This window comes from Salvelinus fontinalis, chromosome 24 (genome assembly GCF_029448725.1).
Source record: "Salvelinus fontinalis isolate EN_2023a chromosome 24, ASM2944872v1, whole genome shotgun sequence".
In the NCBI taxonomy this organism is placed as follows: domain Eukaryota; kingdom Metazoa; phylum Chordata; class Actinopteri; order Salmoniformes; family Salmonidae; genus Salvelinus; species Salvelinus fontinalis.
Genome location: NC_074688.1, coordinates 36,577,070 through 36,720,786, shown reverse-complemented (window position 1 = coordinate 36,720,786; position 143,717 = coordinate 36,577,070). Strand labels below are relative to the sequence as shown.

Below are 143,717 nucleotides of genomic sequence, written 5' to 3'. Positions count from 1 at the left end.
ATATGGAGTCCCCATATTAATGCAGTCTGTCACGAACCGGCTCAAAGCCCGTAACAAAAGGAAGACTTTTGGAATAACAAACTATATTTATTAACCTGTCTAGCTAGCGGAACTCCTCCCACATTCCACTGAAAAGGCAGAGCGTGAAATTCAAAATATTTTTGAGAAATATTTAACTTTCACACGTTAACAAGTCCAATACAGCAAATGAAAGGTACACATCTTGTGAATCCAGTCAACATGTCCGATTTTTTTTTTTATGTTTTACAGCGAAAACACCACGTATTTTTGTTAGCTCATCACCAAATACAAAAAAAGCAGACATTTCACAGCACAGGTAGCTTGCACAAAATCAACCAAACTAACCAAGAACCAACCAAACTAACCAAGAAACAACTTCATCAGATGAGTCTTATAACATGTTATACAATAAATCTGTTTTGTTCGAAAAATGTGCATATTTGAGGTATAAATCATAGTTTTACATTGCAGCTACCATCACAGCTACCATCACAAATAGCACCGAAGCAGCCAGAGTAATTATAGAGACCAACGTGAAATACCTAAATACTCATCATAAAACATTTATGAAAAATACATGGTGTACAGCAAATGAAAGACAAACATCTTGTGAATCCAGCCAATATTTCAGATTTTTTAAGTGTTTTACAGCAAAAACACAATATAGCATTATATTAGCATACTACAGTAGCCAACCACACAACAGCATTGATTCAAGGCAACAGTAGAGATAGCGACAAAACCAGCAAAAGATATTAATTATTTCACTAACCTTCATAAACTTCATCAGATGACAGTCCTATAACATATTACACAATACATATATGGTTTGTTCGAAAATGTGCATATTTAGAGCTGAAATCCGTGGTTATACATTGTGAAAACGTAGCAACTTTTTTCCAGAATCTCCGGATATATCTGACACTCACCTATTCTGACCAAATAACTAATCAAACTTTACTAAAAAATACATGTTGTACAGGAAATGATAGATACACTAGTTCTTAATGCAATCGCCGTGTTAGAATTCTAAAAATAACTTTAGTACGACATACAGCTTACGTTATAGCGAGAGAGCGCCCAAAATGTGGGCGGAAACTAATAGTAAACATTTGACAGAAATACGAAATAACATCATAAAAGGGTCCTACTTTTGGTGAGCTTCCATCAGAATCTTGTACAAGGGGTCCTTTGTCCAGAATAATCGTTGTTTGGATTTAGAATGTCCTCTTCGTCTGATTTAGCGACCAAAACTTGCCAAGTGGCGCGAAGCTGTCCATCGTCACCAAACGCAGAGAACGGAACACGCCAAAACTCCCGAAAAAATGTCAATGATCTGATATAACTATTTTGAAAAAACATACTTTACGATGATATTATCACATTTATCAAATAAAATCAAAGCTGGAGATATTAGCCGTCTATGGAAAGCTTTTCAGAAGCCAAAGCTGATGTCCTTCCCACGTCTTCCTGAACAAAGGAAATTGGGGTCATGTCATTCCAAGACCTCTCTTTTGACCATAGATATAGCTAGACTCCCCATTTCACCTCTCACTGCCTATTGACATCTAGTGGAAGGCGTATGAAGTGCATGTATAGTCATAAATTTCAAGCAAATTGATAGGGAGGCCCTGGAACAGAGCCTCGATTTCAGATTTTTCACTTTGACAGGAAGTTTGCTGCAAAATGAGTTCTGTTCTACTCACAGATATAATTCAAACGGTTTTAGAAACTTGAGTTTTCTATCCAATAGTAATAATAATATGCATATTGTACGAGCAAGAATAGACTACGAGGCCTTTTAAATTGGGCACGATTTTTCCCCAAAGTGAAAATAGCGCCCTCTATCCTCAACAGGTTAACTAATGTAAAGTAAATACAATTAACAATGGTGTGTGTGTGTGTGTGTAGTCAGTAGTGTAGGTGAGTGGTTGCGTGTATACATGTGATAAGTAGGGGTGTTGAAGGGTGCCAACACAAACAAACCAAATAACCACAATCAGGCCACAACCAAAATCTGTGTCTTGAATGGAGAGAGTCTCCTCCATGAATCGGGAAGTGGTGTATTTATCCTGGGAGACACCGGGCCAGGTGTTTCCCATGTAGCTGACGACCCTCCCAACGGCATCCTAATAAGGAAACAAGAACAAAGAGAGAATACGGCAGACAGAGTGGGAGGGTCGTCACAAGTCTTACAAAACCATATTTTGACATCTTATCCTTCCTCTGTGCCACGCTCTGTGTTAATGTAATTGTCCTGCTGTGTATGTCTGTGCAGGCCAAGAGGCTGCCTGTGTCGACAGATGATGGCATTATCATCGGCTTCCATGAGGACGACAGCCCCTCTCATTCAGGTCACTGCAATGTACTACTGTACCAAATAGAGCATATAATTGTGTGTCAAGCCATGTCTGTACTAAGTTAACCCTATCTCTACTAACGTCAGATGGCTGTATGGCGGAAGAGGCTGTGCTGATCTACCTGCATGGCCTCCAGGGCCTCTATAGCCTGCAGGAGTTGGTGCCTGGCATGTTTCGTCATGAGACTGAGCTGGCCATGGAGACGCTTGGTCTTATCTATGACAGGAGCTACGCATGGGACATCTTCTCTGACATGATGGTGGGGGTGTAATAGAGGTGGTTCCATGTAATGAGTAGCCTTTACCTCAGACCCAGATAGTCTTGTTAGATCCCAGAGTTAATTCCTAGGATTTTTTTGCTTCCTAGGCTTTAGCTCACACTCTTGTCACAACTTAGGAAAGTTGAACAAGATTGGGAGTAGGCTTGTATTGTTAAGAATCGCTCTACATTTGAATCAGTAAATAGGTTTGCATCTACAGTTTTTATGCACGTAGTCATACCGTATAATTTCTTTTTATCACGTCAGCTGTGCTACAACAGGAAGTTTTGGTACAATTTTAGAAATGCGTACAGATCATTTGTTCATTCAACATGGTGGGATCTTTTTGTCTGTAAAATTAATTCCGCAAGATATTGATTTTAGCAACCATAAACTTTGAGTCACGACATGGCGGGCCAAGACCAGAGTAGGCACATTTGCTATTTAATGCAACCGTTTTTGTGACAAAACTATCGGTAGAGTTGAAACTGCGATGGAAATGCAAACTTTACATTTTTTGGGGGGGGAAACTTTAAGTATTTGTGTGCAATACGTCATGACGCACTGATTTTTGTCTGCAAATTTCAGTTTGGTTTAAACGCCACTGGGAAAATGTTTGAATTTCCGCATAAATCTTTCACCAATGGGATGGAAACCAAGCTAGTGGCGTTATTTTGTTGGTTTGCTGTACTTCTGTCATTGACACTGCCTCATTTTCCAGAGAAGTCAGTTGCGGTTCACCTTCCCCAATGCAGACCTACCCAGACCTTTCACAAACACCACCCGTGCCATCCTGGTCGACTGGCTCATCCAAGTCCATGTGAGTTCCCCTCGTGTCCCTCTACTATTTATCTAAAAGGATTTCCTGGTTAAAATGTACTGAACTTGCTACTTCTCAAATTTAGGAAATGTGCACTTGACAACAGGTTGACCCTCTAAAGTGAAGCAGTTTAAGCAGATGCCCTTCAGCTTACCTAAGACTAAATGTATGTGGTAGAATTCAGGCCATTGTGTCCTCCCATCACCCCTGCCTCTTACAGGAGGTGTTCCATTTCTCAGAGGAGACCCTCTACCTGTCTATCCACCTACTGAACCGCTGCCTACACCAGATCAAGATGAACACAGCCAAACTGCAGCTGCTGGGAATGGTCTGTCTTTTCCTGGCTGCCAAGAAAGAAGAGTGTCTTCTCCCTGAGGTATTCTACATCAGACCTGGGTCAGATACATATGGTGTTCTTCACCAATGTTTTCCCTCACTGAAGCCATTATGCCTAGCTTGGTATAGCATAATCAAGTACGAGTTGGATATATGTCATGTTCTTCCAGACTTTCAAACACTGACAGTGGGAGCTAGAGAAGGAGATTGAGCAGGGTGGTTTTTGGACCAGGGCTTTCTCTAGTGTTCTCCAACCCCCTCCCTCTCCAGGTGTCTGAGCTGTGCTACCTCATGGAGAATGGCTACTCCAATAGACAGCTGCTCCGTATGGAGCGCCAGGTCCTCACTGAGCTGAAGTTTGAGCTTTCCCACTGCTCTCCGCTGCACTTCCTGCTCCTCTCTGCCTCAATCGCCCACTGCAGCGCCAAGGTGGGTGAACCCTCAACACTTTAACCCTGAGAAGTTCAGCCAGATTCTACAATGGATGCCATGTTGGCTCCTTTATTTTCTAAATGTTGGTGAGGTAACAAGACGAGTGCCTCCGACAGTTCCCTCAAATGACAGAACAGTGAATTTAACACCGTTATTTTTTTTCATTCGGGATAATATGTATCCAAATTGGGACCGTATTGTGATGTCAACAAATTGCATGTCTACCTTCACTGGACATCTTAATAGGAATATAAAACTTTCAGAAATAAACCGCACAATGCAGAAGTGTGAATTAGCACTTAGCAAGTGCTATGTGGCTCCCTGGGAATGTTCAGACAGAAACCACATTGGCCAAATTTAACCTAGTTGCTAGTCAAACTGCTCAGATTATCAGATCCACCTGAACATGTTAGTAATCTGAGATGTGCAGCAAAACCGCAATAAAGACAACCTGGAACGTCCCCCTTTACGTGTCTCTACATCCAGTTGGTGTGGATGGGCCGTTACATTCTGGAGCTCTCTCTGTTGGAGGGACAGTGTGTGGTGTTCCTGGCTGCCCACCTGGCTGGTGCTGCCCTCTGTCTGTCCCGCAGGGTACTGCAGGAGCCCCCCACCCCAGAGGGAGAGACTGCCTGGTGTGTTGCCTCCAGTATCCACATAGGCAGGTGAGGAGAGGCTCTTTTCTTGATTGCAAATATACTTGACATGATACCCAATAATTTTCACTATTAGACTTTGAAGTGGAATGTACTTCTGTTGTGTTTTGACCCAAACTTTTTCTCCTGTCTGCCTCCTTCAGTGAGACGACCCTGCTGAGGATAATGCTCATCCAGGCAAGGGCTGCAGCCCGGGCCCAGAGCAGAGACACTCGCGCTACTTTCCTCAAGTACTCCACAGCAGGGACCATGCATGTCAGCAGCCACCCTTCCCTGCTGAGTGCCACCTGTCTGTTGGGCCAGCCAACTACACGCACCTGAAGCCCCACAGTAGCCTACACATGAGGTGCGCGTCACTATTTTTCTATGGGAATGGGCCATTTTAGGAGGAATGAGTATCACATTTTGAGAAAGGGAGACGACATCCTGAATGAGGACTACTGGCCCTTACAGTCACCTTTTACTTCTTACAGACATTTCATATTGTAAATGAGAGAGCTTGAGATGAAGGCTTGCGAGATTACATTTGACCCACCCACATCAAGAAGAGGTGTGATGGGAGGAAGGGGACGTCAATATAATATGCAGTACCAAACTGACTTGTATGGTTAAGCAGGACTTGAGTGCCTGTTCTGGACTAGCCAGTGCCACATTTATTTTATGCTCTTATCTTGGATCTAATTGCGAATAAAAAAAAAAAAAAGGTATTTCAATGATGCTTCATCTTTTTTACTGTTTCTTGTAAAATGTTGGGACAAAAAAAGCAGGCTTCCATTGTTTAATGTGATATGGTTTAATGGAACTTTTTTAATAATGTTAAATAAAGTTGTCTGCTCGCATTTGTTGTAAGCTACCTGTAAGTTTCTGCCTGCACTTATTTATAGCCTGGCTACATCTGCCCCTTAGCTCAGGGATTCTTGAAAGTCAGGACAATCCTTGTCCAGCAGATAAACTGTCTACTGTGCATTCGGAAAGTATTCAGACCCCCTTTTCCACATTTTGTTACATTACAGCCTTATTCTAATACCTCTACATATAATGACAAAGGGAAAACAGGCTATTAGTAAAAAATATGCACTTTTTTTAATACATTAAGATTTATGTATTTGGACTCTATTGCTATGAGACTCAAAATTGAGCTCTAGTGCATGCTCTCGCCATTGAGCATTAATGTTTCTACAACTTGATTGGAGTCCACCTGTGGTAAATTCAATTGGTTGGACATGATTTGGAAAGGCACACCTGTCTATGTACTGTCAACTTTGAGACTTTATATGTCAGAGCAAAAACCAAACCATGAGGTGGAAGGAATCGTCTGTAGAGCGCCGAGACAAGATGTGGGGATGTTTTTCAGCGGCAGGGACTAGAAGACTAGTCAGGATTGTGGTAAAGATGAACTGCGCAAAGTACAAATCAAAGTTTATTTGTCACGTGCGCCGACAACAACGGGTGTAGACCTTACAGTGAAATGCTCACTTACAGGCTCTAACCAATGGTGCGGAGGAGAAAGGTGTGTGTGTGTAGGTAAGTAATGAAATAAAACAGCAAAAAGCAGGCCACAAATGTGCATGTGTCAGCATATGGTCTCACAAGGGGTCTGAGGATCTCATCTCAGTACCTAATGGCAGTCAGGCTACCTCTGGCGAGCACATGGAGGGCTGTGCGGCCCCACAAAGAAATGCCACCACACACCATGACTGACCCACTGCCAAACCGGTCATGCTGGAGGATGTTGCAGGCAGCAGAACGTTCTCCACGGCGTCTCCAGACTCTATCACGTCTGTCACATGTGCTCAGTGTGAACCTGCTTTCATCTGTGAAGAGCACAGGGCGCCAGTGGCGAATTTGCCAACCTTGGTGTTCTCTGGCAAATGCCAAACGTCCTGCACGGTGCTGGGCTGTAAGCACAACCCCCACCTGTGGACGTCGGGCCCTCATACCACCCTCATGGAGTCTGTTTCTGACCGTTTGAGCAGACACATGCACATTTGTGGCCTACTGGAGGTCATTTTGCAGGGCTCTGACAGTGCACCTCCTGACAAAGGCGGAGGTAGCGGTCCTGCTGCTGGGTTGTTGCCCTCCTACGGCCTCCTCCACGTCTCCTGATGTACTGGCCTGTCTCCTGGTAGCGCCTCCATGCTCTGGACACTACGCTGACAGACACAGCAAACCTTTTTGCCACAGCTCGCATTGATGTGCCATCCTGGATGAACTGCACTACCTGAGCCACTTGTGTGGGTTGTAGACTCCGTCTCATGCTACCACTATAGTGAGAGCACCGCCAGCATTCAAAAGTGACCAAAACATCAGCCAGGAAGCATAGGAACTGAGAAGTGGTCTGTGGTCACCACCTGTAGAATCACTCCTTTTTTGGGGGTGTCTTGCTAATTACCTATAATTTCCACCTTTTGTCTATTCCATTTGCACAGCAGCATGTGAAATTTATTGTCAATCAGTGTTGCTTCCTAAGTGGACAGTTTGATTTCACAGAAGTGTGATTGACTTGGAGTTACATTGTGTTGTTTAAGTGTTCCCTTTATTTTTTTGAGCAGTGTAGTTTGTTGTTGTGGACACCAAGGAATTTGAAGCTCTCAACCTGCTCCACTACAGCCTCGTCGATGAGAATGGGGACGTGCACAGTGCTCCTTTTCCTGTAGTCCACAATCATCTCCTTAGTCTTGGTTACGTTGAGGGATAGGTTGTTATTCTGGCACCACCCGGCCAGGTCTCTGACCTCCCAATAGGCTGTTTCGTCGTTGTCAGTGATCAGGCCTACCACTGTTGTGTCGTCAGCAAACTTAATGATGGTGTTTGAGTCGTGCCTGCCCATGCTGTCGTAGGTGAACAGGGAGTACAGGAGGGGACTGAGCACGCACACCTGGGGAGCTCCATCAAGAGAGATCCTTGATGAAAACCTGCTCAGGACCTCCGACTGGGGCGATGGTTCACCTTCCAACAGGATAACGACCCTAAGCACACAGCCAAGACAACACAGGAGTGGCTTCGGGACAAGTCTCTGAATGTCCTTGAGTGGACCAGCCAGAGCCTGGACTTGCTGGCAGCATTCTGGATAATTGCTACGCTTACAAAGCCCTCCCTCACCCTGCTTTCGGCAAATCTGACCACGACTCCATTTTGTTTGCTCCCAGCCTATAGACAGAAACTAAAACGGGAAACGCCCGTGGTCAGGTCTGTTCAACGCTGGTCCGACCAATCTGATTCCACGCTTCAAGATTGCTTCGATCACTTGGACTGGGATATGTTCCGGATAGCCTCAGACAACAACATTGATGTATACGCTGATTCGGCGAATGAGTTTATTAGCAAGTTCATTGGTGAAGTCGTACCCACGGTGACGACTAAAACCTTCCCCAACAAGAAACCGTGGATTGATGGCAGCATTCGCTGCGAGCCACTGCTTTAAATCATGGCAAGGCGACCGGAAACATGACCGAAACACAGTGTAGCTATTCCTTCCGCAAGGCAATCAAACAAGCTAAGCGTCAGTATAGAGACAAAGTAGAGTCGCAATTCAACGGCTCAAATACGAGACGTATGTGGGGTCTACAGTCAATCACGGATTACAAAAAGAAAACTAGCCCCATCGCGGACACCAACGTCTTACTCCCAGACAAACTAAACAACTTCTTTGCTTGCTTTGAGGACAATACACGGCCCGCTACCAAAACCTGCGGGCTCTCCTTCACCACAGCCAACGTGAGTGAAACATTTAAACGTGTTAACCCTCGCAAGACTGCCGGCCCAGACGGCATCCCTAGCCGCATGCGCAGACCAGCTGGCTGGTGTGTTTTTTAATCGGTCCTTATTACAATCTGCTGTTCCCACATGCTTCAAGAGGGCCACCACCATTGTTCCTGTTCATAAGAAAGCTAAGGTAACTGAGCTAAAGACTATCGCCCTGTAACACTCACTTCCGTCATCATGAAGTGCTTTGAGAGACTAGTCAAGGATCATATCACCTCCACCCTACCTGACACCCTAGACCCACTCCAATTTGCTTACCGCCCCAATAGGTCCACAGACGACGCAATCACACTGCACTCTGCCCTAACCCATCTGGACAAGAGGAATACCTATGTCAGAATGCTGTTCGATTACAGCTCAGCATTTAACACCACAGTACCCTCCAAACTTGTCATAAAGCTCGAGATCCTGGGTCTCAACCCCGCCCTGTGCAACTGGGTCCTGGACTTTCTGACGTGCTACCCCCAGGTGGTGAGGGTAGGAAACAACATCTCCACCCCACTTATCCTCAACACTAGGGCACCACAAGGGTGTGTGTTATGAATTTTATGAGTAATGACTAAATTATGTATGCATTTAATGTAGAATTATAACTAACAGAATTCTACCCTGTCACTGTATGATTGAATGAAATTTATTAGAATCATACATCTAAATCTGATGTGTGTAGTTTTAGTCAGAACTAGTACAAGGACTTTTTGTTCCTTTTAGTATGTAAGCAGGGTGCAAGTGTGAGACAATGTATTAGATAAGAGGAGCTATCGACAGACAAGCTCTACTACTGTGTTCCTTTCAGGACATTCTGCCCCCACCCAGGGAGGGGAGAGAGGAGCTATCGACAGACAAGCTGTACTACTGTGTTCCTTACAGGACATTCTGTCCCCACCCAGGGAGGGGAGAGAGGAGCTATCGACAGACAAGCTCTACTACTGTGTTCCTTTCAGGACATTCTGTCCCCACCCAGGGAGGGGAGAGAGGAGCTATCGACAGACAAGCTGTACTACTGTGTTCCTAACAGGACATTCTGTCCCCACCCAGGGAGGGGAGAGACCTTGGGCTTGTAGTAGATTGTATAACAGGTGGCAGGCAATGTATGAGAAGGAGAAGACTTGTGAACTATATTGTCATTGTTTCTGAGAGGAGGGACATTTATGATGAAATGTGAGGTATATAGACCAATGTACAGGAAATGATAAGCAGTGCTCTCGTAAATAAACTTTGCTGACTATTGTAGCTGGGCCTCCGTCTGATTCATTTCAACCAGTTTCCTACAAATTCTGGGTTTCAGGCTGAGTAGTTAATTGAATTGGGTTTATGAACATTGAGAACATAATTCTCATCACAATGCGTTTTCAGCCCCCTCTTGTACTCCCTGTTCATCCATGACTGCGTGGCCATGCACGCCTCCAACTCAATCATCAAGTTTGCAGACGACACTACAGTGGTAGGCTTGATTACCAACAACGACGAGACGGCCGACAGGGAGGAGGTGAGGGCCTCGGAGTGTGGTGTCAGGAAAATAACCTAACACTCAACGTCAACAAAACAAAGGAGATGATCGTGGACTTCAGGAAACAGCAGAGGGAGCACCTCTCTATCCACATCAACAGAACAGTAGTGGAAAAGGTGGAAAGTTTTAAGTACTTCGGCGTACACATCAAAGACAAACTGAAATGGTCCACCCACACAGAGAGTGTGGTGAAGAAGGCGCAACAGTGCCTCTTCAACCTAAGGAGGCTGAAGAAATTTGGCTTGTCACCGAAAACACTCACAAACTTTTACAGATGCACAATCGAGAGCATCCTGTCGGCAACTGCTCTGCCCACAACCGTAAGGCTCTCCAGAGGGTGGTGCGGTCCGCACAACGCATCATCGGGGGGAAACTACCTGCCCTCCATGACACCTACATCACCCGATGTCACAGGAAGGCTAAAAAGATCCTCAAGGATAACAACCACCCGAGCCACTTCCTGTTCACCCCGCTATCATCCAGAAGGTGAGGTCAGTACAGATGCATCAAAGCTGGGACCGAGAGACAGAAGCTTTTTTTCAATCTCAAGAACAGCCATCACTAACATTTAGTGGCTGCTGCCAACATACTGACTCAAATCTCTAGCCACTTTAATAATTAACATTTGGATGTAATACGTGTATCACTAGTCACTTTTAACAATGCCACTTCATATGTTTACATACCCTACATTACTCATCTCATATGTATATACTGTACTCTATACCATCTAATGCATCTTGCCTAAGCCGCACAGCCATCGCTCATCCATATATTTATTTGTACAGTGGGGCAAATAAGTATTTAGTCAGCCACCAATTGTGCAAGTTCTCCCACTTAAAAAGATGAGAGAGGCCTGTAATTTTCATCATAGGTACACTTCAACTATGACAGACAAAATGAGAAAAAAAATCCAGAAAATCACATTGTAGGATTTTTAATTAATTTATTTGCAAATTATGGTGGAAAATAAGTATTTGGTCACCTACAAACAAGCAAGATTTCTGGCTCTCACAGACCTGTAACTTATTCTTTAAGAGGCTCCTCTGTCCTCCACTCGTTACCTGTATTAATGGCACCTGTTTGAACTTGTTATCAGTATAAAAGACACCTGTCCACAAGCTCAAACAGTCACACTCCAAACTCCACTATGGCCAAGACCAAAGAGCTGTCAAAGGACACCAGAAACAAAATTGTAGACCTGCACCAGGCTGGGAAGACTGAATCTGCAATAGGTAAGCAGCTTGGTTTGAAGAAATCTACTGTGGGAGCAATTATTAGGAAATGGAAGACATACAAGACCACTGATAATCTCCCTCGATCTGGGGCTCCACGCAAGATCTCACCCCGTGGGGTCAAAATTATCACAAGAACGGTGAGCAAAAATCCCAGAACCTCACGGGGGGACCTAGTGAATGACCTGCAGAGACCTGGGACCAAAGTAACAAAGCCTACCATCAGTAACACACTACGCCGCCAGGGACTCAAATCCTGCAGTGCCAGACGTGTCCCCCTGCTTAAGCCAGTACATGTCCAGGCCCGTCTGAAGTTTGCTAGAGAGCATTTGGATGATCCAGAAGAAGATTGGGAGAATGTCATATGGTCAGATGAAACCAAAATATAACTTTTTGGTAAACTCAACTCGTTGTGTTTGGAGGACAAAGAATGCTGAGTTGCATCCAAAGAACACCATACCTACTGTGAAGCATGGGGGTGGAAACATCATGCTTTGGGGCAGTTTTTCTGCAGAGGGACCAGGACGACTGATCCGTGTAAAGGACAGAATGAATGGGGCCATGTATCGTGAGATTTTAGGTGAAACCCTCCTTCCATCAGCAAGGGCATTGAAGATGAAACGTGGCTGGGTCTTTCAGCATGACAATGATCCCAAACACACTGTCCGGGCAACGAAGGGGTGGCTTCGTAAGAAGCATTTCAAGGTCCTGGAGTGGCCTAGCCAGTCTCCAGATCTCAACCCCATAGAAAATCTTTGGAGGGAGTTGAAAGTCTGTGTTGCCCAGCAACAGCCCCAAAACATCACTGCTCTAGAGGAGATCTGCATGGAGGAATGGGCCAAAATACCAGCAAATGTGTGTGAAAACCTTGTGAAGACTTACAGAAAACATTTGACCTCTGTCATTGCCAACAAAGGGTATATAACAAAGTATTGAGAAACTTTTGTTATTGACCAAATACTTATTTTCCACCATAATTTGCAAATAAATTCATAAAAAATCCTACAATGTAATTTTCTGGATTTTTTTCTTCTCATTTTGTCTGTCATAGTTAGTGTACCTATGATGAAAATTACAGGCCTCTCTCATCTTTTTAAGTGGGAGAACTTGCACAATTGGTGGCTGACTAAATACTTTTTCCCCCACTGTACATATCCTTATTCATTCCTTTACACTTGTGTATAAGGTAGTTGTTGTGAAATTGTTAGATTACTTGTTAGATATTACTCGCATTAGCATCTGTTAACCATGTGTATGTGACCAATAACATTTTGTTTGATTTTGACTTGAACCTGATCGAACATCTCTGGAGAGACCTGAAAATAGCTGTGCAGCAAAGCTTCCTATCTAACCTGACAGAACTTGAGAGGATCTGCAGAGAAGAATGGGAGAAACTCCCCAAATACAGGTGTCAAGCTTGTAGCATCATACCCAAGACTCAAAGCTGTAATCGCTGTAATATTTATGTAAATATATTTCAGTTTTTTAATTTAGTGTAACCGATGTGAAATGGCTAGCTAGTTAGCGGCTAATAGTGTTTCAATCAGTGACGTCACTCGCTCTGAGACCTTGAAGTAGTTGTTCCCCTTGCTCTGCAAGGGCCGTGGCTTTTGTGGAGCGATGTGTAACGATGCTTCGTTGTTGATGTGTGCAGAGGGTCCGTGGTTCGAGCCCAGGTAGGGGCGAGGAGAGGGACGGAAGCTATGCTGTTACATTGATGCCGTTGACCCGGATCACTGGTTGCTGCGGAAAAGGAGGAGGTCAAAAGGGGGGTGAGTGTAACTGATGTGAAATGGTTAGCTAGTTAGCAGTGGTGCGTACTAATAGCGTTTCAATCGGTGACGTCACTCGCTCTGAGACCTTGAAGTAGTTGTTCCCCTTGCCCTGCAAGTGCTGCGGCTTCTGTGGAGTGATGGGTAATGATGCTTCGAGGGTGGCTGTTGTCGATGTGTGCAGAGGGTCCCTGATTCGAGTAAGGGCAAGGGGAGGGACGGAAGGTATACTGTTACTTTAGCATAAATTAACAAAAATGCTTTGTCATTATGTATTATTGGGTGTAGATTGATGGGGGGGCAGTTTAATCTATTTTAGAATAAGGCACCTTATGGCGAAATCCTGCACGGAGCCTTCACCGTGCGCTGCCACTTAACTTCTTCTGGGTAGGGGGCAGTATTTTCACGTCCGGATGAAAAGCGTGCCCAGAGTAAGGCCCAGATCCTAGGATATGCATATTATTAGTAGATTTGGATAGAAAACACTCTGAAGTTTCTAAAACTGTTTGAATGATGTCTGTCAGTATAACAGAACTCATATGGCAGGCAAAAACCTGAGAAAAAAATCCAACCAGGAAGTGGGAAATCTGAGGTTTGTAGGTTTTCAACTCTTTGCTTATCCAAGATACAGTGTAAATGGGGTCATGTTGCACTTCCCAAGGCTTCCACTAGATGTCAACAGTCTATAGAACCTTCTTTGATGCTTCTACTATGAGGTGGGGCCAAATGAGAGGGGAATGAGTCAGAGGTCTGGCAGAATGCTTTGAGCTCATGACGCTCGTTCACGTGAGAGCTCTGTTCCATTTGCTTTTCTGAAGACAAAGTGTAGTAGCGTTAAAATGGAAATTCCATCAAACTTCAAATTATTAGAATAGTACACAACCAGAACAGAACATCCAGGTTGAGGGTCAGTGGCCAAAGCCCGCGAACAGGAATATTCCAAGTTCAGACAGAAGTGGGGAGTCAGATCGCTATGATCGCGAGGAACTTTACTTTTGGTGTCTATTTTTAATTGTTGCGCTACTGGTGCTGCCTGTTGATGTTAGGTAGGCAGCTACAGTAGCTGAATCATGTTAACATCTTCGGGTTTTGTTTCATTAAATGTATTTTATTTCATCTGGGTGCTTGTGTGACCTACTAACACCCTGGTACTACCCGTAGCTCCCGTTCTCCTCAGTCCGAGAAAACACTGAGAGAGAAAGGTATGTGTTGCAGATTATTCCTTTGTAGAAGTCCATAACTTGAAATAAATATAACATCCCAAGGTTAATGCTGGTGATATTGTTATAAGGGAGTGTGAGACTATTGAAACATGTAACTTTCAGAGTTTAATTGTTGTTATTAACATAGTTTACAGTGTTAAAAGTGCTGCTGATGCTAGCTAGCATGTATTTCTGTGATGCAGACGGTTAGCTGTTTTGCCTACTAGTGCTGGCGTTGCATTATGGGAGATGTAGTTTGTTCATCTACGGTGTTAATGGAATAGAGGCGATTTCACATTGTAACTTGTTTATGTTGCAGTGTTTTTGTACATGAGTTGTTGTATTTTGGTACTGTCAACACTGAAAGCACCTAGCAATGTATTGGGGATGTGAGACAGGATATGTGTTTTACCTTTCTTCATGCTCCTGTGTAGAACAACTTGTCAGATGGTGCATTGGAGACTGATGTGTTCCTGTCCTGTCTTTTCACAATACTATTGCAGATCAACATAAAAGCCTAAAAGACAGCCGTGGTGTCGCTCTTCATTTCTTGGTTCTCCTGTGGTACATAAGAAACCCGCTACAAAAGGAATTCTCCTGTTGGAATGTTATTGAAGATTTATGTTAAAAACATCCTAAAGATTGATTCTATACATCATTTGACATGTTTCTACGGACTGTAACGGAACATTTTGGACTTTTCGTCCGTACTTTCCACTGGCCTTGCACGCGCGTCGTGAGTTTAGATTGTGTACTGAACACGCAAACAACAAGGAGGAATTTGGACATAAATGATGGACATTATCGAACAAAACAAACATTTATTGTGGAACTGGGATTCCTGGGAGTGCATTCTGATGAAGATCATCAAAGGTAAGTGAATATTTATAATGCTATTTCTGACTTATGTTGAATCCAACATGACGGATATCTCTTTGGGTTGATTTGTCGTCTGAGCGCCGTACTCAGATTATTGCATGGTTTGCTTTTTCCGTAAAGGTTTTTTGAAATCTGACACATCGGCTGCATTAAAGAGAAGTGGATCTGAAATTCAATGTGTAACACTTGTATTTTCATCAACATTATGATGACTATTTCTGTAAATTGATGTGGCTCTCTGCAAAATCACCGGATGTTTTGGAACTACTGAACATAACGCACCAATGTAAAATGAGATTTTTTTATATAAATATGAACTTTACCAAACAAAACATACATGTATTGTGTAACATGAAGTCCTATGAGTGTCATCTGATGAAGATCATCAAAGGTTAGTGATTAATTTTATCTATATTTCTGCTTTTTGTGACTCCTCTCTTTGGCTGGAATAATGGCTGTGTTTTTCTGTGAATTAGCACTCACCTAACATAATCGTTTGGTTTGCTTTCGTTGTAAAGCCTATTTGTGGGTGGATTTACAACAAGTGTATCTTTAAAATGGTGTAAAATACATGTATGTTTGAGGAATTTTAATTATGGGATTTCTGTTGTTTTGAATTTGGCGCCCTGCAGTTTCACTGGCTGTTGACGAGGTGAGACGCTACCGTCCCACACCCTAGAGAGGTTAAGAGCACAGCGGTCAGAAAGGAGGAAATAAAGATAGCTCTTCTGGCTCTCTAGGAGGTAGCTCTCGGTTGGCGCGGCAGTTTGTGCGTGCAATGCTGCATAAGTCTTGTTTATTTTCTGCGTGTTTAGTTTGTAAAGTGTTTAACTATTTCATCGGTGTTCCTGCTCTAGATCGTGGTTATCTTTTGGGACAGCACCAGTTATTGATCGCATAGATTAGTAGTAACATTGTTGCGAAGCTTTGACATACAAACGTCAGACGGACGGACAGTGCAACTGCAAGTCTGAAGGCAACAGCTAACACGGAACCCAAACCGGCTGCGCGCATACATTTATTTTGTCCCCCCACACCAAACGCAATCACGACACGCAGGTTAAAATATCAAAACAAACTCTGAACCAATGACATTAATTTGGGGACAGGTCAAAAAACATTAAACATGTATGGCAATTTAGCTAGTTAGCTTGCACATGCTAGCTAATTTGTCCTATTTAGCTAGATTGCTGTTACTAGCTAATTTGTCCTGGGATATAAACATTGAGTTGTTATTTTACCTGAAATGCACAAGTTCCTCTACTCCGACAATTAATCCACACATAAAACGGCCAACAGAATCGTTTCTAGTCATCTCTCCTTCCAGGCTTTTTCATCTTTGAACTTATATGGTGGTCGGCATCTAAACTTTCATAGTATTACTACACCGACTGGCAACACAGTTCGTCTTTCAATCACCCACGTAGGTATAACCAATGAGGAGATGGCACGTAGGTACCTGCTTCTATAAACCAATGAGGAGATGGGAGAGGCAGGACTTTCAGCACAATCTGCGTCAGAAATAGAAGGGAGTTCTATTTTAGCCCTTGGTAACGCAGACGCTCGTTGGCGCAATAATTGAATAACATGGATTTCTACATTTATTTTGCGACGCTCGCAAATGCGACGTGTCCGGTCTGGTCAGCATGTATGAATCGCTCTCGCTCTTCAAGTGGCTTTATTGGCATGGGAAACATATGATAACATTGCCAAAGCAAATGAAGTAGATAATATACAAAAGTGAAATAAACAAAAATTAACAGTAAACATTACACTCAGAGGTTCCAAAAGAATAAAGACACTTCAAATGTCATGTGTGTATATATACAGTTGTAACAATATGAAAATGGTTGAAGTACAAAAGGGAAAATAAACATAAATATCGGTGGTATTTACAATGGTGTTTGTTCTTCACTGGTTGCCCTTTTCTTGTGGTAACAAGTCACAAATCTTGCTGCTGTGATGTCACACTGGTATTTTTTTTCACCTTTATTTAACCAGGTAGGCCAGTTGAGAACAAGTTCTCATTTACAACTGCGACCTAGCCAAGATAAAGCAAAGCAGTGCAACACAAACAACACAGAGTTACACATGGAATAAACAAACATACAGTCAATAACACAATAGAAAAGTCTATATACAGTGTGTGCAAATGAGGTAAGATAAATAGGCCATAGTGGCAAAATAATAATCAACTGTAATGTCAATACCATTGTAAAGTACAATTTCTCCCCTTTCCAACAGAATCAATTACATGACCTAAACACTGCCCGTTTCTGCATAATTCAAGCAAGCAATGAGCCCCTTCTGGTCTTTTTAAAAATGGCGGGGGGCAAAACTAATGCGTGATAGTGAGAAGGAGAGATGTCGTGTGGGAAAATAGCTTTTTTTCACTCGATCTGTCCAACTTATCGCCTCTAAAATGTAAATAAAACACTATAAAGAGTTTATATAATGTGTCATTACATACCTATTTGAAGGTTTGTGTTGAATCGGGTTTTTAGGGCGGTGCTAAAGTGATCTTAGAAGTAAACAGCGGCTTTGAGAATGATGATCGCATGCAATGATGACGCAAAAAATGACTAGGTATCCCCCTTACCCCCTTGTTTTTAAACGATGAGAGAAGTGCTACACCTGGTGGAGAGAGATTGTAAGACAGAAATAGTTGCTTTATGCGTGCTGTACGTTACGACATGACATTCCCGATGTAACGGAGGGTCCGTTTTTTTCAACTTTTCTCCAATACTATAGAACCATTACCATGTCGATCAACGCTTGAATAGAAACCTAGTTCACACCCCCGATTTTGAAGTCAACACAGTCGCTACAGTCCCATTAGTCTTCTTTGTAGCCTCGTTTGAATGTCGCAGTTACGCACATTTGTACGGAATGGGGTGAGTTTACTTACCGATTATCAATTTTAGGACTGGGACTCATATGAACTAACCGTTAGGCTACAGGCAGTCTACACATCCCGACAGCTAGATTATAAACTGAATGAGATAGGTGTAATAGAAACGCAGCGCTTAGAGGTGACAAAGAAAATGTTCAAAGATAGATCTAGAAATGAGGTACTCTAGTCAACAAGGCGAGGCGAGACGGAGCGCTATGCAAGTGAAGTGAGCGTCCAGTGGCAAAGAATCTAAATTATTATTGGAGGTAAGCTGTTGGTGATTTTTATATATATGTACTTTGAGACAGATTTTTAAAACAATTTTAATATAAAAAGTCCACTGACCACATTTGCTTTATGTGGACTTTTCCCCTTGATTTAAACCTGCTTACCATGCTTAACCGGCCTTTGATCCACTACTAAGAAGCACATACATACAAATTTGACGAAGTATTGCTTAGTAATTTTCTTTCTTAGATTTATTTTTTAGACCTAATTATTTCAGACTTATTTTGTGCGTTTTGTATGTGGGGTTTGTTAACGTGTACTAAAGCAATGGTTCCCGAACAGGGGTACTAGGCCTATCCACAGGGGGTACTTGAAGACTCTTGAAGACTCATGGGACCATAGGCATACTATTAAAATGTACTTCAGGGGTACTACTAGGCAGAGGAAAATTCTGTTTGTGGTACAGTAACCAAAAAATGGTTGGAAACCACAGTACAATAGTGCAAGTGTGTCTGCTCTGCCGAAGTTGTGATGTTAGGTAAAGGGTAGGGGAGAAGCCGCAGGTTGTGGCAGCGCACGTTTGATACACATCATGCACGTTTGTCATAGTGGCCGTTTGTTTACTAAAGAACACCATAGAAATTGACCTATAAACAAAAGCTTAGTTGGAACATCATGAAACCTGCCATTGGGTACCATCATGTACAAGAAAGTGTCAGTTCTGCGTCTATATAGGCCCTTGAAAACACTACTTTGTGCCTTCTAAAAAGCTTGAAGCGCAAATAGATTTAATTTTGTCAGCTTTTGTTTATTACATACATTTTTAACCAATCATTCTGCTTTCAAGTCTGTCCAATGACTGACTTAAAGCTTTTCTCCATGACACGTGTGTGTGTGTGTGTGTGTGTGTGTGTGTGTGTGTGTGTGTGTGTGTGTGTGTGTGTGTGTGTGTGTGTGTGTGTGTGTGTGTGTGTGTGTGTGTGTGTGTGTGTGTGTGTGTCAGAACAGAAAGGATGGGGTCGATCGGGTCAGACTCAGGGTGGGGTTTGAGCCGATATAGATGATTTTTTTCTCTTGTCCTGGACATAAGATACTGTCACTCAAAGAGAGAACATTGAGAGATGGAATGGATGAGAGACGAAATTGAATAAACATGTCCGTCAGAATAGGGTTAACCTATAGGGTCACACAGTGTGACATAAAGAACCACATCCACATAGTCACTCTAAAGACTTCCCCACACACATGAATGTTGTAAATCACTTCTGAAGCTCACATGATCATATGTATGTTAACCACCATGATTTAACATGCCATGGTTAGTGTGCTGTCATGTCAACAGATGCAATTATTATAATGTTTTTCATGGTGATGTTTGATTAGTGGATGGATATGATATTATCCCACACATAGCCCCCCCATCCTACCGACACGAACGTACAGCCTGCACACACGGGACCCTGATGTGTCTGGGAGTGAAGAGGAGGAGCCAGACAAAGGGAATGGGGCTGTGCAGGGAGAAGTGACTAGAGCAGAGAACACAGTATTTGACCTTTATTTAACTAGGCAAGTCAGTTAAGAACAAATTCTTATTTTCAATGACAGCCTAGGAACAGTGGGTTAACTGCCTTGTTCAGGGGCAGACCAACAGATTTTTACCTTGTCAGCTCGGGGATATGATCTTGCAACCTTTCTGTTACTAGTCCAACACTAACCACTATGCTACCTGCCACCCCAAATGTCAGAGAGGTGGAGCTCAGGCTGCTGATTATGTATCCAGCAACATACATAGTAATTTTATTTCAAACCACAAAAGAAAAACTCCTCACTAGATCATTTTCCCTTGTACTTGGAGCCAAAGTGTCTCTATTTTTATGATATTTTGAAGTACCATAGGCCTATGCATTTTAAAACATATTCCAGTGAAATGTTACTCAATGGTGTGTATTTGGTTGTCCATCAGTGCTCAGTATGCCTCTGAAACAGGCTTGTCTAAGTGGGAGAGAGCCACGTGCATCCAGCAAGAATACCAAGGACAGGAGCAACACTGCCACCCTCCTGGCCTCCAGGAGTACTGCAGACACAGAGTCCATCGGAAGAGGCTCTAGCAGCGGCTCTGAAAAAGATTCTGGATATTCCGGTGAGGGAGAACGTTCCGGACACTCGCCCCAAAACGTGTCACCCACCCGCCCCTTTGCTGTTACTCACTCATTGTGTTTCCTGTACACTCTCACACTGCCAGACTCCCTCATGAGTCATGACACACATAGGCTAGTCAGTGCAAGTCACAGCTTCTAATAGGATGGTTTACTGACTACAGTATGACAAGTATGTGATGTGCAACCAATCAGTCAGAGGTGTTGTATTCTTAGATAGAGAAGGACACACGTGTAGTCTACATACACACTGGCCCTCTACTCAGTAGTATTGCTGATAGAATTTCATGAATTCCTTCATGAGGGCTACTAGATTACTGTCCTTGATGATGTGTGAGTATGACTTCACAGGTACCAGTGGGAAACTGTATAAGAGGAATCATGTGTCACATTTCTTGTGAGGACAGCTCCCACCCCCCCTGTATTCCCTTTCAATCTGTCTGTAATTCTTCATGTCTTTACACTAAACTCTTCCCTTATTAACCTGCTTGTCTCTCTCTCCCTCTCTTCCCTTCTTCCTCTCTTCCAGACAACAACAGCTGTACAGACTGGCTCCATGTGGATGGGGAGGACCGGGGTAGCAGCTTGATTGAGCCCAGGGGAAGGGAGGGTCTTCAGGGCCAGGTCAAGCCCGAGCAGGTACCTCTCCAGGGGAACGACTTCCTTGTCCCCAGCCCTGGAGGCCCCGACCTCCCCCCATATTCATCATCAAGAACGTGGTGTTCAAACAGGTGAGAGAGGTGGGAGGCAGGCATGGGGTCAATTCCATTTCAGTTAGTCAATTGAGAAATTAAACCAAATTCCAATTTCAAATGTTCCTAATCCCTGGTGTGAGGAGGGAAACGGAGGAGGATAGCATGAAACTGGAACAAAAGAGCGTAGGAGGTTGCCAATCATAGGACAGCAGAACTAAAAGGAGAGAGAAATAAATGTTGTGACAGGTGGAAGAGGGAGAGGAGGTGACAGGTGGAGGAGGAAGAGGAGGTGACAGGTGGAGGAGGAAGAGGAGGTGACAGGTGGAACAGGAGGTGACAGGTGGAGGAGGAGGAGGAGAAAGGTGGAAGAGGAGGAAGATGAGGTGATAGGTGGAAGAGGAAGAGGAGGAGGAAGATGGAGGAGGAAGAGGAGGTGACAGGTGGAAGAGAAAGGTGGAGGAGGTGACAGGTGGAAGAGGAGGTGACAGGTGGAGGAGGAAGAGGAGGTAACAGGTGGAAGAGGAGGTGACAGGAGGAAGAGGAGGTGAAAGGTGGAGGAGGAAGAGGAGGTGACAGATGGAGGAAGATGAGGAGGTGACAGGAGGAAGAGGAGGTGACGGGAATGGGTGGAGGAGGAAGTGACAGGTGGAGGAGAAAGAGGTGATGGAGGAGGAGATTACAGGTGGTAAATGTCACAGTGAGCTAAGTCAAAACGACTGAATGATTTTAGGGATGTATTTGATGGCACCGTTAGACTCATCCTTTTTCACAATCCTCTTACAGCAAGTCCCCTTTAAATAAGTTGCCCTTTCTTTACAGTATGTGTTAGCATGAGGCCTCTCTTTCTCTCATCTTCCTTTTATCTTTCCTTTTGGCTTCAATTACCAGAGTCAGAACAAGAGGATCTGTACAGAGGACAAGAGGGATGAGGTGTCCACTATTACTCACTTACAGATGCCATCCAGGCAACACGTCCGCAAGCAGTCAGACCCCAAGAGAAGCTTGTCTCACTGGAGGAGCCCTGTCTCCTCCCCCAGCCCCAGCTCTCGATCTCACTCCAGCCTTTCCTGCCTTGTGTCCCCTCTGTGTCCAGCTTTTACACTTCCACCTCCCCCCTTCCGGTGGCTACTCTCCCCTCCTGGCCAGCAGGTGGCCCTACAGGCACGGTCCAGGCCTGTCCTTGTTCAGTGCGGCGCACGACAGGTGCTTCCTGAACACGGTGGGCATCCTAAGCCAGTCAGGCCTGCTTGACATCACACTGCATACCCAGGACCTCCTCCGCCAGAGTAATGCCATAGACCGAGACAACGCCCAGCTCTGCCAGCACACACAGCTGCTGTACCAGGCCGCCAACAAAAACAACAACCCCAATGACAACAACAACCCCTATAACAACAACGACCCACACAACAACAACCCCTATAACAACAACGACCCACACAACAACAACCCCTATAACAACAACGACCCACACAACAACAACCCCTATAACAACAACGACCCACACAACAACAACCCCTATAACAACAACGACCCACACAACAACAACCCCTATAACAACAACGACCCACACAACAACAACCCCTATAACAACAACGACCCACACAACAACAACCCCAATTCCAACGCAGGCTGGGAGAGGATACATCAGGCTCAGTCAGGCTGCTACCCCAGCCTCAAGAACCTAGGGAGTGAAGAGGATCACACCACTTATAGTCCAGAGCCAGGAGTGGGAGGGCACGCCACTTTCAAGAGATTCGGTTGGCTCTAATATCAGCAGTCATACCCACAATGAGGTGGGAGGCATTGGAGTCAACATGGGCCAGCATTCCTGTGGAACGCTTTCAACAGTCCATGCCCTGACGAATTGAGGCTTTACTGAGGGCAAAAGGGGGTGCAACTCAAAATTCCTAATGTTTTGTACACTCGGTTTATAACCATATGCTATGGTTTAAAGATGTCATTGAAACATAAAAGGTCATCTCATTCAGGGTCTTATTCAGATCCTAACAGGGAATTATGTGTTAGCATTGGTCATTGATTGTTTGTTTTATTATTGACAAAGTATTTTGATTTTAGACTAAATACTGTATACTGTGTAGTCGAAAAACTGTGTGTGTTTGCTTCTTGAGTCTCATCTAAGGGAGTGCCAAGACACACATTTCTTTGTGACAAAGACAAAACACGCTTCATTTTTTTATCTACTTTAATTAGTGTTTTTAGAAAAACATCCTGTTTCTGATGTCTAATAAGGATTATAAAAATGCAAGTGAAGGCTAACGTTGAGGTAAAGCACTAATTTACAAAACAAAAATGCCATTAGTCAGAGTTGCTGTATATTAGCCAAAAGTGGTCTTTCATATTAAGAAACTGACAGAATCTAGATGACCTTTTATATGTGACTATAACTGCTACCATGGAAACTTGAGTGAGTGACTTCAGAAAGATATGTCATGAGGTACTTCCAGTAACCCATGTTAAGCCTTGAGTGGGGACAGTTGAAAGAACATTGTAGATTGTCATTGTACAAAACAGTGTCTCTAGGTTGCTTGACGCTCTGTGCTTGAGCTATGTTCTTTCAAATGTACGGTGGCAACACTTCAAATATGGAACATTATGACACTGTATTGAAACATGCACCATTGTTCATTATCAATGGTATTCTCTCAACGTGTTGGTAAAGATACAAGAGTTCAGCTAGGTGTTGTGTTAAAATAAATGTTCAGTATACGAAGAGCTTTGACACAAAAACTTTTCTAGGTGTGTGTCAGTTCATTTGTCTGTGCTTTCCCCTGCTGCAGTCATGAGTACATCCATCTCTGCTCCAGAGGACAGCCTTTCTCTTCCGGGTCAACGGGAGGTCATGGTCTGGCCGACACAAGTGGAGGAAACGCTGGGGAGTTGAGGGGAAAGTCAGCACATCAACATGTCAACTTTAGTGGTTAATGATTTAAACTTCAGTATTTCTTTGTTAGTTGGTTTCTTCAATTTATAGTGAATTAATAATACTTACCCATTCAGTTTACAAAAATAATTTGAGATCTATAAGTCCTCCAATTTGACCCTCTAAACATAATTATTCTATGACCAATCCACGAAGGAAACCCGGGTTTAAACTCCAGTCACAGGTCAGTCACACTCACCTCTCTAAGGCTGCCTGTCCCGGTGCAGATCTGCAGCAGGGCCCACCCGGGGACCAGGACGATGGAGGAGAGGGCCAACAGCCAGCCCAGAACATACACCCATCCTGGGTACACATACCAGCGGTTGAAGGTCAGGGGCTGGTACTCCACCAGAGAGCAGATGAATGACACCTGGGAGAGACACGAGGAAATTAGGATTTCTTCAACATTAATGCTTTTAACTTCTAGAATAACTCCAGATCAGTCCTTGTTGACGTGAGCATGTGAATATAGTTGCTTGTGTAAAGCAAGTGAACGTCCAAATGCAACAGGTGCCATTTGGCAAAACATGCATTTGTAAACTATTGCATTGTGATAGTGCCATCTCATGGTACCTTAGAGAATTGCACAATGTGAGTCCTGCTTGCCGTTACTGTCCATCAAAGCCTGAAACTCACCAGGGAAACCAGAGGGGTCATATAGAGCCAGCAGAGCTTGAAGATGGGGTTAGGCCTCATCCCTGTCATGTCCTCTATTACACCATACATACGCTCTGCACCTGGTGGGTAAGATTGGGTACACGTTAATGACATTATCTAAATGTTGACATGTTGTATTGATATCAGGTTAATCATCTCAATAAGATGGATAGTGGAATGATACTGGTTTGCCTTTCTATAGGATTCTATGGCACTACAGTGTTTATGTTTTATATATATTTTATAAATTATATTTTTTATTCGACATAAATCATTGACAGAAATGTATTCCAGGTTAGTTCACGTCAGCCTCACCAAATATCCATCCCATGGCCAGGGTCTCGAACACAGAGAGGAAGAGCACACAGGTTCCGTTACAGGCGTAGTAGTCAAACAGCTGGAACACATACATTCCACCCTGGGGACAGGAGGAGAGAGGTGTGAGTAGGACAACCACTCTCTTTAAGTAGATCACAGTTAGAGATCTGGAACACCATTTCTGTCATTTCTCTCTCTACTCTCTCACTCTCTACCCTCTCTTTCTCTCTGTCTGACCTCTGTGACCATGATGAGTTGGAAGAAGAAGCAGGTGAGACAGAAGAAGAGGAGGAAGAGCTCCCTGCGCCCAGTCCTCCGCAGCACCGTGGGAAACAGGTCTGATACCGACGTCATCACCACCTCCATGGCAACAAACTAGATGGGGGAGGAATACAGAACGCCATAGTACACGCCTTTAAACTTTAGAGATGAATGGGTGAACTATTGTGTGTGGACTGTGTAGATAATAGCTAACCTGTGTATCCAGACCCAGTAGAATGATCATGATGAAGAAACAAGCAGCCCACATCTGAGGCAGGGGCATCATGGCTACTGCCTGGGGGTACGCTATGAACGCCAGCCCAGGACCTGAAAGAACCCAGTTTAAAATATCATGTATTTGTTTCACTTCATTTCATCCATGTGTCCAACTGTCCTGAAGATAACATAATAAAAAACGAATTTGTGCAGTACCTGACTCCGCCACCTCCTCAATGGGGACGCCCTGTTCATGAGCCATGAACCCCAGGACTGAGAAGACTGCGAACCCAGCAACCACACTGGTGCCGCTGTTCAGCAAGCACAGCCACAAGCAGTCTCTGAAACATACACAGACACAACATTCAACACACACAGTGTCACCACACACAGTGTGCTGATGAGGATAAGGACTCACTTGTAGCAGTTGTTGTTGTAGGTATTGTAGGAGCCCAGCACGGTTAAGGAGCCCACTCCCACACTGTAGGAGAAGAAGATCTGGGAGCCGGCCTCCATCCACACCTGGGGGTCAGCGAGCCGGTCTGGTTCCGGGTAGAGGTAGAACAGGACCCCCTGCATGGCCCCTGGCAGAGTCAGGCCTCTGATCAGCAGTACCAGCAGCATCGCGTAGGGGAAGGTAGCAGTGAAATATACAACCTGGAGAGAGAGTGTGTGTATGGATGGAGACAGGGAGAGGGGTGTGAAATCACAAAGACAGAAAGCCATGCGAGAAAAAGGATAAGAGATTGTACTCTTTCAATGCTAAACAGAACATATGCTATGTGTGTGCATATGTGCTGTGCAGAAACACACACACCTTGCCTGTTGACTTGACCCCTTTCCAGATGCAGAAGTAGCAGATGACCCACATGACGATGAGACAGAGCAGCACCTCCCACCTGACACTGCCCACCTCCTCTATACCCCCCGAGATGGCCAGCACACGACGCCTAGATGGAGAGAGGGGAGAGACACAGAGGGAAGAGACAGCGAGAGGGAAGAGACAGAGAGAGGGGAAAGACAGAGAGAGGGGAGAGACACAGAGAGGGGAGAGACAGAAAGAGGGGAGAGAGTCACAGAGAGGGGAGAGAGAGAGATAGGAGAGAAACAGAGGGGGGTGAGACAGAGAGAGAAAGGGGAGAGACAGAGAGGGGTGAAACAGAGAGAGGAGGGACAGAGAAGGGGTGAGAGAGAGATGGGTGAGAAACAGCAGCAACTCCCACGTGACACTGCCCACCTCCCCTATACCGCCCAGATGTCCAGCACACGACGCCTAGAGAAAGAGACTGGTGAATGTAGACAAACTGACATTGTCTTTTCTGTTGTGGCCAACTGGAAGATCAAGGTATGTTGAATCCGTAAACTTACTCCCAGAATTCAGTGGCTGCAGAGGTTGAGTTCATCTGTCCGGTCCAATTGAAAGTACGGTTTTGAGAGGAGAAGTCAACACAGTCATCTAATGGGGAGAGAACAGAATGTTTACAACTACAACTTGCTCTAACAATTCTTATGGTACACCCTTTATGTTATTATTTTTTCTGTCTTATTTTACCAGGTGAGTTGACTGAGAATACATTTTCATTTACAGCAACGACCTGGGGAAAGTTACAAAACATAGTCAAAATACATACCAAAAACGTGAGTGAAAATCACCTGGAGGTGAGTTGGAGTACTAAGTACCAGTGTTCTAGGGGTTGGTGCAGCCGGTCTAGGGTACCTACCAGTGTTCCAGGGGTTGGTGCAGCTTGCCCAGGGTACCTACCAGTGTTGCAGTAGTTGGTGCAGCTGGCCCAGGGTACCTACCAGTGTTCCAGGGGTTGGTGCAGCTTGCCCAGGGTACCTACCAGTGTTGCAGTAGTTGGTGCAGCTGGCCCAGGGTACCTACCAGTGTTCCAGGGGTTGGTGCAGCTGGCCCAGGGTACCTGCCAGTGTTGCAGTAGTTGGTGCAGCCGGCCCAGAGTACCTACCAGCGTTCCAGTAGTTGGTGCAGCTGGCCCAGGGTACCTACCAGAGTTCCAGTAGTTGGTGCAGCTGGCCCAGGGTATCTACCAGTGTTCCAGTAGCTGGTGCAGCTTGCCCAGAGTACCTACCAGTGTTCCAAAAGTAGGTCCAGCTGGCCCAGGGTACCTACCAGTGTTCCAGTAGTTGGTGCAGCTGGCCCAGAGTACCTACCAGCGTTCCAGTAGTTGGTGCAGCTGGCCCAGGGTACCTAACAGTGTTCCAGGGTTGGTGCAGCCGGCCCAGGGTACCTACTAGTGTTCCAGTATTTGGTGCAGCTTGCCCAGGGTACCTACCAGTGTTGCAGTAGTTGGTGCAGCCGGCCCAGGGTACCTACCAGCGTTCCAATAGTTGGTGCAGCTGGCCCAGGGTACCTACCAGTGTTCCAGTAGTTGGTGCAGCTGGCCCAGAGTAACTACCAGTGTTCCAGTAGTTGGTACAGCTAGCCCAGGGTACCTACCAGTGTTCCAGTAGTTGGTGCAGCTGGCCCAGGGTATGTACCAGTGTTCCAGTAGTTGGTGCAGCTGGCCCAGGGTACCTACCAGTGTTCCAGTAGTTGGTGCAGCTGGCACAGGGTACCTACCAGTGTTCCAGTAGTCGGTGCAGCTGGCCCAGAGTACCTACCAGAGTTCCAGTAGTTGGTGCAGCTGGCCCAGTGTATCTACCAGTGTTCCAGTAGTAGGTGCAGCTGGCCCAGAGTACCTACCAGTGTTCCAGTAGTTGGTGCAGCTGGCCCAGGGTACCTACCAGTGTTGCAGTAGTTGGTGCAGCTGGCCCAGGGTACCTATCAGTGTTCCAGTAGTAGGTGCAGCTGGCCCAGAGTGCCTACCAGTGTTGCAGTAGTTGGTGCAGCTGGCCCAAAGTACCTACCAGCGTTGCAGTAGTTGGTGCAGCTGGCCCAAAGTACCTACCAGCGTTCCAGTAGTTGGTGCAGCTGGCCCAGAGTGCCTACCAGTGTTGCAGTAGTTGGTGCAGCTGGCCCAGGGTACCTACCAGTGTTGCAGTAGTTGGTGCAGCTGGCCCAAAGTACCTACCAGTGTTCCAGTAGTTGGTGCAGCTGGCCCAGGGTACCTACCAGTGTTCCAGTAGTTGGTGCAGCTGGCCCAGGTTACCTACCAGCGTTCCAGTAGTTGGTGCAGCTGGCCCAGGGTACCTACCAGTGTTCCAGTAGTTGGTGCAGCTGGCCCAGAGTGCCTACCAGTGTTCCAGTAGTAGGTGCAGCTGGCCCAGGGTACCTGCCAGTGTTCCAGTAGTTGGTGCAGCTGGCCCAGGGTACCTGCCAGTGTTCCAGTAGTTGGTGCAGCTGGCCCAGGGTACCTACCAGTTTTCCAGTAGTTGGTGCAGCTGGCCCAGGGTACCTACCAGTGTTCCAGTAGTTGGTGCAGCTGGCCCAAAGTACCTACCAGTGTTCCAGTAGTTGGTGCAGCTGGCCCAGAGTACCTACCAGTGTTCCAGTAGTTGGTGCAGCTGGCCCAGAGTGCCTACCAGTGTTCCAGTAGTTGGTGCAGCTGGCCCAGAGTACCTACCAGTGTTCCAGTAGTTGGTGCAGCTGGCCCAGGGTACCTGCCAGTGTTCCAGTAGTTGGTGCAGCTGGCCCAGGGTACCTGCCAGTGTTCCAGTAGTTGGTGCAGCTGGCCCAGGTTACCTACCAGTGTTCCAGTAGTTGGTGCAGCTGGCCCAGGGTACCTGCCAGTGTTCCAGTAGTTGGTGCAGCTGGCCCAGGGTACCTGCCAGTGTTCCAGTAGTTGGTGCAGCTGGCCCAGGGTACCTGCCAGTGTTCCAGTAGTTGGTGCAGCTGGCCCAGGGTACCTGCCAGTGTTCCAGTAGTTGGTGCAGCTGGCCCAGGGTACCTGCCAGTGTTCCAGTAGTTGGTGCAGCTGGCCCAGAGTACCTACCAGCGTTCCAGTAGTTGGTGCAGCTGGCCCAGAGTACCTACCAGCGTTCCAGTAGTTGGTGCAGCTGGCCCAGTGTACCTACCAGTGTTGCAGTAGTTGGTGCAGCTGGCCCAGAGTACCTACCAGCGTTCCAGTAGTTGGTGCAGCTGGCCCAGAGTACCTACCAGTGTTCCAGTAGTTGGTGCAGCTGGCCCAGTGTACCTACCAGTGTTGCAGTAGTTGGTGCAGCTGGCCCAGGGTACCTACCAGTGTTCCAGTAGTTGGTGCAGCTGGCCCAGAGTACCTACCAGCGTTCCAGTAGTTGGTGCAGCTGGCCCAGGGTACCTACCAGTGTTGCAGTAGTTGGTGCAGCTGGCCCAGGGTATGTACCAGTGTTCCAGAGGTTGGTGCAGCTGGCCCAGGGTACCTATCAGTGTTCCAGGGTTGGTGCAGCCGGCCCAGGGTACGTACCAGTGTTCCAGGGGTTGGTGCAGCTTGCCCAGGGGAGCTGAGCGCTGAAGGAGAAGACCAGATAGAACAGAGACCAGGCCAGAATGATGATGTAACACATGCAGCTGTAGAGGAGGATCAACTGCCCTGCATAGCCAATACCTGAGAGGGAGACACATTGACAGACTATATAACCAGATGATTTTCACGTGGTCCTAAATGGACAGGTGTTACACTAACCCTAACTTTATCAAGAGTGAATTACCACACTTTCTTTCTGCCAAAGGTTGGGGAACAAGGCTCAGACAAACAGTTCCTACTCATCTTCCATCTCTTCCAAAAGTAACTTGATTACTCCTACTAATCCTATTAATCCCTTCTCCCTCTAACAAAATGTAATAAAACCTTTCCTGCTCTAACACTTGTCTTTTCCTTCTAGCACTGACTTTGCTGATAGTTGCTCTACTGAATGAAAACATGTACTTACTATTACTGTGATATGTGTTTGTCTCACCTAGCCACCTTAAGATGATTGAACTAACTATACATTGCTCTGGATAAGAGCATCTGACTCAAATGAAAAATGTATATGTAAATGATAGAAGCATTTACCTTTGATCTGTGAGAAAGTGTCACCAGACTTGGCACTTGTTGTGCCTTCAGCCTGCTTACATATTAACCCCTCTGTATTCACAAATGAACCTCTTCATGTCATTCTTATCCAGTGGCACAGAGGCCATAGGTGTCAGTGTTTTCGGCCTCCTAGAACAGCCATGGATTCCTTTTATTTGTAGTCAGGAGTTTGTGTCAATTTATTTAGGATTAATTGGAAATCCACCCTCATTACACTGTTCATCAGTCCAATTCAGATGAATTGAAATAGTTTGAGCATCATGTATTCCTATGTTCTTCTGCCTGTCCTGTCTACAGCCCTGTTTCTGTGACTCCTCAGTGGCTGGGGGTGTCATCGTGTTGCCATGGTGCTCACCCTCGGCCAGTGGGCACAGCCTCTTCCAGCAGGTGATGCCCCCCTCCTGAGTGTACTGTCCCATGGCCGTCTCCAGCAGGAACAAGGGCACCCCGCAGGTCATCACAAACACCAGGTACGGCACCAGGAACGCCCCTGACAAATACACACCACCAGATCACTACATGAGAACAAAATGATAGCTACTATATAGCTACTATAAAGTACCTTATAGAAACAAGAAGAGAAATGCCATGCTTCCATACCTTGTCTTTGTCTTTTGACCTCTATACCTGGTCTGTACGAACGGTACTGTATCAAACATGCTGTATGATACAGGGGTTTAAATGATCTAAGTTGCCTAATTTGATCAGCTGATCATCATTTGAATAACAATGGCACCCTCTCCTTCATGGACTCACCTCCACCATTTTTGTAGCAGAGGTAGGGGAACCTCCACACGTTACCTAGTCCCACCACGTTCCCTGCTACGGCCAGGAGAAATTCTGTCTTGCTGCCCCAGTGACCTCTCTCCTCCATCTTCACCTTCGCTGATCCCTCCTTCGCTGCACATCCTTCCTTCACCATCACCAACATTTCCTTCTGACCCAGGTCGTCATCCTTTCTTTTTTCGTCCTCTATCCAGGCTTTTCCTTTTGTTCCATCTCTCCCATATGCCTGTCCGTCCATTGTGTTCTGAAGGCTGGTATCTATCCCAAGTTCAGCCAGCGTGACTGAAGCGGCAGGAGTCTGAAATGTACTCATTGACTCAGACAGACACATTCCAACTGCTACTGTTGAGTTTGGATGACTACAATCCTTCAATAAGTTACTAAGGCCCGAAAGGACCCTACTCAAAGACATAGAATCTAGAGTGCATCAATAAGTTAGAATGATGAGTTATGATTAACCTACATAATCTACTTAGGGTTCAAAACAATCAAATGTTCAAAGGAAAGGGTGGAATGGCATTCCATCTCCTTGCATTCATAAAGTTTTTAATTGAATTGAAATCAAAATGGCTTTTGTCTCAACCATTAACACTGTGCCATTTGTTATGTTCAACAGTGTGATCATGATTCCTGACAGAAATTAAGGGGAAATTCCTAACTTGTCAAACCTGTCTGCTGTACGTGTATGAGGAAAACTGACGTGCTACTCGGAGTCTGTGATGCAATCTTTGCAAGGGACCAATCAGTGTGTTGTACAACAAGGTAATCAGGCTTTGTCAACAAACCCACAGTAAAAAAAGTGTGAATGGTGTTACGCACGCCTCTGAGAAGAGGGAACGCAACTCCCTGCTACAACTCAACTCTCTGAAGTGCAAGAGGTATGGACTGTAGGTGCGAGTAAGGATGACACAAAAGCAGAATTTACCGTTTACTCAAATTTATTTTCTTACACGGTAATATGGGGAAAAGGGGCTGGACGGAACCAAAGCAAAGAAAGTAAATATCAAAGTTCCCCCTCTCCTATCTAACCTGCCTACCCACTTAACTTACCTAACTTAGCACCACCTGGTGCCCTAACCAAAATACAGGGGGTGGTCCGCCCAGGTCTTACCTAGTGTGCCTAGACAGTAAATATACTACGGGTATATGTATGCCCTCGGGCCTCTTGCCTAAACACTCCCAAAGTGCCTTCTCCTTCCCCCCTGGGAACAAATGAAACAGAGTAATTATTAATGATTTCACAAACACTCAAACACAGGACATAGAAAAACTGCTACCAACAACAACAGTACATACCACACTTTCTGATACACAACCCACACTATATCACAATCTAATTTCTCTCTCTCTCCAAATCTCCAAATCTCATCAATCTCATCAATCTCATCAATCTCATCAATCTCATCAATCTCATCAATCTCATCAATCTCATCAATCTCATCAATCTCATCAATCTCATCAATCTCATCAATCTCCTCTCTCCTCATCTCTTTTTGGGGCAGAACACTGGCTTTTATCTTCAGGTGGCAATGGTGATTAGTGTCAGCTGCTTCTTGACGAGGGGGCGGGGTCAGCTCCAATCACCAATTAGCCTGGGGTTGACCAATCAGCTGGTTGGGGAGTATTTCAGGAAGCCATCTCCTGAAACACACACACTAAAATACAAAACAGAACACAGAAACTGGGGAACGTAACAAATGGAAACTCGTCTCTTCACACTCAAGGTGTACACATCCATCTTTACATGAAGCGTATCTTGATTTGGGCTCTGCTTTGCAGCCATACCATATGCAGGTGGGTGTATTTAAGGACATTTACATGGCACATGGCACATTAATCACATTAACCATATCTTTGCATAACATATTTACAATTACATTTTCTCTCTGCATGTTCTGTTGTTATGCAGATGCTCAGGTCCTCCACCTACATCACATAGGGTCAGAGGGTGTAGCAGGTCTGCCAGAGTTCATGGGGTCATGGAGTGTTGATGACAGAACCATCCTCCAGTATGACAGTAGCACCATGCACATGGACGCTGACGCCCCAATGCCTGATTGGCTCTGCAGCAACGAGGGTCTCTCTCGTTGGAGGGGAATGAACTTCGCCTCCAGAATCATTTGCAGGTTTTTAGGATTCACCTTGACTACGATTAGGCAGCATGATAACCTTACAGGTGAGTGCTGTCGACTCAATGTCTTTGTATATCCATTATATTATAATCTCGACAATTTATTTACAAAATAACAAATTAAACAATGGGTTGTCTTTTTTCTATTTCAATGAAAAATAATGAACTGTATGTATTTACACCTCCATATACACTCCTAAAGTCCACAAAGATGACAATAATTCTGGGCACACCTGGGCGGCTGCAGTCTTTCAAGCTGTCCCTATCATGAAGTGCAGAGCCAACGGAGTATTTGATCTGGAGAGCCTTTAGTACGAGTGCATCGTAAGGCTAAAGACCATTTTGAAGTACGCACCTTGGATCCACAATAAAAAAAGGTAGACAAAGTTTAGTAGTCTTGAAATGCAAATTATGTCAGTGGTAGAGACAATGTTGACAACACTAAGAACGTTGAGGTGGCTTGATTACACCTGGCGTTCTCGCAGTCCCTCAAGTACGTGTTATTGATAGAAGAGGCCTACGGATACCCTCCAAGGTGGAGGTCACGTGACAGGGTTCTACCCGCAGGCGGTGCAGGTGGAGTGGCTGGGCGCACAGGGGCTTCCCCTGGTGGACAGGGTGAGCAGTGGAGAGGTGCTACCCAACGGAGACGGTTCGTACCAGCTGAGGAAGAGCTTGAGTGTCCCACAGGGATACAGATGCTCCACAGCAGTGTAGCCAGGAACATCACAGTAACCTGGGATAAGGGAACATGCCTTTGCCTTTTTCATCTTTCCATTTGTTAAGGAATGGACTGTTACCTACAGTATGAGGAAAATGTAACCTCTGTTCATTTGAAACGTAATTTTTAAATGACTGACACTTTGAAATGTCTTCTCTTTATGCATGTCCACAGTTCCCAAGACCCGATCCAGCTTCGGCAGGAACAGTATCTTAACAGTGATTGGCTGTCTGTTTCAGTCTGTTGGTCTATTGTGGAAGAGAGGAGCAGTCAGAGAGACCTCCACTGTGACTCCCAAGTCTGACCACGGCATGACCCAGTCCAGGTACTGCAGGCCACACGTCACTGTTTAGCGCCAACCGAGAGGAAGGAGCTCATTTGCGATAACCAGTGGCTTGGTTGATGTGCTTTAGTCCTCAGCCTATGACAGGACAGAGACTTAAACCAGACTTGTAAAACCAGACTTGTAAAAACCTGTCATACTGTAATGAACACGATAGGAGACAGAGCTGAAGGTGTTTAATGGAAGGGACCAGGAGGCAGGCAGCTGGGTCCAGGGGCAGGCAGGTCATACACGGTAGGTCCAAAGTGACAACAGTACAGAGAGGGAATAGGCAGAAAGCATTGTGAGGAAGGCAGAAACTATCATAGGACTGAAGGACGGGAAAAAGAGCTGCAAGAGAAGTGTCACAAAACAAACCTCTGTTAGGTTCTAATTTCTCAGAGTAAATAACTCACGGACACTAGAGAAGCTTAACCAAGTTTAATTATTCCCAACGGGTCGTTACAGCTGTAATTCAGACAGAAACATTCACACAAGCACTGATTTTTAACCCTTTCTCCTAGGCCGAGTCTCCTGCACAACTGAACATCCAATGCATCTGTCGCTAGACAGAACCTTATTGATATCTGTTCTTCATCTAACCTGACCTGTACCCCAAAGTACTCATTCCTCCCCAACTCAAGGCTGTCATGGTTATTGATACAAGGCTGTGTCTACTCCCCTCCCAGGGTATTCCTGATGGCTAACAATAACATCCTGACAATATAAACATTATACATTACCCTCAGTGACATATCTTAACATAATGTAAATGTTATACATCACCCTCAGTGACATATCCTGACAATGTAAACGTTATACATCACCCTCTCACCCTCAGTGACATTGTTAGTTTCCAAGATCTCCACCCAACACATTCCAAAGCCATCTGTCTTTCCACAGAAAACCATTCACTTCTGACATAAAACCCAGTCTCTTTCACTCCTTATATTCTATGCTTCTGATCTATCATGTATTTAATATCTCGATGTTCAAAGTTTAGCCCAAATCCAACACTCACAGTGATGGGGTGCAAGGAACTGAACTAAATAGTGTGGGATAATGACAGGTGTGTGAACAGGTGATTAGAATTCCGGTGGTTGGGATCTGGAGAGAGAGCTGGAAAGTGGGCTGCGTTCCGGGGATGTGTTTGGGAGTGTTTGGGAGTGTGAGTTGGACGCAGACGTTACACATACACTTCAAGATAGGATGTGTACCGTGGAACATTGACGTGCTGTACTATGCTGTGTTGAAATATTAGTGTCGTCTAAATTTATACCAACAAGGAAGTCTGATTTTATTTGTAGGTGTTCTATTTTTAGGTGTTAGGTTTGGGAGCTGGCTGGGGAATTCCCAGAATGGTATTGAAAACTTGTATCATATGAAGCATTGATCAGAACACCATTCATAGCTTAATACACAGAACACTAACAAACAAGCAACAATAGAATATTTGTATATTTCTATGGCACATTGTCAATAAAATACATTGAAAAATATCATATGTAGGCCAACAACTTATTAGTATCATTTCCAGTTACAGTGGTTTTCCTTTGAGAAATGTAACAAACATGTACTTTGTGGCCCATGATGAACACAGAGGTATTTTGGTAAGTTAATCCACAAGGGGAAATGTTTATGTTTGTGCACGAGATGTGTTTAACCTGCACTGGGTCCCAATCGTGTGTGTTTTGTAAAAGGGATTTCCAGTGCTAGGTTGAGTGGTTTCCAGTGTTTGCTTGAGTTCGATGTCTTTTACTGGTACCACAGCAGAGCTTGAGTTGTGTCTATATGCCACGCATGCTGACCTACAGTAGAACAGTCCAAATTAAACTCAAAACCAGATATAGCTTGGCAGCCAAGTTTCTTATTTTCAATTACATTTTAGTCATTTAGTGCCTTGCTCAAGGGCTCATTGACAGATTTGTGTCGCCTAATCGGCTCAGGTATTCAAACCAGCAACTTTTCAGTTACTGGCCTAATGTTCTTAACCACTAGGCTACCTGCCACCCATCCCATAGAGTTAATTAGAGGACTTATCATGGATATAATATTTTTTTGCATTGACATTGCCATTAAGGGCTTCCACCAGTTTGATTTTGACTTCTGACATTTGGCAAGCGTGGTAAACAGCACAGCAAGTAAGCATTTCACTGTAAGTATACACCTGCTGTTTACAAAGCATATAACAAATCAAATTAGATTTTTTTTATTTGAGTAGTATCTCATCCTAGGGTGATGTGTCCAATTTGTCCTGATAGTGGCATTATGCATTTTTTCAAACACAAAAGAAGAAAATGGACTACTTCAAAAAGGAGATGGTCTCAATGAGGCTGTCCGTGCTCTCACAGATGCCATAATGCAACAGATACGAAGACTAACTCTATGCTTCAGGGCGGAACTAACTCTATCACAAACACAATTTGTTTTTACTTAACTAGGCTAGTCAGTAAAAAATAAACCCTTATTTACAATTACAGTCTAGACCAGCCAAACTCTGACAACACTGGGGAAACTTATGGGACTCCCAATCACAGCCAGTTGTGATACAGCCTGGAATCGAACCAGGGTGTCTGTAGTTACACCTCGAGCACTGAGATGCAGTGCCTTAAACCGCTGTGCCGCTCCAGAGCCCTAAAAATCCGTCAGAAGTGGGATATTCTGTAATTTGACTCAAGCCAACTTCCTATTACACTTCAGCTCATAATCTGTGTTCATGAATACACCAACAAGAACATATTATTGGCAATATGATTACCACAATTGTAAATTCATTAATGTAATTCTCCATCCTAGGTTCATTTATTATTTGAGTTATGCTTTTGGAATTCTTGTCTTACCAAGTTGTATCATAGTACAACAAACCAAATGCAGTGTTACTTTGTATACTTTTTTTAAAGGCTAAACCCAGCAAACACAACCACTACACAATGTTGTTTATTGAAACAGGCTACAGAAACGATAACTTCAAGTGTTGTCTTCCAGCCCCTCCTCTTCATTGCATCGCAACCCAATGGATCTTGAATCCAAAACTCGTCCATTTACCAATGATAGATGATGTCATTGTCTATTAGTACAACAGCAGTGCTGAACAAGAGGCCGTGATGCCAGAATGGTTGAACCGCCCAGAGGGAATTGAATTCTGGCGGGACGTTAATCGAAATCTGAATTGTAATCGATATGTAATGGTTACGGCTGTGAGAGTAACAAGTGAACATTACAATCATTAACATGGTAAGACAAAATATGTGTGCCAAGACAGTGCAACAGAGAGCTAAAGGCATGGCTATACATGCCGTCAGATTTGACACCTCTAGCACTGAGATGCAGTGCCTTAGACCGCTGCATCACTCAGGAGCCCAAGTGAGTAAGTTGCATTTGTTGAGTAAGGCACCGGGACCTTTCCCAATATCATTTACAATTGAATTGGCTGGAGATACACTATAGCATGCAGTGGAAGCTGCTGAGGGGAGAACGATTCATAATAATGGCTGGAATTGAGTATAATGGAGTGAATGGAATGGTATCAAACACAAAAAAATCATTCTGACCATTATTATGAGTCGTCCTTCCCTCAGCAGCCTCCACTGACAGCATGTAGTATGGTCACAAGTGTGATCTTTTTATCCAGTTCCAAAGAAGAACCTGGCCAACATGTACATAGTGAAAGGCATCATTTGGGCGCCAGGTAGCTTAGTGGTTAGAGCACAGGTGTCAAACTCATTCCATGGGGGGCCGAGTGTCTGCCGGTTTTCGCTCCTCCCTTGTACTTGATTGATGAATTAACATCACTAATTAGTTAGGAACTCCCCACACCTGGTTGTCTAGGGCTTTATTGAAAGGAAAAAACAAAAACCTGCAGACACTAGGCCCTCCGTGGAATGAGTTTGACACCCCTGGGTTAGAGCATTGGACTAGTAACTGAAAAAAGGTCAAATAAAAAATTGTATCTGTTAAATTAATCTTAATTCTCGCTGTCCTGTTCAAGAGGGGTGTGATTGGGCATTTCATTGCCATTGTGGATCATTACAATTTAGTATGGAGGTGAGTAGTAGGTAAGAGTCAATCTTAAAACCTGTTGAGGCTGGGGGCGCTGTTGTCACTATTTATGGTAATCTTGTAATTTTTGAAACGGCTTCCTACAAAACTCTTGATCGTACAATATGCATATTATTATTATTATTGGATAGAAAACAGTCTATAGTTTCTATAGGAGTTGAAATTTTGTCTCTAAGTGGAACAGAACCCATTCTACAGCAATTTCCCTGACATGGAGTCAGATTTCAGAAATTTTGGCCCCTGATCTGGAGTCAGTTAAAAGGCCACTGTTATTGCTATGAGTATACGGACACTGCTTACGTCTTCCCCTGGATGCCTTTACGTGATGACGATTTGAATGGGGTCGATTGCGCGTTCACAGGCACTATAAATTAAAAAACCCTGTAGCTAGTAAGTCTTTTGGAGCTGCGTTATGCGCGTGGAGGACACCGACCCGCACCTGTTCCAAGCATTAGTGTTGGGAGTAATCTTTCTCCGGTCATGTTAAGACTCGTTATAGGAGTTAAAAACATCATAAGGTAGTTAATTTAAAGCGTTTTATAGCAATTTATATCCGTTTAGTGCGATTTTGGGACATTTATTTCTGAAACGCTGTGAATCGCCGGGCACGCTTCCAGTTCATGCTGAACGCAGTTGGCATTTCCACATGGCAAGAGGACAGCTTTCCACCAAAAGACGATTAGACCCAAGAAAGGATCCTTTGCCCAAGATACTGATGGAAGAACAGCTCAAAGTAGGACATTTTTATTATGATAAATCGTGTTTCTGTCGAAAAATGTTAGTGGCTTAGGACGCCATGTTTTTTGACGTAGCTTCGCTTGGCGCAAACTGTATTGAAAAGTAAGGATAATTTAAAAAATGTAATTCCGTGATTGTATTAAGAATTAAATTGTCTATCAATCGATGTCCACCCTATATTTTTTTAGTCACGTTTATGAGTATTTATGTATAAGAGTAGATCACTGTCTAATATGGCGCACGGACATTTTCTCACCAGCTGGGCTACTTTCCCCATTGTCTAACCATGATTTTGGTGGCTAAATATGCACATTTTCGAACAAACTGTATATGCAAGTTGTAATGTGATGTTACAGGGGTGTCATCTGAAGAATTCTGAGAAGGTTAGTGAAAAAAATAATATATTTTGGCGATGTTGACGTTATCGCTCACTTTGGCTAGAATTAATGCTGGGGTAATGTTTGCACCTGTGCTATGCTAATATAACGATTTATTGTGTTTTCGCTGTAAGACACTTAGAAAATCTGAAATATTGTCTGTATTCACAGGATCTGTGTCTTTCGATTAGTGTATGCTGTGTATTTTTACGAAATGTTTGATGATTAGTAAGTAGGTAAACACGTTGCTCTATGTAGTTATTCTAGTCCATTTGTGACGGTGGGTGCAATTGTAACCTATGCCATCTACCTGAAATATGCACATTTTTCTAACAAAACCTATCCCATACCATAAATATGTTATCAGACTGTCATCTGATGAGTTTTTTTCTTGGTTAGGGGCTATAAATATCTTAGTTTAGCCGAATTGGTGATAGCTACTGGTGTTGGTGGACAAATAAAAGATGGTGGATTATGCTAATGTGTTTTTAGGTAATAGATGTACATCTTTACATATTGTGTCTTCCCTGTAAAACATTTTAAAAATCGGACATGTTGGCTGGATTCACAAGATCTGTGTCTTTCATTAGCTGTATTGGACTTTAATGTGTGAAAGTTAAATATTTAAAAAAAAAATTTTTTTTGAATTTCGCGGCTCTGCCTTTTCAGTGGGGGTGGGGGGGGGAGTGCCGCTAGCGGCACCCTCAGCCTAGACAGGTTAAAACCTCTTGCTACACTAGGTGTTATGTTTGGTCAGAGTAAAGTAAACAAGGGCTTAATGCCCCCTCAGCCACATGTTAATTCAGCTCAAAATCAAGAGGAAGAGGATGTATTTATGCTGCAGTAGTTTGTGTCGGGGGGCTAGGGTCAGTTTGTTATATCTGGAGTACTTCTCCTGTCTTATCCCGTGTCCTGTGTGAATTTAAGTATGCTCTCTCTAATTCTCTCTTTCTTTCTCTCTCTCGGAGGACATGAGCCCTAGGACCATGCCTCAGGACTACCTGGCATGATGACTCCTTGCTGTCCCCAGTCCACCTGGCTGTGCTGCTGCTCCAGTTTCAACTGTTCTGCCTGCGGCTATGGAACCCTGACCTGTTCACCGGACGTGCTACCTGTCCCAGACCTACTGTTTTCAACTCTCTAGAGACCGCAGGAGCGGTAGAGATACTCTTAATGATCGGCTATGAAAAGCCAACTGACATTTACTCCTGAGGTGCTGACTTGCTGCACCCTCGACAACTACTGTGATTATTATTATTTGACCATGCTGGTCATTTATGAACATTTGAACATCTTGGCCATGTTCTGTTATAATCTCCACCTGGCACAGCCAGAAGAGGACTGGCCACTCCTCATAGCCTGGTTCCCCTCTAGGTTTCTTCCTAGGTTTAGGCCTCTCTAGGGAGTTTTTCCTAGCCACCGTGCTTCTACACCTGCATTGCTTGCTGTTTGGGGTTTTAGGCTGGGTTTCTGTACAGCACTTTGAGATATCAGCTGATGTAAGAAGGGCTATATAAATACATTTGATTTGATGACCAATGATTAATTAAAAAGTAATTTTCAGAAATGGAGAGAGATGAGGTGCATATCATTTACCGTTCTATATTGCACTTGCCAAGTATTATCTAATAGTGTTTATTTCTGGTCTTCCAAGTGCTAGTTCATATTCTGAGCGATAAGGGCTTTGTATTTCAGTTAACGAAGTAGTTGATCTGTATACATGTTGTAAACATTTCTGAACACCAAAGAAAAATCTGTATGAATTTGTGCTCTATTGTCACGCTCGCTATCCTCAAACTCCCTGTCATAAAACAACCAAGGCGCAGCGTGCATGTCGTTCCACATCTTTTAATCGGAGTGAAAAACTTAACCAACAAAACAAACAGGTAAACAGCAAAGACCGTGACGCAACCGAGGTGCACACAAACACAAATGGAAAAATAATAATTACCCACACGTTAGGTGGGGAAAAAGGCTGCCTAAGAATGATTCTCAATCAAAGACAACGATAGACAGCTGTCCCTGATTGAGAACCATACCCGGCCAAAACATAGAAATACAGAAACCTAGAAAACAAAACATAGAATGACCACCCCACATCACACCCTGACCTAACCAAATAGAGAAATAAAACAGCTCTCTAAGGTCAGGGTGTGACATCTTTAAAAACCTAGTCATTTACAAATGGTAGACTTTCTGCTTTTGTTGTTGTGGTTGATGTTGTAAAAACAAATCCTGTTAATTGTTATTTTACGGTTACATTAGCTGCAATATACACTTGAAACCACAAATCAATGTTTCAGCATATCATTGAAGGAGTGGTTAACATCAGGAAGTAGCTCCATGGAGGAGGATTTATCGATCTGTTCCAGGGCTGGAAAAGTGAATCGTTTTGTGTGACTGTTAAACAGTAGCTGTGCCTGGGTAAAATCACCAGGGAAGCCATGTCACGGTTCATGAATCCACTGCCTCTCTCTCTCTCTCTCTCCTGTGTTTGTGTGGGCGTGGTTTCCAATCTTGGCCTGATTGTCTGCGCCAGCTGGAATTAATTATCTTCCCCTTTATATGTTCTGTAACCTGTGTTTCTTGTTGTCAGATCGTTGTTTCTTCCCTGAGGTTGTGTCGTGTGTCAGTGCTCTTTCTCTCGCAGCCCTTGTGGGGATTATCTGCTGTGCTCCTTCCTACCCAGCCGGACTCACTCCCTTGGATTTCTCAGCACGCTATCATCAGAGGATGTGCCCTAGGCCCTGGGTTGGATTCTGTCTGAGTATATTCTGTCTGTCCTGTTGATGCTGTAAACTATTTCATTAAACCATCGTTGCTTGCATCTTGCATCCGCCTCTGTATTGTGACAAGCCAAGCCAGGAAAAAGACACAGAACAACCTATGTGTTGTGATAATTGCATTGTTTGCTCTATAACCTGTTCATATGCCTTGCCATTGTGATATATAGGCCTATGGCCGAGACAATACGAAGACACAGTGGCAGAATAAATTGAACCACACATATCTTTCATTACAAAACCGGAGAGCAACATCTGTCCGGTGAAGTCCACAAAACATATTGCATGTAACAAACAGTTACATGACCAACAGCATGGTCAAGCAAGTTAATGTTTCCGAAACTTTCAGACTATTAAACAACTAGGACTTACAACCATGAGTTACAGCAAGTCGCAAAGAAAACAGCCGCTGCCTCCACTATTCCAGCACCATTTCAACATCATCTAATCACCTACAGTATGTTTAGTCGAATACAGTGACAACTAAAATATACCAAAAACGATTTAGTCTAATCAATGTAATCTAAATATGACGTGACTGTCCATGGTACTGATTTATGTGTGTGGTGTGTGCCCATGCGTGTGTGCGTGAGTGCAAGTAAAAAACAAACACATGTTGACCAGTGGCAGTCGATGCCGTTTAAGATGAGCATGGCCTTATTTCTATCACAGCATATTGGATGACTGTCATTCAAATTCCATTCACCCAGTTCAATTTAACATCGAAAGGTTTAAACTACTGCATGATACTAAACGTTTCCCTATACCCATCATGAGGTTGCTACAACCTAGCCTTTGAATGAAAGTTTACACATATGTAGGTGCACACAGGTGATTTGATTTGAACACCACGTGAATGGTTCGGACTGGGTGAACTACATTCAGGGGTAATTCAAGTCTGGTGCAGCGGTCCAAGGCACTGCATCTCAGTGTTAGATGCGTCACTACAGACCCTGATTTGATTCCAGGCTGTATCACAACTGGCCGTGATTGGGAGTACCATAGGGCAGGGCACAATTGGCCCAGCGTCGTCTGGGTTAGGGTTTGGCCAGGGTAGGCCGTCATTGTAAATAAGAATGTTTTCTTAACTGACTTGCCTAGTTAAATAAAGGTAAAAAGGACACGGCATTTATTTGTCTCTAACACCTTGTAGTGGTGTAAACAGTCTGTTCGGGAGTCAGCGATGGGACAAGACTGTAACTACCAATTGGGGAGAAAAAGGGAAAAAAATATTAACAAAAACAAATGACAATAAGGATAAGGGTTTGTATGACACAATGTGTAACGCTCGTCTGATGAAGAAGGAGTGGACCAAATCGCAGCGTGGTACGTGTTCATAATATTTTAATAAATTAGAACACTCAAACAAAAATAACAAAGAGACAAACGAACAGTTCTGTAAGGTAACTAAACTAAACAGAAAACAACTACCCACAAACCCAGGTGGGAAAAAGGCTACCTAAGTATGATTCTCAATCAGAGACAACGAAAGACAGCTGCCGGCCAAACACAAAGAAATAGAAAACATAGAAATAAAGAAACTAGAATGTCCACCCTAGTCACACCCTGGCCTAACCAAAATAGATAATAAAAGCCTCTCTATGGCCAGGGTGTGACAGTAACCCCCCCCCCCCCCCCCCCCCCAAAGGTGCAGACTCCGGCTGCAAAACCTGACTCTAAAAGGGAGAGGGTCCGGGTGGGCTTCCTTTACGGCGGCGGCTCTGGTGCCTGACGTAGACCCCCCTCCGCCTCTGGCTCCCGCCACTTTGGTGGCGCCTCTGGTGCGGGGACCCTCACCACCGACCCCGGACTGGGGACCCTCGTAGCGGGCCCCGGACTGGGGACCCTCGTTGCGGGCCCCGGACTGGGAACCCTCGTTGCGGGCCCCGGACTGGGCACACTCGCTGGGGGCCCCGGACTGGGCACACTCGCTGGGGGCCCCGGACTGGGCACACTCGCTGGGGGCCCCGGACTGGAGACCGTCGCAGGAGGCTCCGGACTGGAGAACGTCGCTGGAGGCTCCAGAATGGAGACCGTCGTTGGAGGCTCCGGACTGGAGGCCGTCGCTGGAGGCCTGGGCCGTGGAGGAGGCACGGGATGAACCAGGCTGGGGAGACCTACTGGAGGCCTGGTCCTTGGAGGAGGCACTGGATAGACCGGGCTGTGTGGGAGCACTGGAGATCTGGTGCGTATCCCTGGCACCACTCTTCTCGGCTGAATGCCCACTTTAGCCCGGCACCTCCAGAGCGCAGGCACAGGTCGAACCAGGCTGTGGGGGAGCACTGGAGATCTGGTGCTTACCACTTGCAACTCTCCTCTTGGCTGAATGCCCACTTTAGCCCAGCACAGGCGGAGCGCAGGCATAGGACGCACTGAGCAGTCACAGCGCACCGGAGACACAGTGTGCAGAGCCGGCGCAGGATACCCTGGGCCGAAACGGCGCACCGGAGACCAAGCGCACTGAGCTGCCACAGCCTGCCCTGGCTGGATGCCCACTCTAGCGTGGTACTTACGGAGAGCTGGCTCCGAGCGCACCGGGCTGTGTATGCGCACCGGAGACACCGTGCGCTTTATCGCATAACACGGTGGCTGCCCGGTCACTCACTTCCCGCGGTAAGCCCGGGGAGTTGGCTCAGATCTATAACCTGCCACCGCCAATCTCCCCATGTGCCCGCTGCCTCTCGTGCCTGCTTCGCTGACTTGCCTCATATCGCCGCCTCTCAGCTTTAGCTGCTTCCAGTTCCTCTTTCGGACGGCGATATTCCCCAGCCTGCCTCCAGGGTCCTTTCCTGTCCAGGATTTCCTCCCAAGTCCATGAATCCTGAACCCTCTGCTCCTCCTTATCACGCTACTTGTTCCGCTTGTGGTAGGTAGTTCTGTAACGCTCGTCTGATGAAGAAGGAGTGGACTAAAGCGCAGCGTGGTACATGTTCATAATATTTTAATAAATTAGAACACTCGAACAAAAATAACAAAGAGACAAACGAACAGTTCTGTAAGGTAACTAAACTAAACAGAAAACAACTACCCACAAACCTAGGTGGGAAAAAGGCTACCTAAGTATGATTCTCAATCAGAGACAACGAAAGACAACTTCCTCTGATTGAGAACCACACCCGGCCAAACACAAAGAAATAGAAATCATAGAAATAAAGATACTAGAATGCCCACCCTTGTCACACCCTGGCCTAACCAAAATAGATAATAAAAGCCTCCCTATGGCCAGGGCGTGACAGTACCCCCCCCCCCCAAGGTGCGGACTCCGGCCGCAAAACCTGACTCTAAAAGGGAGAGGCCCTGGCCATAGAGAGGCTTTTATTCTCTATTTTGGTTAGGCCAGGGCGTGACACAATATCAATAAAGTACTATTTAAAAAATGACTTAATTCATCATTGTCTGCTTTCCAGTGAAGGGTTCAAGTGAGGAACTGAAGTCTAAAGTGTGCTTCTAGTGGCCCATAAAAACAGAAGCCTTTTGGTTACAAAACATCTTTAAGGTTATTTGACATAGAGAAATGATCCCACATCAACCTACAGTGGAACAGTCCAAATCAAACTCAACAATGAAAACAACAGGAAGCAACTTTGCAGCGGCATCTCTCCAGCCCTGTTTGACACTCCACTCCTCTCCCGTATACCCCTCTGCTGGCTGGAGGTCAGGTGGCAGCGCCTCACATTGCCGGCCCCGTCCCACACCAGGAGCTCCGCCTGGGGGGAGCAGCAGGGGGAGGTGTACCTCACCCACAGAGGCTTGGGCAATCCACCTGTCCACTGGGCCACGTTCAGAGGAGGGTTACCTTGTACCAGCCTGGGATCCAGTTCAGCATAGCTATTCTCCCCGTGTGCTGGGCTTGTCCTCTCCCTGTCTCTCTGGTTCTGGGGTTTGTGCTTGGGGGTGGGCTGGTTCTCCTCCAGGCTGTCCCCTGGGGGGTCTGTGGGGCTGTGGAGCAGGGTGAGAATGCCCTGACCCTGGGAGAGCTGGAGGGAAGCCAGGCCAGAGCGCCCCCTGTCTGTCACAGCCAGAGAGACAGTCCATCTGGCTCCTGTGCACTGAGTCGGGCCTGGGCAGGTGTGTTCTACTCGCATGATGGAACATGACGGGGGAGACATGTCAGGATCCTGGGGGAGAAGGGGACAGGATGTGATATCAGGGTTACCACATAGGAAATCATGACATAAAAAGGGGTGGGCAAGGTGATTAGTATGTGTATATTAAATAGACATTTCCCTATGTATTTTTAATGCTGGATTCCAGTGAGCCTCTGATCTCCAAAGCTGAGATTCAAAGGCCTTGTTTCTACAGTATGTATGTGTCACGTTCCTGACCTGTTTTCTGTTGTTTTGTATGTGTTTAGTTGGTCAGGGCGTGAGTTGGGGTGGGCATTCTATGTGTTGTGTTTCTATGTTGGGTTTAATGTGTTGCCTGATATGGTTCTCAATTAGAGGCAGGTGTTTGACGTTTCCTCTGATTGAGAACCATATTAAGGTAGGCTGGTTTCACTGTTTGTTTGTGGGTGGTTGTCTTCCGTGTCTGTATGTCTCCCACACGGGACTGTTTCGTTTTGTCGTTCGTGTATGTAGTCTGTTCCTGTTCGTGCGTTCTTCGTGTATATCTAAGTTCTCAAGTTCAGGTCTGTCTACGTTCGTTTTGTTATTTTGTAATCATTTCAAGTGTTCTTCGTGTTTCGTCTGTTTGTAAATAAATTCATTATGTATTCACAACCCGCTGCGCCTTGATCCGCTCAATCACCACAAGACGACTGTTACAGAACCACCCACCAACGAAGGATCAAGCAGCGGGTTAACGGGCAGCAGCGACAGCAGCAGGTGTACAAGGAGGAATGGACATGGGTGGAAACCCTAGACGGAGAAGGACCCTGGGCAGAACCAGAGGAGTGTCGCCGCCCCAAAGCGGAGCTGGAGGCAGCGAAAGCGGAGAGGCGGCGATATGAGGAGGCAGCACGGAAACAAGGCTGGAAGCCCGTGAGTCAAACCCAAACATTTCTTGGGGGGGGCTCTCGGGAGTGTAGTTGGGTCAGTCAGGAGACGTGAGCCAACTCCTCCTGCTTACCGTAAGGAGCCGGTGATGGCGGAATTGGAGGTGAGTGACGCAGAGACAGTGAAGGAGTTAATGGGGAAATTGGAGGAGAGAGTTATGAGGGATGTACTGGTTTGGTGCATGAGGCACGGCATCCGTCCGACTGAACGTGTTGGTGAGTTGATGTCACCGGGAACAGCTCTCCATACTCGTCCTGAGGTGCGCGCTAGCCGTCTGGTTAAGACAGTTTCTACACCACGTACCAAGCCTCCTGTGCGTCTCCAGAGTCCTGTGCGTCCTGTTACTGCTCCCCGCACTAGCCCTGAGATACGTGTCCCCAGCTCAGTACCACCAATGCTGGCACCACGCACCAAGCCTCCTGTGCGTCTCCAGAGCCCTGTTCCTCCTCCATGCACTCTCCCTGTGGTGCGTGTCTCCAGCCCAGTACCTCCAGTACCGGCACCACGCACCAAGCCTCCTGTGCGTCTCCAGAGTACTGTGCATCCTGTTGCTGCTCCCCGCACTAGCCTGAAGGTGCGTGTCCTTAGCCCGGTACCTCCAGTTCCGGCACCACGCACCAGGCCTACAGTGCGTCTCAACCGGCCAGAGTCTGCCGTCTGCCCAGCGGCACCTGAACTGCCCGTCTGCCCAACGCCGTCTGAACTGCCCGTCTGCCCAACGCCGCCTGAACTGCCCGTCTGCCCAACGGCGCCTGAACTGTCCATCTGCCAAGCGCCGCATGAACGGCCCGTCTGTACTGAGCCTTCAAAGCCGCCCGTCTGTACTGAGCCTGCAAAGCCGCCCGTCTGCCATGAGCCGCTAGAGCCGTCCGCCAGACAGGAGCCGCTAGAGCCGTCCGCCAGACAGGAGCCGCTAGAGCCGTCCGCCAGACAGGAGCCGCTAGAGCCGTCCGCCAGACAGGAGCCGCTAGAGCCGTCCGCCAGACAGGAGCCGCTAGAGCCGTCCGCCAGACAGGATCAGCCAGAGCCTTCCGCCAGACAGGATCGGCCAGAGCCTTCCGCCAGACAGATTCAGCCAGAGCCTTCCGCCAGACAGGATCAGCCAGAGCCTTCCGCCAAACAGGATCAGCCAGAGCCTTATGCCAAACAGGATCAGCCAGAGCCTTCCGCCAGACAGGATCAGCCAGAGCCTTCCGCCAGACAGGATCAGCCAGAGCCTTCCGCCAGACAGGATCAGCCAGAGCCTTCCGCCAGACAGGATCAGCCAGAGCCTTCCGCCAGACAGGATCAGCCAGAGCCGTCAGCCAGCCATGACCAGCCTGAGCTGCCCTCCAGTCATGAGCTGCCCTCCAGTCATGAGCTGCCCTCCAGTCATGAGCTGCCCTCCAGTCATGAGCTGCCCTCCAGTCATGAGCTGCCCTCCAGTCATGAGCTGCCTTCCAGTCATGAGCTGCCTTCCAGTCATGAGCTGCCCTACAGTCATGAGCTGCCCTACAGTCATGAGCTGCCATTCAGTCAGGAGCTGCCACCCAGTCAGGAGCTGCCACCCAGTCCGGAGCTGCCACCCAGTCCGGAGCTGCCAGTAGTCCAGAGTTGCCCCTCTGTCCTGAGCTACCTCTCTGTCCTGAGCTAGCTATCTGTCCTGAGCTACCTCTCTGTCCTGAGCTACCTCTCTGTCCTGAGTTATCTAGGGGGGACCGGTGTTAAGGTTCCTAGACCAGGGTCGGGGGCGAGGATCGCCACTCGGAGGACGCTAAGGAGGGGGACAAAGACAATGGTGGAGTGGTGTCCTCGTCCTGCGCCGGAGCCGCCACCCGCGGACAGATGCCCACCCAGACCCTCCCCTTGAGTTTTAGGGGTGCGCCTGGAGTTCGCACCTTGAGGGGGGGGTTCTGTCACGTTCCTGACCTGTTTTCTGTTGTTTTGTATGCGTTTAGTTGGTCAGGGCGTGAGTTGGGGTGGGCATTCTATGTGTTGTGTTTCTATGTTGGGTTTAATGTGTTGCCTGATATGGTTCTCAATTAGAGGCAGGTGTTTGACGTTTCCTCTGATTGAGAACCATATTAAGGTAGGCTGGTTTCACTGTTTGTTTGTGGGTTGTTGTCTTCCGTGTCTGTATGTCTCCCACACGGGACTGTTTCGTTTTGTCGTTCGTGTATGTAGTCTGTTCCTGTTCGTGCGTTCTTCGTGTATATGTAAGTTCTCAAGTTCAGGTCTGTCTACGTTCGTTTTGTTATTTTGTAATCATTTCAAGTGTTCTTCATGTTTCGTCTGTTTGTAAATAAATTCATTATGTATTCACAACCCGCTGCGCCTTGGTCCGCTCAATCACCACAAGAAGACCGTTACAGTATGTATTGTACTCATAGTAGAAGCTCGGTTGTCTCAGTGTATGGGTCTCACCGGAGGAACCACAGTCAGGTGCAACACTGCGTAGTTGGAGTCCAGGGAGTCCAGCACTCGCACTGTCAGGGTCATAGTGACAGCCCCTCCTGCCTCAGCCCCCTTAGGAGTTTGGAGCTCCACCTTCCCCCTCACTGACCCTCTCTCCCCCACAGAGAGCCTGAGAGAATAACATTTTAGAATGAGAAATAACATAGAGTAGGGAGCAGTAATGACTATCTGCTATACAGTATATATTTTTTTATTCATTGTTGTTTATTTTGCTTAACAAAAGCTTTGTGATTCTCTCTGTAATGCAAAGTGCTATAAAAGTGTAATAAATGATTCATTATTATAATAATTTGCCATTTTGTGACAGTTTGACATTGTTGGTCTGTTTTGCCCTGTCTACCTGTGTGGTCCTCTCTGAGAGAGATATCCCCGGTCATCGTCAGCGGTCAGGGTGAGGTTTCGGGCGGGGCCGTGGTTCTGAACATCAAAAAATACTGTCGTACTGTGGCCAGGAACCAGACGTGGGATTGACAGGACCTGAGGCAGGGAGGGAGGGAGGGAGGGAGGGAGGGAGGGAGGGAGGGAGAGAAGGTGCATAATGTCTTACTCTTTCTTCTATTGTGTTCATGGCTGTGTTGTGCTAGACTGTCTTGTTATTTGTAATGTTCTGCTTGACAACTGATTTTTGTGGTGTGTTCTGTTAAGCACAGTGCAGCATTGTGCTCGGCCTTATTGTCCATGATGTCCAGATGTTGGGCTGTACAGTATCAGTTGGCTGATAGTTGCTGTTGTTGTTCTACCTGTATCTTAATGTGTGTGTGCTGGATCATCTCTGTGGAGACGCGTTCCAGGCGGTTCCCTCGCCCGTCTCTGCCGGATAGACGGACACAGAACGGCACCCTGGGAACAGAGGCCATCCAGCCAACCAGCTCCTCTCCAGAGGACGCAGATGAAGAGGACGAGTTTAGCCACACTTTCTGGAGGCTCTCCCCATTGGCTCCCAGCAGGGTCACGTGACTGAAAGAGGCCTCCTCATTGGGCGATAGACCTGTGACAGCCAGCACTAGAAAGGTTGGGACACCTGAACGGACATGAAACACCAAATGGATGAATAGATGTGATCATGATTATTTAGTCATGAAGTGTATAGGCTAGACAAATGAAGGATAAATAAATAGATACTGTATTCTAGCCAAAAACCACACCCCCCTCACCTGCGATTGGACTCCCCTCCACTCTAGCCAGGCCTGGATGCGTTCCATTGGCCTCCACAGCAAAGTAATACAGGAAGTCCACATTGCTGTCAGCTTGGGAGACAGGTATTGCTCTGTTATCAGTTGGCCTACTAGAGTTTTGCTCATGATTACCCTGTGGGAACAGGTACTGTGTGTAGTGTAGTGACAGACGGGGTACCTATGGCATTAAAGGTGACATGACCATCAGCAATGGTGTTGAGGTGCCACTGGCCTGGCTCAATAGGGGACAGCAGGCTGATCCTGTACAGACCCTGAAACTGCTCACACTCTGCCAGGGGACCCTGCTGATTCAACAGAGACTGAGTACGATCTGGGAGGGGCGGAGGGAGACAATGAGAGAAGGAAGGTGTCATACAGAAAAGGCTGTCGTCCATGTGTGTATCTACACGTCAGTGTGTGTAATGTGTAGTCGTACCAGTTGGGCTGCTGAGGACACATTGTCTGAGGTCTCCAATGAGGTGAAGGGTCACGCACTTCACTGCATTGTCCACACTGAAGGAGTGGGATAAGTTGGAGTCACTATCACTCTCTGCATGTAGCAGAGTCACCTACAGAGGGAGACAGAAGGCTTTGGCGCGAGGGCAATGTTTCCCAAATGAGTATTGTAGTCTACAAAATCCCAGACCTAGGGCAACATGTGGGAGGCAACTCATCTAGGGATAATACCAATGACAGGTCTCCTGCCTGAAAAGAATAAGCAGAAAAGTACCATTCTATGAAACTATTTTATTTAGCATTGTATCATATAGTAATAAAACCTATTAATTTCAGACAAATAGTGGATCAGTATGGGCAGGTGCACCTCTGTAGATAATGATTGTACTCTACCACAGTGAGTATTTTGCCTTGTTGCAGTACCTTATCTGCAGCTGTGTTGTCCTCAACTATGGCAGAGACACGGTGGATGTCTGAGTTAGTGGTGAAGACAGTCAGTCCCCCGGAAACAGAGGACAAGGAGGAGTAGAGAGCGAAACGGTCAGGGGACAGAGTCTCCCTCCTCCTCCTCTTCCTCTTCTTCCCGCTGCCCTTCATCTTGTGACTGGGGTCTTCAGTCAGGAGGAAGGTCACCTGGTGGAGCCAGAAGGGATTGGATTGTTTATCTGGGATCCTTTGTTATAAATTATAATTTTGATCACACAAACAAAAAGTGTTACCTTGCATTGTTTCTCCAGTATAAGAGCCCTCACAGCATTGTAGAGGTGAGCATCTTTAGGGGAGGCATCAGTGAATACAAAAATCTCTGACAGGGGTGGGCTATGAGTGAGGGCAAGCTGTAACACACAGGTACATGAATGTACATAAGACTATCAACAAAGAGAGGGTAAAAAACTGCTAAAATATAAAAATGAAATCCTCTGAAAATTATGATTTGGCTGTTGCTATGTACAATTTATGTTCTGTTTACTGTATGTTATCCTATGCTGTTATTAAAAGATAATAATTTGATGTCAAATCAGCTGTAGCTACTCTCTGTGTTACCTGTATGGCAGAAAGACACATCTCAGGTTCATCTCCTCCACCCAAAGCCATCAGGTTCTCCATATAGCTCATGAACTCCTCCGGTTTCTCTGTCTCATACACCGGCCCCACCCCTGGAGCACAGAGAACACAGGGAACATACTCACTTCAGCACCGTACACACTGCGTCAGTTACACTGGTGGCACCGCAATATAATTATATATACAGTGCATTCGGAAAGTACTCAGACCCCTTGACTTTAAAAAAAAAATTACATTACAGCCTTATTCTAAAATGTATTTAAAAAAAAATCCTCATCAATCTACACACAATACACCATAATGATAAAGCGAAAACAGGTTTTAGTTTGTGCAAATGTATTAAAAATAAAAAAACTGAAATAACTTATTTACATAAGAATTCAGACCCTTTGCTATTAAACTCAAAATTGAGCTCAGGTGCATCCTGTTTCCATTGATCATCCTTGAGATGTTTCTACAACTTGATTGGAGTCCACCTGTGGTAAATTCAATTGATTGGACATGATTTGGAAAGGCACACACCTGTCTATATAAGGTCCCACAGTTGACAGTGCATGTCAGAGCAAAAACCAAGCCATGAGGTTGAAGGAATTGTTCTGTAGAGCTCAGAGACAGGATTGTGTTGAGGCACAGATCTGGGGAAGGGTAACAAAACATGCCCTCTCCCTCCCCTCACCTGGGTCATGGAAGGGCACCAGCAGGAAGGTGCCAGGCTGCTCGGGAGTGTTGGCACGGGCCTGGATGATAGAGTGGGCACGGAGGCGGGCTGCGGTGATCTCCTCAAACATGCTGCCTGTGGTGTCCATGACAAACACCAGCGCGGGAGGCTGCTTCACACTGAAGAGTCTGCCCTCAGGATAGTACAGCCAACAGAAGGAAACAGTCTGCCCTCAGGATAGTACAGCCAACAGAAGGAAACAGTCTGCCCTCAGAATAGTATAGCCAACAGAAGGAAACAGTCTGCCCTCAGGATAGAACAGCCAACAGAAGGAAACAGTCTGCAATCAGGAAAGTACAGACAACAGAAGGAAACAGTCTGCACTCAGGAAAGTACAGACAACAGAAGGAAACAGTCTGCCCTCAGGATAGTACAGCCAACAGAAGGAAACAGTCTGCCCTCAGGAAAGTACAGCCAACAGAAAGAAACAGTCTGCCCTCAGGATAGAACAGCCAACAGAAGGAAACAGCCTGCCCTCAGGATAGAACAGCCAACAGAAGGAAACAGTCTGCCCTCAAGATAGGAGAGCCAAGAACAGGAAACACACTGGCACGAGTAGTTACAACACATTATATGATAAGTTCTGTGTACCATGTTTACCATGTTTAGAATATCAGCACAAATGGATTGTCTATAGATCAAATTAAAATGTAATCATATGAAACTTTATTTAAAAAAGTGTATTTAACACCATAATGAAGGCTACATAGTCCCCACCTAAGGAAGCTGATGTTGCCCACACTGTCTCGGAGGTCTCTGAGCACAGTAATGGTTGCCGTGGTAGCGAGGCGGGCAGCCTCCACATGGAGGTAGTGATGGGGGGAGAAGATGGGGGAGGTGCTGTCCTTATTGATGCCACCCTTGGCCCCCTGGTGACGACTGCTGTCCAGTACACCCCCGTGACTACACTTCCCTGAAAAACACAGTATTTATAATGATTATTCATCAAAGATAAAGTTATTATAAAGTGTGACAGAGATTTTCTCAAATGGAAACCACACTCATGTTGAAGCTTGCAGACGTTTGAAGTATTTCATTTTTTTTTTTTTAAGATTACAAATAACCGAATAAATATATCTGGCTCAGATGTTAGTTCTTCAATCTACACAGGAATGAAAATAGCTAGGCCTCCGTACCTTGTGGTTTGGGTGGGTAGGTGCTGAAGTACCCGGTGGTGAGCAGTAGAGGGTACTGCTGACTTTGGGTCAGTCTGGGCAGGAGGTTGTCTCTGCAGGTAGCGCTGTGACACTCCATACAGGTAGGTGTGTCCTCTGGGGAGGACAGATAGACAAAGAGAACTATGAACACAGATCTCGTTAATTTAACCCAAGATGTGTTTTAACTGTACCTGTGGCTACAGGGAAGGCTGGCTGCCCAGGCTGCAGCAGGTGGAGGTATATTGAGTGCTGACCCATCTCCACCCAGTTACTATGGCTGTAGAAATCCTGTTCACAGAGACAGACAATCAGCGTCCTGCAGGTCAGACACTGGGGACCTCTCCTGTCATTCTCATGTAAAAGGCTCATTGCATATTCAAATTGCCACAACGCCAAATATTATTGGATGAGTGATATTTACATTTGACATGATGTGCTATCTTACAGAGTACCGTGTGTTTGGCCTATTGTACCTGCAATGAGTGTAGCAGCTGTCCCAGACTGTGTCTCGCCCCCTGGTACTCTTTGGCCTGTGCAGAGAGCAGGGTTTGGGCCCAGAACTGCCGTAGCATTGCCATAGATTCCTCCACTCGCTCCGAGTCAAAGTGGTAGACTGGGTCGGACCGTGTGGAGCTCAGGAAGTCCATGGCTGCATTGGAATGCACCACCTCCCCCACTGCATGCCAGAACCCCCGACCCAGACCTGCCTGTGAGACCGTCAACATCATCATTCTCATCATCCAGCAACTGAGTTTATTCATCATCATCATCGTCATTATGGATTCACAGCGTCATTATGGATTCCACTAATTCCACTCCAGCCATTACCACAAGGCCTTCCTCCCCAATTAAGGTGCCACCAACCTCCTGTGATATCTGACTAATGCAGCGTTCAAAACAACTATGAACTCAGAACTCGGAAATCTCCAACTTCTGACTTCAGTGTGTTCAAACTGGGAACTCAGAGAAAAAAAACGACCTCCGACTGGGAAAATTCGTCTTGAACTCGGAATTCAAAGTCTGCAAGTCGGGAACTCGGCCTCTTTCTGGAGCTCCGACTCCCCAACTTAAAATCACAGACTTCATGATATGACCTCGTTTTTTTCTGAATTCCCAGTTGTCTTGAACGTACCATAAAGTCATCATAACAGGGTGTCAGAAGTGCTTACACCTCGTCAAATATAAGATAGGAGTGATTATTTCAAAAACATTATTATGCACCTTGACGAAGTTTTGAGTGACCAAAAGTAGCTAACAGCTAACTGTTCTCTCATGTCTCTTCATTAGTTGAGCAGAGCCAGAGATAGTTTAAAGGAGATTGGAAACTTCCTTGGAATTGTATTAACGGCCATTGTGTACGTTTCCCATGCTACATCAATGGGCCGCGCGGTGCAATCTGGGCGATTCTGGGACAAGGAGCGCTCTCCTTCAAGGAGTGAATGGGAATCAATTGGGCACAAGCTCAAAAACCCAACATTAGCATGACTTTCATCAACAAGAAGCACAACATTACAAATCTTTTCCGAGAAGGGAGATAATTAATTTGCTATCTGTAATATTGTATTGTTTTGGAATCGTAACATTAAGTACTTTCGAGGAAAATAGGCACGTTTATTTCTTACTTGACTGTGTAAAACCTAGTAGTACTACTTATTTCTCTGAGAGTGAAGTGGATATATAGCATTTTGCAAAAAAAACATTGTTATTTGTCTCTCTGAAATGAAACCAGATGGCGTAAAGGAGCTTGCAAGGATTTGTAGTCTTGCATGATATCTACTTTGATGCTAATTAGCATTTTCGAATCTGAGTATTAATAAAAGTCACGTTGTCTGAGAGAGATTTACATGGTTATCAAAACATCACGCCAGGGTAAGCCTACACGAAACACAGACCTTATTTTAAGTGTTTCTCAAATCCGCTATGGGGAAAATTGTGGAAAAAAACGATTGGAATAATTTTCCTGTTTGACCGCTAGATTTTATGGGTATTATGACTCATAATGTGGTACTCTATTGAACAAGCCCATAACATGATTAGATAGTGAAAAACACCAATCTCTTTCATCATTTCTTTAAACAATAAAAGCTGATTTACCAACATTTCTTAAAATTGATATATAGGGTTTTGGAATTAAACTCTTCGACTCATTCTTTGCATATGTATCCCTAATGCTCCTAATGAACCATATGTCAGATTCTCTCCAGATTTTGTACATGAAGGAATATAGTTATTATATGATAGAGTGCTTGCTTTGTTATCCAACTGATGTTGTGTCCTTTCTGTCATCCTGTGAACCCTGTTCATTGCTGCTCACAGCAATGTATATTTTTTATTCTGTTTTGAGAAATCTATTTAATTGATTCTGTATTGTATGACCTTTATTTAACTAGGCAAGTCAGTTAAGAACAAATTCTTATTTTCAATGACGGCCTAGAAACAGTGGGTTAACTGCCTTGTGCAGGGGCAGAACGACAGATTTTTACCTTGTCAGCTCAGGGATTCGATCTTGCAACCTTCCGGTTACTAGTCCAACGCTCTAACCACTAGGCAGCCAAAGCAACATTTCCCAAAAGCAGCAATAACACAATAATACTGGTTGTGATACTGACAGCAGTCATCATTAGTATTATCATCATCATGTTGTGTCTATAGACATGTTTGTGTCTATAGACAGCCTTCCATGCATCCTCAATTACCTGGAGCTGGTCTAAACGCTCTTAAGGTGGAACACAGTACTGCAATGTGATTATGTGTGTGTTTACATACACACCACAGCCTCACCTGCTCCTGTGTGTGTCGGTGCTGGTGTGTGTTGGCCATGCTCAGTGTCTCCAGAGTGACGTTGAGGACACCCTGCTCGGTGATGAATTGGTGTGTGTAGGAGTCCAAGGACAGGGTTAACACACGGGACCAGAAGTTGGGGAGGAAGCCTCTGCAGCCTGGTAGAGTCAGTACCACACACAGCAGAACATACAGCTCCCTCATCCGAACCCCTGACCCACCATGACCCCTGCTCTGTGACATCATCACTTCCTGGGGAATAGGGTGGGGAGAAGAAGACATTACACCTGAAACATATCATTATTTACATTAGACTTTGGTCTTAGGTATGTTGGTACCGGTAGACTTGCAAGGTTTTTGATAATTGTATCTTTACACAAAATGCAAACCAGTGTGTTACGTGTGTTATGTGCCCGTGTGTGTTGTGTTAGTTGAGAGAACAGGAGGATGTGTGTCTTCAACCTTGTGGCCACATAAACAATTGTTTGTGGTGAGAGAGGTTTTCCAAATTGAGCAAAATAGGCCATGAACCCCTTTTGCATTTATCCACCATGTTTATGGGGCATTGATCAGTGAAGTCTCCTAAATACCCCACAACAAATGTCAAACCTCCAACTGAACAGTGTTCTGGAATCTCTGAAGCCTTCTAGCACATTCACTGTTGTGCATACTCACCACAGTGACTATCAGTTTCATGTCTCTAACCTCAACCACTTTTACTACTTGTCCTATCACGTGCCTTGTTTTCATCAATACCCAAAAACATATTTTATTCTATCTGTCTCTCTGCTTATCTTGCTAGTGTATGCTGTAGGAAATTGTTAAAATGTTTAGCACTATGAAGCTTAATTTAACTTTGAAGTACATGCTCACCAGAAATGACATGGTGAGAGTCACAATACACTGTACTGAAATAAGGATGCTTACCTGACATAGTATGTCTTGATGACTAGATGAACTGGATTGTGAGTGGTACCCATCACTGGGATGTTTCCTTGACTAATCTGATGTAGAACCCTAATTAAAGGGTGTGTTTGTAAATCGCCTCCAGTGAGTCAGAGTGCGCTCTGGGACATTTGTAAATTCAAAGCGTTGTCAGAGTGTTCAGAGCGCACACTGGCCGCTCTGGCTGAGGAGTAGGGTTGATCAGAGTGTTCAGAGCGCACACTGGCTGAGGAGTACGGTTGATCAGAGTGTTCAGATCTCACAATGGCAGTCAAGCACCCAAGCTTGCTAGCTACTTCCAGACACAAATGAGAGAACACCTCACTCTGACCATTTTACTCCCCATAGCAGAGCTAGTTAGGCTGTTTTCATGCCATCTAATGCATTAGTGACTGTAACTGTGCTGCTAGCAACAATTTAATTACGTTTTTTGGCAACCTTTACTGACACCTGTCATATTCAATGTGTGTTGTGCGTTTGTAAATGAATCAGTTATTCTGCACTCTGGCACACTCAAAGGAGAGTGCTCGGAAATTGGAATACATAGCCAAAATGAATTTACGAACACACCCAAAGTTAACTAATAATATGTATGATCATCGCCATAGTAATAAAGTGTTGTGTTAGTTGTGAGAACAGGAGGATGTGCATTTTTGATGACATATCTACAGTATTTCACTTTTAATGTGTATAGTATTGCTTACTAGGTGTTGTCCAATGAATTCTGTAACCACTCAATCTTCAAATCGGGGTTGGTTGGAAAAAGATGTTCAAAAGAGGACATTGTATTATCATATCTTTGACGAAGGCCATGCAGCCGAAACGTGTCTGAGTTTTGAAACTTTGTTTCCATTGAACATACAAATAAAGGCATTTTAATTAATTATATGAAGAGTGCCTTGGTCGTCCTTTATTTTTGAGGAGGATGTGTGTCTTGAACCTTGTGGCCACATAAACAATTTGTTTGTGGTGACAGAGATTTTCCAAGTAGAACAAAATAGGCCATGAACCCTTTTGCATTTATCCACCATGTTTATGGGGCATTGATCAGTGAAGTCTCCTAAATACCCCACAACAAATGTCAAACCTCCAACTGAACAGTGTTCTGGAATCTCTGAAGCCTTCTAGCACATTCTCTGTTGTCCATACTCACCACAGTGACTATCAGTTTCATGTCTCTAACCTCAACCACTTTTACTGCTTGTCCTATCACAAGCCTTGTTTTCATCAATCTAGAGCATTAGTGTCTGTAACTGTGCTGCTAGCAACAATTTAATTCAGTTTTTTTGCCAACCTTTACTGACACCTGTCATATTCAATGGGGGTTGCTTGTTAGTAAATCCATCAGTTATTCTGCGCTCTGGCACACTCAAAGGAGAATGCTCTGAAACCGGAGTAGCCTAAATGAATTCACCAACGCACCCAAAGTTAACTAATAATGTGTATGATCATTGCCATAGTAATAAAGAAAACAAAGTTGTACATACATGTATTATATAATATTGTGTTAGATAAACAATTTTAGTCCCATGTGCTGGCTTGTAACCATGGATTTCAGCTATAGAAATATGAACCTAAAATGATTTAAAAGAATACCATTGAATAGCATTGCATTTCATAAGCAGTTGTTACTTATAATTACTATAGTTACTATAATTTCTTGCTGTATATCAGATGAGGAAAGCCCTCATCTTCAACTTGATGATCTAATGTATTGCTGTACATATGTACGTCGCATAGTCATTTTTTCACCTTAATTCATGACCTGTCTTGGTTCTTGATCCTGTTCCTTCTACTTCCTGCTTGATAAGTGAGTTTGAAATATCTCCAGAGTTCAGACACTATTGGCGTACGTGTCAGACATGCTATGTGTCAACTGTCTGTAGAGGAAATCCACATGTGAGTTCTGCTGAGCCTTCAACCACAGTCTGTAATCAGAGAAAAGTTCTTCACACCATTATTATCACACCATTATTGAGTCTTCCAGTCCGTTGTCCTTGGGCCTTGTCTCAAGATGTCCTCTCTGGTATGAAAATACATAAATAAGTAATAGATGGGATGGGCGCCGCTGTTGCAGCTTGCATGAGAGTCTGGTTGACACTGAGTCTTTCTGAGGGGGTAAACGGAAGGCTGAAGGTATCCCCCCCCCATTAATGCACGGTGCATTGACTCTCCACAATAAGGCTGCATATATTACCAGCCATAGTGTTCAACTGAAGGCCCCCCTCCCCCTTCTCTCAATCCCTAACTCCCTCTCTTTTCTCCCAGGAAGAAAAGCATTGGGGCGGCCTCTATGATGAAAACACCCTCTCCACACCCTCTCCCTCCTAGTAGATCCTTTCTTATAACTTTATAAAGAAAGGGGGTCAGTTGCTAACCAACGAGAGACTCAGCATTGCACTTCAGCTCATTGGCCTGTTTGTTCTAAGAAGAGATGGGGCACAGAGAGGTTAGCTGTAACATATCCAGTACAGTGTTGGAAAAAGTACCCAATTGTCATACTTGTGTAAAAGTATAGACACCTAAATAGAAATTTACTCAAGTAGAAGGGAAAGTCACCCAGTAAAATATTACTTGAGTAAAAGTCTAAAAGGTGGTTTGGTTTTAGATATACTTAAGTATCAAAAGTAAATGTAATTGCTAAAATATACTTAAGTATCAAAATTAAAAGTATAAATCATTTAAAAGTCCTTATATTAAGCAGTTTTTTTATAGTCAGGGGTACACTCCAACACTCAAACATAATTTACAAACAATGCATTTATGTTTTCTTGATAAGTGCGTGAATTGGACTATGTTCCTGTCCTGCTAAGCATTCATCATGTAACAAGTACTTTTGGACGTCAGGAGAAAATGTATGGAATAAAAAGTACATTATTTTCTTTAGGAATGTAGTGAAGGAAAAGTAAAAGTTGTCAAAAATATAAATATTAAAGTAAAGTACAGATACCACAAAAAACTACTTAAGTAGTACTTTAAAGTATTTTTTACTTACACCACTGATCCAGTAAAGATAGTGAGTGGGGGCCTTCTGCTGCTTACCTGAATTGTATAGCTAGTATTCCATTCCAGCCATTCCCTTGCCGTGTGTCTCACTAGTAACTCAGCCCAGGCAGTTAATCATTTGATCCTGTTCAAGCAGCCAGGCGCCAGCTGACAGACTGGATATCCACAGACCAGTGGTGATTTTAGCATGTAAATCTTGGTGGCGCAAACACATTTTATGGCAAAGCCACGACACAACACTAAACAATACATTAATTGCACTATAACGGTGAAAAACCCTGCCCACAAGCTGTTAGGACCTACATAAAGCTGTCCCAACAGCAGAGTCCCAACACCTTACCACTGCTAGACCTGGCTATCAGCGGAGCTTATTCTTGCAGCGAAACAGTTCATTCAGGCTTATTTACTGCCTTTTAAAAACATAGCTGATATGGCTGACTTGCTTAAACAAATGTGGTTTCTACTGACATTTGAGATGTACAAACTATGGCATAAGGGGACAATCCGTAATTTTGATTAAGCTAGGACAGACATAGTCAATATTAATATTTGTTCAGCACTTTTGAAATGTACAGCTACAGAATTCAGAACATGGGCCGTTCTTACAGTGTTATCCCTGTACATCAAGTCAGAACCGTAGGATAAATAAAGGGGACATATAAGCAGACAATCAAAGCTCTTACAATATTCAACGATTACATTTCTCTAAAACAGGTTATAGGCTACATGTGCACCACCAAGTCAGAACAGTAGGCAAAATTATTAGGGTCAGGCACATGGGCTACTAACAGCTTACTACACAACATGCACTTAGTATTACTTTCTTAGCTACAGTATACATGGTCTCCCTGGCAGATTACATCATTTATGCAGCAACATACAAGACATTTTGGCTGCCGTTTTACGATCCCGTAACCAATTGTTCTATTGTGTATGTTTTTTCGCGTTATTTGTAACTTATTTAGTACATAATGTTTCTGCCACTGTGTCTTATGACCGAAAAGAGCTTCTAGATATCAGGACAGTGATTACTCACCCCATACTGGAGAAATACCTTTTTTTCAACGAGTCGGACGGGAAGGATTTACTTCAGATGCCTAACAAGGCCCTCATCAGCGTCCTTCACAGGAGAAAGAGACAGAGATATCGAAGACGAAGGTCCGGGTGCCTTGCAAGGATCCAACGCTGAGAGGGTAATCTACCTTTACCATCGGTCCTATTAGCCAACTTACAATCAATTGATAATAAAATAGACAAACTACAATCACGTATATCCTCCCAACGGGACATTAAAAACTGGAATACCTTATGTTTCACCAAGTCGTGGCTTGAACGAAGACATGAATAACATACAGCTGGCGGGTTTTAAGCTTTTTCGGCAGGATAGAACAGCGGCCTCTGGTAAGACAAGGGGTGGCGGTCTATGTATATTTGTAAACAGCAGCTGGTGCACAAAATCTAAGGAAGTCTTTAGGTTTTGCTCGCCTGAGGTAGAGTATCTCATGATAAGCTGTAGACCACAGCTTAGAGTTTTCATTTGTATTTTTTGTAGCTGTCTATATACCACCACAAACCGATGCTGGCACTAAGAACGCACTCAATGAGCTGTATACGGCCATAAGCAAACAGGGAAACACTCATCCAGAGGAAGCGCTCCTAGTGGCCTGGGACTTTAACGCAGGGAAACTCAAATCCGTTTTACTTCATTTCTACCAGCATGTTAAATGTGCAACCAGAGGGAAAAAAACTCTAGACCAGCTTTACTCCACACAGAGTACAAAGCTCTCCCTCGCCCTCCATTTGGCAAATCTGACGATAATTCTATCCTCCAGATTCCTGCCTACAAGCAAAAACTAAAGTAGGAAGCACCTGTGACTCGGTCAATAAGAAAGTGATCAGATGAAGCCGATGCTAAGTTACAGGACAGTTTTGCTAACACAGACTGGAATATGTTCCGGGATTCTCCCGATGGCATTGAGGAGTACACCACATCAGTCACTGGCTTCATCAATAAGTGCGTCGATGACGTCGTCCCCACAGTGACCGTACGTACATACCCCAACCAGAAGCCATGGATTACAGGCAACATCCACACTGAGTTAAAGGGTAGAGCTGCTACCCCTCAGGGGTGCGTGATTAGTCCCCTCCTGTACTCCCTGTTCACGCGTCAAGTCAAGGTCCAAAAGGCTTCTGAACAGCTTCTACCCCCCTTCTACCCCCAAGATTCCTGAACAGCTAATCAAAGGGCCACCCAGACCCCTCTTTTACGCTGCTGCTACTCTCTGTTTATAATCTATGCATAGTCACTTTAACTCTACCTAGATGTACATATTACCTCAATTACCTCAACTAACCGGTGCCTCCGCACATTCACTCTATACCGGTACCCCCTGTATATAGCCTCGCTATTGTTATTTTACTGCTGCTGTTTAATTACTTGCTACTTTTATTTTCAATTTTTTACTTATCTATTTTTTACTGAACACTTTTTTACTGAAAACGTCTGAAAGCATTGTTTGTTAAGGGCTTGTAAGTAAGCATTTTACTGTAAGGTCTACACCTGTTGTATTTGGCACATGTTAAATAAAGGTTAAATAAAAGCCAAATGTGACAAATAAAATTTTATTTGAGTATGGCATTCTCTGGATTTATGGCGCTTTCCAGACAACTGGGAAGAAACAAGGTTGAATCATGATGACTTCAGTGATCTTCAGGTCGTAGCTCTAGAAAGAGGCCCGAGTTCCCGGCTTACAATTCCAAGTTGGATGACCTTTCAAAATGAGTTTTGCCGGTCGTAGCTTGTTTTTTCCCGAGTTCCCAGTTGTATTGTACTCACTGAAGTCAGATTTCCCAGTTCTGAGTTAACAGTTGTTTTGAGCTTGGCAGAAATCATGCTGGATTGACAGCATGGCCAATGTTGAATGTTTATCATTTTAAGCTTGGAATAGAGTCCATTCAACCCAGAGTTAGGACCACACAACCACTCCACTGAATAGAAGGCTAGTGATTGCTTTGCAATGCTTGCAGTTAGCCACTGATTAAATTCCCTCTCTGACTGCTCTGCCTTCATGTGAATGTTGTTCTAACTGCAGGTCAGCCTGGCTGCAGGTCATCAGTTTGACCGGGATGTTGAGCTGTTGTTGTATTACCAAGACACCCATCAGCCTACTGCTATAGTAGAGGCAGCACAGGCTTCTGCCAAGCCAGGTGAGGGGGGTGGGTGTACTCTGTTGTAGATTGGTGTATATGAGATCAATGAGTAGTCTAGTCTACTACTTTCATCCATGTTTACAGAGAGGGACATGGTGAGACTGAAGGAGAGAAGGAGAAAAGCTGTTGGACACTTCTGTTCTCTCTCGCTCTCTCTGTCTCTGTCCCTCGCGCACTCTTCTCCCAGGCTCTCTGATGGGTGACCCAGTGGTCATGCTGAGCCTGTACCCAGAGTTCCCCAAGGATGTGATGTCATCGATGACCTCACACGGGGAGTTCCTGTTCGTAGTGGATCGCTCTGGCAGCATGGAATGCCCCATGCACCTTGGGTCTGGGTCACAGGACCGTATTGGCAGTGCCAGGGTATACACACACACACACAGCAACCCTATTCTAATGAATGAACAGCTCAATCTGCACAGGATTCACCACTAGGTAGTTTGGAGTTAAATCCAGTACACTGTGGTTACTCTGTACTAGTTCTTTAAGACTGTCCTATAAGGTTTATTGAAGAGTAAAGACACTTGTTGGACTTCTCTCTTGCAGGATACTCTGCTGCTCTTGCTGAAAAGCCTGCCCATGGGCTGCTACTTCAACATCATCGGCTTTGGGTCCAGTTATGAGTCCTTCTTTTCGTGAGTGTTTTCTCCTTCCAACCCCTGTTTCAATCTGTTCAAGTCAGTGTCTGAGGAGTTCAGTTATTTACAAACACATTTAGCTTTGTCATTCTAGGGTTTTATCATGTATGCTGCACCAGGTAATCTAAATCCAAAGATAAACAGTGACATTGTTTGACAGTTCATGTTTACATCTAATCATTTGCAGCACATAGGGGAAAGATTCAAATGTCCATGGCTTGGGTCTATAATATGTTGTGGTGATGACCCTTTGACCTTGTGTGTGTGTGTGTGTGTGTGTGTGTGTGTGTGTGTGTGTGTGTGTGTGTGTGTGTGTGTGTGTGTGTGTGTGTGTGTGTGTGTGTGTGTGTGTGTGTGTGTGTGTGTGTGTGTGTGTGTGTGTGTGTGTGTGTGTGTGTGTGTGTGTGTGTGTGTGTGTGTGTGTGTCTATCTGGACGTCAGTAAAAGTGTGGAGTACAGCCAGAAGACTATGGATGAGGCTCTGCAGAAGGTGAAAGAAATTAGGGCTGACCTGGGAGGTACAAAGATCCTCCAGCCTTTAAAACATATCTACCGCCAGCCCTGCCTCCCCGACAGGTAGCTGACACAGTTTACTCATACACCTCATACACAAACACACACACACACACACACACACACACTGTAATTCACATAGGCTCCTCCTGAAACACCTGAAACCCCTCCCACCTTTTCATGACTACAATCACATAAACCTTATGTTCACTACAATGGCATGTTTAGTTACACACTCCCACCCAACCAATGGCATGTTTAGTTACACACTTCCACCCAACCAATGGCATGTTTAGTTACACACTTCCACCCAACCAATGGCATGTTTAGTTAAACACTCCCACCCAACCAATGGCATGTTTAGTTACACACTCCCACCCAACCAATGGCATGTTTAGTTACACACTTCCACCCAACCAATGGCATGTTTAGTTGCAGTTACACCCAACCAATGGCATGTTTAGTTACACACTTCCACCCAACCAATGGCATGTTTAGTTGCAGTTACACCCAACCAATGGCATGTTTAGTTACACACTTCCACCCAACCAATGGCATGTTTAGTTACACACTCCCACCCAACCAATGGCATGTTTAGTTACACACTTCCACCCAACCAATGGCATGTTTAGTTACACACTCCCACCCAACCAATGGCATGTTTAGTTACACACTCCCACCCAACCAATGGCATGTTTAGTTACACACTTCCACCCAACCAATGGCATGTTTAGTTACACACTCCCACCCAACCAATGGCATGTTTAGTTACACACTCCCACCCAACCAATGGCATGTTTAGTTACACACTTCCACCCAACCAATGGCATGTTTAGTTACACACTCCCACCCAACCAATGGCATGTTTAGTTACACACTTCCACCCAACCAATGGCATGTTTAGTTACACACTCCCACCCAACCAATGGCATGTTTAGTTACACACTCCCACCCAACCAATGGCATGTTTAGTTACACACTTCCACCCAACCAATGGCATGTTTAGTTACACACTCCCACCCAACCAATGGCATGTTTAGTTACACACTCCCACCCAACCAATGGCATGTTTAGTTACACACTTCCACCCAACCAATGGCATGTTTAGTTGCACACTTCCACCCAACCAATGGCATGTTTAGTTACACACTTCCACCCAACCAATGGCATGTTTAGTTGCAGTTACACCCAACCAATGGCATGTTTAGTTGCAGTTACACCCAACCAATGGCATGTTTAGTTACACACTTCCACCCAACCAATGGCATGTTTAGTTGCAGTTACACCCAACCAATGGCATGTTTAGTTACACACTTCCACCCAACCAATGGCATGTTTAGTTGCAGTTACACCCAACCAATGGCATGTTTAGTTGCAGTTACACCCAACCAATGGCATGTTTAGTTACACACTTCCACCCAACCAATGGCATGTTTAGTTGCAGTTACACCCAACCAATGGCATGTTTAGTTGCAGTTACACCCAACCAATGGCATGTTTAGTTACACACTTCCACCCAACCAATGGCATGTTTAGTTGCAGTTACACCCAACCAATGGCATGTTTAGTTGCAGTTACACCCAACCAATGGCATGTTTAGTTACACACTTCCACCCAACCAATGACATGTTTAGTTGCACAGTTACACCCAACCAATAGCATGATTAGTGACACTGTTACACCCAACCAATGGCATGATTAGTTTGTGTTACACCCAACCAATGGCATATTTAGTTACAGTGTTACACCCAACCAATGGCATGTTTAGTTACAGTGTTATACCCAACGAATGGCATGTTTAGTTACAGAGTTACACCCAACCAAACAGTGTATTTTGAGTGTGTGGTATTTAGAGTAACACGCCTGGCTTACTGTGACCGGTAACCAGTGTTTTTGGTTACTAAGGAAAAATACTCAGTGTACTTCAGTGCTGCACGTACATTATTTAACGTTGAGACATGATCAACATACCCGCTCTGTCCTCCACAGCTCTTCTTGTTCACTGACGGTGAGGTGAGGAACACCAAGGAAGTCCTGGATCTGGTGAAGACGAATGCCGGTTCTCACAGGTACTGTTTCCCCTATCATTACCTAGTTGGGGCAGAGATCCCAGCTCTGTCACCTCCCACCTGAAAGAATTTGACTAACTGGTTTTAATAGAGAGTTTGTTACAGAACCCATTGCACCTGTTTTGAAAGTAAAGCTCTAACCACTGGTCTTCCTGACTCAAAAGATGAATTGTAAAACCCAATCTAAAGTAAACCGACCCAACCTGTCTGTGAGCAGCAGTGTGAGAGTTCTGTAGGTTAGGGTTTTTCACCCGTTAGAAAACGAAAGCCTTCATATTGATGATTCTTCCTGTAGGGGTTAGTGGGGTAAGTTGAGACATTTTTTTACACGCAGCATCACCCTGTCAAGAGAAATACAGTATTCTTTCAAAGACATCTACATATACTGTATTTCAGGAAGTTCTGTATCCCTGGAAATAATCACAATTATGAACATTAGCGTAGCATGCTTGACATTTAAGTGGAAATACTACTACTATCAGCTTTTTGATAAGCGGCTTAACAAAATAAATACATAAATACTATTTTGTTCAATTACAAGATATATCCGTTTAATTTTGTTCACCAACCTCGTTTCCTATCAACCTTGCCTGTCAACTTTTCATTGCGCAGCCCGGTGCGCCCTCCTATGGACTCTTAAAAAATGGTTCTTCACCAACATATTCAGTGTTGTAATCAAATGTCTGATCGTTTGTTTTACAGATTAATCTTATGTTTTGAGAAAGTTGTTTAATACTAAGTAGTTTAATACAGTCATGTGCATTGACATAAACAATTAAAACAGTGTTGGAGTTTGTGCTGCAGAGATGCACTTGGAAAGTAAAGGAAGAAATACACAAGATGGGTTGAATAAAAATATGTATATTATATTTTAGACATGTATTTTCGTTTTTACAAATAAATAATTTCATATGAAAATAGACAAAATAAAGATTTAATCTCGACCTCCATCCCTATATTGTCACAAAAATCACAATATAAATCCAGCTCCACCGCCACTTCTGGATTACACAGCACATACCTGCAGTGGAACCAGTGCTGACAGAAGTTACAGCACATACCTGCAGTGGAACCAGTGCTGACAGAAGTTACAGCACACACCTGCAGTGGAACCAGTGCTGACAGAAATCAAAGCACACACCTGCAGTGGAACCAGTGCTGACAGAAGTCACAGCACACACCTGCAGTGGAACGAGTGCTGACAGAAGTCACAGCACACACCTGCAGTGGAACCAGTGCTGACAGAGGTTACAGCACACACCTGCAGTGGAACCAGTGCTGACATAAGTCACAGCACACACCTGCAGTGGAACCAGTGCTGACAGAAGTCACAGCACACACCTGCAGTGGAACCAGTGCTGACAGAAGTCACAGCACACACCTGCAGTGGAACCAGTGCTGACAGAAGTCAAAGCACACACCTGCAGTGGAACCAGTGCTGACAGAAGTCACAGCACACACCTGCAGTGGAACCAGTGCTGGCAGAAGTCACAGCACACACCTGCAGTGGAACCAGTGCTGACAGAAGTCACAGCACACACATGCAGTGGAACCAGTTCTGACAGAAGTTACAGCACACACCTGCAGTGGAACCAGTGCTGACAGAAATCAAAGCACACACCTGCAGTGGAACCAGTGCTGACAGAAGTTACAGCACACACCTGCAGTGGAACCAGTGCTGACAGAAGTCACAGCACACACCTGCAGTGGAACCAGTGCTGGCAGAAGTCACAGCACACACCTGCAGTGGAACCAGTGCTGACAGAAGTCACAGCACACACCTGCAGTGGAACCAGTGCTGGCAGAAGTCACAGCACACACCTGCAGTGGAACCAGTGCTGACAGAAGTCACAGCACACACATGCAGTGGAACCAGTTCTGACAGAAGTTACAGCACACACCTGCAGTGGAACCAGTGCTGACAGAAATCAAAGCACACACCTGCAGTGGAACCAGTGCTGACAGAAGTTACAGCACACACCTGCAGTGGAACCAGTGCTGACAGAAGTCACAGCACACACCTGCAGTGGAACCAGTGCTGACAGAAGTCACAGCACACACCTGCAGTGGAACCAGTGCTGACAGAAGTCACAGCACACACCTGCAGTGGAACCAGTGCTGACAGAAGTTACAGCACACACCTGCAGTGGAACCAGTGCTGACAGAAGTTACAGCACACACCTGCAGTGGAACCAGTGCTGACAGAAATCAAAGCACACACCTGCAGTGGAACCAGTGCTGACAGAAGTTACAGCACACACCTGCAGTGGAACCAGTGCTGACATAAGTCACAGCACACACCTGCAGTGGAACCAGTGCTGACAGAAGTCACAGCACACACCTGCAGTGGAACCAGTGCTGACAGAAGTTACAGCATACACCTGCAGTGGAACCAGCGCTGACAGAAGTTACAGCACACACCTGCAGTGGAACCAGTGCTGACAGAAATCAAAGCACACACCTGCAGTGGAACCAGTGCTGACAGAAGTTACAGCACACACCTGCAGTGGAACCAGTGCTGGAAGAAGTCACAGCACACACCTGCAGTGGAACCAGTGCTGGCAGAAGTCACAGCACACACCTGCAGTGGAACCAGTGCCGGCAGAAGTCACAGCACACACCTGCAGTGGAACCAGTGCCGACAGAAGTCACAGCACACACCTGCAGTGGAACCAGTGCCGGCAGAAGTCACAGCACACACTTGCAGTGGAACCAGTGCCGGCAGAAGTCACAGCACACACCTGCAGTGGAACCAGTGCCGGCAGAAGTCACAGCACACACCTGCAGTGGAACCAGTGCTGACAGAAGTCACAGCACACACATGCAGTGGAACCAGTTCTGACAGAAGTTACAGCACACACCTGCAGTGGAACCAGTGCTGACAGAAATCAAAGCACACACCTGCAGTGGAACCAGTGCTGACAGAAGTTACAGCACACACCTGCAGTGGAACCAGTGCTGACAGAAGTCACAGCACACACCTGCAGTGGAACCAGTGCTGACAGAAGTCACAGCACACACCTGCAGTGGAACCAGTGCTGACAGAAGTCACAGCACACACCTGCAGTGGAACCAGTGCTGACAGAAGTTACAGCATACACCTGCAGTGGAACCAGTGCTGACAGAAGTTACAGCACACACCTGCAGTGGAACCAGTGCTGACAGAAATCAAAGCACACACCTGCAGTGGAACCAGTGCTGACAGAAGTTACAGCACACACCTGCAGTGAAACCAGTGCTGACAGAAGTCACAGCACACACCTGCAGTGGAACGAGTGCTAACAGAAGTCACAGCACACACCTGCAGTGGAACCAGTGCTGACAGAGGTTACAGCACACACCTGCAGTGGAACCAGTGCTGACATAAGTCACAGCACACACCTGCAGTGGAACCAGGGCTGACAGAAGTCACAGCACACACCTGCAGTGGAACCAGTGCTGACAGAAGTCACAGCACACACCTGCAGTGGAACCAGTGCTGACAGAAGTCAAAGCACACACCTGCAGTGGAACCAGTGCTGGCAGAAGCCACAGCACACACCTAGAGTGGAACCAGTGCTGGCAGAAGTCACAGCACACACCTGCAGTGGAACCAGTGCTGGCAGAAGTCACAGCACACACCTGCAGTGGAACCAGTGCTGGAAGAAGTCACAGCACACACCTGCAGTGGAACCAGTGCTGGCAGAAGTCACAGCACACACCTGCAGTGGAACCAGTGCCGACAGAAGTCACAGCACACACCTGCAGTGGAACCAGTGCCGGCAGAAGTCACAGCACACACCTGCAGTGGAACCAGTGCCGGCAGAAGTCACAGCACACACCTGTAGTGGAACCAGTGCCGGCAGAAGTCACAGCACACACCTGCAGTGGAACCAGTGCTGACAGAAGTCACAGCACACACATGCAGTGGAACCAGTTCTGACAGAAGTTACAGCACACACCTGCAGTGGAACCAGTGCTGACAGAAGTCACAGCACACACCTGCAGTGGAACCAGTGCTGACAGAAGTTACAGCACACACCTGCAGTGGAACCAGTGCTGACAGAAGTCACAGCACACACCTGCAGTGGAACCAGTGCTGACAGAAGTCACAGCACACACCTGCAGTGGAACCAGTGCTGACAGAAGTCACAGCAAACACCTGCAGTGGAACCAGTGCTGACAGAAGTTACAGCACACACCTGCAGTGGAACCAGTGCTGACAGAAGTTACAGCACACACCTGCAGTGGAACCAGTGCTGACAGAAATCAAAGCACACACCTGCAGTGGAACCAGTGCTGACAGAAGTTACAGCACACACCTGCAGTGGAACCAGTGCTGACATAAGTCACAGCACACACCTGCAGTGGAACCAGTGCTGACAGAAGTCACAGCACACACCTGCAGTGGAACCAGTGCTGACAGAAGTCACAGCACACACCTGCAGTGGAACCAGTGCTGACAGAAGTCACAGCACACACCTGCAGTGGAACTAGTGCTGACAGAAGTCAAATCACACACCTGCAGTGGAACCAGTGCTGGCAGAAGCCACAGCACACACCTGCAGTGGAACCAGTGCTGGCAGAAGTCACAGCACACACCTGCAGTGGAACCAGTGCTGGAAGAAGTCACAGCACATACCTGCAGTGGAACCAGTGCTGGAAGAAGTCACAGCACATACCTGCAGTGGAACCAGTGCTGGCAGAAGTCACAGCACATACCTGCAGTGGAACCAGTGCTGGCAGAAGTCACAGCACAAACCTGCAGTGGAACCAGTGCTGGCAGAAGTTACAGCACACACCTGCAGTGGAACCAGTGCTGGAAGAAGTCACAGCACATACCTGCAGTGGAACCAGTGCTGGAAGAAGTCACAGCACATACCTGCAGTGGAACCAGTGCTGGCAGAAGTCACAGCACACACCTGCAGTGGAACCAGTGCTGGCAGAAGTCACAGCACACACCTGCAGTGGAACCAGTGCTGGAAGAAGTCACAGCACACACCTGCAGTGGAACCAGTGCTGGCAGAAGTCACAGCACACACCTGCAGTGGAAGCAGTGCTGGCAGAAGTCACAGCACACACCTGCAGTGGAACCAGTGCCGACAGAAGTCACAGCACACACCTGCAGTGGAACCAGTGCCGGGAGAAGTCACAGCACACAACTGCAGTGGAACCAGTGCCGGCAGAAGTCACAGCACACACCTGCAGTGGAACCAGTGCCGTCAGAAGTCACAGCACACACCTGCAGTGGAACCAGTGCCGGCAGAAGTCACAGCACACACATGCAGTGGAACCAGTGCTGGCAGAAGTCACAGCACACACTTACAGTGGAACCAGTGCTGGCAGAAGTCACAGCACACACCTGCAGTGGAATCAGTGCTGGCAGAAGTCACAGCCCACACCTGCAGTGGAACCAGTGCTGACAGAAGTTACAGCACACATCTGCAGTGGAACCAGTGCTGGCAGAAGTCACAGCACATACCTGCAGTGGAACCAGTGCTGGCAGAAGTCACAGCCCACACCTGCAGTGGAACCAGTGCTGACAGAAGTTACAGCACACACCTGCAGTGGAACCAGTGCTGACAGAAATCAAAGCACACACCTGCAGTGGAACCAGTGCTGACAAAAGTTACAGCACACTCCTGCAGTGGAACCAGTGCTGACAGAAGTCACAGCACACACCTGCAGTGGAACCAGTGCTGACAGAAGTCACAGCACACACCTGCAGTGGAACCAGTGCTGACAGAAGTCACAGCACACACCTGCAGTGGAACCAGTGCTGACAGAAGTTACAGCATACACCTGCAGTGGAACCAGTGCTGACAGAAGTTACAGCACACACCTGCAGTGGAACCAGTGCTGACAGAAATCAAAGCACACACCTGCAGTGGAACCAGTGCTGACAGAAGTTACAGCACACACCTGCAGTGAAACCAGTGCTGACAGAAGTCACAGCACACACCTGCAGTGGAACGAGTGCTAACAGAAGTCACAGCACACACCTGCAGTGGAACCAGTGCTGACAGAGGTTACAGCACACACCTGCAGTGGAACCAGTGCTGACATAAGTCACAGCACACACCTGCAGTGGAACCAGGGCTGACAGAAGTCACAGCACACACCTGCAGTGGAACCAGTGCTGACAGAAGTCACAGCACACACCTGCAGTGGAACCAGTGCTGACAGAAGTCAAAGCACACACCTGCAGTGGAACCAGTGCTGGCAGAAGCCACAGCACACACCTAGAGTGGAACCAGTGCTGGCAGAAGTCACAGCACACACCTGCAGTGGAACCAGTGCTGGCAGAAGTCACAGCACACACCTGCAGTGGAACCAGTGCTGGAAGAAGTCACAGCACACACCTGCAGTGGAACCAGTGCTGGCAGAAGTCACAGCACACACCTGCAGTGGAACCAGTGCCGACAGAAGTCACAGCACACACCTGCAGTGGAACCAGTGCCGGCAGAAGTCACAGCACACACCTGCAGTGGAACCAGTGCCGGCAGAAGTCACAGCACACACCTGTAGTGGAACCAGTGCCGGCAGAAGTCACAGCACACACCTGCAGTGGAACCAGTGCTGACAGAAGTCACAGCACACACATGCAGTGGAACCAGTTCTGACAGAAGTTACAGCACACACCTGCAGTGGAACCAGTGCTGACAGAAGTCACAGCACACACCTGCAGTGGAACCAGTGCTGACAGAAGTTACAGCACACACCTGCAGTGGAACCAGTGCTGACAGAAGTCACAGCACACACCTGCAGTGGAACCAGTGCTGACAGAAGTCACAGCACACACCTGCAGTGGAACCAGTGCTGACAGAAGTCACAGCAAACACCTGCAGTGGAACCAGTGCTGACAGAAGTTACAGCACACACCTGCAGTGGAACCAGTGCTGACAGAAGTTACAGCACACACCTGCAGTGGAACCAGTGCTGACAGAAATCAAAGCACACACCTGCAGTGGAACCAGTGCTGACAGAAGTTACAGCACACACCTGCAGTGGAACCAGTGCTGACATAAGTCACAGCACACACCTGCAGTGGAACCAGTGCTGACAGAAGTCACAGCACACACCTGCAGTGGAACCAGTGCTGACAGAAGTCACAGCACACACCTGCAGTGGAACCAGTGCTGACAGAAGTCACAGCACACACCTGCAGTGGAACTAGTGCTGACAGAAGTCAAATCACACACCTGCAGTGGAACCAGTGCTGGCAGAAGCCACAGCACACACCTGCAGTGGAACCAGTGCTGGCAGAAGTCACAGCACACACCTGCAGTGGAACCAGTGCTGGAAGAAGTCACAGCACATACCTGCAGTGGAACCAGTGCTGGAAGAAGTCACAGCACATACCTGCAGTGGAACCAGTGCTGGCAGAAGTCACAGCACATACCTGCAGTGGAACCAGTGCTGGCAGAAGTCACAGCACAAACCTGCAGTGGAACCAGTGCTGGCAGAAGTTACAGCACACACCTGCAGTGGAACCAGTGCTGGAAGAAGTCACAGCACATACCTGCAGTGGAACCAGTGCTGGAAGAAGTCACAGCACATACCTGCAGTGGAACCAGTGCTGGCAGAAGTCACAGCACACACCTGCAGTGGAACCAGTGCTGGCAGAAGTCACAGCACACACCTGCAGTGGAACCAGTGCTGGAAGAAGTCACAGCACACACCTGCAGTGGAACCAGTGCTGGCAGAAGTCACAGCACACACCTGCAGTGGAAGCAGTGCTGGCAGAAGTCACAGCACACACCTGCAGTGGAACCAGTGCCGACAGAAGTCACAGCACACACCTGCAGTGGAACCAGTGCCGGGAGAAGTCACAGCACACAACTGCAGTGGAACCAGTGCCGGCAGAAGTCACAGCACACACCTGCAGTGGAACCAGTGCCGGCAGAAGTCACAGCACACACCTGCAGTGGAACCAGTGCCGGCAGAAGTCACAGCACACACCTGCAGTGGAACCAGTGCTGGCAGAAGTCACAGCACACACTTACAGTGGAACCAGTGCTGGCAGAAGTCACAGCACACACCTGCAGTGGAATCAGTGCTGGCAGAAGTCACAGCCCACACCTGCAGTGGAACCAGTGCTGACAGAAGTTACAGCACACATCTGCAGTGGAACCAGTGCTGGCAGAAGTCACAGCACATACCTGCAGTGGAACCAGTGCTGGCAGAAGTCACAGCCCACACCTGCAGTGGAACCAGTGCTGACAGAAGTTACAGCACACAACTGCAGTGGAACCAGTGCTGGCAGAAGTCACAGCACATACCTGCAGTGGAACCAGTGCTGGCAGAAGTCACAGCACACACCTGCAGTGGAACCAGTGCTGGCAGAAGTCACAGCACATACCTGCAGTGGAACCAGTGCTGACAGAAGTCACAGCACACACCTGCAGTGGAATCAGTGCTGGCAGAAGTCACAGCACACACCTGTAGTGGAACCAGTGCTGGCAGAAGTCACAGCACACACCTGCAGTGGAACCAGTGCTGGCAGAAGTCACAGCACACACCTGCAGTGGAACCAGTGCTGGCATAAGTCACAGCACACACTTACAGTGGAACCAGTGCTGGCATAAGTCACAGCACACACTTACAGTGGAACCAGTGCTGGCAGAAGTCACAGCACATACCTGCAGTGGAACCAGTGCTGGCAGAAGTCACAGCACAAACCTGCAGTGGAACCAGTGCTGGCAGAAGTTACAGCACACACCTGCAGTGGAACCAGTGCTGGAAGAAGTCACAGCACATACCTGCAGTGGAACCAGTGCTGGAAGAAGTCACAGCACATACCTGCAGTGGAACCAGTGCTGGCAGAAGTCACAGCACACACCTGCAGTGGAACCAGTGCTGGCAGAAGTCACAGCACACACCTGCAGTGGAACAAGTGCTGGAAGAAGTCACAGCACACACCTGCAGTGGAACCAGTGCTGGCAGAAGTCACAGCACACACCTGCAGTGGAAGCAGTGCTGGCAGAAGTCACAGCACACACCTGCAGTGGAACCAGTGCCGACAGAAGTCACAGCACACACCTGCAGTGGAACCAGTGCTGGGAGAAGTCACAGCACACACCTGCAGTGGAACCAGTGCCGGCAGAAGTCACAGCACACACCTGCAGAAGAACCAGTGCCTGCAGAAGTCACAGCACACACCTGCAGTGGAACCAGTGCCGGCAGAAGTCACAGCACACACCTGCAGTGGAACCAGTGCTGGCAGAAGTCAAAGCACACACTTACAGTGGAACCAGTGCTGGCAGAAGTCACAGCACACACCTGCAGTGGAATCAGTGCTGGCAGAAGTCACAGCCCACACCTGCAGTGGAACCAGTGCTGACAGAAGTTACAGCACACATCTGCAGTGGAACCAGTGCTGGCAGAAGTCACAGCACATACCTGCAGTGGAACCAGTGCTGGTAGAAGTCACAGCCCACACCTGCAGTGGAACCAGTGCTGACAGAAGTTACAGCACACACCTGCAGTGGAACCAGTGCTGGCAGAAGTCACAGCACATACCTGCAGTGGAACCAGTGCTGGCAGAAGTCACAGCACACACCTGCAGTGGAACCAGTGCTGGCAGAAGTCACAGCACATACCTGCAGTGGAACCAGTGCTGACAGAAGTCACAGCATACACCTGCAGTGGAATCAGTGCTGGCAGAAGTCACAGCACACACCTGTAGTGGAACCAGTGCTGGCAGAAGTCACAGCACACACCTGCAGTGGAACCAGTGCTGGCTGAAGTCACAGCACACACCTGCAGTGGAACCAGTGCTGGCATAAGTCACAGCACACACTTACAGTGGAACCAGTGCTGGCATAAGTCACAGCACACACTTACAGTGGAACCAGTGCTGGCAGAAGTCACAGCACACCCATGGCACCTCGGTTCTACACTCCTGTGGGGAGCTTGCAGGCCGATCACGCTCCCTGCGAGCACAGCAGGTGGTGTCCTCTTTTATTTGAAAAAGATATATAAAAACATGAAATTGATTAACATGGTTTTGCCAAATGTAGAAGTACTACAGAAACAATAGGAATTGATACAACTGAGAGAGAAAAACAAACCGATTATGAAGTACCTGAGAATGGTGCCATGGGTGGTGTGACAGAGGTGGCCGGTGAAGCTTTTCTCTTCCTTTTCTGTGCTGCAGTTGAGAGAAAAAGTTGTGTTAAAGTGTGCATGTTTCATGAAAACCCTTTTCAACTTTTTTACATCAAAACCTCTGGAGGAAGCGGCAGAAGTTTTGGAGGAGGTGGACATGCCTTGAGGGCTGGTGCTATGGACTGTAGATATGTAAAGAGAGAGAAAAAAGTTTAAACATTGCAGTTTTATAAAACACATAACAAACAGTAATTTTTGGTAATTTAACATGTGTTTAGGTGGCTGTATTAAAAATGCAGGGGACAGGGACACCAGACGGGGCTGCTATGGTGGTGTGACTAAGCGAAGGACCTTGGGACTAAACACCTCCCTCTGCAACTGGATCCTGGATCCAGGTGGTAAGGGTAAGGAACAACACACCACCACGCTGATCCTCAACATAAAGGCCCCTCAGGGGTGCGTGCTCACTACCCTCCTGTACTCCCTGTTCACTCATGACTGCATGGCCAGGCACAACTCCAACACCATCATCAAGTGACACAACAGTAGTAGGCCTGATCACCGGCAACAATGAGACAGCCTATAGGGAAGAGGTCAAAGACCTGGTCGTGTGGTGCCAGGACAACAACCTCTCCCTCAACGTGAACAAGACAAAGGAGATGATTGTGGACTACAGGAAAAGGAGGACTGAGCATGCCCCCGTTCTCATCGACAGGGCTGCAGTGGAGCAGGTTGAGAGCTTCAAGTTCCTTGGCGTCCACATCACCAACAAACTAACATGGTCCAAGCACACCAAAACAGTTGTGAACAGGCACGACAAAACCTATTACACCTCAGGAGCCTGAAAAGATTTGGCATGGGTCCTCAGATCCTCAAAAGGTTCTACAGCTGCACCATTGAGAGCATCCTGACTGGTTGCATCACTGCCTGGTTTGGCAACTGCTCGGGCTCCGACTGCAAGGCACTAGAGAGGATAGTGCGAACGGCTCAGTACATCACTGGGGCCAAGTTTCCTGCCATCCAGGACCTCTACATCAGTTGGTGTCAGAGGAAGGCCTCTGGTCATATACTGTTCTCTCTGCTACCGCACGGCAAGCGGTACCGGAGCGCCAAGTCTCAGGCCAAAAGGCTTCTAAACAGCTTCTACCCCCAAGCCATAAGACTCCTGAACATCTAATCAAATGGCTACCCAGACTATTTGCATTACAACCCCCCCCCCCCCCCCTTTTACACCGCTGCTACTCTGAGGTTATCATCTATGCACAGTCACTTTAATAACTCTACCTACATGTACATATTACCTCAACTAACCGGTGCCCCCGCACATTGACTCTGTACCGGTACCCGCCTGTATATAGTCTTGCTATTGTTATTTTACTGCTGCTCTTTAATTACTGGTTACTTTTATTTCCTTTTCTTATTTTATTTATTTTTTACTGCATTGTTGGTTAGGGGCTCGTAAGTAAGCATTTCATTGTATTCGGTGCCTGTGACTAATACAATTTGATTTGATTTGAAACCACTTCCTGAAATGGTCCCTGTGAATGTAGCCACTGTTTGACTGTTCATACAAGGCTTGGGGGGGGCCTCCAAGTGTGTAGTGGCCACCGTGGAAACACTTGGGGTAGATGATAAACGGGGGGACGTCCTCTCCAGCTGCGTTGAAGAAGGCCAGCACTGTGATGTGCTCCTTGGTCACCTCTTCCCCAGTGGTGAGATTGTTTCCCCTGGGTGCCGAAACCTACAATAGAATAGGATATAAAATTGTCCATCCAGGATGAAAATGTTTGTTTTGGCATCACCATCCACCACATCCACATCCACATTTACATCACACACATTGAGAAGAGTCAGTCCAGCATTCTACATACATAAACACATAGAACACCAAATACCTGCGTATTTTGTCAGTGTATTTCATCAGCTTCTGTCTGGTGAAGGGGAACCCATGGCTGGCGCAGTAGATACAGTACTGCACCAGAGTTTTTCATCCTCTGGTGCAAGCAATGTGGCTGGTCCACTGCGACAACCATGGGTCACCCGGCCGCTCAGCCTGTCCACCAGGGTCTGCCCAGGCACCTTGGTAGATAAGAAAATAAAACTGTTACTAGGGGATAAAATTCACATACATGTGGTAATCTCCAAAAAACAAAAGATGCCTAACCTTGGCAGCCTGGAGGATAGCCATCCTTGCCCTGCAGTCCTCCATGGCATGGACCATGTCCACCTCACTCCACTGCTTCCTCTTGACTTTTTCCATGCTGTGGTGGTAAATACATGTAGCTAAATAACTTGGCACACTATACACATTTTAGAAAGATAACTCAATCTGAATATGCATAAACATTTACATTTCAAAGTTAAGGCATTGAAAGGTGATGATGAACGTTTTCACAATAACTGAAAGTGTACCCACTTTTTTTGTTTGATATCTGTAATAAAAATTACTGTCCCAATTAGTTTAATATTGATGCATATATTGTAACATTTGACTAAATACTGTGTTGATGTCACAAGTTTACTGGAGAACTGAGACGAAGTAGAGACTCTGGACAGGGTGGATATTCGTATAATAAAAAGCAGTTTTATTCAGAGGTAAAGATATCTGATACAAGCATGCATGGACTCGTTCATTCAGCTCGTAAGGAACCTGCAGACAGAGCCCAGATAACAGAAATACATAGACATTTTATACAGCACAGAAAGTAGGTTGAGTCTGGTAGATCTGGTTTTCTGGTTGGTCCTGATCAGGTTGTTGTCTTCTCAGATTGGTCCTGATGAGCTGTGCGTCATCCTTCTGAGTCTTGCAGCAAAAGTTCTTTGTTACCAAATGTTCAGCTAAAACAGGAGATTAGGTGTGTGCGCAGATGTTCCTATTTAATTGGTGTTTATGAAAGGTTTATGTCAGCCCTCTGTCCTTGAGTATGTGTGTGTGTCTCATTATCTCGTGAAATGCGGACCCAAGCACCCTTTTCTTATCAGTGTTTATGGAAGGTCTGTGCCAGCCCTCTGTCCTTGGGTGTGTGTGTGGGTTTCTGTATCTGTTTATGAGTTTGTGAGAAACCCTGTTTCGAAAGAAGTTGGTTATAACAATGTAATAGCAATATGCTTGTGTTATTTTAAATGGTATTTATTACAACTGCCTCTATGTAGCTGATGAAACATCGCCAACATTGATGGGTGTCAAAAAATTCATGGTTCAAAATACATTTTTGCAGATTGTGCAAAGCGCCCCCATCAGAGGACGATTTTGATACGGTGATATGAATATTTTCGTGATATATATTATCTAACGCTTAAAATGTATTTCCTTTTGCTTACTTAGCAGTTCTATCAACATTTAGCAACCAAGCTAGCAAATCCGTTAGCTATATTTCAGAGGTAAAAAGTTGGATATTAAACGATGTGTGGTCTGTCGTGCAGGCGATTTTACGATATACAGCGTGTCACACAAAATGTGTATACATATACATTTTTTGAAAACTCTCAAAATAGAAATTAACTAAAAATAAACTGCAATAAAAATTGGTGGTCAGCTAACTAGAAGGGTGTACTAATTCGCAAAACTTAACGTTTATTTCCAGTCCATTTAAATGTTGAGCTCGAGATGATTTAGTCATCCAACCGCTAGAGTGTCCGAAGTTAGGGGCTGTCCGATGTTAGCTACAGGTTTGAAAACATAGCTTATCCAAAAAAAGTGCCAGGGAAGAATGTAAGTTAAGTCGCCTGCAAATGTCTGTACTAAATGAAATATTACCAGTACCTTTTTAAAACCATGTCTATCTTTTTTTCCCCCAAACACAATTCAACACAATTCTAAGCATATTTTAACACAGGCTTTAACACTTAAACAAACACTTTGTAATTTGTTTAGGCACTTTTAACATAGACAAGGCCCTGTTACCTCATATCCCAGCGATAATGCATTACGCCTGGGAAGAACAAAAATTGTCTGTAACGGTAGTCCTCCTCCTCTTCAACCGAAAAGGAGGAGTATTGAGGGAACCAAGGCGCAGCGAAGTTTGAACACATAATGATTTATTAAATAAACAAAATAGACAAAGACGAAAACGAACTATACTGGATATAACTAACAAAATAACAAAACGATGTAGACAATCCTGAACGACGAACTTACATACAACGTGACGAACGAAATGAACAGGAACAGACTACATGAAATGAACAAACCGTATAACAGTCCCGTATGGTGCAAACATTGACACGGACACAGGAGACAACCACCCACAAACAAACACTGTGAACCGCCTACCTAAATATGACTCTCAATTAGAGGAACGCCAAACACCTGCCTCCAATTGAGAGCCATACCAGGCAACCCTAAACCAACATAGAAACAGACAACATAGAATGCCCACCCAACCTCACGTCCTGACCAACTAACACACAAAACTAACATAAATAGGTCAGGAACGTGACAGTACCCCCCCCACAAGGTGCGAACTCCGGACGCACCAGCACAAAGTCTAGGGGAGGGTCTGGGTGGGCATCTAACCACGGTGGTGGCTCAGGCTCCGGGCGCGGTTCCCATCCCACCATAATCCATCCTAGCCCCCTCCCTTCAAGAATGTCCACCCTCTTACTTCCCCCACAAAATCCTCCTAATAACAAATCTAATAGTGACAATACCGGGACAGAGAGATAAACCAAGACAGAGGGATAGATAAGACTATAGATGTAGATAAAGATAGAGAGGGAGATCAGGATAGAGGGGCAACTCCGGACTGAAAGGCAGCTCCGGACAGAGAGACAGCTCTGGACTGATGGGCAGTTCTGGGTATCTAGCCTTTTCAGGCTGAAGGGCAGCTCATGGCTGACTGACGACTCACGACGCTCATGGCAGGCTGACGGCTCTCGACGCTCATGGCAGGCTGACGGCTCTCGACGCTCATGGCAGGCTGACGGCTCTCGACGCTCATGGCAGGCTGACGGCTCACGACGCTCATGGCGCTCTGACGGCTCTCGACGCTCATGGCTCTCTGACGGCTCTGGCTGCTCATGGCTATCTGACGGCTCTGGCTGCTCATGGCTCTCTGACGGCTCTGGCTGCTCATGGCTCTCTGACGGCTCTGGCTGCTCATGGCTCTCTGACGGCTCTGGCTGCTCATGGCTCTCTGACGGCTCTGGCTGCTCATGGCTCGCTGGCGGCTCTGGCAGATCCTGTCTGGTTGGCGGCTCTGGCAGATCCTGTCTGGTTGGCGGCTCTGGCAGATCCTGTCTGGTTGGCGGCTCTGGCAGATCCTGTCTGGTTGGCGGCTCTGGCAGATCCTGTCTGGTTGGCGGCTCTGGCAGATCCTGTCTGGTTGGCGGCTCTGGCAGATCCTGTCTGGCTGACGGCTCTAGCGGCTCCTGTCTGGCTGATGGCTCTAGCGGCTCCTGTCTGGCTGACGGCTCTGTAGGCTCATGGCAGACGGGCGGCTTTGCAGGCTCATGGCAGACGGGCGGCTTTGCAGGCTCCTGGCAGACGGATGGCTCAGATGGCGCTGGGGAGACAGATGGCTCAGATGGCGCTGGGGAGACGGATGGCTCAGATGGCGCTGGGGAGACGGATGGCTCAGATGGCGCTGGGGAGACGGATGGCTCAGATGGCGCTGGTGAGACGGATGGCTCTGGCCGGATATGGCGCACTGTAGACCTGGTGCGTGGTGCCGGAACTGGAGGCACCGTGCTAATGATAAGCACCTTCCTACTAGTGCGGGGAGCAGGGACAGGGCACACTGTATCCTCAAAGCCTACTCTACCCCTGATGCGTGGTACCGGCACTGGTGACGCCGGGCTGAAGACAAGCACATCAGGATTAGTAGGGGGAGAATATATAGTGTGTACAGGGCTCTGGAGACGCACTGGTAGCTTAGTGCGTGGGGCCGGAACTGGAGGCACCGGGCTAGATGCACGCACTACAGGGAGAGTGCGTGGAGGAGGAACAGGGCTCTGGAAATGCACTGGTAGCCTAGTGCGTAATGTAGGCACTGTAGGTACTAGGCTGGGGCGGGGAGGTGGCGCTGGAAATACCGGACCGTGCAGGCGTACTGGCTCTCTTGAGCATTGAGCCTGCCCAACCTTACCTGGTTGAATGCTCCCGGTCGCCCTGCCAGTGCGGCGAGGTGGAATAGCCCGCACTGGGCTATGCAGGCGAACCGGGGAAACCATGCGTAAGGCAGGTGCCATGTATGCCGGCCCGAGGAGACGCACTGGAGACCAGACGCGTTGAGCCGGCCTCATGACACCTGGCTCAATGCCCAATCTAGCCCTACCAGTGCGGGGAGGTGGAATAACCCGCACTGGGCTATGCACACGTACAGGAGACACCGTGCGCTCTACTGCGTAACACGGTGTCTGCCCGTACTCCCGCTCTCCACGGTTAGCCTGGGAAGTGGGCGCAGGTCTCCTACCTGCCCTTGGCCCACAACCCCTTAGCCCCCCCCCAAGAAATTTTAGGGAATTACTCACGGGCTTTTCGGGCTTCCGTGCAAGACGCGTCCCCTCATAACTCCGGTTCTTTACTCCAGTAGCCTCTGCTCTCCTCAGTGCCTCCACCTGTTCCCATGGGAGGCGATCCCTTCCAGCCAGGATCTCCTCCCATGTGTAGCAACCTTTACCGTCCAATACATCGTCCCAAGTCCATTCCTCCTTCTTGCGCTGTCCCTTACTCCGTTTACCCCGCTGCTTGGCTCTGGATAGGTGGGTGGTTCTGTAACGGTAGTCCTCCTCCTCTTCAACCGAAAAGGAGGAGTATTGAGGGAACCAAGGCGCAGCGAAGTTTGAACACATAATGATTTATTAAATAAACAAAATAGACAAAGACGAAAACGAACTATACTGGATATAACTAACAAAATAACAAAACGATGTAGACAATCCTGAACGACGAACTTACATACAACGTGACGAACGAAATGAACAGGAACAGACTACATGAAATGAACAAACCGTATAACAGTCCCGTATGGTGCAAACATTGACACGGACACAGGAGACAACCACCCACAAACAAACACTGTGAACCGCCTACCTAAATATGACTCTCAATTAGAGGAACGCCAAACACCTGCCTCCAATTGAGAGCCATACCAGGCAACCCTAAACCAACATAGAAACAGACAACATAGAATGCCCACCCAACCTCACGTCCTGACCAACTAACACACAAAACTAACATAAATAGGTCAGGAACGTGACATTGTCTCAGTTTACCCCATGACTATTGGCTTACTTTACCCCAAGGCAAACATTTTTCGTATATTAGCCCACACAGCTACAAGGGTGCATTTTGTGAGGATCTGTGTTTATTGCGCTATAACCCAATACTATATCACATGTGATTGAATATTAGCAACTGTTGGCCTGGGTGCCTGTGTGTGTGCTGGAAGTAACATTTTGCCCCAGATAGTGTGCTGAGAAGCTGTGGTTAACCTTGAGCGGGAACAGTATGCTTTCTATGCAGGTGCAAATAGCTCAAACAATGTTACAGAACTGTCTGACCTCAGCCTCTGGGGTGTGGGAGCGTAATCTACACAGCAACAGCGCCGGACATCTGAAGCGCTGTGAGGCTGGGACCAGTCTGGGCGCCAACGCCAATGATAGGCCAGTAAGTCTAAACCACACTGAGTCTCTACTCTGACAGGCCGGCTCGGAAGCAGGAACTACTTCTGTCAGAGTATTAAAGAAGATACCGTTAGGGTGTTGGCCAGTTCTCTGCTTTACCCTGCGTGGTGATACAGTGAACCCGTATATACAAAAATTGCATTTACCATTTATCGCTTGAGTTTAATAAAAATACTTAAAGTATATTCAGTGACTCTGAAACACATTTTATCCTGATACCAGATTTGAATTACGCAACCCTTGACAACTTTCAACCTAGGTTTACTTCATATTGAATTTTATAGAGACCTCAAATGATAGAACAATCTTAAAATTATCTACTTTGGTTTAGATACAAGCATCAATAAACCTCTAACAGTGTTCACCAACCTTTTCTGAGTTAAGATCACTTTCGCAGTCAAAAAGCAAGCTGAGATCTATCGCTCAGATTTTTTTTTTAAATCATGACTTCAATTTTACATTAACCTAATAAAAACAGTTCCGTAGGAATGAGGTTTGTGCCGTATGCCTAATACATTATCACAGCATATTGGCTATATGACTGGCCTGCAAGTATTGTTCTTCTCAGACCATATTATATTTCTAAACTCAACCTTTGATAACAAAAATGATCAGTTAGTGAAGCACTTGCAAGGCATAGCTGAGCATAAATATAAATAATTGTATTTTTATTTTATGGTCATGTGGATTTCAAGACAAATGGGAACTAAGGGAAAAAACGAGGTCAAATCATGGTCATTGATCTTCAGGTCTGAAAGTCGGAGCTCTAGAAAGATGCCCAAGTTTCCGACTTTGAACTCCAAGTTGGATGACCGTTAAAAAGAAAACGTCCCAGTCGGGTCTGGTTTTTTCAGAGTTCCTAGTTGTCTTGAACGCACTGAGGTCGGAAGTTGGAGATTTCCAAGTTCCCAGTTGTTTTGAACACAGCGTTAGTCTCAGCGGAGGGAGGGAGAGAACAGCAGAGGGTTCGCCTCTCATGGTCCCTGCTCCCTTCTTTTCCTCCAGTGAGACTGAGTCGCACCACATCGTGCACAAATTCATGTTGTTCCTATGACCAGAGAAAGTTAAATATTCCTCAATATTAAAACAGACACGACACGCTGCTAATCATAATAGAAATGCAGGGATATCGATACACTTGGCCACTCATTCTTTGCAGCTGCAGCGCGAGTGGAAGTAGGGCGAAGTGCGTTTGATGTTTTGTAATAGTGTTGGATTAAAACAGTGTTGACAGTGCAGAATAAAAACTTAAAATGAACTCACTCATGGGCTCCTGAGTGGCGCAGTGGTCTAAGGCACTGCATCTCAGTGCAAGAGATGTCACCACAGAGCTGGTTCAATCCAGGCTGTATCACAACAGGGCATGATTGTGAGTCCCATTAGGCAGCACACAATTGACCCAGCGTCATCTGGGTTTAGCCGGTGTAGGCTGTCATTGTAAATAAGAATTTGTTTGTAACTGCCTAGTTAAATCATAAAAACAGCACCTCTTTGCTGTATTCTTTGACAGTCTCTCTCTGGTCATAGTTTGAAAATCTCACGTAGGCTAGTATCAAACTTTACTGTGGCCGGGGTCTTGATTTGAGCTATCGAATTGGTAGGCGCACTGATTTCGCCACAGATCTCCCGGTCCACCTGTTTGTCTTTTCAGACAAATATTAAATAGTTTACTTTTTTTTTAAATCAAAGATATCTCTGCTTTTATCAAAGAGAACTCTGTGCTTTTATGAAAGACAACTCAGTGCTGTTATCGATGGCTTTTCGACAGAAACTTTTGGTGATCGACTAGGGATGCCTTGAAGATCGAACAGTTGATCGTGATGATCAGTTGGTGACCATTACTCTAACACAATACTCTAACACAGAAAATCTGTTTTTTGGACCAGTTTTTTGGACCACACTTTTTCCATGTGGTTTCTTCCTTCACAGACACCATGAAATGATGGCCTCTTCCTAAATCTTTGGTCAAATTAATAATGTTGTGTATGGTTTCTGAGAAATAAATGTAGCTCAACTTACCCCTTTTTCCGTAGCAACGTCCCTCTAAGGCCCTTCTGCTAGCTTGCTAGCCCCGGCCCACTAGCTGTCTGAATCACCTGTCTCCAGCCCGCCGAGCTACTCACTGGACCCCTATGATCACTCTGCTACGCATGCCTCTCCCTAATGTCAATATGCGTTGTCCATTGCTGTTTTGGTTAGTGATTATTGCCTTATTTCACTGTAGAGCCTCTAGACATGCTCAATACGCCTTAGATAACTCTTTAGTTCCACCTCCCACACATGCTGTGACCTCACCTGGTTTAAATTATGTTTCTAGAGACAATATCTCTCTCATCGTCACTCAAAACATAGGTTTACCTCCACTCTATTCACATCCTACCATACCTTTGTCAGTACATTATGCCTTGAATCTATTCTACCATGCCCAGGTAGCCTATAGCCTATAGCCGTACCCTTATCCTACTCCTCCTCCGTTTGTCTGGTGATGTAGAGGCTAATCCAGGCCCTGTAGTGCCTAGCTCCACTCCCATTCCCCAGGCGATCTCATTTGTTGACTTCTGTAACCGTAAAAGCCTTGGTTTCATGCATGTTAACATTAGAAGCCTCCTCCCTTCCTAACTGTGTTTTATTCACTGCTTTAGCACACTCTGCCAACCCTGATGTCCTAGCCGTGTCTGAATCTTAGTTTAGGAAGACCACCAAAAACCCTGAAATTTCCATCCCTAACTATAACATTTTCCGACAACATAGAACTGCCAAAGGGGGCGGAGTTGCAATCTACTGCAGAGATAGCTTGCAGAGTTCTGTCTTACTATCCAGGTCTGTGCCCAAACAATTTGAGCTTCTACTTTGAAAAATCCACCTTTCCAGAAACAAGTCTCTCACCGTTGCCGCTTGCTATAGACCTCCCTCTGCCCCCAGCTGAGCTCTGGACACCATATGTGAATTGATTGTCCCCCATCTTTCTTCAGAGCTCGTGCTGTTAGATGACCTAAACTGGGACATACACCCCGGCCATCCTAAAATTTAAGCTTGATGCCCTCAATCTCACACAAATGATCAATGAACCTACCAGGTACAACCGCAAATCCATAAACACGGGCACCCTCATAGATATTATCCTAACCAACCTGCCCTCCAAATACACATCTGCTGTCTTCAACCAGGATCTCAGTGATCACTGCCTCATTGCCTGCGTCCGTAATGGGTCTGCGTTCAAACGACCACCCCTCATCACTGTCAAACGCTCCCTAAAAACACTTCAGCCAGCAGACCTTTCTAATCGACCTGGCCCGGGTATCCTGGAAGGATATTGACCTAATTCTGTCAGTAGAGGATGCCTGATTATTCTTTAAAAGTGCTTTCCTCACCATCTTAAATAGCATGCCCCATTCAATTTAGAACCAGGAAAAGATGTAGCCCTTGGTTCTCTCCAGACCTGACTGTCCTTGACCAGCACAAAAACATCCTGTGGCGTACTGCATTAGCATCAAATAGCCCCTGCGATATGCAACTTTTCAGGGAAGTTAGGAACCAATATACACAGGCAGTTAGGAAAGCAAAGGCTAGCTTATTCAAACAGACATTTTCATCCTGTAACTCAAACTCCCAAAAGTTCGGGGACACTGTAAAGTCCATGGAGAATAAGAGCACCTCCTCCCAGCAGCCCACTGCACTGAGGCTAGGAAACACTGTCACCACCGATAAATCCACGATTATTGAGAATTTCTGGCTACACCTACCCTAGTCAACAGCCCTGTACCCCCCACCGCAACTTGCCCAAGCCTCCCCCATTTCTCCTTCACCCAAATCCAGATAGCTGATGTTCTGAAAGAGCTGCAAAATCTGGACCCCTACAAATCAGATGGGCTAGACAATCTGGACCCTCTCTTTCTAAAATGATCCGCCGAAATTGTTGTATCCTCTATTACTAGCCTGTTCAACCTCTCTTTTGTATCATCTGAGATCCCCAAAGATTGGAAAGTTGCCACGGTCATCCCCCTCTTCAAAGGGGGAGACACTCTAGACCCAAACTGCTACAGACCTATACCTATCCTACCCTGCCTTTCTAAGGTCTTCGAAAGCCAAGTTAACAAACAGATCACCGACCATTTCGAATCCCACCGTACCTTCTCCGCTATGCAATCTGGTTTCGGAGCTGGTCATGGGTGCACCTCAGCCACGCTCAAGGTCCTAAACGATATCATAACCGCCATCGATAAGAGACAATACCGTGCAGCTGTATTCATCAACCTGGCCAAGGCTTTCGACTCTGTCAATCACCACATTCTTATCGGCAGACTCGACAGCCTTGGTTTCTCAAATGACCTCCTCGCCTGGTTCACCAACTACTTCTCAGACAGAGTTCTGTGGGTCAAATCGGAGGGCCTGTTGTCCGGACCTCTGGCAGTCTCTATGGGGGTGCCACATGGTTCAATCCTCGGGCCGACTCTTTTCTCTGTATACATCAATGATGTCGCTCTTGCTGCTGGTGATTCTCTGATCCACCTGTACGCAGACATCACCATTCTGTATACTTCTGGCCCTTCTTTGGACACTGTGTTAACTAACCTCCAGACAAGCTTCAATGCCATACAACTCTCCTTCCGTGGCCTCCAACTGCTCTTCAATGCAAGTAAAACGAAATGCATGCTCTTCAACCGATTGCTGCCCACACCTGCCCGCCCATCCAGTATCATTACTCTGGACGGTTCTGACTTAAATATGGACAACGACAGAATATGTGTTCAACTACAAATACCTAGCTGTCTGGTTAGACTGTAAACTCTCCTTCCAGACTCACATTAAGCATCTCCAATCCCAAATTAAATCTAGAATCAGCTTCCTATTTTGCAAAAACGTGTCCTTCACTCATGCTGCCAAACAAACCCTCGTAAAACTGACTATCCTACCGATCGTTGACTTTGTCGATGTCATGTACAAAATAGCCTCCAACACTCTACTCAGCAAATTGGATGCAGTCTATCACAGTGCCATCTGTTTTGTCACCAAAGCCCCATATACAGTACCACCCACCACTGCGACCTGTATGCTCTCGTCGGCTGGCCCTCGCTTCATATTCGTCGCCAAACCCACTGGCTCTAGGTCTTCCATAAGTCTTTGCTAGGCAAAGCCCCGCCTTATCTCAGCTCACTGGTCACCATAGCAGCACCCACCCGTAGCATGCGCTCCAGCAGGTATATTTCACTGGTCACCCCCAAAGCCAACACCTCCTTGGTCGCCTTTCATTCCAGTTCTCTGCTGCCAATGACTGGAACGAACTGCAAAAATCACTGAAGCTGGAGACTCATATCTCCCTCACTAACTTTAAGCACCAGCTGTAAGAGCAGCTCACAGATCACTACACCTGTACATAGCCCATCTGTAAATAGCCCATCCAACTACCTCATCCCCATATTGTTATTTATTTTATTTATTTTGCTCATTTGCACCCCAGTATCTCTACTTGCACACACATCTTCTGCATATCTATTTAAAAAAAAGATATATATTTCACCTTTATTTAACCAGGTAAGCTAGTTGAAAACAAGTTCTCATTTACAACTGCGACCTGGCCAAGATAAAGCAAAGCAGTGTGACACAGACAACAACACAGAGTTACACATGGAGTAAACAATAAACAAGCCAATTACACAGTAGAAAAAATCGATCCCTCCAGTGTTTAATTGCTATATTGTAATTATTTCGCCACTATGGCCTATTTATTGCCTTACCTCCCTTATCCTACCTTATTTGCACACACTTTATATAGATTTTTCTACTGTATTATTGATTGTATGTTTGTTCATTCCATGTGTAACTGTGTTGTTTGTGTCACACTGCTTTGCTTTATCTTGGCCAGGTCGCAGTTGCAAATGAGAACTTGTTCCCAACTAGCTTACCTGGTTAAATAAAGGTGAAATAAAATAAATAAAAATGTAGCTCAATTTACCCAACTCTCCCCGACAGTGAAGTGTTTTAAGTCAGCCCACAAGCACAAGAAAATGGTAGAAGTGATCGGGATTTGGTTGATAGCCTAATTTTGGTGTTTGATAACAACAATTACAACAATAATAGTGTTTCCCTGGTGTGTCCCTGTCAGGTGTTTCTCCTTTGGGATCGGGGAGGGGGCCAGCACTGCTCTCATTTCTGGGGTGGCCAAGCAGGCCAGAGGGCACGCACAGTTTATCACAGGACAGGACAGGATGCAGCCCAAAGTAAGATCTTATTGTGTGCATGTGCATACGTAAAGAGAGTGCTGTATTGGTTTTACCACTTTCCCACCTCCTTCACTCTCCTCTCTCAGGCGATGCAGTCTCTCCGGTTTGCCCTGCAGCCAGCTGTGGTGGACATCTCAGTCAAATGGAATGTCCCAAAGGAGGTGTCTGTCACCCCTCTGTCTCCACCAATCAGAGTGCTCTTCCAGGGTCAAAGGGCACTTCTGTATGCCCAGCTCACTGGGGAGGTGAGGGCTCTGCCTTCTACTGTTATGTGTGTTAATATTATTTAACATACAATTTGTCAATGTTCAAAGGGCACTGGTAAGGTCATCATTTATTTGCAAGACAACATTTCCTCTTTTGTTTTATCTCTTTCTCTCTGTCTGTCTCCTTCGCTCTATTCCTCTCTCCTTCGCTCTATTCTTCTCTCCTTCACTCTATTCCTCTCTCCTTCGCTCTATTCCTCTCTCAGAGCTCAGGGGACACAAAGGGCTCGATAACAGTGAAGTACAGCCTGGCCAAGCAGCCTGTTGAGAACCAGCTGAGCTTCAGTCTTAAGCCTGCAGAGGACGCTGGGTAAAAACAACACTGCAGGCCTTGGTCAGATGCATTAAGGGAATGTGCCACTATTTACAGGCAGGACTGCCATGATGCTTCGTTAACAGAAACTGTGCCAGCACTTCTAATGCATTTCAGCATTGTAGTATGATTTGATATGTATAGTACTGTAGGTACCCCGATTTTACCATCGACCTTCGTCTCCCCCACTCCACCGTCTTAATCTCTCTATCCCTCCTCTCTCCCACTCCACTGTCTTAATCTCTATATCCCTCCTCTCCCCCACTCCACTGTCTTAATCTCTATATCCCTCCTCTCCCCCACTCCACTGTCTTAATCTCTATATCCCACCTCTCCCCCACTCCACTGTCTTAATCTCTATATCCCTCCTCTCTCCCACTCCACTGTCTTAATCTCTATATCCCTCCTCTCCCCCACTCCACCGTCTTAATCTCTATATCCCTCCTCTCCCCCACTCCACTGTCTTAATCTCTATATCCCTCCTCTCCCCCACTCCACCGTCTTAATCTCTATATCCCTCCTCTCCCCCACTCCACTGTCTTAATCTCTATATCCCTCCTCTCTCCCACTCCACTGTCTCAATCTCTATATCCCTCCTCTCCCCCACTCCACTGTCTCAATCTCTCTATCCCTCCTCTCCCCCACTCCACTGTCTTAATCTCTCTATCCCTTCTCTCCCCCACTCCATCGTCTCAATCTCTCTATCCCTCCTCTCCCCCATTCCATCTTCTCAATATTTTATGCATATATTATATAAACAGCGCAAAATAAGTGGTAACTGCGAGCTGCAGTTTTCTAGCTGTGCTGTGTGTGTAAAATGTAGTCCAGTGCTTATCCATAAATGTGTATGTACCTTTATGTTTGTACCCCAGCATTGACCAATTCCTTTTTTCCTTCTTTCTCACAGTGTTGTATGGCAGCCCCATGCCCAGGATGATGTATGTGTATGTGTGCCCCATCATGGGCAACTATGAAAGTCATGAGCGCTGCTCAGAACAGGAAGGGGAGGACCATCATCCTTTGTGAATTTCATAAAAATTGTAAAACCTTTAAAGTTATCCTCTATAGAAAAAACTATACTAAATACTATATATTCACCAAATAATTTATTAAAACACTATTTTGCAAAGGTCTACAGTAGCCTCAACAGCACTCTGTAGGGTAGCACCATGGTGTAGCTGGAGGACAGCTAGCTTCCATCCTCCTCTGGTTTATCTGCTAAGAAGAAGGCCAAAGGTTCGCTCGCCTCTAAGATGAAGGGTACGTGTAAACATGAACCTTGTTTAGTCTTTGAACAGATTAAGTTTTAATTTGTGTGATTCATGTTGAATGATTGAGGAAGTTGTTAATACCGCTCTTTGTCCTTTACCTTCTGGTTTCTTCTGTCATGGTGCAAGTAGAATACCTCTCTAAGCAAGGTGTGTCATTTATTAACTTTGTTCTAAAAAAAAAAAAAATATTGACAAAAGACTAATTAGAATTTCCATGTGTCTTAGATGCACCTCCACCTCCAGTCAAGATGGCAGAAGGTTTGTGCTCCTTTGCCACTGTTGCTGTTGCTGATTCATTTTATTTGAACAAACAATACAAGGTTAATTGTATGATTATTCTTTAAAGTAATACCATTGGTGGTGTGGGTGGAAATCTAACCACTTTATAATTTTGGTTGTGGATTATGTTGATCTTGTGTTCATGTTTTGTGCAGTATATGGTGCTTTGTTGATCTTGTGCTCATGTTTTGTGCAGTATATGGTGCTTTGTGTTGATCTTGTCTTTATGTTTTGTGCAGTATATGGTGCTTTGTGTTGATCTTGTCTTCATGTTTTGTGCAGTATATGGTGCTTTGTGTTGATCTTGTCTTCATGTTTTGTGCAGTATATGGTGCTTTGTGTTGATCTTGTCTTCATGTTTTGTGCAGTATATGGTGCTTTGTGTTGATCTTGTCTTCATGTTTTGTGCAGTATATGGTGCTTTGTGTTGATCTTGTCTTCATGTTTTGTGCAGTATATGGTGCTTTGTGTTGATCTTGTCTTCATGTTTTGTGCAGTATATGGTGCTTTGTGTTGATCTTGTCTTCATGTTTTGTGCAGTATATGGTGCTTTGTGTTGATCTTGTCTTCATGTTTTGTGCAGTATATGGTGCTTTGTGTTGATCTTGTCTTCATGTTTTGTGCAGTATATGGTGCTTTGTGTTGATCTTGTCTTCATGTTTTGTGCAGTATATGGTGCTTTGTACAAGGCTGACAACTCCAACTGTATGTACTCAAGTTGTAAGAAACTACATGTTTTATTAATTTCAGGGTCAAATCAAATAATTTTATTTGACAAAATGCGGAATTAACATTAAACATTTTATAGCTTTATAGCTTCATATCGATTTATTGATAGACTTGTGTTAATGGGAATATACGACAAACACTACCAATTGACAGTTTTTCAGGTGCTTGTGAAGTAAGATAATTTGGGACAACAGTTAATGTCTGTTTTAACCTAATTCCAAATACCTGCAAATTGTTACTGTGTTTGATGCTCCCTATGTTGTATTTTCATTGGGAACTTTATTACTCAAGCACAGCACAAGGATTTAACTGCAACGGTTAGGATTAGAGTTCGGGTTGAGGTATTAATCTACATTATGGAAGCATTTCGATTTCAATTATGTTGTCCAATCCCATTAGACTTTGACTCTCCAGCCCCAACCTCTAAGCCTGTGAGGGACCCTCTCCTCCAGCTGATCTCTCTTCAGAAGGCCTCTGGTTCCTGGGTTCTGGAGGCAGCGTTGGCTGAGGTGCTGGCGAAGACTGAGGAGGAGGTGTCCAAGCCAAAGCCGGCACAGGTAGGTCCACAGAAATAAACTGATATGGCGTTTCCACAGGCAGCAGGATGAACCGAAAATAGATGAGCATGCTGCAAGATGATGCACTTTCACACAGTGTCTGCATGTGTGCTCTATAGAAAGACCATCAGATCTGGACAAAGGCATGATGACCATTGAACTGAATCTCATGTCTCAGCGTCCTTATCTTCTGCCTCTTTCCTCTCTCTTTCTCTCTCCCTTACTCTCTCTGTCTGTCTGTTTGTCTCTCCCTATCTAAGGTGGACCAGGAGGCGTGGGCCACGGTTCTAGCCCTGGTATGGCTCTATGGTTTCAAGACGGAGGCTCAGGAGGAGTGGCAGTTTCTGGCCATGAAGGCAGTATCATGGATTCAGGCTCAGAAAGGTAGCTATAGCTTACACTCAAAGTCCTGGCAACTCTTGTCCTTCATCTGCCCTGATTGGAAAGAAATGATTTAGGTGAAAGCAATTTCCACCATATTACTTAAATTACAAATATATTTACATTTTGAATATAATCATTCACAATACAATGTTGGTGGTATTTTGTCTTCAAACAAGTGTTGAAGATACATTTTGCCCATCCTTGCAACCATGATGCCACAGTATAATGATGCCTGTCCTGGTGATGTTGTGTGTTTCAGTGGCCAGTGTGTCTGAGTGTGTCCAGGCTGGAAACACCCTTCTGGGTTGCCAAGTGCAGAAAGACACCCTGGGACTCTGAGAGGTTTACCCTGCCAGTCTTTTCTCTGTCCCCCACACGCCCGCTACTCTACCTGGGGTCAAATACACACACAACCCTGCCTGCTCCTAGTCCCCTCCTCCAAGCAAACTGGTGGAGCTAGCAACTGTACTCGCCTGAGCAAGCCTAATTATCAACCTCTTACCTATATTAGCCTATTGTCATTTACTGTTGGGACACTTATGTATCTCAATGTATTGGTTGTTATTAACATATCAACATTCATCTACGTGTTACATATACAGCTGTACTTGTTAGACTTTGCTTTGGTTATCACTTCCATATAGACTACTGGAAACAATGTAATTTCTCCAAATGCTTGGTAAAATGCTTTCCCACTGGGCACAGTTGTCAATTCAACGTCTATTCCACCTTGGTTCAATGTAATTTTATTGAAATAACGTGGAAACAACGTTGATGCAACCAGTGTGTGCCCGGTGGGTTATTATTGTATGTATCATTTCCTTCCAAGATGGCATAGCAGTTCAGACGTCATTTTGTCCTCGTATTGTCGTGTCCTGTATATATATATTATATATATTTACACCTTTCTTCGCATATCTTTTATATATTTTATTATCCAAGAACTCAACTACAAAAAGCTTTCCTGCAACCCGCCTCACCAATTACAAAAAAAGTATTATTTACCTCTGGTTTACCTCTGGTTAAATAAAGGTGAAATTTAAAAAAATATATATATCTATTATCCATGTATATGGAGCCAAATAAATGCAGTAGGGAGTTGTGGACAATACAGAAAGCTAGATGAGTGCCTATCCCAGTGCCTTTACTGTGTGATCATGTAACACTGTGTCTGTATTCATGTAATTCCTCATATATGACTGCACTGGATAAAAATGGATCATAATCTACATCTTTATTGGTCATTGTATCAATTTTCTTAATGACTCCACTCTGTTCCTTCTGCCTGGAACCTATAGCAGTAGTTGCCGATCCCTCCTGGAGAGCCACTGGGTGTGCAGGCTTTTGTTCCAGCCCTGCTTGAACACCAGTGGTGTAAAGTACAACTTAAGTAGCTTTCAAATCATATTGTATTTCTCACATGAGCCGAATACAACAGGTTTAGACCTTACCGTGAAATGCTTACTTACAAGCCCTTAAAACTTCTTGTCAATAGGGGAAGCTGTTAGCACTTTGTAATAATGACGTTCCCAAATTAAACTGCCTCGTACTCAATTCTTGCTCGTACAATATGCATATTATTATTACTATTGGATAGAAAACACTCTAGTTTCTAAAACTGTTTGAATTATATCTTTGAGTGAAACAGAACTGGACTTAGAGCAATTTTCCTATGTGTATGTGAGAATGCCACATTTTGCAAGCTGCTCTGAGACCTGTGTATGAATCTGCCTTTCTTCTATTGGTTGAGATGCACTGCATACGCCTTCCCCTGGTTGTTAGCGAATAGGGAGACTTGAAATGGAGTCTCTACGTAGATCTCAAAGGTTATAAATCACTTGGCAAAGACGTGTCTGTTCTTTTCCCTCTTCGCTCTGACGCACTGAGGACCTTGGCATATTGTACTAGAACCATCGGTTATAGATCTTAGACATTTCCGGCTGTGTTTTTATTCGATATAGGCTTTAAAGACATCATAATCTTGTTATTTTAAACCGAATTATTTCAGTTTATGTCAGTATATTGCGATTTTCGGGTATTTAATTTCCTGGCGTTCTAGGGGGTTGGGTATCTCTCTATCACATGCTAATGTTTACTGCTAATTGCAACGTTGAAGAGGACGTTATACAATCTAGCAACGATTCTTTTGGACAAAGGACACCTTTCCCAAGATTCTGATGAGAGTTCATCAAAAAGTAAGAACTATTTATGCTGATAATTCGTTGTTCTGTTGAAAAATGTCAAATGCATAAGCCGCCATTAATTGCAGTGCAGCCTCGCTTTATCGCACGCTGTATTTTGAAGTAACGTTAATATTAAAAATGTAACCCAGCGATTGCATTAAGAACTAATTTGTCTTTCAATTGCTGTCCAACCTGTATTTTTTTGTCAAGTTTTGGAATAGTTACTGATTAGAATAGGTGCCTCTCCAAAGATTTCTCCTGACATTTTCTGGGCAGCTTTGCTACTTTTCTCATTGTATAACCACAATTTGTGGCGCTAAATATGCACATTTTCGAACAAACTCTATATGCATTGTGTAATATGATGTTATAGGACTGTCATCTGAAGAATTCTGAGAAGGTTAGTGAAAAAATTAATATATTTTGGTGGTTTATACGTTATCGCTATTTTTGTCTTGAATCAATGCTGTTGTGATGTTTGCTATTGTGGTAAGCTAATATAACGCTATATTGTGTTTTCACTGTAAAACACTTAGAAAATCTGAAATATTGGCTGGATTCACAAGATCTGTGTCTTTCATTTGCTGTACGCTGTGTATTTTTAAGAAATGAGTAATTAGCTAATACACGATGGTCTCTGTAGTTATTCTAGTTGCTTTGGTGAGAGTTGTGATGGTGGCTGCAATGGTAAACTATGATTTATACCTGAAATATGCACATTTTTCTAACAAAACATATTTATTGTATAGCATATGTTATCAGACTGTCATCTGATGAAAGTGTTTCTTGGTTAGTGGCTATTTATATCTTTATTTGGTCGAATTTGTGATAGCTACTGATGCAGTAAGAAAAGGGTGGAGTAAAAAAAGTGGTGTCTTTTGCTAACGTGGTTAGCTAATAGATTTACATATTGTGTCTTCCCTGTAAAACATTTTAAAAATCAGATATGATGGCTGGATTCACAAGATGTGTATCTTTCATCTGGTATCTTGGACTTGTGATTTAATGATATTTAGATGCTACTATTTACTTGTGACGCTATGCTAGCCTATGCTAGTCAGCTTTTTTTTACTGATGGGGGTGCTCCCGGACCCGGGTTTGTGAGGAAGTAGAGGTTTTAACCAACAATGCAGTAAAAGAAATAGAGTTAAGAAAATATTTACTAAATAAATAAATACAATTACATAACAATAACGAGGCCATATACAGGGGGTACCGGTACCCAGTCAATGTGCGGTGGTACAGGTTGGTCAAGGTAATTTGTAAAGTGACATTGCATAGATAATAAACAGCGAGTGGCAGCAGTGTAAAAACAAAGGGGGGATCAATGTAACGGTCCGGGTGGCCATTTGATTAATTGTTCAGCAGTCTTATGGCTTGGAGGTAGAACCTATTAAGGAGCCTTTTGTTCCTAGACTTGTTGCTCCGGTACCGCTTGCTGTGCGGTAGCAGAGAAAACAGTCTATGACTTGGGTGACTGGAGTCTTTGACAATTTTTTGGGCCTTCCTCTGACACGTCTAGTAAATAGGTCTTGGATGTCAGGAAGCTTGGCCCACAGTGATGTACTGGGCCGTACGCACTACCCTCTGTAGCGCCTTACGGTCAGATGCCAAGCAGTTGTCGTACCAGGCGGTGATGCAACCGGTCAGGATGCTCTCGACGGTGCAGTTGTAGAACTTTTTGAGGATCTGGGGACCCATGCCAAATCTTTTCAGTCTCCTGAGAGGGAAAAGGTGTTGTCATGCCCTCTTCACAACTGTCTTGGTGTGTTTGGACCATGATAGTTCATTGGTGATGTGGACACCAAGGAACTTGAAACTCTCGACCAGCTCCACTTCAGCCCCGTCGATGTTAATGGGGGCCTGTTCGGCCCTCCTTTTCCTGTAGTCCACGATCAGCTCCTAGGTCTTGCTCACATTGAGGGAGAGGTTGTTGTCCTGGCACCACACTGTCAGGTCTCTGACCTCCTCCCTATAGGCTGTCTCATCGTTGTTGGTGATCAGGCCTACCACTGTTGTATCGTCAGCAAACTTAATGATAGTGTTGGAGTCGTGCTTGGCCACACAGTCGTGGGTGAACAGGGAGTACAGGAGTGGACTAAGCACACACCCCTGAGGGCCCCCAATGTGGAGGATCAGCGTGGCAGATATCTTGTTGCCTACCCTTACCACCTGGGGACGACCCGTCAGGGAGTCCAGGATCCAGTTTCAGAGGGAGATGTTTAGTCCCAGGGTCCTTAGCTTAGTGATGACCTTTGTGGACACTGGTGTTGGATGCTGAGCTGTAGTAAATAAACAGCATTCTCACATAGGTGTTCCTTTTGTCCAGGTGGGAAAGGGTAGTGTGGAGTGCGATTGAGATTGAGATTGCGTAATCTGCGGATCTGTTGGGGCTGTATGCAAATTGGAGTGGGTCTAGGGTTTCCGGCATGATGGTGTTGATGTGAGCCATGACCAGCCTTTCAAAGCACTTCATAGCTACCGACGTGAGTGCTACGGGTCGGTAATCATTTAGGCAAGTTACCTTCACTTTCTTGGACACAGGGACTATGTTGGTCTGTTTGAAACATGTAGGTATTACAGACTCAGTCAGGGAGAGGTTTAAAATGTCAGTGAAGACACTTGCCAGTTGGTCCGCGCATGCTTTGAGTACATGTCCATGTAATCCATCTGGCCCCGTGGCTTTCTGAACGTTGACCTATTTAAAGGTCTTGCTCACATCGGCTACAGAGAGCGTGATCACACATTAATCTGGAACAGCTGGTGCTCGCATGCATGCTTCAGTGTTGCTTGCCTCAAAGCGAGCATAAAAGGCATTTAGCTCATCTGGTGGGCTCGCGTCACTGGGCAACTTGCAGCTGGGCTTCCCTTTGTAGTCCATAATATTTTCAAAGCCCTGCCACATCTGATGAGTGTCGGAGCCGGTGTAGTAGGATTCAATCTTAGTCCTGTATTGACGCTTTGCCTGTTTGATGGTTCGTCTGAGGGCATAGTGGGATTTATAAGCGTCCAGATTAGTGTCCAGCTCCTTGAAAGAGGCACCTCTAGCTTGGCGCGAATGTTCCCTGTAATTCATGGATTCTGGTTGGGAAATGTATGTACGGGGACGAAGTCGTCGATGCACTTATTGATGAAGCTGGGGACTGAGGTGGTATACTCCTCAGTGCCATGGGTGAATCCCGGAACATGTTCCATTCTGTGCTAGCAAAATAGTTCTGTAGCGTACAGTATACTTTTTTTCCTCTGGTTGCACTTGTGACATGCTGGTAGAAATGAGGTAAAACGGATTTAACTTTGCCTGCATTAAAGTCACCAGCCGCTAGGAGCACCACTTCTGGATGAGCATTTTCTGTCCTGCTGATGCACAGAGAAGCCAGCCAGCTCTATATTATCCGTGTCGTCGTTGGGGTACCTGTACTTTACTGTACTATTTATATTTTGGGCAACTTTTACTCCACTGCAGGTAGCTTAGTGGTTGGAGCGTTGGGCCAGTAACTGAAAGGTTGCTGGGTCAAATCCCGAGCTGACAAGGTAAAAATCTGTCATTCTTCCCCTGAGCAAGGCAGTTAACCCACTGTTCCCCAGTAGGCTGTCATTGTAAATATGAATTTGTTCTGAACTGACTTGCCTAGATAAATAAAGGTTAGATTTAAAATACAAAAAATATTTTTACTCCATACATTTACTACTTTTTACTCCATACGTTTTCCCTGACACCCAGAAGTAGTAGTTACATTTTGAATGCTTAGCAGGACAGGAAAATGGTGCAATTCACACACTTATCAAGAGAACATCCCTGGTCATCTCCACTGCCTCTGAACTGGCAGACTCACTAAACACAAATGTTTCGCTTGTAAATTATGTCTTCGTGTTGGAGCGTGTCCTGGCTTTTCATTTTTTTTTTTAAATTGTGCCATCTGATTTGTTTAATATAAGGAATTTGAAATTACTTTTACTTTGGATACTTAAGTATATTTTAGCCATTACATTTGCTTTTGATACCTGAGTATATGTAAAACCACAGACTTTTTCACAAGTACTATTTTACTGGGTGAGTTTTACTTTTACTTGAGTCATTTTCTATTAATGTATCTTTATTCAAGTATGACAATTGGGTACTTTCTTCGCCACTGTTGAACACACCTGATTAATAGGGTCCATGAGGAGTGTTAGCTACCTCCTTATGAGGAAGAGTAGGCTAGAATACCGCCCACACAGACTCTAGATGGTTGTGTTTTCGGGAACACACTCTGGACGACGTTTAGGATTCCCCCCTATGTTTAGTGTTCAGTCCATTGACGAATTGCTATAGCCTATTGAAATATATGCCTAATAATACGTTTAAAGCGTAACGTAGAAAAAAACTGCACGACGGACGCAAAAACAACGATTGGTTGAATTGGCCCAATGTGTCTTTTCACCAATGGCAAGGAAGATAGCAGGCGTGACTATGAACACTGGCCAATGAGTTGATTGCGCAATGTTTTCTATTGACGTTTATCTTTATAAACCAGGAAGAAGTAGCCTACTTGGATATTAATGCTACACGAAAGTAGAAACGGTGCGATTTTGTCTCCAGGACCAGTAAAAGGAAATCATTGAAAACTAGCCAATCACATATGTCAAGGTAACATGACTGCGTCTTTTGGGGATGATTGGCCTATTTATCTCTAAATATTCAACATATGTTGAAATGGCATTAATCTACTTTGCTTATTAATGTTGGTGGACAATAAAAGTTAGCCAGAAATAGCCAATAATTTCGATTACATCCACATATCACACCATACATATTTTATGGATGTTTAGGTTGCTAGAATTGACGCAATGACTGCGGAGAAACAAGCAAAGTGACCACGCCTCAGGGTCTGTTCTAGAGTGCGCAACGTTACAGAACGTTCAGAAATGAATCATTTTGGGGAGACCGGAGGCAATTGTGATTTTGTGTGTGTTACTCTATTGCCCAAAGCCCACTTGAACTAGGCCAGTCATTTTCTTATGTAAGACTTACATCCATAGCTGCTTGAAGTAGGGGTGCTGAGGGTGTTGCAGCACCCCCTGATAAACTGAAAAAATAAACTCACTAAACTTATACAGTTGAAGTCAGAAGTTTACATACACCTTAGCCAAATACATTTAAACTCAGTTTTTCACAATTTGACATTTAATCCTAGTAAAAATTCCCTGTCATGTGAAATGTCAGAATAATAGTAGAGTTTGTGATTGAGTGTGTGGACAGGTGTCTTTTATACAGGTAACAAGTTCAAACCGGTGCAGTTAATACAGGTAATGAGTGGAGAACAGGAGGGCTTCTTAAATAAAAACTAACAGGTCTGTGAGAGCCAGAATTCTTACTGGTTGGTAGGTGATCAAATACTTATGTCATGCAATAAAATGCAAATTAATTACTTAAAGATCATACAATGTGATTTTCTGGATTTTTGTTTTAGATTCCGTCTCTCACAGTTGAAGTGTACCTATAAAAAAATTACAGACCTCTACATGCTTTGTAAGTAGGAAAACCTGCAAAATCGGCAGTGTATCAAATACTTGTTCTCCCCACTGTATATATATATTTTTTATATATAATTATTTATTACAAAAAACACAAGAAAGGGGTAACATTAAAGTATTAGAACATGAAGGACAAACAATACAGCATCAAGACACTATCAAACATGTATCAGTCTTTCCACAACAGAGCCATCCTTATGTGTGAGGATGCGTGTGCATGATAGTGATATATAGTGATATGTCATAGTTTCCTTTTTCATGATCACAATCTTGTGAAAGCTGAACCCTCCAAGATCCCCCCACAGTTCCCCAATAGCTGTCCCTCAACCATTCGAGACCCCTCCCACAAACCCCAAATCTCCTAACAGTACTATTTATTATTGACTATTGCATTCCATCCTATTTGACCAGTTCAACCAGAGATTACACTGGATGGACATATATTGACATTAGGCAGTCCTCTTCTGGCTGTGCCAGGTGGAGATTATAACAGAACATGGCCAAGATGTTCAAATGTTCATAAATGACCAGCATTGTCAAATAATAATAGTCACAGAAGTTATCAAGGGTGTAGCAAGTCAGCACCTCAGGAGTAAATGTCAGTTGGCTTTTCATAGCCGATCATTAAGAGTATCTCTACCGCTCCTGCGGTCTCTAGAGAGATGAAAACAGCAGGTCTGGGACAGGTAGCACGCCCGGTGGACAGGTCAGGGTTCCATAGCCGCAGGCAGAACAGTTGAAACTGGAACAGCAGCAAGGCCAGGTGGACTGGGGACAGCAAGGAGTCATCATGCCCGGTAGTCCTGACGCGTGGTCCTAGGGCTCAGGTCCTCCGAGAGAGAGAAAGAAGGAGAGAATTAGAGAGAGCATACTTAAATTCACACAGGACACCGGATAAGACAGGAGAAGTACTCCAGATATAACAAACTGACCCTAGCCCCCCGACACAAACTACTGCAGCATAAATACTTGAGGCTGAGACAGGAGGGGTCAGGAGACACTGTGCCCCATCCGATGATACCCCCGGACAGGGCCAAACAGGAAGGATATAACCCCACCCACTTTGCCAAAGCACAGCCCCCGCACCACTAGAAGGATATCTTCAACCACCAACAATCCTGAGACAAGGCTGAGTATAGCCCAGGGACGGCATGAAAGAGCACTAGTAAGCCAGTGACTCAGCCCCTGTAATAGGGTTAGAGGCAGAGAATCCCAGTGGAGAGAGGTGAACCGGCCAGGCAGAGACAGCAAGGGCGGTTCGTTGCTCCAGAGCCTGTTCACCTTCACACTCCTGGGCCAGACTACACTCAATCATATGACCTACTGAAGAGATAAGTCTTCAATAAAGACTTAAAGGTTGAGACCGAGTCTGCGTCTCTCACATGGGTAGGCAGACCATTCCATAAAAATGGAGATCTATAGGAGAAAGCCCTGCCTCCAGCTGTTTGCTTAGAAATTCTAGGGACAATTAGGAGGCCTACGTCTTGTGACCGTAGCGTACGTGTAGGTATGTACGGCAGGACCAATAAGGAAAGATAGGTAGGAGCAAGCCCATGTAACGCTTTGTAGGTTAACAGTAAAACCTTGAAATCAGCCCTTGCCTTAACAGGAAGCCAGTGTAGGGAAGCTAGCACTGGAGTAATATGATCAAATTCTTTGGTTCTAGTCAGGATTCTAGCAGCCGTATTTAGCACTAACTGAAGTTTATTTAGTGCTTTATCCGGGTAGCCGGGAAAGTAGAGCATTGCAGTAGTCTAACCTAGAAGTAACAAATGCATGGATTAATTTTTCTGCATCATTTTTGGACAGAACATTTTGGATTTTTGCAATGTTATGTAGATGGAAATAAGCTGTCCTTGAAACAGTCTTGATATGTTCGTCCAAAGAGAGATCAGGGTCCAAAGTAACGCCGAGGTCCTTCACAGTTTTATTTGAGACGACTTTACAACCATCAAGATTAATTGTCAGATTTAACAGAAGATCTCTTTGTTTCTTGGGACCTAGAACAAGCATCTCTGTTTTGTCCGAGTTTAAAAGTATAAAGTTTTCAGCCATCCACTTCCTTATGTCTGAAACACAGGCTTCTAACGAGGGCAATTTTGGGGCTTCACCATGTTTCATTGAAATGTACAGCTGTGTGTCATCCGCATAGCAGTGAAAGTTAATATTATGTTTTCGAATTACATCCCCAAGAGGTAAAATATATAGTGAAAACAATAGTGGTCCTAAAACGGAACTTGAGGAACACCGAAATGTACAGTTGATTTGTCAGAGGACAAACCATTCACAGAGACAAACTGATATCTTTCAAAGGCAGCACTAAGGTCTAGTAGCACGAGGACAGATGCAGAGCCTCGGTCCGACGCCATTAAAAGGTAATTTACCACCTTCACAAGTGCAGTCTCAGTGCTATGATGGGGTCTAAAACCAGACTGAAGCATTTCGTATACATTGTTTGTCTTCAGGAATGCAGTCAGCTTTTTCTAAAATTTTTGAGAGGAATGGAAGATTTGATATAGGCCGATTTAGTTTTTTATATTTTCTGGGTCAAGGTTTGTTTTTATCAAGAGGCTTTATTACTGCCACTTTTAGTGAGTTTGGTACACATCCGGTGGATAGAGAGCCATTTATTATGTTCAACATAGGAGGGCCAAGCACATGAAGCAGCTCTTTCAGTAGTTTAGTTGGAATGGAATCATTCACCTCCTTGTATGAAGGACAAGTGGATAAACAGGTTAATGTCAAGCCCTGCATGTTTTTTTCAAAAGTCTCATGTAATGTATTCATACATTGAACACCACACATTGGCTGCTACTGTTGGCTGAATGATAGAACAGCTACTTCCATGTTAAAATGTTATGGGATACATTTTCTCATTGTTTTTGATGGTATGCCACTCTGGTAGGCCTACATTATGATCAAATAGCCACAGTAGCCTACTTGGCCACTGTTAAAACTGTATCTTAAAGTGGGTACAGCCTCAGTGTTCATAATTAAACGCGCGCTGGAAGTTACACAGTATTTCTTTTTAAATCCAGTTTGCATTCAGCAGACTTGAAATTTGCTCCGTGGTAAAAAATGTTTTAGGGAACATTGTTGTAGAGCCCTGTCAACATGGTTAGCTGAACCTCTCAATGGCTGTCATCCTTTTGTCAGTAGTTGTATTCTGTGGTTGCCTTTATAAAACAATTCATCATAGACACTTGGCATATTACCATTAACTGTTTACTGTTGCACGGCAATTAAACTTTAACGTAAGACGCCGGTAAAAGGACAATGATATGACACATGACTTCTCCATACAGGAGCCAAAATGGTGAACTGCTGTGGATTGGTAACTGTCAAGAATGAACCAGGTACGGTTTGAAAGCATAAATGATTGTTTACTTCCTGTGTCTGTATCTCTTCCTTTTTTATTAAATAAATACTTCAGAACATTTCACCACATTTATATTGTTTTTCACTAAATTAAACATTTCCATGAGATGAGTGATAAATCACATTTACTATTTCCAAGTGGTTCCCAAACGTTGTCATCGTCAGTTCTCTCCATCTATTGCTCCATCCATCCCTCCTTCTCTCAGTGCCTCTGAAGAGTATTGCTGTGGAAGTGAGTGTGCAGGGGCATGTGGCCACTGTGAGCTCCACTCTGCAGTATGAGAACCAGGAGCAGAGCCCTCTGGAGGCCATCTTTGTTTTCCCTCTGCCGGGAGAGGCTGCTGTCTGCAGGTTCAGCGCCAAGATAGGACAGACTGAGGTGGTGGCTGAGGTTCAGGAGAAACAGAAGGTGAGGAGAGATGACAAGTCAATAATGAGACAAATGCAACTATAGACATATTTTTTATGACATTTTCTGAGATCTACAAAAGTATAATTTATTGCAGGATTTGGGTTAATTTCACATTAATACCAATCAATAACATGTTAGTACAAGTGTTGTTACTAGTGTAATTAGAGCGTTACTACACAGTTTTAAGAGAAACTTGGTGTAAAATGTTACCGGCCAGCTAACCTGGCCCCATTTCCATCAAGGCAACCTAATAATCCCTTCATTCCTAATTGGCAAATATCACTCCTCGCCTCTCCACCATGAGATCTGATGTGTGGTGAGCGTTCTGGTACAAAATGGTTGCTGTGCATCACCCAGGTGGGTACCACACATTGATGATGGCTGAGATGAGTTTCCCCCTTACTATGTAAAGTACTTTTGGTACCTCAGTTGGTAGAAAGGCTCTATATAAATCCAATCCATAACTTATTATCACTTTATGATTAACCAGCAGTCTATGACCTAGTGGGCTTCAAAAGTTATTCAGATGTTTGTTGACAGCTCTCTGCTCTCAGTATTAGACTTTGACCCTGTAAAACTGGTTCCCAACCTACTGCTTTGTCAAAGCGACTCTCTGTCAAACCCCATTGACCTGACTAGTGTCAGTCAGACAGCACCTTCCCCTGGATGTATGCTACTGTACTATACTGTGTCAGGTTGATGATGCGTCCCTGTGTTCCTCTGTCCCTCAGGCACAGGAGCAGTATGATGATGCATTGAGCTCGGGACAGCAGGCCTTCCTATTGGAGGAGAGTGATGAGAGCCCGGACGTGTTCAAGCTGAGTGTGGGAAGTCTGCCTCCAGGGGAGAAGGCCTCTGTCAGCCTGGACTATGTGACAGAGCTGGCTGTACAGGCTGACGACGGCCTGAGGCTCTGCCTGCCCGCCGTGCTCAACCCCCGCTACCAACCCCAGGGTAAGAACATGGGCCCCTGTATAGAGACACAAACCACTAATACGTCATAGGGCACTGCAAAACAAAGTAAAAACCTTGTGGGCAGCAGTGTGACTAGGAATCAGTACCTGGTCCCATAGGGCAGTGGTCTTCAGTCCTGCTATTGGAGACCCACAGGGGATGGTGCATGCTTTAGTTAGTCCCGTTTTAATGAATTAATCATTATTGAATTAATCAAGGTCTTGGTGAGTTGTTGATGAGATGAAAGAAGTGTTAGTGCTGGGCTGGAACAAAAACATTTTAATCTGTGGGTCTCTCTCTCCCCTCTCTCCCTCACCCATCTCTCTCTCTAAGGGTCAGACAGTGGTAGTGGTGGCAGTGCCCAGGTGTCCTCGGTGCCCGCTGGTTCTGTCCCCTACAGTCTGTCCCTCAGTGCCCATGTGTCGTCCCCTCATCCCATCTCTAGAGTAGAGTCCAACTGTCCCCTGGACCCACTCAACTACCTCAACACAGAGAAAACCCAAGCCACGGTACTGTGTGTGTTCATATGCATGTGTAAGTGTGTTGCTTTACGTACGTATGAATGTGTACACTGTGTGTATGTCTGTGTGCTTGCACTCTCACTAGCACCATAAACCATCAGAATCCTTCATAGTTGTTCAATTCCCTCTCTGACTGCTCTGCATTAATGTGAATGTTGTTCTAACTGCAGGTCAGCCTGGCTGCAGGTCATCAGTTTGACCGGGATGTTGAGCTGTTGTTGTATTACCAAGACACCCATCAGCCTACTGCTATAGTAGAGGCAGCACAGGCTTCTGCCAAGCCAGGTGAGGGGGGTGGGTGTACTCTGTTGTAGATTGGTGTATATGAGATCAATGAGTAGTCTAGTCTACTACTTTCATCCATGTTTACAGAGAGGGACATGGTGAGACTGAAGGAGGGGCGTCCTCCAGAAATGGAGAATAACTGGACACTTAATCCTTTCTCTCGTTCTCTTTCTCTCACCCTCACGCTTTCTCTCTCTCTAGGCTCTCTGATGGGTGACCCAGTGGTCATGCTGAGCTTGTACCCAGAGTTCCCCAAGGATGTGATGTCATCTATGACCTCACACGGGGAGTTCCTGTTCGTAGTGGATCGCTCTGGTAGCATGGAATGCCCCATGCACCTTGGGTCTGGGTCACAGGACCGTATTGGCAGTGCCAGGGTATACACACACACAGCAACCCTATTCTAATGAATGAACAGCTCAATCTGCACAGGATTCACCACTAGGTAGTTTGGAGTTAAATCCAGTACACTGTGGTTACTCTGTACTAGTTCTTTAAGACTGTCCTATAAGGTTTATTGAAAAGTAAAGACACTTGTTGGACTTCTCTCTTGCAGGATACTCTGCTGCTCTTGCTGAAAAGCCTGCCTATGGGCTGCTACTTCAACATCATCGGCTTTGGGTCCAGTTATGAGTCCTTCTTTTCGTGAGTGTTTTCTCCTTCCAACCCCTGTTTCAATCATGTTTACATATAATAATTTGCAGCAGGTAGGGGAAGGATTCAAATGTCCATGGCTTGGGTCTGTAATATGTTGTGGTGATGACCCTTTGACCTTGTGTGTGTGTATATCTATCTGGACGTCAGTAAGAGTGTGGAGTACAGCCAGAAGACTATGGATGAGGCTCTGCAGAAGGTGAAAGAAATGAGGGCTGACCTGGGAGGTACAGAGATCCTCCAGCCTTTAAAACATATCTACAGCCAGCCCTGCCTCCCCGACCAGCCCAGACAGGTAGCTAACACACCTTACAGTGCCTTAGACCGAGTGGCGCAGCGGTCTAAGGCACTGCATCTCAGTGCTAGAGGCATCACTACAGACCCTGGTTTGATTTCAGCCTGTACCACAACCGGCCGTGATTGGAAGTCCCATAGGACGGCGCACAATTGGCCCAGCGTTGTCCGGATTAGCGTTTGGTCGGGGTAGGCCGTCATTGTAAATAAGAATTTGTTCTTATCTGACTTGCCTAGTTAAATAATATACACACAAACACTGCTATAGAGAAATGTCTGTAACGATGCTTCCATTGAAACAGAACCTTGTGCGTTGCTTTACTGTGGGTTATACAATGACATTAGGGATTATGTTTTCATCAGCTGTCCAGCCAAAGTGATAGTTAAAATTATCTAGGTGAAAATAATTGTCAAGTTGTCTAGGTGTTATAATTATTTCAGCTCTGCCCAATCTTGAAAACGGTTTGCTCAACTCGTGAAGGATGCAAAGGGACAACTCAATTCCTTTCCAGTGTTTTATTATGGTTTGGATGCCATTTGTGGAATATGTTGAAACAGTTGATTTGTTGAATAGAGTAGTTGAATGACAGAGGAATAGGGAATAGGAATAGCAATAGGTTGATAACCTTAAACAGAGAATAAACATGCATTATTTTACACTAAACAATGCATGACACAGCGACAAAGCATGGCTTTGAATAAAGTAAACGTTTAAACAATTTAATCTAGCACTTCAAGCAATTACTTCTGCAGTCAGAAAATATCCACAACAAAAGAAGTCACCACTCCTACCAGAGTTAAACATGTAAATTGTGCTAAGCACTGGATGCTACATAATAAATAATTCCAAACATTACATACCAGTTGCGTCTTTAGGGTTGAACAATGAGCTGTGTGTATGTTGAGGACCAAACATTTTATACCCATGCTTATCTGCCAGGTGCGCATGTAAAAGTTGTCCCTCCAGAAATCCTGGCTCAATTTTTTAGTTCCACCCGTGTTTTTGGGTTTTCTGCCCTCTTGAGGCCTGGAGTTCTTTAAAGGAAGAGCTGCCATTGTGCTCATGTTTTGAGTGTTCTGTTTTTTGACGCAACAATAATAAATTGTGTACAATGTTATCAGGTAACAATGTAAATGCCTCTGCTAAAGCCTGCCACCGTATCCTCCAACAGACATTTCTTTAGAAGTTTCTGAATGTCCTTTTATCTACTTTACTTAGTTTTGTTTATGCATACGTGCATAGATGACGCAATGTATAACGACTGTTACCCAAAATATAGATGATGCAATGTATTTTTGATGACGCCAAAGGAACCACTGTACCATGTTTGACTAGGTTTGTTTTTTAGTGTCTCAACTATCTGAGTGGTCAACAAAAATCTGTCAGTTATTGTATCATTGTGGAGTGGCCTTTTAATATTTTTTCCAATCACCTCACTCATTGGCCTTCTATATACCTTACACACACTGTGATTCATACAGGTTCCTCCTGAAACTCCTCCCACCTTTCCATGTGTAACACACAGGATATGAACCCTGGTCTCCCACGGGAGCAACCAATGTCTTAGACCATGAATTCCCTTTTGGGCTTTGGGCATGTTTAGTTACAGAGTAACACCCTAGCAAACAGTGTATTTTGAGTGTGATATTTACAGTAACACGCCTGGCTTACTGGGACATCAAATAGACCTGTGTTTTTGGTTACTAAGGAAACATTCTCAGTGTACTTCAGTGCTGCACGTACATTATTTAACGTTGAGACATGATCAACATACCCGCTCTGTCCTCCACAGCTCTTCTTGTTCACTGACGGTGAGGTGAGGAACACCAAGGAAGTTCTGGATCTGGTGAAGACGAATGCCGGTTCTCACAGGTACTGTTTCCCCTATCATTACCTAGTTGGGGCAGAGATCCCATAGCTAGCTCTGTCACCTCCCACCTGAAAGAATTGGACTACCTGGTTTTAATAGAGAGTTTGTTACAGAACCCATTGCACCTGTCTGGAAAGTAAAGCTCTAACCACTGGTCTTCTTGACTCAAAGGATGAATTGTAAAACCCAATCTAAAGTAAACCAACCCAACCTGTCTGTGAGCAGCAGTGTGAGAGTTCTGTCGGTTAGGGTTTTTCACCCGTTAGAAAACAAAAGCTTTTGTATTGATGATTCTTCCTGTACAGTTATGTGTTTTCAGTCACCCCACGAGGACAAGAAAATTATACAAGTCATATGGATTTGGTTGATAGACTTATTTTGGTATTTGATAACAACAATAATACTGTTTCCTGGGTGTGTCTCTGTCAGGTGTTTCTCCTTTGGGATCGGGAAGGGGGCCAGCACTGCTCTCATTTCTGGGGTGGCCAAGCAGGCCAGAGGGCACGCACAGTTTATCACAGGACAGGACAGGATGCAGCCCAAAGTAAGAGAGCTTATCAGTGTGTGTACATGTGTAAAGTGAGGGCTCTATTGGCTACAAACATTTTCATCACCTCCCTTATTCTCTTGTTTTTTCTCTTTCCTTTTTTAATTACATTATTTACCACTTTCCCACCTTCACTCTCCTCCCTCAGGTGATGCAGTCTCTCCGGTTTGCCCTGCAGCCAGCTGTGGTGGACATCTCAGTCAAGTGGAATGTCCCAAAGGGGGTCTCTGTCACACCTCTGTCTCCACCAATCAGAGTGGTCTTCCAGGGCCAAAGGGCACTTCTGTATGCCCAGCTTACTGGGGAGGTGAGGACTCTGCCTTCTACTGTTATGAATGTTAATATTGTTTAACATACAGTATGTCAATGTTCAAATGACACTGGTAAGGTCATAACTTATTTGCAAGACAAACATTTTTTGGGTCACGGTCCACGTGTTTTTACTAAACTCTGTATTTCCTTGTTTTCTTTCTCTCATTCTGTCTGTCTCTTTCTCGCTCTCTCTCATTCTCTCCCCTGCTCAGAGCTCAGGGGACACAGAGGGCTCGGTGATGGTGAAGTACAGCCTGGCCAAGCAGCCTGTTGAGAACCAGCTGAGCTTCAGTCTTAAGCCTGCAGAGGACGCTGGGTAAAAACAGCACTGCAGGCCTTGGTCAGATGCATTAAGGGAATGTGCCACTATTTACAGGCAGGACTGCCATGATGCTCTGTTAACAGAAACTGTGCCAGCACTTCTAATGCATTGTAGTATGGTTTGATATATATAGTACTGTAGGTATCCCCCATTTTATCATCGACCTTCGTCACCCCCACTCCGTCTTAATCTCTATATCCCTCCTCTCCCCCACTCCACCGTCTTAATCTCTATATCCCTCCTCTCCCCCACTCCAGTGTCTTAATCTCTCTATCCCTCCTCTCCCCCACTCCACTGTCTTAATCTCTATATCCCTCCTCTCCCTCACTCCACCGTCTTAATCTCTATATCCCTCCTCTCCCCCACTCCACTGTCTTAATCTCTCTAACCCTCCTCTCCCCCACTCCACCGTCTTAATCTCTCTATCCCTCCTCTCCCCCACTCCACTGTCTTAATCTCTCTAACCCTCCTCTCCCCCACTCCACCGTCTTAATCTCTATATCCCTCCTCTCCCCATCACACTTCTTCTCTCTATCCCTCCGCTACCCAACTCCACTGTCTTAATCTCTCTATCCCTCCTCTCCCCCACTCCACCGTCTTAATCTCTATATCCCTCCTCTCCCCCACTCCACTGTCTTAATCTCTCTAGCCCTCCTCTACCCCACTCCACCGTCTTAATCTCTATATCCCTCCTCTCCCCATCACACTTCTTCTCTCTATCCCTCCTCTACCCAACTCCACTGTCTTAATCTCTCTATCCCTCCTCTCTCCCACGCCACTGTCTTAATCTCTATATCCCTCCTCTCCCACACCTAACTCTTATCTCTCTCTCTCTCTTTCCTCTACTTCTTCTCTATCCCTCCTCTCCAGAATGACCGTCCACAGGCTGGGTGCTCGAACCCTGATCCAATCCCTGGAGGTGGAAGAGGGAGAGCAGGATGGGGAGAAGGAGGGAGTGAAAGAGAAGGTGATAGAGCTCAGCATCCAATCAGGAGTGAGCAGTGCCTTTACTGCCTTCATCGCTGTCCACAAAGGAGATGGAGAGGCCCTGCATGGACAGTTGCTACGCAGACAAGTCCCCACGCCGAGTGAGTGAGTGATTGTGTGACGGGGAGAGGCTGTGCAAGGAAATTATTTTATGCAGATATGTAAACAGTGCTAAATAAATGGTAACCGCGAGCTGAAGTGTCTCAAACTGTGCCCCCTGCACTTGTGAGACAGAATCCTCATTGTTTAGTCATTAATGTGTTCGGTGCATGTACCTTCATGTTTGTAAGGGCATGTTCACTGAAAGGTTTGTGCTACTTTGCCACTGTTACAATGTTACTGTTGCGGATTCATTTTATTTGAACAAACAATACAAGGTACTTATACAAATTGAATTGACTGTTTTATTCTTTAAAGTAATACCATTGTTGTTGTGTGTAGAAATCTAACCACTTTATAATTTGCGTTGTGGATCTTGTGTTCATGTTTTGTGCAGATTGGTATTTATGCAGTAGTGTACTTGAGCCCGATATGAAACTATCTGAACTCGATGACCGAGCTGATCAGCTTATGTGCTCTGCGTCAGAGTTTGAGGTCGGCACGAAGAGTAAGTGTAAGATGCGTAAAAGAAACAGTAAGCACCAAGTCTATTTGGTTTAGAAACAAATTTGGATGATTCGGGGACATTACCATATTTCAATTATGCATAAGTATCACTAATTCTAAACCCTGTTTATACAACCACTGTTCATTTGTATTAAGGTATGTCTGCTCAGAAGGCCAAAGGTTCGCTTGCATCTAGGGTGAAGGGTACGTTTAAACTACCCTTTTGTTTAAAAAAAGAAATACATTTTAATTTGTGTGATTCACGTTGAATGATTGCGGAAGTTACTAATACTGCTCTTTGTCCTTTACCTCCTGGTTTCTTGTGTCCTGGTGCAAGTAGGATTCTTCTCTCAACAACGTATGTAATTTGCTAACTTTTTAATTTTTTCTGTATTATTCACAGCACAAATATTTTAGTGATAATTAGGGTCAGGGTTCCAGTTAGGGTCAAGGTGACCCAGTTGGCCACTGGCGATTCTAATGGAGGGGTTGAGGTATTAGGTTCCATTATGTAACCGTTTCGATCGTTTGTTGTCCCATCAAACTTTGCCCATTCTGAAGGGAAGCCATTAGTGCCTGGAGATTTGTTTAGTTTAAAAAAAGAAATACATTTTAATGTGTGTGATTCACGTTGAATGATTGAGGAAGTTACTAATACTGGTCTTCGTCCTTTACCTCCTGGTATCTTGTGTCCTGGTGCAAGTTGGATTCTTCTCTCAACAAGGTTTGTAATTTGCAAACTTTTAAATATTTTTTTATTTTGACTATTATTCACAGCACAAATATTTGACCGTGATGATTAGGGTAAGGGTGACCCAGTTAGCCACTGGCGATATAATGGAGTGGTTGAGATGTTAGGTTCCAGTCATTCAAATCAAATTTTATTTGTCACATACACATGGTTAGCAGATGTTAATGTGAGTGTAGCGAAATGCTTGTGCTTCTAGTTTCGACCATGCAGTAATATCTAACAAGTAATCTAACAATTTCACAACTACCTTATACACAAGTGTAAAGGAATGAATAAGAATATGTACATAAAAATAAATGAATGAGTGATGGCCGAACGGTATAGGCAAGATGCAGTAGATGGTATAGCATATAGAATATACATATGAGATGAGTAATGTAGGGTATGTAAACATTATATAAAAAGTAGCATTGTTTTAAGTGGCTAGTGATAAATTTATTACCTCAATTTTTCCATTATTAAAGTGGCTAGAGTTGAGTCAGTATGTTGGCAGCAGCCACTCAATGTTAGTGGTGGCTCTTTTACAGTCTGATGGCCTTGCGATAGAAGCTGTTTTTCAGTCTCTCGGTCCCCACTTTGATGCACCTGTACTGACCTCTTCTTCTGGATGATAGCGGGGTGAACAGGCAGTGGCTCGGGTGGTTGTTGTCCTTGAGGATCTTTTTGGCCTTCCTGTGACATCGGGTGGTGTAGGTGTCCTGGAGGGCAGGTAGTTTGCCCCCGGTGATGCGTTGTGCAGACCTCACTACCCTCTGGAGAGCCTTACGGTTATGGGCGGAGCAGCTGCCGTACCAGGCGGTGATACAGCCCGACAGGATGCTCTCTATTGTGCATCTGTAAAAGTTTGTGAGTGTTTTTGGTGACAAGGCGCTACTGCGCCTTCACCACGCTGTCTGTGTGGGTGGACCATTTCAGTTTGTCCGTGATGTGTACGCCAAGGAACTTAAAAGTTACTACCCTCTCCACTACTGTCCCGTCGATGCGGATTGGGGGGTGCTCCCTCTGCTGTTTCCTGAAGTCGACGATCATCTCCTTTTGTTGACGTTGAGTCTGAGGTTATTTTCCTGACACCACACTCCGAGGGCCCTCACCTCCTCCCTGTAGGCCGTCTCGTCGTTGTTGGTAATCAAGCCTACCACTGTAGTGTCGTCTGCAAACTTGATGATTTGAGTTGGAGGCGTGCATGGCCACGCAGTCGTGGGTGAACAGGGAGTACAGGAGAGGGCTCAGAACGCACCCTTGTGGGGCCCCAGTGTTGAGGATCAGCGGGGTGGAGATGTTGTTACCTACCCTCACCACCTGGGGGCGGCACGTCAGGAAGTCCAGTACACAGTTGCACAAGGCGGGGTCGAGACCCAGGGTCTCGAGCTTGATGACGAGTTTGGAGGGTACTATGGTGTTAAATGCTGAGCTGTAGTCGATGAACAGCATTCTCACATAGGTATTCCTCTTGTCCAGATGGGTTAGGGCAGTGTGGTTGCGATTGCGTCGTCTGTGGACCTATTGGGGTGGGTCTAGGGTGTCAGGTAGGGTGAAGGTGATATGGTCCTTGACTAGTCTCTCAAAGCACTTCATGATGACGGAAGTGAGTGCTACCTTAGCTTTCTTGGGAACAGGAACAATGGTGGCCCTCTTGAAGCATGTGGGAACAGCAGACTGGGATAAGGATTGATTGAATATGTCCGTAAACTCTGAGGACGCGGCTGGGGATGCCGTCTGGGCCTGCAGCCTTGCGAGGGTTAACACGTTTAAATGTTTTACTCACGTCGGCTGCAGTGAAGGAGAGTGTGAGTGTACTCTTGCCGAGGTGACTTGCTTGAGTCTTTCCGCCGGTGAAGACTACTTTCTCCTGGCGGTATACTTCACTGAGATGCCCCTCGACTTCAGGTCCTCCGCCGCCTCATCTGCATGCTCGTATGTAACCGGGTCAGTACACTTTTGCCGGGAATGGTGTTTAAAAGTGAATCCCTTTCTCTTTTAGTACCTTCTTGATAGGGGTGTATTCCTTACTTCCTTTTCAGTATGTCTCCCGTGTAGTCATGATCAAAGAACAAGGCCTTGGCCTTAACAGGCTTTTTCCAGGCTGCACGGGAAAAAACGATGGATTTTGGTGGGACACAGCTGGGGGGGGGGGGGTTTGAGGCCAGAACTCGGTGTGCTCTCTCGAGTACCAGGTCTGTGTCATCTTCAAGTATTTATTTGAATAGACCCTCCACGAATGTGGGCATCGAGTCCTTTTCTCTGCCCTCTGCCACAGAATAAAGTCTGTTATTACGATGTGAAAAACTGTCGAGTTCGGTCACTTTTGCCTGAAGTGCATGATGGCTTTTCAAAGACTGTACAAGTGCACCCTTGACTGCAGTGTTCTATGTGTCTGTTTCCCAAATGCGCTGATCTGCATCCCACATTATTGTAGATATGCTGTGAAGTTGTTATTTGTTTTCTTTGAGTTTGTGGTTAATGTCCATGTTGAACTCATTTTGTTATTTTCGCACATCTTCTCGAAGTTCCTCTTGAAAGCCTGTGAGCGCATTGCGCAAATCCTCCTTTATCACCTCGAAAATTAGGATACTTTTGCTGCTGTTAGCTTATTTGCGCTTGCATGAGCCATATCTGTTTAGTCTACGATTTTAGCTTCTCCTGTCTTGTTACAAACTATTGTTGTAGCTCCACAACCTCTTCCTACTTTCTCCTTTTCCATTTTAACTTCTTATGGCTGCAGGGGCAGTATTGAGTAGCTTTGGATGAAAGGTGCCCAGAGTAAACTGCCTGCTCCTCAGTCATAGTTGCTAATATATGCATATTATTATTAGTATTGGATAGAAAACACTCTGAAGTTTCTAAAACTGTTTGAATTATGTCTGTGGGTAACAGAACTCATATGGCAGGCAAAAACCTGAGAAGTTCCACTTCCTGTTTGGAATTTTTCTGAGGCTGGTAGTTTTTCAACCAAGCTCTCATTGAAATTACAGTGAGATATGGACGAGTTTTCACTTCCTATGGCTTCCACTAGATGTCAACAGTCAATAGAACTTTGTCTGATGACTCTGCTGTGAAGGGGGGCTGAAGGAGACAGGAATGAGTAACCAAAGCCATGAGGTGACCACGCGCGTTCACGTGGGAGGCAGCTCCGTTCCATCGCTCAACTGAAGTCAATGTAATTCTCCGGTTGGAACGTTATTCAAGATGTATGTTAACAACATTCTTAAGATTGATTCAATACATCGTTTGACATGTTTCTTCTGACTGTTACGGAACTTTTGGACATTTCGTCACGTTATAGTGGACGCGCTTTGTGACTTTGGAATTGTTTACTAAATGCGCTACCCAAAGTAGCTAATTGGACATAAATAAGTGACATTATCGAACAAATCAAGCATTTATTGTGGACCTGGGATTCCTAGGACTGCATTCTGAGAAAGTTCATCAAAGATAAGGAAACATTTATCATGTATTTTCTGGTTTCTGTTGACTCCAACATGGCGGCTAATTTTACTATTGTTCCGTCTCAGATTATTGCATGGTTTGCTTTTTCCGTAATTTTTTTAAAAATCTGACACAGCGGTTGCATTAAGGAGAGGTATATCTATAATTCCATGTGTATAACTTGTATTATTATCTACATTTATGATGAGTATTTCTGTTGAAACGATGTGGCTATGCACTATCACTGGATGTTTTTGGAACTAGTGAATGTAACGCGCCAATGTAAACTCAGATTTTCTTTATATAAATATGAACTTTATCAAACAAAACATGCATGTATTGTGTAACATGAAGTCCTATGAGTGTCATCTGATGAAGATCATCAAAGGTTAGTGATTCATTTTATCTCTATTTGTGCTATTTGTGGCTCCTCTCTTTGGCTGGAAAAATGGCTGAATTTTTCTTTGAGTTGGTGGTGACCTGACAATCGTTTGTGGTGCTTTTGCTGAAAATCCTATTTGAAATCGGACACTTTGGTGGGATTAACAACAAGAGTACCTTTAAAATGGTATAAGACACATGTATGTTTGAGGAATTTTAATTATGAGATTTCTGTTGTTTGAATTTGGTGCCCTGCACTTTCACTGGCTGTTGTCATATCGATCCTGTTACCGGGATTGCAGCCATATGAATTAAAATGAGTTACTATAATGCTCAGAGTAAATACTTCAATTTAGGGGGAAAATACCCAACCAATGTGCAGTACGAAAAAAAAAGGCAGCCATTGCCTAAGTTGCGTCACCGGAAGCCCTCTACAATACACATTTTATAGCGTTATCCTTTTCACATTTCATAGCTTTTACAGAAGTGTTGGAATCACATAATTAATATTGATACATTTTTGATAGAAGTAAACTGTAATTGTATTATTTAGTTAATCAATTATTGATAGAATTGTGTTAATGGGAATATACAACGAATATGTTTTTCAGGTGCTTGTGAAGTATTAGAATGTGACGAAGACTGTGATGAAGAAGGTCATTTGGGACAGGTGTTAATGTCTGTTTTAACCTAATTCTAAATACCTGCAAATTGTTACTGTGTTTGATGCTCCCTACATTGTTATTTTTATTGTGACTTTATTACTCAAGCACAGCACAAGGATTTAACTGCAACGGTTAGGATTAGAGTTCGGGTTGAGGTATTAATCTACATTATGGAAGCATTTCGATTTCAATTATGTTGTCCAATCCCAATAGACTTTGACTCTCCAGCCCCAACCTCTAAGCCTGTGAGGGACCCTCTCCTCCAGCTGATCTCCCTTCAGAAGGCCTCTGGTTCCTGGGTCCTGGAGGCAGCGTTGGCTGAGGTGCTGGCGAAGACTGAGGAGGAGGTGTCCAAGCCAAAGCCTGCACAGGTAGGTCCACAGAAATAAACTGATATGGCGTTTCCACAGGCAGCAGGATGAACCGAAAATAGATGAGCATGCTGCAAGATGATGCACTTTCACACAGTGTCTGCATGTGTGCTCTATAGAAAGACCATCAGATCTGGACAAAGGCATGAAGACCATTGAACTGAATCTCATGTCTCAGCGTCCTTATCTTCTGCCTCTTTCCTCTCTCTTTCTCTCTCCCTTACTCTCTCTGTCTGTCTGTTTGTCTCTCCCTCACTCAGGTGGACCAGGATGTGTGGGCCACGGTTCTAGCCCTGGTATGGCTCTATGGTTTCAAGATGGAGGCTCAGGAGGAGTGGCAGTTTCTGGCCATGAAGGCAGTATCATGGATCCAGGCTCAGAAAGGTAGCTATAGCTTACACTCATAGTCCTGGCAACTCTTGTCCTTCATCTGCCCTGATTTGGAAAGAAATTGTTCAGGTGAAAGCAATTTCCTAGTAGGGATCCACCATATTACTTAAATGACAAATATATTTGTATTTTGAATATAATCATTCACAATACAATGTTGGTGGTATTTTGTTTTCAAACAAGTGTTGAAGATACATTTTGCCCATCCTTGCCACCATGATGCTACAGTATAATGATGCCTGTCCTGGTGATGTTGTGTGTTTCAGTGGCCAGTGTGTCTGAGTGTGTCCAGGCTGGAAACACCCTTCTGGGTTGCCAAGTGCAGAAAGACACCCTGGGACTCTGAGAGGTTTACCCTGCCAGTCCTTTCTCTGTCCCCCACACGCCCGCTACTCTACCTGGGGTCAAATACACACACAACCCTGCCTGCTCCTAGTCCCCTCCTCCAAGCAAACTGGTGGAGCTAGCAACTGTACTCGCCTGAGCAAGCCTAATTATCAACCTCTTACCTATATTAGCCTCTTGTCATTTACTGTTGGGACACTTATGTATCTCAATGTATTGGTTGTTATTAACATATCAACATGAATCTACGTGTTACATATACAGCTGTACTTGTTAGACTTTGCTTTGGTTATCACTTCCATATAGACTACTGGAACCAATGTGTATGCAGTACTTGTCATCACTAACCAAAATGATAGCCTTATGCTTGCTCCAAATGCTTGGTAAAATGCCTTCCCACTGGGCACAGTTGTCAATTCAACGTCTATTCCACCTTGGTTCAATGTAATTTTATTGAAATAACGTGGACACAACGTTTATGCAACCAGTGTGTGCCCAGTGGGTTATTATTGTATTATTGTATGTATCCATTATCCATGTATATGGGGCCAAATGCATGCAGGAAGGAGGTGTGGACAATACAGAAAGCTAGATCAGTGCCTTTACTGTTTGATCATGTAGCACTGTCTCTCTATATTCATGTAATTCCTCATATATGACTGCACTTGATTAAAATCTATCACAATCTACATCTTAATTGGTCATTGTATCTATTTTTTTAATGACTTCACTCTGTTCCTTCTGCATGAAATCTAGAATAGGAGTAGCCGAACCCTCCCGGAGAGTCACTGGGAGTGCAGGCTTTTGTTCCAGCTCTGCTTGAACACACCTGATTAATAGGGTCCATGAGGAGTGTTAGGTATGATGAGTAGGCTAGTAGACTCCAGTAACGTTTTTTTAAGCCTAATACTCTGACAGTAGATAACCAATGAATAGACTAGCCATAAACACAACCATACAGATATGATTAGTGTTTAGTCCATTGACGAATTGCTATAGCCAATAGAAATAAATGTGTAATAATACGTTTAAAGCATTAGGGTAGTAAAAACCCGCGCTACAGACGCAAGAACAACGATTGGTTGAATAGGCCCAATGTGACTTTTCACCAATGGTAAGGAAGATAGCAGGCGTGACTATGAACACTGGCCAATGAGTTGATTGCGCAATGTTTTCTATTGACGTTTATCTTTATAAACCAGGAAGAAGTAGCCTACTCGGATATTAATGCTACACGGAAGTAGAAACGGTGCGATTCTATCTCCAGGACCAGTAAAAGGAAATCATTGAAAACTAGCCAATCACATATGTCAAGGTAATATGTTACATAACTGCGTCGTTTATAGGATGATTCGCCTATTTATGTGAAAGCATTCAGGTTCTCAAAATATTGTACATTTTATCAGACATATTTTCAAATTACGTATTACCTACTTTGCTTATGATTGTCGGTGGCAAGAAATAGCCATTCAATTCGATATCATCCACATATCATACGATCCTTATTTTTTGGATGTTTGTTTTAGGTTACTATAATAGACGCAATGACTGTGCAGAGCAACAAGCAAAGAGACCACGCCTTGGGGTCTGTTCAGGATTGCGGAACGTTACAGAACGTTCAGAAATTGGTCATGTTGACGAGACCGGGGGCAATTGTGGTTTTGTCTGGTTTAAAAAAAAAATGTAATCCGCAGAGACCACTTGAACTGGTTCTGTCATTTTTTTTATATAAGACACTGGGGGTACTTGGCTTATCCTCACTTGAGAAGACTCATGAGACCATATGCTAACTGGTAAAATGCACTTCTGGGGGTACTTCAGTGGTACTCTGGACAGAACAAAATGTTCTTGTTGGTACATTAACCGAAAAAGGTTGGGAAACCACTGCTCTACAGGACAGCAAGGCTATTTTACATGTATTATTTGTGTAATTCATACCATCTTAAAGTTAAAATCACTTGTACTCATAATTTGGCTGCTTGGCTCATGATCATTGTATTACTGTGCTACAATTGCCCGCAACCCTAACAGTCATGACGGAACCTGATGTGCCTAGCAAGAGACAGCAATAGTCAAATGTCATTCATGTCAATGTTTATCCAACATATAGCTTGAAATGTTGGACGTTAATACTCAGGACCATACAATAAGAATACAAATTAAATACCTGACCTCTAAGTGGCAGGTAGGCCTACCTCCTGACATTATTGACTATTACATTCCATCCTATTTGACCAGTTCAACCAGAGATTACACTGGCTGAACAGATATTGACGTTATTGCATCAGGCTGCTGTGATTTCATTATTTGTTGTTCACAATAACTTCAGGCTTGGAAATGTCAAATTTTACACAAAGCATCTGTTGTATGAGGAATTACTGTGTGTTCTGGAAAGACCAATATTGTGTTACTGTACAAAGCAATGTTCTTTATCAGCAACCAGCAGTTATGGCGCATGATCAACCAGCGCTCGATACTGTGACCAGAACAGTTGTATTTGTGACCATTTGACTTGGCAGTGCGACACACATTTTGAATTGGTCAGGTAAAACCATGTGCGGTTATTATGAGCAAGACATCAAATGTTTGTTTCAACTTGGTTTTCCATACAAGCCCCTTGCGGTCAACTTGGTTTTCCATACAAGCGCCTTGCGGTCAACTTGGTTTTCATACAAGCGCCTTGCGGTCAACTTGGTTTTTCATACAAGCGCCTTGCGGTCAACTTGGTTTTCCATACAAGCGCCTTGCGGTCAACTTGGTTTTTCATACAAGCCCCTTGCGGTCAACTTGGTTTTTCATACAAGCGCCTTGCGGTCAACTTGGTTTTTCATACAAGCGCCTTGCGGTCAACTTGGTTTTTCATACAAGCGCCTTGCGGTCAACTTGGTTTTTCATACAAGCGCCTTGCGGTCAACTTGGTTTTTCATACAAGCGCCTTGCGGTCAACTTGGTTTTTCATACAAGCGCCTTGCGGTCAACTTGGTTTTTCATACAAGCGCCTTGCGGTCAACTTGGTTTTTCATACAAGCGCCTTGCGGTCAACTTGGTTTTTCATACAAGCGCCTTGCGGTCAACTTGGTTTTTCATACAAGCGCCTTGCGGTCAACTTGGTTTTTCATACAAGCGTCTTGCGTCAGGAAGTCCAGGACCCAGTTCAGACCCAGGGCTGTCAGCTTTGTAATCAGCTTATAGGGCACTATGGTATTGAAGGCCGAGCTGTAGTCGAGGAACAGCATCCTCACATATGTATCCCTTTTGTCCAGGTGGGTAAGGGCAGTGTGTATTGCAATGTCGATTGTGTCAATTTCTTTCTTTTCTTTGTTTGGAGAGCATGTGTCTGGTTTTTCCGTGATGTTCAATGTGTGAACGTGCGTGCGTGCTTGAGCATGTATAGATACACCTGGCCTGCTCGCCAAGATCTGGCCACACCTATTCTTTAGAAGTTCCTGTTTTGGGATGTTCACGTCTGTTCACGTTTGATAACTCAATGGGGAGACTGCATTTGAGCCTTTTTGAATGCTCACATTTTAAAGTCAGAAGTTTGTAAATATAATATAATTGTACATTTATCACATCACCAGCGCTGTGTAAATAAATCCAATATTCATTTGCACCTCTATCTGCCTGACTACTGCGGAATCTTTGTCCTTATGACTGCTACAAGGTCCCTATTTTACAGCAGTATGCTATTTATTTAGTCAGGCAATGCCCACATTATTCTGACATATTTAGAATGTAAAAAAGAATAATCTGAATGTCAATTCATAATGCCATTGGGTAGGCCTGTTAAAACATGTTATTCTTACGGTGGTTATATATATATGTGTAGTTAGTCTGCCTAATAAAGTGTATATATATATATATATATATAATTATATTGGCTATTAAAACAGTTACCTACCTTGAAAATTACAATTAAGTGCTTGAAAAAGTCCTTTAAAATTGTCTTGGCAATGTCTGTGTAAACCCTTCATTGTGGCTACTTGCTCAGCCCACAAATGAAAGATCAAATCACCTGCTATTGAAATGATGCATTCATCATTCACTTCCCTGTCACATCTTTATTCGGGCACAAGGGCATGCTAATTTAAAAGATGGCTTGTCATTATTAGGCAGGTTCTATATGGAATTCAGGCTCATTATGGGACACACGCCAGGTCATTGTCAATTATTTTAAAAAGCGAGACCAAATCATGTGCTTTGTGCAACAACTGAAAAAGTTGGTGTAGAGAAATGTTCCCTCTAAAGTGCGTAGTAGTGCGCAGAAGATATAAAGTACCTGTCAAAAGTTTGGACACACCTGCTCATTCAAGGGTTTGTCTTTATTTTTACTGTTTTCTACTGTATATCATCCCATGTATAGAACCACAAGATTGAACTTCACTCAACTTTCTAGAGTTTTCCCTGTTAACACCATCAACGTTTCCCTTTATTGTGTCAATTGTGATTGAATCAACACAATATTACCCACTATCAATTCAACATAACGAAACAAAACTAACTACGCAAGAGATTGTCATATGAAGAATTCATTAGAGTAGGATTCTATTGCGCACGACTGAGCCCATACTTTACACCGAACGGTGCGGCATAACTAATCAGAGCTGCAGTAGGCCTATAGACAATATTTGGATCTGTGCCATTTACTTTGAACTGGACTGTATTTAGAGTTGTGGTCTTGAGTAGATGCGCTTGTTTGGAGATCAAAGCGAGAGCAGCATGTAGCCACGTGTGCACATTTTGTTCATATCCTTTTTTAGTTGCTTCTACGTGCTTCTACACCTGCATTGCTTGCTGTTTGGGGTTTTAGGCTGGGTTTCTGTACAGCACTTTGAGATATCAGCTGATGTAAGAAGGGCTATATAAATACATTTGATTTGTTTTAGTTAGTGAGTTATTAGCCCAGTTATAGATCATTTGTAGTCAGAAATAGGGAGTGATTGCTTCCTGCAAGAGCACAAAACATGTACATTTTTTGTGTTGTACTTTGAGACCGGCTTGAACACGCTAAATAGCCTATAGGCAGAGGTTAGCATAATTTGTCTGATTCTCTGTAATAATGGTTTGGGAATAATAATGCATTTTATTTTGAAAAGTGGTTTCTTGCATCGAAACACAACATGAGAGTAATTGTCACCTCCTTGTCTGAAGGACAAGTGGATAAACAGGTAAATGTCAAGCTCTGCATGTTAAAAAAAATAAAGTCTCATGGAATGAAGCCTACATTGAACACCACTCATTGGCTGCTACTGTAGGCCGAATGATAAAACAGCTATGTCCATGTTAAAATGTTATGGGATACATTTTCTCATTGTTTTTGATGGTAGGCCACTGGTAGACCTACATAATGATCAAATAGCCACAGTAGCCTACTTGGCCACTGTTGAAACTGTATCTTAAAGTGGGTACAGCCTCGGTGTTCATAATTAAACGCGCGCTGAAAGTTACACAGTATTTAAAAAATGTTCCAGTTTGCGTTCAGCAGACTTGAAATTTGCTCAGTGCCTCAAAAAATGTTTTGAGTGAACATTGTTGTAGAGCCCTGCCAACATGGTTAGATAAACCTCTCAATTACTGTCATCCTACTGTCAGTAGTTGCATTCTGTGGCTGCCTTTATAAAACAATTTATCATAGATACTTGGCATATTACCGTTTACTGTTGCACGGCAATTAAACTTTATGAACGTAAGACGCCCGTAAAAGGACAATGATATGACATCTGACTTCTCCATACAGGAGCCAAAATGGTGAACTTCTGTGGATTGGTAACTGTCAAGAATGAACCAGGTACGGTTTGAAAGCATAAATGATTGTTTACTTCCTGTGTCTGTTTCTCTTCCTTTTTTATTAAATAAATACTTCAGAACATTTCACCACCTTTACAGTTGAAGTCGGAAGTTTACATACACTTAGGTTGGAGTTATTAAAACTCGTTTTTCAACCACTCCACACATTTCTTGTTAACAAACTATAGTTTTGGAAAGTCAGTTAGAACATCTACTTTGTGCATGACACAAGTCATTTTAACAACAATTGTTTACAGACAGATTATTTCACTTGTAATTCACTGTATCGCAATTCCAGTGGGTCAGAAGTTTACATACACTAAGTTGACTGTGCCTTTAAAGTGCTTGGAAAATTCCAGAAAATTATGTCATGGCTTTAGAAGCTTCTGATAGGCTAATTGACATCATTTGAGTCAATTGGAGGTGTACCTGTGGATGTATTTCAAGGCCTACGGTCAAACTCAGTGCCTCTTTGCTTGACATCATGGGAAAATCTAAAATAAATCAGCCAAGACCTTGGTCTGGTTCATCCTTGGGAGCAATTTCCAAATGCCTGAGGGTACCACGTTCATCTGTACAAACAATAGTACGCAAGTATGAACACCATGGGACCACGCAACCGTCATACCGCTCAGGAAGGAGACGCGTTCTGTCTCCTAGAGATGAACGTACTTTGGTGCGAAAAGTGCAAATCAATCCCAGAACAACGGCAAAGGACCTTGTGAAGATGCTGGCGGAAACAGGTACAAAAGTATCTATATCCACAGTAAAACGAGTCCTATATCGACATAACCTGAAAGGCTGTTCAGCAAGGAAGAAGCCACTTCTCCAAAACCAGCATTAAAAAAAGCCAGAATACGGTTTGCAACTGCACATGGGGACAAAGATTGTACTTTGTGGAGAAATGTCCTCTGTTCTGATGAAACAAAAATAGAGCTGCTTGGCCATAATGACCATTGTTATGTTTGGAGGAAAAAGGGGGTGGCTTGCAAGCCGAAGAACACCATCCCAACCGTGAAGCACGGGGGTGGCAGCATCATGTTGTGGGGGTGCTTTGCTGCAGGAGTGACTGGTGCACTTCACAAAATAGATGGCATCATGAGGCAGGACAATTATGTGGATATATTGAAGCAACATCTCAAGACATCAGTCAGGAAGTTAAAGCTTGGTCGCAAATGGGTCTTCCAAATGGACAATGACCCCAAGCATACTTCCAAAGTTGTGGCAAAATGGCTTAAGGACAACAAAGTCTAGGTATTGGAGTGGCCATCACAAAGCCCTGACCTCAATCCTATAGAAAATGTGGGCAGAACTGAAAAAGTGTGTCTGAGCAAGGAGGCCTACAAACCTGACTCAGTTACACCAGCTCTGTCAGGAGGAATGAGCCAAAATTCAACCAACTTATTGTGGGAAGCTTGTGGAAGGCTACCTGAAACGATTGACCCAAGTTAAACAATTTAAAGGCAATGCTACCAAATACTAATTGAGTGTATGTTTACTTCTGACCCACTGGGAATGGGATGAAGGAAATAAAAGCTGAAATAAGTCATTCTCTCTACTATTATTCTGACATTTCATATTCTTAAAATGAAGTGGTGATCCTAACTGACCAAAACAGGGAATTTTTACTAGGATTAAATGTCAGGAATTGTGAAACTGAGTTTAAATGTATTTGGCTCAGGTGTATGTAAACTTCTGATTTCAAGTGTATATTGTTTTTCACAAAATAAAAAATATGTTGCTCCATCCATCCCTCCTTCTCTCAGTGCCTCTGAAGAGTATTGCTGTGGAAGTGAGTGTGCAGGGGCATGTGGCCACTGTGAGCTCCACTCTGCAGTATGAGAACCAGGAGCAGAGCCCTCTGGAGGCCATCTTTGTTTTCCCTCTGCCGGGAGAGGCTGCTGTCTGCAGGTTCAGCGCCAAGATAGGACAGACTGAGGTGGTGGCTGAGGTTCAGGAGAAACAGAAGGTGAGGAGAGATGACAAGTCAATAATGAGACAAATGCAACTATAGACATATTTTTTATGACATTTTCTGAGATCTACAAAAGTATAATTTATTGCAGGATTTGAGTTAATTTCACATTAATACCAATCAATAACATGTTAGTACAAGTGTTGTTACTAGTGTAATTAGAGCGTTACTACACAGTTTTAAGAGAAACTTGGTGTAAAATGTTACCGGCCAGCTAACCTGGCCCCATTTCCATCAAGGCAACCTAATAATCCCTTAATTCCTAATTGGCAAATATCACTCCTCGCCTCTCCACCATGAGATCTGATGTGTGGTGAGCGTTCTGGTACAAAATGGTTGCTGTGCATCACCCAGGTGGGTACCACACATTGATGATGGCTGAGATGAGTTTCCCCCTTACTATGTAAAGTACTTTTGGTACCTCAGTTGGTAGAAAGGCTCTATATAAATCCAATCCATAACTTATTATTATCACTTTATGGTTAACCAGCAGTCTATGACCTAGTGGGCTTCAAAAGTTATTCAGATGTTTGTTGACAGCTCTCTGCTCTCAGTATTAGACTTTGACCCTGTAAAACTGGTTCCCAACCTACTGCTTTGTCAAAGCGACTCTCTCTCAAACCCCATTGACCTGACTAGTGTCAGTCAGACAGCACCTTCCCCTGGATGTATGCTACTGTACTTTACTGTGTCAGGTTGATGATGCGTCCCTGTGTTCCTCTGTCCCTCCTCAGGCACAGGAGCAGTATGATGATGCATTGAGCTCGGGACAGCAGGCCTTCCTATTGGAGGAGAGTGATGAGAGCCCGGACGTGTTCAAGCTGAGTGTGGGAAGTCTGCCTCCAGGGGAGAAGGCCTCTGTCAGCCTGGACTATGTGACAGAGCTGGCTGTACAGGCTGACGACGGCCTGAGGCTCTGCCTGCCCGCCGTGCTCAACCCCCGCTACCAACCCCAGGGTAAGAACATGGGCCCCTGTATAGAGACACAAACCACTAATACGTCATAGGGCACTGCAAAACAAAGTAAAAACCTTGTGGGCAGCAGTGTGACTAGGAATCAGTACCTGGTCCCATAGGGCAGTGGTCTTCAGTCCTGCTATTGGAGACCCACAGGGGATGGTGCATGCTTTAGTTAGTCCCGTTTTAATGAATTAATCATTATTGAATTAATCAAGGTCTTGGTGAGTTGTTGATGAGATGAAAGAAGTGTTAGTGCTGGGCTGGAACAAAAACATTTTAATCTGTGGGTCTCTCTCTCCCCTCTCTCCCTCACCCATCTCTCTCTCTAAGGGTCAGACAGTGGTAGTGGTGGCAGTGCCCAGGTGTCCTCGGTGCCCGCTGGTTCTGTCCCCTACAGTCTGTCCCTCAGTGCCCATGTGTCGTCCCCTCATCCCATCTCTAGAGTAGAGTCCAACTGTCCCCTGGACCCACTCAACTACCTCAACACAGAGAAAACCCAAGCCACGGTACTGTGTGTGTGTGTGTGTGTGTGTGTTCATATGCATGTGTAAGTGTGTTGCTTTACGTACGTACGTATGAATGTGTACACTGTGTGTATGTCTGTGTGCTTGCACTCTCACTAGCACCATAAACCATCAGAATCCTTCATAGTTGTTCAATTCCCCCTCTGACTGCTCTGCATTAATGTGAATGTTGTTCTAACTGCAGGTCAGCCTGGCTGCAGGTCATCAGTTTGACCGGGATGTTGAGCTGTTGTTGTATTACCAAGACACCCATCAGCCTACTGCTATAGTAGAGGCAGCACAGGCTTCTGCCAAGCCAGGTGAGGGGGGTGGGTGTACTCTGTTGTAGATTGGTGTATATGAGATCAATGAGTAGTCTAGTCTACTACTTTCATCCATGTTTACAGAGAGGGACATGGTGAGACTGAAGGAGGGGCGTCCTCTAGAAATGGAGAATAACTGTTGGACACTTAATCCTTTCTCTCGTTCTCTTTCTCACCCTCACGCTTTCTCTCTCTCTCTCTCTCTCTAGGCTCTCTGATGGGTGACCCAGTGGTCATGCTGAGCTTGTACCCAGAGTTCCCCAAGGATGTGATGTCATCTATGACCTCACACGGGGAGTTCCTGTTCGTAGTGGATCGCTCTGGTAGCATGGAATGCCCCATGCACCTTGGGTCTGGGTCACAGGACCGTATTGGCAGTGCCAGGGTATACACACACACACACAGCAACCCTATTCTAATGAATGAACAGCTCAATCTGCACAGGATTCACCACTAGGTAGTTTGGAGTTATATCCAGTACACTGTGGTTACTCTGTACTAGTTTTTTAAGACTGTCCTATAAGGTTTATTGAAAAGTAAAGACACTTGTTGGACTTCTCTCTTGCAGGATACTCTGCTGCTCTTGCTGAAAAGCCTGCCTATGGGCTGCTACTTCAACATCATCGGCTTTGGGTCCAGTTATGAGTCCTTCTTTTCGTGAGTGTTTTCTCCTTCCAACCCCTGTTTCAATCATGTTTACATCTAATCATTTGCACCCCATAGGGGAATGATTCAAATGTCCATGGCATGGGTCTGTAATATGTTGTGGTGATGACCCTTTGACCTTGTGTGTGTATATCTATCTGGACGTCAGTAAGAGTGTGGAGTACAGCCAGAAGACTATGGATGAGGCTCTGCAGAAGGTGAAAGAAATGAGGGCTGACCTGGGAGGTACAGAGATCCTCCAGCCTTTAAAACATATCTACAGCCAGCCCTGCCTCCCCGACCAGCCCAGACAGGTAGCTAACACACCTTACATACCTTACAGTGCCTTAGACCGAGTGGCGCAGCGGTCTAAGGCACTGCATCTCAGTGCTAGAGGCGTCACTACAGACCCTGGTTTGATTCCAGGCTGTATCACAACCGGCCGTGATTTTGAGTCCCATAGGGCGGTGCACAATTGGCCCAGCGTTGTCCGGATTAGCGTTTGGCCGGGGTAGGCCGTCATTGTAAAAAAGAATTTGTTCTTATTTGACTTGTGTAACGGATGTGAAATGGCTAGCTAGTTAGCGGGTACGCGCTAGTAGCATTTCAATCAGTTACGTCACTTGCTCTGAGACTTAAGTAGTGTTGCCCCTTGCTTTGCAAGGGCCGCGGCTTTTGTGGAGCGATGGGTAACGACGCTTCGTGGTTGACTGTTGTTGATGTGTGCAGAGGGTCCCTGGTTCGCGCCCGTTCGGGGCGAGGGGACGGTTTAAAGTTATACTGTTACATTGGTGCCGTGACCCGGATCACTGGTTGCTGCGGAAAAGGAGGAGGTTGAAAGGGGGGTGAGTGTAACGGATGTGAAATGGCTAGCTAGTTAGCGGGTACGCGCTAGTAGCATTTCAATCAGTTACGTCACTTGCTCTGAGACTTAAGTAGTGTTGCCCCTTGCTTTGCAAGGGCCGCGGCTTTTGTGGAGCGATGGGTAACGACGCTTCGTGGTTGACTGTTGTTGATGTGTGCAGAGGGTCCCTGGTTCGCGCCCGTTCGGGGCGAGGGGACGGTTTAAAGTTATACTGTTACACTTGCCTAGTTAAATAATAATAATATACACACAAACACTGCTATAGAGAAATGTCTGTACTTTCTGTAACGATGCTTCCATTGAAACAGAACCTCATGCTTTGCTTTACTGTGGGTTATACAATGACATTAGGGATTATGTTTTCGTCAGCTATCCAGCCAAAGTGATAGTTAAAATTATCTAGATGAAAATAATAGATTGTGTACAATGTTATCAGGTAACAATGTAAATGCCTCTGTTAAAGCCTGCCACCATATCCTCCAACAGACATTTCTTTAGAAGTTTCTGAATGTCCTTTTATCTACTTTACTTAGTTTTGTTTATGCATACGTGTATAGATGACGCAATGTATAACGACTGTTACCCAAAATATAGATCATGTAATGTATTTTTGATGACGCCAAAGGAACCACTGTACCATGTTTAACTAGGTTTGTTTTTTAGTGTCTCAACTATCTGAGTGGTCAACAAAAATCTGTCAGTTATTGTATCATTGTGGAGTGGCCTTTTAATATTTTTTCCAATCACCTCACTCATTGGCCTTCTATATACCTTACACACACTGTGATTCATACAGGTTCCTCCTGAAACTCCTCCCACCTTTCCATGTGTAACACGCAGGATATGAACCCTGGTCTCCCACGGGAGCAACCAATGTCTTAGACCATGAATTCCCTTTTGGGCTTTGGGCATGTTTAGTTACAGAGTAACACCCTAGCAAACAGTGTATTTTGAGTGTGGTATTTACAGTAACACGCCTGGCTTACTGGGACATCAAATAGACCTGTGTTTTTGGTTACTAAGGAAACATTCTCAGTATACTTCAGTGCTGCACGTACATTATTTAACGTTGAGACATGATCAACATACCCGCCCTGTCCTCCACAGCTCTTCTTGTTCACTGACGGTGAGGTGGGGAACACCAAGGAAGTCCTGGATCTGGTGAAGACTAATGCCGGTTCTCACAGGTACTGTTTCCCCTATCATTACCTAGTTGGGGCAGAGATCCCATAGCTAGCTCTGTCACCTCCCACCTGAAAGAATTGGACTACCTGGTTTTAATAGAGAGTTTGTTACAGAACCCATTGCACCTGTCTGGAAAGTAAAGCTCTAACCACTGGTCTTTTTGACTCAAAAGATGAATTGTAAAACCCAATCTAAAGTAAACCAACCCAACCTGTCTGTGAGCAGCAGTGTGAGAGTTCTGTCGGTTAGGGTTTTTCACCCCTGTTAGAAAACAAAAGCTTTTGTATTGATGATTCTTCCTGTACAGTTATGTGTTTTCAGTCACCCCACGAGGACAAGAAAATTATACAAGTCAGATGGATTTGGTTGATAGACTTATTTTGGTATTTGATAACAACAATAATACTGTTTCCTGGGTGTGTCCCTGTCAGGTGTTTCTCCTTTGGGATCGGGGAGGGGGCCAGCACTGCTCTCATTTCTGGGGTGGCCAAGCAGGCCAGAGGGCACGCACAGTTTATCACAGGACAGGACAGGATGCAGCCCAAAGTAAGAGAGCTTATCAGTGTGTACATGTGTAAAGTGAGGGCTGTATTGGTTTCAAACATTTATCACCTTCTTTATTTTCTCTTGTTTTTTCTCTTTCCTTTTTTAATTACATTATTTACCACTTTCCCACCTTCACTCTCCTCCCTCAGGCGATGCAGTCTCTCCGGTTTTCCCTGCAGCCAGCTGTGGTGGACATCTCAGTCAAGTGGAATGTCCCAAAGGGGGTCTCTGTCACCCCTTTGTCTCCACCAATCAGAGTGGTCTTCCAGGGCCAAAGAGCACTTCTGTATGCCCAGCTCACTGGGGAGGTGAGGACTCTGCCTTCTACTGTCATGAATGTTAATATTGTTTAACATACAGTATGCCAATGTTCAAATGACACTGGTAAGGTCATAACTTATTTGCAAGACAACCATTTTTTGGGTCACGGTCCACGTGTTTTTACTAAACTTAGTATTTCCTTGTTTTCTTTCTCTCGTTCTGTCTGTCTCTTTCTCCTTCTCGCTCTCTCTCATTCTCTCCCCTGCTCAGAGCTCAGGGGACACAGAGGGCTCGGTGATAGTGAAGTACAGCCTGGCCAAACAGCCTGTTGAGAACCAGCTGAGCTTCAGTCTTAAGCCTGCAGAGGACACTGGGTAAAAACAACACTGCAGTCAGATGCATTAAGGGAATGTGCCACTATTTACAGGCAACAATGCCATGACACTCCCTTAATAGAAACTGTGCCAACACTTCTAATGCATTTCAGATATGTAGTATGATTTGATATATATATATATATATATATATATATTAGTACTGTAGGTACCCCCATCTTATCATCGACCCTCGTCTTCCCCACTCCACCGTCTTAATCTCTCTATATCCCTCCTCTCCCAATTCTAACTCTTATCTCTCTCTCTCTTTCCTCTACTTCTTCTCTATCCCTCCTCTCCAGAATGACCGTCCACAGGCTGGGTGCTCGAACCCTGATCCAATCCCTGGAGGTGGAAGAGAGAGAGCAGGATGGGGAGAAGGAGGGAGTGAAAGAGAAGGTGATAGAGCTCAGCATCCAATCAGGAGTGAGCAGTGCCTTTACTGCCTTCATCGCTGTCCACAAAGGAGATGGAGAGGCCCTGCATGGACAGTTGCTACGCAGACAAGTCCCCACGCCAAGTGAGTGAGTGATTGTGTGACGGGGAGAGGCTGTGCAAGGAAATTATTTTATGCAGATATGTAAACAGTGCTAAATAAATGGTAACCGCGAGCTGAAGAGTCTCAAGCTGTGCCCCCTGCACTTGTGAGACAGAATCCTCATTGTTTAGTCATTAATGTGTTCGGTGCATGAACTAAAATGTTTGTAACCCAGTGACCTGTGTTTTTCCCTTCTTTCTCAGTGTTGTATCACAGCCCCATGCCCATGATGATGTTGTGTAGTATGGCTCAGTGCAGCCCCATGCCCATGGTGATGGGGTGTGGTATGGCTCAGGACAGCCCCATGCCCATGGTGACGGCGTGTACTATGCAGATGAAAATGAGGTCCCCAGTCAAGTTAAAGTTGAGCAAAAAGAGTAAAGGTCAGCACCGAGTCTATTTGTTTAAGAAACAAGTTACATGTCTCTATTTCATATGCTTACGTATCACTATTATGAGTTAATACTAAACCCTGTTAATATGATCCCTGTTCAGTTGTATTAAGATTGTGATCTTATGGGTTCTTGTTTAAAGTCTGCATGTTTTGAATAAACTACATGTTTTATTCATTTCAGGGTTAATTCAAATAATAGAATTTTACAAAATGTGTATTGACACACTTCATAACTTTTACAGAAATGTTGGAATCAACATTGTTAATGTTGAATTATACTAAACAAAAATATAAAACGCAACATGCAACAATTTTAATAGATTTTACGGAGTTACAGTTCATATGAGTAAACCAGTCAATTTTAAATACATCCATTAGGTCCTAATATATTGATTTTACATGACTGGGAATATAGATATGTGTCTGTTGGTCACAGATGCCTTAAAAAAAAATGGGCCTCAGGATATCGTCACGGTATTTTTGTGCATTCAAATTGCCATTGATAAAATGCAATTGTGTTCGTTGTCCGTAGCTTCTGCCTGCCCGTACCATAACCCCACCGCCACCATGGGGCACTCTGTTCACAACGTTGACATCAGCAAATCACTCACCCACACAACGCCATACACGTGGTATGCAGGTTGTGAGGCCCTTAGGACGTACTGCCAAATTTTCTTAAACGGCGTTAGAGGCGGCTTATGGTAGAGAAATTAACATTCAATTATCTGGCAACAGCTCTGGTGGACATTCCTGCAGTCAGCATGACAATTGCATGCTCCCTCAACTTGAGACATCTGTGGAGTTGTATGAAAAAGCTGCACATTTATTGTCCCCAACACAAGGTTCACCTGTGTAATGATCATGCTGTTTAATCAGCTTCTTGATATGCCACACCTGTCAAGTGATGGATTATCTTGGCAAATGGGAAATTCTCACTATCAGGGATGTAAACCAATTTGTGCACAACATTTTATTTGAGCTTACCAAAAATTTCTGGCATCTTTTATTTCAGCTCATGAAACATGGGACCAACAATTTACATGTTGCGTTTATATTTTTGATCAGTGTATTTTGGGTAGAAGTACTGTAATGTTGAATTGTGATCTTTAATAGATAGACTTTTGTTAGTGGGAATGTACGACACTAACATAAACAATTTACATTGGGTTTCAGGTTTGGATGCTTTAGAAGTATTAGACTATGACGACAACTGTTCCGAAGGTAATTTTAAGGGTTAATGTCTGTGTTAACCTAATTCCAAATACCTGTTATTCACATGGGAATTGTAACACTGTTTGATGCTCCTTTGTTCTATTTATTGTGATTGTATTACTCAAGCACAGCACAAGGATTTTACCGCAACTGTTAGGATTCTGGTTAGGGTGACCCAGTTAGCCACTGGCGCTATAATGGAACAGTTAAGGTATTAGGTATGTAATCATTTAGATAATTTGTAACCGTTCTAACCATTAAGTTGTCCAATGCCATTAGACTTTGACTCTCCAGCCCCAACCTCTAAGCCTGTGAGGGACCCTCTCCTCCAGCTGATCTCCCTTCAGAAGGCCTCTGGTTCCTGGGTCCTGGAGGCAGCGTTGGCTGAGGTGCTGGCGAAGACTGAGGAGGAGGTGTCCAAGCCAAAGCCTGCACAGGTAGGTCCTGAGATGCCAGGGTTTTTCTTTGTTTTTACTATTTTCTACATTTTAGAATAATAGACAAGACATAAACACTATGAAATAACACATGGAATCATATAGTAACCGTAAGTGTTAAACAAATCAAAATATATTTTAAATTCTTCAAAGTAGCCACCCTTTGCCTTGACAGCTTTGCACATTCTTGGAATTCTCTCAACCAGCTTCACCTGGAATGATTTTCCAACAGCATGTAAGGAGTTCCCACATATGCTGAGCACTTGTTGGCTGCTTTTCCTTCACTCTGCGGTCCAACTCATCCTTAACCATCTCAATTGGGTTGAGTTTGGGTGATTGTGAAGGCCAGGTCATCTGATGCAGCACTCCATCTCTCTTCTTCTTGGTCAAATATCCCTTACACAGCCCGGAGGTGTGTTGGGTCATTGTCCTGTTAAAAAACAAATTATACTCCCACTAAGCGCAAACCAGATGGGATGGCGTATCGCTGCAGAATGCTGTGCTAGCCATGCTGGTTAAGTGTGCCTTCAATTCTAAATAAATCAGACCGTGTCACCAGCAAAGCACCATGACACCCCCTCCATGCTTCACGGTGGGAACCACACATGCGGAGATCATCCGTTCATCTACTCTGCGTTTCACAAAGACCCGCCGGTTGGAACCAAACATCTCAAATTTGGATTCATCAGACCAAAAGACAGATTTCCACTGGTCTAATGTCCATTGCTTGTGTTTCTTGGCCCAAGCAAGTCTCTTATTCTTATTGGTGTCCTTCAGTAGTGGTTTCTTTGCAGCAATTCAACCATGAAAGCCGGATTCACGCAGTCTCCTCTGAACAGTTGATGTTGAGATGCGTCTGTTACTTGTACTCTGTGAAGCATTTATTTGGGCTGCAATTTCTGAGGCTGGTAACTCTAATGAACTTATCCTCTGCAGCATAGGTAACTCTGGCTCTTCCTTTCCTGTGGCGGTCCTCATGAGAACTATTTTCATCATAGCGCTTGATGGTTTTTGTAACTGCACTTGAAGAAACTTTAAAAGTTCTTGAAATTTTCCAGATTGACCCTCTTTCATGTCTTAAAGTAATGACGGACTGTTGTTTCTCTTTGCTTATTTGAGCTTTTCTTGCCATAATATGGACTTGGTATTTTACCAAATAGGGCTGTCTTCTGTATACCACCCCTACCATGTCACAACACAACTGATTGGCTCAAACGCATTAAGAAGGAAATACATTTCACAATTTCACTTTTAACAAGGCTCACCTGTTCATTGAAATGCATTCCAGGTGACTACCTCATGAAGCTGGTTGAGAGAATGACAAGAGTGTGCAAAGCTGTCATCAAGGCAAAGGGTGGCTACTTTGAAGAATCTCAAAAACAAATCAAAATATATTTTATGTTACTTTTTAGGTTACTACATGATTCCATAGTTTTGATGTCGTCACTATTATTCTACAATGTAGAACGTAGTAAAAATAAAGAAAAACCCTTGAATGAAGAGGTGTGTCCAAACTTTTGACTGATACTGTATATTATGAGCATGCTGCAAGATGATGCACTCACAGAGTATCTGCACGTGCACTCTATAGAAAGACCATCAGCTCTGGACAAAAGCATGATGAACATTGAATTGAATGTCCCCATGTCTCAGTGTCCTTATTTTCTGTTTATCTCTCCATCTGTCTGTCTCTCGCTCTCACTCTCTCCCTCACTCAGGTGGACCAGGAGGTGTGGGCCACGGTTCTAGCCCTGGTATGGCTCTATGGTTTCAAGATGGAGGCTCAGGAGGAGTGGCAGTTTCTGGCCATGAAGGCAGTATCATGGATCCAGGCTCAGAAAGGTAGCTATAGCTTACTCTCATAGTCCTGGCAACTCTTGTCCTTCATCTGCCCTGATTTGGAAAGAAATTGTTTAGGTGAAAGCAATTTCCTAGTAGGAATCTACCATACTGTATTACTTAAATGACAAATATATTTACATTTTGAGTATTATCATTCACAATACAATGTTGGTGGTATTTTGTCTTAAAACAAGTGTTCCAGATACATTGTGCCAATCCTTGCCACCATGATGCTACAGTATAATGATGCCTGTCCTGGTGATGTTGTGTGTTTTCAGCGACCAGTGTGTCCGAGTGTGTCCAGGCTGGAAATAACCTTCTGGGTTGCCAAGTGCAGAAAGACACCCTGGGGCTCTAACATGTTCACCCTCCCAGTCCTCTCTCTGTCCCCCATACACCTACTACTCTACCTGGGGTGAGATATACGCACAACCCTGCCTGCTCCTAGTCCCCTCCTCCAAGCAAACTGGTGGAGCTAGCAACTGTACTCGCCTGAGCAAGCCTAATTATCAACCTCTTACCTATATTAGCCTCTTGTCATTTACTGTTGGGACACTTATGTATCTCAATGTATTGGTTGTTATTAACATATCAACATGAATCTACGTGTTACATATACAGCTGTACTTGTTAGACTTTGCTTTGGTTATCACTTCCATATAGACTACTGGAACCAATGTGTATGCAGTACTTGTCATCACTAACCAAAATGCTTGGTAAAAGGCCTTATTATTGTATGCATTATCCACGTATATGAGGCCAAATGCATGCAGGGAGAAGTTGTGGATAATATGAAAAGCCAAATGAGTGCCTATCCGGGTGCCTTTACTGTGTGATCATGTAACACTGTCTCTGTATTCATGTAATTCCTCATATACACTACCGTTCAAAAGTTTGGGGTCACTTAAATATATATTTTTTTTTTTGTAAGAAAAGCACATTTTTGTCCATTTAAAATAACATCAAATTGAGCAGAAATACAGTGTAGACATTGTTAATGTTGTAAATGACTTGTAGTTGGAAACGGCTGATTTTTAATGGAATATCTACATAGGCGTATAAAGGTCCATTATCAGCAACCATCACTCCTGTGTTCCAATGGCACATTGTGTTAGCTAATCCAAGTTTATAATTTTAAAAGGATAATTGATCATTAGAAAACCCTTTTCCAATTATGTTAGCACAGCTGAAAACTGTTGTGCTGATTTTAAAGAAGCAATAAAACTGGCCTTCTTTAGACTAGCTGAGTATTTCTAAGTTACCCCAAACTTTTGAATGGTAGTGTACACCACCGGTCAAAAGTTTGGACACCCCTACTCATTCAAGGGTTTTTATTTATTTTTTACTATTTTCTACATTGTACAATAATGAAGACATCAAAACTATGAATTAACACATGGAATCATCTAGTTACAATAAAAGTGTTAAACAAATCACAATGTGAGATTTTTCAAAGTAGCCACCCTTTGCCTTGATGACAACTTTGCACACTCTTGGCATTCTCTCAACCAGCTTCACCTGGAATGCTTTCAAAACAGTCTTGAAGGACTTCCCACATATGCTGAGCACTTGTTGGCTGCTTTTCCTTCACTCTGCGGTCTGACTCATCCCAAACCCTCTCAATTTGGTTGTGGTCTGGGGATTTTGGAGGCCAGGTCATCTGATGCAGCACTCCATCACTATCATCCTTGTTAAAATAGCCCTTACACAGCCTGGCGGTCTGTTGTGTCATTGTCCTGTTGAAAAACAAATGATAGTCCCACTAAACCCAAACCAGATGGGATGGCATAACCAGCATTCTGCAGCGATAAGTGTTTCTTAAATTCTAAATAAATCACAGACAGTGTCACCAGAAAAGCACCCCCACATCATAACACCTCCTCCATGCTTTACGGTGGGAAATACACATGCAGAGATCATCTGTTCACCCACACCGCGTCTCACAAAGACACAGCTGTTGGAACCAAAAATCCAGACCAAAGGACAAATTTCCACCGGTCTCATGTCCATTGCTCGTGTTTCTTGGCCCAAGCAAGTCTCTTTTTCTCATTGGTGTTCTTTAGTAGTGATTTTCTTTGCAGCAATGCGACCATAAAGGCCCGATTCACACAGTATCCTCTGAACAGTTGATTTTGAGATGTGTCTGTTACTTGAACTCTGAAGCATTTATTTGGGCTGCAATTTCTGATGTTAACTCTAATGAACCTATCCTCTGCAGCAGAAGTAATTCTGGGTATTCCTTTCCTGTGGTGGTCCTCATGAGAGCCAGTTTCATCATAGCGCTTGATGTTTTTTTGCAACTGCATCCCCCCCACCATGTCACAACACAACTGATTGGCTCAAACGCATTAAGAAGGAAATTAAAATTTACTTTTAACAAAGCACACCTTTTCATTGAAATGCATTCCAGGTGACTACCTCATGAAGATGGTTGAGAGAATGTCAAGAGTGTGCAAAGCTGTCATCAAGGCAAAGGGTGGAGACTTTGAAGAATCTCAAATATATTTAGATTTGTTCAAAAAATAACACTTTTTTGGTTACTACATGATTCCATATGTGTTATTTCATAGTTTTGAAGTCTTCACTATTATTCTACAATGTAGAAAATAGTCAAAAATAAAGAAAAACCATGAATGAGTAGGTGTTCTAAAACTTTTGACTGGTATCGTACGACTTCACTTGATAAAAATGGATCATAATCTACATCTTTATTGGTCATTGTATCTATTTTCTTAATGACTCCACTCGGTTCCTTCTGCATTGAACCGACGTCAGGAGTTACCAACCCCTCCTGGGGAGCCACTGGGTGACCGGCTTTTGAACACACCTGATTAATAGGGTCCATGAGAAGTTTTACAGTAGGTCCCTCCTGATGAGGAAGAGTAGGCTAGAAGACAACTTTTAACAAACACTATATATACACAAAAGTATTTGTGTATTTTCAAATTAGCGGATTCGGCTGTTTCAGCCACACCCGTTGCTGGCAGTTGTATAAAATCGAGCAGACAGACATGCAATCTCCATAGGAAAATATTAGCAGTAGAATGGCCTTACTGAAGAGCTCAGTGACTTTCAATGTGGCACCGTCATAGGATAGAGCTGCTCCAGTCAACCATAAGTGCTGTTATTGTGAAGTGGAAATGTCTTGGAGCAGCAACAGCTCTGCCAGGAAGTGGTAGGCCACACAAGCTCACAGAACGGGACCGCTGAGTGCTGAAGCGCTGAGCGTGTAAAAATTGTCTGTCTTCTACTGGAACAGTCGCTACCGAAATACAAACTGCCTCTGGAAGCAATGTCAGCACAATAACTGTTCCTCGGGAGCTTCATGAAATGGGTTTCCATGGCCAAGCAGCTGCACACAAGCCTAAGATCACCATGCGCAATGCCAAGCGTTGGCTGAAGTAGTGTAAAGCTGGACTTTACACTACTTCACTACTTTTGGACCATTGGACTGGTGCAGTGGAAATGAGTTCTCTGGAGTGATGAATCACACTTCATCTGGCAGTCTGACAGACGAATCTGGGTTTAGCGGATGCCGGGAGAACACTACCTGCCCGACTGTATAGTGCCAACTGTAAAGTTGGATGGAGGAGGAATAATGGTCTAGGACTGTTTTTCATGGTTCGGGCTAGACCACTTAGTTACAGTGAAAGAAAATCTTAATGCTACAGCATAAAACTACATTCTTGACCAGGTATTCCCAAACTTGGGTACGCGCAATGCCGTCGGGGGTACGCCAAATAAAAATGTGATTCACATTAAAAAATGTATCTTCACATTTTCAAACAGTACATTTATATTTTCCAACAGGGCTATACATTTGGGTGAGTTTTTTTTTTTTCTTGCCTGAGTAGCCTCGTTTCACTGACAAAAATTGTATTAAACCATCTAGTGTTCAGCAAAATAACAACACAAAATCAAATACAGGTAGCCTAATCAAATAATTAACATTCAATCTCATTAACTGTTACTCTCTCACGGGAAACCTTCACTCTTACGCAGATATTTAGAAACGAAACATGACCATTTTAAAAACAAGCCACGAGTTTTTTGAGTGAGAAAAAAGACGACTTTCGAGTAGGAAGACCTATAAAAGCAACAGATGCATTAATAATAAGGGGCTATATGGGTCTTATATGGTGAGCTACAGAGTGGCTATGACAGGCAAGCCCCATACTATTGTGGAAGACTAATTCTTCCTGCTGCCGTGGTTATGGCTGGGACAATGCTGGAGGAAAAGGCCCAAAAAACTATACAAACAATGCCTTCATCAAACAACACTGTTTCACAATGCATCAGTGACATGGCAGTAGATGTTTTGAAACAATTACTGCTTTGCATACAAGCCAGTGAATTTATATGCGTTACAGCTGGATGAGTCAACAGATGTGGTGGGCCTGGCACAGGACCTGGTATATGTCTGTTACGTTTATGGGGGGTCAATTAAGGAAGACATCCTCTTCCGCAAACCACTGGAAACCAGGACAACATGAGAGGATATTTTTAAAGTACTAGACAGCTTTGTGACATCAAATGGACTTTGGTGGTCAAGATGTGTTGGTATCTGTACTGATGGCGCAAAAGCCATGACAGGGAGACATAGTGGAGTGGTAACGTGCATGCAAGCAGTTACTCCCGACACCACTTGGGAATGCCTGACAGCTTGAAAAACGTTTTGAACACGACAGTGAAAATGGTTAACTTTGTTAAAGCAAGGCCCCAGAACTCTCATGTATTTTCTGCATTATGCAATGATATGCAATGACCATGTAACGCTTTTACAACATACAGAAGTGCTCTGGTTATCAAGGGGCAAAGTATTGAAGTGGTGGAAGTGGTGTTGGAGGGCCAGTAGGAAGCACTCTTTCCTCTGGTCTAAAAAATATCCCAATGCCCTAGGGCAGTGATTAGGGATACTGCCCTGTGTAGGGTGCCGTCTTTCGGATGGGACGTTAAACGGGTGTCCTGACTCTCTGAGGTCATTAAAGATCCCATGGCACTTATCGTAAGAGTAGGGGTGTTAACCCCGGTGTCCTGGCTAAATTCCCAATCTGGCCCTCAAACCATCATGGTCACCTAATAATCCCCAGTTTACAATTGTCTCAATCATTCCCCTCCTCTCCCCTGTAACTATTCCCCAGGTCGTTGCTGTAAATGAGAACGTGTTCTCAGTCAATTTACCTGGTAAAATAATTGAAAAATAAAATAACAGATTTTTTAAATTTACACGTTTTTTTTTTAAATTGAAAAACGAGCTTAAAGTTTTCTTTACTGACCATAATTTTCACTTGTCTC

At 44.8% G+C, this 143,717-nt stretch overlaps 6 protein-coding genes across 16 annotated transcripts in view; 4 read left to right on the top strand and 2 right to left on the bottom strand.

Moving 5' to 3' along the window:
• The window catches only part of ccnp (cyclin P), a 15,047-nt gene extending 9,310 nt beyond the window's left edge, over positions 1-5,737 (top strand). For both annotated transcript variants that reach the window (XM_055880621.1, XM_055880620.1), the window contains 7 exons: positions 2,300-2,375; positions 2,468-2,640; positions 3,362-3,460; positions 3,681-3,836; positions 4,067-4,225; positions 4,715-4,893; positions 5,028-5,737. In XM_055880621.1, coding sequence (XP_055736596.1) covers positions 2,300-2,375; positions 2,468-2,640; positions 3,362-3,460; positions 3,681-3,836; positions 4,067-4,225; positions 4,715-4,893; positions 5,028-5,205 — 1,020 coding nt within the window. In that variant the 3' untranslated portion in view covers positions 5,206-5,737. The remainder of the gene's footprint in view (positions 1-2,299; positions 2,376-2,467; positions 2,641-3,361; positions 3,461-3,680; positions 3,837-4,066; positions 4,226-4,714; positions 4,894-5,027) is intronic.
• Positions 5,738-23,407: 17,670 nt separating this feature from the next.
• On the bottom strand, positions 23,408-31,444 carry LOC129822377 (sodium- and chloride-dependent GABA transporter 2-like). The gene is made up of 13 exons (XM_055880619.1): positions 31,327-31,444; positions 30,926-31,060; positions 29,959-30,099; positions 26,984-27,071; positions 26,433-26,565; positions 26,034-26,272; positions 25,832-25,956; positions 25,614-25,726; positions 25,376-25,513; positions 25,136-25,238; positions 24,800-24,900; positions 24,363-24,533; positions 23,408-24,112 (listed from the first exon to the last, which is right to left on the bottom strand). Exons 1-13 carry the CDS (start codon positions 31,442-31,444, stop codon positions 23,987-23,989), a joined length of 1,731 nt encoding a protein of 576 aa, XP_055736594.1. The 3' UTR covers positions 23,408-23,986.
• Positions 31,445-45,411: 13,967 nt separating this feature from the next.
• vwa7 (von Willebrand factor A domain containing 7) lies at positions 45,412-60,437 on the bottom strand. The gene is made up of 17 exons (XM_055880618.1): positions 59,988-60,437; positions 57,291-57,542; positions 54,983-55,216; positions 54,701-54,797; positions 54,489-54,623; positions 54,070-54,265; positions 53,311-53,480; positions 52,614-52,726; positions 52,289-52,405; positions 51,993-52,202; positions 51,550-51,682; positions 51,292-51,444; positions 51,093-51,185; positions 50,679-50,959; positions 50,279-50,415; positions 49,888-50,047; positions 45,412-46,605 (listed from the first exon to the last, which is right to left on the bottom strand). The coding sequence occupies exons 2-17, from the start codon at positions 57,534-57,536 to the stop codon at positions 46,018-46,020; spliced, it is 3,063 nt and encodes a 1,020-aa protein (XP_055736593.1). The 5' UTR covers positions 57,537-57,542; positions 59,988-60,437; the 3' UTR covers positions 45,412-46,017.
• Positions 58,129-96,564, top strand: LOC129822538 (von Willebrand factor A domain-containing protein 5A-like). Its single transcript, XM_055880842.1, has 12 exons — positions 58,129-58,176; positions 64,334-64,448; positions 64,639-64,814; positions 64,998-65,086; positions 65,531-65,666; positions 67,583-67,671; positions 91,490-91,604; positions 91,694-91,852; positions 92,080-92,183; positions 94,713-95,022; positions 95,283-95,406; positions 95,666-96,564. The coding sequence occupies exons 1-12, from the start codon at positions 58,129-58,131 to the stop codon at positions 95,743-95,745; spliced, it is 1,545 nt and encodes a 514-aa protein (XP_055736817.1). The 3' UTR covers positions 95,746-96,564.
• Positions 96,565-102,084: 5,520 nt separating this feature from the next.
• Positions 102,085-121,272, top strand: LOC129822375 (von Willebrand factor A domain-containing protein 5A-like). 10 transcript variants are annotated; one of them, XM_055880608.1, is made up of 21 exons: positions 102,086-102,216; positions 106,409-106,459; positions 106,688-106,890; positions 107,625-107,847; positions 108,181-108,356; positions 108,539-108,653; positions 108,855-109,030; positions 109,210-109,298; positions 109,458-109,602; positions 111,395-111,474; positions 111,902-112,016; positions 112,168-112,326; positions 112,544-112,647; positions 113,524-113,741; positions 114,137-114,247; positions 114,403-114,450; positions 114,587-114,604; positions 114,950-114,970; positions 119,683-119,840; positions 120,101-120,224; positions 120,497-121,272. In XM_055880608.1, the coding sequence occupies exons 2-21, from the start codon at positions 106,417-106,419 to the stop codon at positions 120,574-120,576; spliced, it is 2,406 nt and encodes an 801-aa protein (XP_055736583.1). In that variant the 5' UTR covers positions 102,086-102,216; positions 106,409-106,416; the 3' UTR covers positions 120,577-121,272. The 10 variants fall into 10 exon arrangements, with proteins under 10 accessions (XP_055736592.1, XP_055736591.1, XP_055736583.1 ...); XM_055880606.1 differs by having other exon boundaries at positions 114,137-114,274; XM_055880617.1 differs by lacking the exons at positions 120,101-120,224; positions 120,497-121,272 and adding an exon at positions 119,416-119,474 and having other exon boundaries at positions 102,085-102,216; positions 119,683-119,805.
• Positions 121,273-121,761: 489 nt separating this feature from the next.
• LOC129822371 (von Willebrand factor A domain-containing protein 5A-like) lies at positions 121,762-141,127 on the top strand. Its single transcript, XM_055880599.1, has 19 exons — positions 121,762-121,890; positions 126,313-126,363; positions 128,129-128,331; positions 129,072-129,294; positions 129,628-129,803; positions 130,006-130,120; positions 130,333-130,508; positions 130,692-130,780; positions 130,938-131,082; positions 132,741-132,820; positions 133,250-133,364; positions 133,514-133,672; positions 133,896-133,999; positions 134,302-134,519; positions 134,741-134,920; positions 136,105-136,152; positions 136,423-136,580; positions 138,299-138,422; positions 138,701-141,127. Exons 2-19 carry the CDS (start codon positions 126,321-126,323, stop codon positions 138,778-138,780), a joined length of 2,436 nt encoding a protein of 811 aa, XP_055736574.1. The 5' UTR covers positions 121,762-121,890; positions 126,313-126,320; the 3' UTR covers positions 138,781-141,127.
• The last annotated feature ends 2,590 nt before the right edge of the window (positions 141,128-143,717 follow it).

Excerpts from the sequence above, each read along its gene's own strand:
- LOC129822377 (XM_055880619.1), bottom strand. The coding sequence starts at position 31,444 with ATGGAGGAGAGAGGTCACTGGGGCAGCAAGACAGAATTTCTCCTGGCC. Across the intron at positions 26,566-26,983 it reads GCAGCCACTGAATTCTGGGA|GCGTCGTGTGCTGGCCATCT; the intron begins GTAAGTTTACGG and ends CTCTCCATCTAG. Across the intron at positions 25,239-25,375 it reads AACTCATCATGGTCACAGAG|GGTGGAATGTATGTGTTCCA; the intron begins GTCAGACAGAGA and ends TCCTGTCCCCAG.
- vwa7 (XM_055880618.1), bottom strand. The coding sequence starts at position 57,536 with ATGATGTCACAGAGCAGGGGTCATGGTGGGTCAGGGGTTCGGATGAGG. Across the intron at positions 54,798-54,982 it reads AGCTGCTACACTCATTGCAG|GATTTCTACAGCCATAGTAA; the intron begins GTACAATAGGCC and ends CTCTGTGAACAG. Across the intron at positions 46,606-49,887 it reads ACCTGACTGTGGTTCCTCCG|GATCCTGACATGTCTCCCCC; the intron begins GTGAGACCCATA and ends CTTCTCCCCCAG.
- LOC129822538 (XM_055880842.1), top strand. The coding sequence starts at position 58,129 with ATGAAGCTTAATTTAACTTTGAAGTACATGCTCACCAGAAATGACATG. Across the intron at positions 64,449-64,638 it reads ACAGGCTTCTGCCAAGCCAG|GCTCTCTGATGGGTGACCCA; the intron begins GTGAGGGGGGTG and ends CTCTTCTCCCAG. Across the intron at positions 95,023-95,282 it reads CCAAGCCAAAGCCGGCACAG|GTGGACCAGGAGGCGTGGGC; the intron begins GTAGGTCCACAG and ends TCCCTATCTAAG.
- LOC129822375 (XM_055880606.1), top strand. The coding sequence starts at position 106,417 with ATGGTGAACTGCTGTGGATTGGTAACTGTCAAGAATGAACCAG. Across the intron at positions 107,848-108,180 it reads CCCCCGCTACCAACCCCAGG|GGTCAGACAGTGGTAGTGGT; the intron begins GTAAGAACATGG and ends TCTCTCTCTAAG. Across the intron at positions 108,654-108,854 it reads ACAGGCTTCTGCCAAGCCAG|GCTCTCTGATGGGTGACCCA; the intron begins GTGAGGGGGGTG and ends CTCTCTCTCTAG.
- LOC129822371 (XM_055880599.1), top strand. The coding sequence starts at position 126,321 with ATGGTGAACTTCTGTGGATTGGTAACTGTCAAGAATGAACCAG. Across the intron at positions 128,332-129,071 it reads AGGTTCAGGAGAAACAGAAG|GCACAGGAGCAGTATGATGA; the intron begins GTGAGGAGAGAT and ends GTCCCTCCTCAG. Across the intron at positions 132,821-133,249 it reads ACTAATGCCGGTTCTCACAG|GTGTTTCTCCTTTGGGATCG; the intron begins GTACTGTTTCCC and ends TGTCCCTGTCAG.